The following is a 118891-nucleotide window of genomic DNA, read 5'->3' as shown; positions in this document are numbered from 1 at the left end:
TGAGCATCTGTCTGGCCTGGAAGGTTGTCTCAGTGTAAATTTTTACCTTATCTAGGTCTGGGAAGTATCTCAAATAAAATACTCTCATCGGAAAAAGCCCTGGCCCGATGTTTGCTAATAAAGATGATTACAGAAAGGCCTGAAATTAGGGGTCTCGGCTGTGTGATTGTTGTCAGCACAGTTTGGGGATGTTATCCAAATGCTCCAGTTGTACAGGGGAAATTGTGCCCAATGAGTGATCCACCACACTGTTAGAAGTTCTCAGGAGGGGCTGGAGAGATGGCTCAGAGGTTAAGAGCACTGGCTGCTCTTCCAGAGGACCTGAGTTCAGTTCTCAGCAACCACATGGTAGCTCACAATCATCTATAATAAGATCTGGTGCCCTCTTCTGGCATGCAGGCACATGTGCAGGTGGAACACTGTGTATATAAAAAATAAATAAATCTTTAAAAAAAAGTTCTCAGGAAAAGAATCACATGGGAAAACTACAATAGCACACACGAAATTCATTACAGGAAACGGCTAATATAATCAAGAGCCAATATCACCAATACTCCTTGAGTTTTGGCTTTATCCTCTGGAAGAGCCCTGCCCTTACAGGTATTAGCTTTTGCCATTGTCAGATGAACTCCTACTTCATATTTCTGCAGCTCACAGCATTTCCCTAATGTTTAGCAGAAGCTTTTCTCCAACGCAGAGGAAATAAACCAAGTACTTTTCTGATAGAGGAAGCAAAAATGACTGCAAAGAGCCTAAAAGTAGCCAGAACTAGGCTACAAAACAAAAAATCACAATAAATCCCTTGATGCTTTCAAAACCAGCACATCAAACTTCATTTTCATTAGAACATTGTTATTTTTTTTAACCTAATAATTAAAAAACCAAGAACCATAGACTTTCAAGATGTCTCAGTGGGTAATGACATTTGCTACCAAGCTTAATGATCTGAGTTTGATTTCCAAGAGCCACATGGAGGAAAGAAAGAAACAGATCCAACAATCCAACAAGTTGTCCTCTCATCTCCACACTCTATCTGCCCTCCCACACACACCCAATGAATGAAAGAATAAATAAATGTAGTAATAATTTAAAAAAAAAAACAACAAGATGGGGTAGTTAAGGGTGCTCATTGCTCATGCAGAGGACCCAGGTCTGGTTCCCAGCACCCAAGTCAGGAAGTTTCCAACCACCTGTAACTCTAGCTCCAGGATGGGCTGATGCCTCTGGCTTCAAAGGCACCTCCACTCACATAACCACATATACATATTAAAAATAAAATAATTTTTAAGGCCAAGAACCAGGCTGGATGTGGTGGCCCACACTTTTAATTTCAGTACGTGGGTGGAAACAGGAAGATCAGGAGTTCAAGGTCAGCCTGGGCTGAGACAAAGTCTCAAAAACAAAAGACAAATTGCCAGGCGTGGTGGTACATGCCTTTAATCTCAGAACTCAGGAGGCAGAGGCAAGTGAATCTCTTTGAGTTTGAGGACAGCCTGATCTACATAGTGAGACCCTGTCTAGAAACAAATAAAAGCTTGAAGTGATGCACACTTGTAATTCTAGCACTTGTAGGCAGAGTCAGGAAAATCACAAGTCCAGTCCACCAGCTAGAGCTACATAACAAGACCCTGCCTCAAAAAAAAAAAAAGAAAAAGAAAAAAGAAAAGGAAAGAAAGAAAGAAAAGAAAGAACTGCATTTGGTGAAAAGGTGAATATTAGTAGACAAATCCTATAAACTTGTATAAAAATTAATCTTAGTGTCCAGGAAGGGATTCCCAGTGGTTGCCCAATTAGCAGACTGCAGACTTTGCCCTAGAAAGTACAAAACACAGTGAGCTGTACATAACTCAGGTTAAATTTTCTCATCAATGTGAACAAGGGTTATGTGGCTCTGGCATCAGGCCAGGGAAGGTTTCCTCACATGGCAAAGCAAATTTGGTAGTTTCAATTTGTTCTCTAAAACTGTGCTCTGCACTCAAGAGGCAGAGGCAGGCAAGTCTCTGTGAGTGCAAGGCCAGCCTGGTCTACAGAGCAAGTTTCAGGACAGCCAAGGCTACACAGAGAACCCTGTCTCAAAAAAACAAACAACTGTGCTCTGCATTTCAGAATGCCTGAACTATTTGGATTTTTGTTTGTTTGTTTGTTTGTGTGTTTGTTTTTCGACACAGAGTTTCTCTGTGTAGCTTTGTGCCTTTCCTGGAACTCGCTTGGTAACCCAGGCTGGCCTCGAACTCACAGAGATCCGCCTGCCTCTACCTCCCAAGTGCTGGGATTAAAGGCGTGCGCCACCACTGCCTGGCATCTGAACTATTGGGATTAGCACTCACAAAGTCTGGGTTGAGACACTGGCTTCATGCAAAGCTCTTTCATGGTTATAGCTAGCTCACAGTAGTATAGATGGAACACCTTGTAAGTAGTGTTTGAACTGGGGAACTTATAACTGGATATGATGGTGAATTCTTTTAATCCCAGCACTAGGGAACCCTTGTCATCTCTGTGAGTTCTAGTCCACTCTGATTTACATACTGAGTTCCAGGCCAGCCAGAGCTATATAGTGAGGAGACCCTGCCATAAAAATAAAGGGAACTGAGGGATCACTGGAGTACTTTCTCCTCTTACAGAAGATCTATTTTGATTCCTAGTACCCACAGGATTCACAGCTATCCCTAACTCCAGTTCCAGGGCATCTGAGGTCTTCCTCTGACTTCTGTGGGCACCAGGCTCACACATAGTACATATACATACACACAGGCAAAACATTCATGCACATATAATGCAAATGGGTGTCATGTTTAAAATAACAACAATGTTGGAAACTATAAGCATTGTTCTGTTTGTTTGTTTGTCTGTGTAGCCCTGGTTGTCCTGGAACTTGCTCTGTAGACCAGGCTGGCCTCAAACTCAGAGGTCCACCTGCCTCTGCCTCTCCAGTGCTGGGATTAAAGGCATTTGCCACTACTCAGCTGTAAACATCATTCTTTAGGAACTGTTCAGCAAAGTGCATGCTCCATTTTGCATGTGTACACTCCCTGTCCTGATATTCACAGGTTGGGACAGGCCCAGGGTTATGGTGAGCAGCTGTGAGACAGAGCAGAGCTGGGAGTCTGAACATGGAATCCCAGAGGCATACTATGGCTTCTCTCTCACTTGGCACAGCACCGATAACCTCTGGTCAGATTCCTACCAGGTCACCCTCTCAAGTTTTTGATTCTGAACTACAGGGCCATTTGAGATTTCCGCTGTGATTAAAAAAATGGATGGGAAATACCGCTGGTCACATCTCATCAGCTCTTTGAGACAAAGCACTTCCACATTACACCTACTTCTACCCTTTTCAGACAGGTTAATGATGCTTAAAAAAAGCAAATCAAGTGCAATTTTCCATCTCAGATAGTTTTAATGGAGCCGCCGAGTCCTTATCTCGAGTTATTATCTTGTGTAAACTACATAGCTGGATGAACATAGCTTCGTGTGTCTTCTTCTTGCATAAAACTCATTTTTTTCTTTTTCACTCAGTTTTATCTCCTAGCATTGTGAATATTGTGGGTTTCTGTGGAAAAAAATTTATTTGTATAGGTTAGAGTCAGCACATCACCCAAAAACAACACTGAGTTTTTTTTAAATTGAATCGTGGGTAAAGGTGTCTGAGGCCATGAGTTGTGTTGTGTGCCTACACACACACACACACACACACACACACACCAAATAAATAAATGTTAAAAGAAAAAGGTAAACATTTGAACAGGATCCGGTGGTGATTCAGAAAGAGACAGAATAGAGCCCAAGCCTTCTGGTTTAAATTTTTTACTGCTTGGAGCTGTTGAGTCGGCTGGGTGAGTAAAGGTGCTTGCTGCCAGGACGGATGATGGCTGGGGTTCAATCCCTGGGGCCCTCGTGGTAGACAGAGAGAACCAACTCCCCAAAGATGTGCTCTGACCTCCACACACCCCATTGCACACAAACACTGTTTTTAAATCTCACCTTCTCTTTCACCAGGAATTCTAGTGCTGCCTCTCAGAGAGCCATGGGGCCTTAATCAGTGCATCATTGCTGTGATGAAATACCAATGTGGTGATATTTTATTTGTGCTCTAACAAATAAAGCTTGCCTGGGGATCAAAGGAAAAAGCCGGCCACTATATTAAACATAGAAGTCAGGCAATGGTAGCACATGCTTTTAACCCCAGCACTAGGTAACCATAGAGGTCTGGAGGTCTGTACAGACAGACAGGAAGTGATAGAGCTGGGTAGAAAGAGGAAGTGAGATGGCAGGGCACAGAAAGGTTTATAAGGCATGAGAATACAGGAAGTAGCTCTCTTTGGGCTGAGGATTTCCTAGCGGTAAGAACTTGTGGCTAGCTTGTTCTATCCCTCTGATCTTTTAGCTTTCACCCCAATATCTGGCTCTGGGTTTTATTAATAAGACCGTTAAGCAATTTGCGTTTCACACCATGCCCTCAATAGGACAGGAACCTGGAGGCAGGAGCTGATGCAGAGACCTTGGAGGAGTGTGGCTTACTGGCTTGCTCCTCAAGGCTTACTCAGCCTGCTTCCCTATAGAACCCAGGACCACCAGCCCAGGGATGACCCCATCCACAATGGGCTAGGCCCTCCCCAATCAATCACTAATTTAAAAAATGCCTTACAAGCTTGCCTGCAGCCTGATGTTATGGAGGAATCTTCTTGAAGCTTCCCCCTCTCAGATGACTTTAGCTTGGGTCAATGTGACATAAAACTTTCCAGCACGCATGCTCTTCTACAATCACTATTGCCTTTTAAATAAAGATGTTGAGTGATATTTTGATCACTTTCTGACAATAAAGTTTGCTTTGAGTTAGAGGGTGGAGCTATCCACTAAGGAACCAAAATTAGCCATGGAGGTCTTGGACTGAGGACAGAGGGGAGACAGAAAGTATTAAGGTGAGGCTGAGAGCGGATCTCAGCCTTTTGGATTGAGGAACAGAAGAGAGGTGAGGTCACTGTGGCTTCCCTGTCGCTTCTTTGATCATTCAGGTTCTTATCTGATATCTGACTCCCGATTTTTTTTATTGATAAAGAATAAATAGATAAACGCTTCACCTGGAGCCCAATCCAGGGCACAAAATTGACGAGACAGTCTCTCACCACTGGCTCTGCAGCCTCCACAGCCTTCAGAATCGGCTAGCTTTTCGTCCCTTACCCCAAGCCCTCTGAGCAGGTCCGGGGTTTTCCTGTCTCAGCCTCTTTGCAACAGCCTCCAGCTGCAGCCCAGACTCCACAGACCCCAAACTCCACAGGTACGTGGGCTGGGCTCCAAACACGGAGTTAGCTGTCCAGCACCGGCTGGCTGTGCCATCAGGCAGCTCCGGCCACACGTGTGCCTTTCACACATTGCTCTGCATCTGCTTTTCAGACGGCTGGCTCCGTGGCTCCTTCTCCCCGTGGGTTGTGGGGCTTCCCCTGGAGCCCCTCCTCAGGCTGCTGCCACACTAGGTTAGGCACCTCGACGCCTCCTCAGGCTTCTATGGCTGCGACCACCACACTCAGCTCACAGATGCATGTGAGCGGCTGCCGCGGCCCTCAGCCAGGCTGTGTGCACCGTCTGTGTTCTCTGTCCAACTGTGCTACGAAACAACAGCCAGACTCACACTTCACTGTCACCATCAACAGATTTAGTGAGACAACTGGGAATTCTCAAAGGGAGGAAACATGGGAAACAACATTGCAATGGAGGGAGTTAGGTCCCTGTGTGATTCCACAATGAATGGTTTGAAAATGGAACTGTGGTGATATTTTATTTGTGCTGAAATGGGATTTTATTTGTATGTCAATAAAGTTGCCTGGAGATCAGAGATTAAAGCAAGCCATTTAGCAGAAGTCCGGGTGGTGGTGGCACAAGCCATTATTCCGATCACATGGCAGGCAGAGTTTCTGTGTGTTCAAGGACACAGCCAAGCGGTGACCTGAACCTTTAATCTCAGTACGAACCAAAGACACCTGGAGGTCTGTATAGACAGGCAGTGATGAGGAAGTCATATGGTTGGGTTTATAGCCAATGAGAAGGCAGAACAGAAAGGCAATAAAAATATAGGACACAGGAAGAAGGTCTCTCTCTGAGGGGAAAGACAGCAGCGAGTGGTAAGATAAGGTGGTCTTAGCTCTCGGCTACTGCTTGATCTCTGGGTTCTTAACTCTGCGTTTGGCTCTGTGTTTCTTATTTAATAAGACTGTTTAGAAGTACATCTACATGGAACAATTAAATTAAGGGATAATTAACTTAGCTGGGATTTACATAATGTCAATTATAATCATTATCAATTTGGTAATTCTTGTTTTATACCTAAAAAGTTGGTTGACATCAGTGCCAAATATGAAAAATAGATTTATAAGATAAAATTATTAGAAAGACAGACTAATAGAACTAAAAAAAAATCACACACAGAGAATTTAGAGCAGAAGTTACTATACCATTGCATTAGAAAACAGAAGAGGAGTGGCCCAAGGTTATTAAAAACCAACTTTAATTTATCCAGTTACCATTCAAGAATGACCACCAGCTGGTAGGCATCCCCAAGGCTATTGAGATGTTAACTGGGATCCTATAGATTTGAAGAGATTTAAGGAAGCAATAGTTTCTTATGGTATACATTCACTTTGGTGAAGCAGATGTTACATTCATGGGCCACCCAGAACAGAATTATTCTACAAGACTGGAAAGATTTAGTTACAAGTGTATTAGAAGCTGGTCCTAAGTTACAGTAGAGAACCTGGTGGAGAGACAAAGCTTGGGGCATTGGACAACAAGGTAGGGTTAGAAGTTACGAGACTTCCCAAGATCAAATCCCCAGTAAGGGCCATTATGCTGATGTGGAAAGACAGGTTACATTTGATGATCACAACTTGGCCCTATGCTGGACAACAGCTTTGAATGCTTGGGACAAAATTTAAAAATCATGAAAGAGAACTGAGCCATTTATTAAAATTATAAAAGTCCCAAAAGAAGCTTTCACTGAATTTTTACAAAGATTGACTTCAGTTGTAAATAAAATATCAGATCCAGAAGTTAGACAAATAGTAATTGAAAGTTTGGCTTTTAAAAATGCTAATTCAAATGTAAAAGGGTGATCAAGCCTTTAAAGGCAAGATCAACACCCATAGATGAATGGATTAGAAATACAGCTGAGCTGGGCAGTGGTGGTGCATGCCTTTAATCCCAGCACTCAGGAGGCAGAGCCAGGCAGATCTCTGTGAGTTCGAGGCCAGCCTGGTCTACAGAGCAAGCTCCAGGACAGGCTCCAAAACTACACAGAGAAACCCTGTCTCAAAACCCGCCCCCCACCAAAGAGAGAGAGAGAGAGAGAGAGAGAGAGAGAGAGAGAGAGAGAGAGAAATATAGCTGAATTTGGATCTCATGCATATGATGATACTTAGATAGGAGAAGTGAGTTCTTTTTTTTTTCTTTTTTTAAACTTATTTATTCTTATTTTATGTACATCGGTATTTTGTTTGTGTGAGGGTGTCAGATCTTGGAGTTACAGACAGTTGTGAGCTGCCATGTGGGTACTGGGGATTGAACCTGGGTCCTCAGGAAGAGCAGTCAGTGCTCTTAACCACTGAGCCACCTCTCCAGCCCCAAGAAGTGAGTTCTAAAAATTTTAAGAAAAATCAAAATGTTAGATGTTTTAATGGTGGTAAACCAAGTCATCTGAAAAGGTATTGTAGGCAAGACATTCCTAGGAGTAATGTTTTTTCTAGAGAAAATCCAAGTATTAGGCCCCAGCCTTCTGGGATATGTAGAAGGTGTGGCAAAGGCTGACATTGGACTAATGAATGCAGATCAACATACTACAGGCAAGGTAACCCTTTGCCATCAGGAAATGCCATAGGAGGCCTCTTGCAGGCTGTCATATTAAATTTAGTCAATCATTCCCTGTCAACATTGGGGAAACTTCTCCACAGAATGATTAAGACTTAATGTCTGTTATGAAAAACCATACTGCTCTGGATGACAGAACAGCTTTAGAAGATAAAACAAAATTTTCAGGAGAAATCATAAAGCAAATATTGTGGCAAACTTCCATAAATGATCAAAGACCAAAGTTAAAAATACAAATAAATGGCATTTTAATTGAGGGTTTGGTAGACATAGGGGTAGATGTAACAATAATTGCACCAAAATCTTGGCATCCAAATTGGCCTCTTCAGGAGGTAAATGTTCAGCTTTTAGGGATTGGAATTTTATCTCAGGTAAAACAAAGTGAGAGATGGGTTGAATGTATATGGCCAGAAGGACAGAAAGGAAAATTAAAGCCATATGTGTCTAAAATAGCAATGAATTTATGGGACATGATTGTTACAGCAATGGAATACCCAGATTAACATTCCTTCAATCTCAAAAGCAAACCATAAACTAACTTTTGTTTCTGGGAAAATATTAAAAGGTATTATAAAGAACAGTCACCGATCATTCAGGTTGTACATAAGCAGGACACAACAGCTGCTGATCTTTCAAAGGTACCAACAGCCCTATCAATCACTATACTTACTATAAACCATCCTCTAGATAATGGAGAAGGCAAGGGAAATACAGACTGTAAAGAGACCATTGGTTGAATCACCTTATTAATAGCTTTTAGATCTGTTACCATTCTCCATTGTCCAGATTTCTTTTTTAATGAAAAATATAGGAGAATTCCAAGGACTGGTCAATTATTAAAATGGTTAACTGATAAACCTGTCTGGGTGGAACAATGGCCTTTGACATCAGAATAACTACAGGCCTTAGAACAGCTGAATGCTCAGCATATCAAATAATTGACCAGTCCTTGGAATTCTCCTATATTTTTCATTAAAAAAGAAATCTGGACAATGGAGAATGGTAACAGATCTAAAAGCTATTAATAAGGTGATTCAACCAATGGTCTCTTTACAGTCTGTATTTCCCTTGCCTTCTCTATTATCTAAAGGATGGTTTATAGTATAGTGATTGATTTAAAAACTGCTTTTTTAAAAAACTAAATCTTTGGAAAAACAGAATAGAGAAAAATTTGCTTTCATATTACCTATTCTTATTTATTTATTTATTTATTTATTTATTTATTTATTTATTTATTTCCGAGACAGGGTTTCTTTGTGTAACAGAGTCCTGGCTGTCCTGGATCTCACTCTGTAGACCAGGCTGGCCTTGAACTCACAGAGATCCACCTGCCTCTGCCTCCTGAGTGCTGGGATTAAAGGTGTGCACCATCACTGCCCCCACACATTACCTATTCTTAATAATTTCCCAGCTTGTTAAATGATATCAATGGAAAATTCTTCCACAAGTAATGTTAAACAGCCCTACCATGTGTCAATATTTTGTACAACAGCCATTGAAAAATAATTCATAATCAGTTCCTTCAATCTATAATTTACCACTATATGGATGATATCTCTGATTTAGATGTAGATACCATAGGAAAAATGTTTGAAGAAGTAAGGAAAATTTTGCCTTGTCGGAGAGTACAAATTGCTTCTGAAAAAAATACAAAGAGGAGGTTCTGTTAATTACCTAGGATATAAGATAGGTTTACAAAAAATTCAACCACAGAAAGTACAAATCAGGAGAGATCAATTACAAATTCTTTTTTTTTTTTTTTTTTTTTTTTTGGTTTTTTGAGACAGGGTTTCTCTGTGTAGCTTTGGAGCCTGTCCTGGACCTCACTTTGTAGACCAGGCTGGACTCGAAGTCACAAAGATTCGCCTGCCTCTGCCTCCCACAGTGCTGGGATTAAAGGCGTGTGCCACCACTGCCTGGCCAATTACAAATTCTTAATGATTTTCAAAAATTGCTGGGAGATATTGACTGACTATGACCCACAATTAGATTAACAACTCAAGAACTAAGTAATTTATTTCAAACCCTACAAGGTGATAAGAACTTAAATAGTCCAAAAAATATTATCAGCTGAGGCTGAGAGAGATTTGACCTTGGTAAAAAAAAGAAATATTACAGGATGCACATATGGATCATTTGGATCCACAGCTTGATAGTATTCTAGTTATTTCACCTTGTATACATTTTCCTACTAAAATTCTAATGCAGAGAAAAGATAATGGATATCTTAGAATGGATATTTTTACCACACAAACAAAGTAAAAGATTAAAGACCTGTGTAGAAAACGTTTCTAAATTGATCCTAAAGAAAAATTAAGACTTCATCAATAAACAGAAACAGACCCAGCAGAAATGGTGGTACTTTTTACAGATGTTATGATTTCCCTCCTCATTATAGACAAAAAAGCAAGAGACTTCAGTTTATTTAAAAAAAAAAAAAAAAAAAAAAAAAAAAACTTAACTGGGTCCTTCCTTACACTGTATGTGGAACATAAATTTCTCAAGCCCCTACATTCTCTACTGATACAAATAAAAAAAGACAGATTATAAGTCAGAAATTTTAAATAAAGTCCCTCAAAGCCCTTATGATTCTGTTCAAAAGTCAGAATTGTATGCTTTTTTCATGGTATTATTAGATTTTCCAGAACCTCTTAATATAGTTACTGGCTCTCAATATACAAAAAGAGTTGTTTTACATATATAAAACTGCTGAACTTATTCCAGATGATTCAGAATTAAATTTGTTATTTATTCAATTACAGAAAAATAGTCAAAAATAAAAATCAGCACTTGTATATAACACATATCACATATAGGTCTACCAGGCCTCCTGGCACAAGGAAATGATAAAATCGATTAGCTGTTAGTAGGAAATATGCTAGAAATAGCCTCAAATTTTCTTTAAAAATTCCTTGTTAATAGCAAGGGTTTGAAAAAAGATTTTTCCAGCCGGGCGGTGGTGGCGCACGCCTTTAATCCCAGCACTCGGGAGGCAGAGGCAGGCGGATCTCTATGAGTTCGAGGCCAGCCTGGGCTACCAAGTGAGTTCCAGGAAAAGGCGCAAAGCTACACAGAGAAACCCTGTCTTGAAAAACCAAAAAAAGGAAAAAGAAAAAAGAAAAAAGATTTTTCCATTAATTGGCAACAATCCAAGGAAATTATAAGAAAATGTCCTACTTGTTCTTTGTATAACCAAACTTTACTACCTATAGGAAGTAACCCAAAGGGTACCCAAAAAATGAAATTTGACAAATGGATATGTTTCATTTTGCAGAGTTTAAAAAATGAAAATATGTACATCATACCATAGATATATATTCAGGATTTCAATGGGCAACTGCTTTGAGTTCTATATTGGCTGATTCTATAATTACACATTTACTAGAAGTTATGGCCATCATGGGGATACCTGTAAAAATTAAGACTGAAAATGTTCCAGCATATGTCTCTAGTAAAATAAAAGTTTTGTGCATATTATAACATAAAGCATATTACAGGTATACCACATAATCCTACAGGACAAACAGTTATAGAAAGATCTAACCACACTCTTAAAGATATGTTTAATAAACAGAAAGAGGTAATAAAGATACCCAGATATAGATTGCACAATGATTTATTAACTTTAAATTTTATAAATGCTAATAAGAAAGAAACAACAGCTGCAGAGAGATGTTAGATAATAGAAAAAAAAACCTGCTGAATTAAACCAGCCTGTATACTTTAAAGATGTGTTGACCTCAGAATGGAAACCAGGATATGTGTTACATTGGGAAAGAAGTTTTGCTTTTGTTTCCACAGAAGAGGAAAAGTTATGGATACCACCAAAATTGATAAAGATTAGATTCAAACAGGAGAGACCTCTTGATTGATTAAAAGAGGTGATATTTCATCAAACAGTGTGACCATTCAATCTAAACTAACTTATAAGACTAACAAATGTCTTTCATTTATCAGATATAACCTGCCAAAAAGGAAACTCCTCAAAGTTAGGGTTGGGGCAGGGATTTATTTTTGTCTTTCCAGGAGAATAAAGGCATCCAACTAAGGAATCTTAAGGTCACTGGACAAATGAGGCATCTGAAGAAAAAGGATGAATCATCCAGAGATGTCTCAAGAAAAAGAATAAATTGGCCTAATGGTATATCACATTTCCAACAGGATAAAATTTCATAAATCTTCCCAAATGTTTGTTTCTGCTGCTCTCTACAGATATAAGGCAAAAGGTCTTTTTGTAGTTCCAGTTCAATTAAAAATTAAAGCTGGCTTTGAAGTTGGAATTTGACTCCCTCCTTCTCTAAATCTAAGCATGCTTGTTAAAGGAAAATTCAAAATCTCTGCCTCAAGTCAGAAGAGCCACCTGATATGGGACAGAAGAAAAACAAAATTAATGGACTAATCTATTGCCACTAATCTCATAATTCTTTGGTTTTATTTTGACTACTTAAAACTTTTCTTTTTTTTTTTTTTATTTTTCGGGACAGGGTTTCTCTGTGTAGTTTTGCGCCTTTCCTGGGACTCACTTGGTAGCCCAGGCTGGCCTCGAACTCACAGAGATCCGCCTGCCTCTGCCTCCCGAGTGCTGGGATTAAAGGCGTGCGCCACCACCGCCCGGCAACTTTTCTTAAAGTATAAATACTATCTCAAAATTTATAAGATTTATATATATATATATATATATATATATATATATATATATATAAATAAATTTTTCTGTCATTATATTAATGGTCATATAGAATACTAACTAATTCTAGAAAAGGCTTCATCTAGCTTCCTGTACATGATTTCGGGTTTGAGTCTCTATCAGGTAAATAGGAATTAAGTTTTATTCTGGATGTACTTAACAAATTATGGTCCTTTAACCTCTTCAAGATTTGCTGCATATGACATTTAAAATGTTTAAGTTTTCTACAATGAACCATGACTATTCTTAATAGCAACCTTTGAAGTTTCCAAAAGGAAGATAGGACCCCACAACGATGATTCCACTTGGATTGTGGTAATGTCACTAATCTGATAAATACCACCCAAAAATCAACTTTTGACTACAAACTGCTCAAGATGATTTCAAGGACGATAGCTGAGATGGTCTGGCCACACAGACTACTCCATCCAGCACTTGAGATAAGCCCTGCACTTTCCCATTACACAGATATTGGACAACAAATGATACAGCTAGCTCTCCTAGGACTTGACAATTATCCCAATTTTCTCAGGGTCCCTTAAAGATGCTGTCACCCCCAGACAACAGTAAGTAATTTTGAAAATATAACATCCACATTCCCAAGAGGTAGGGTAGCTAATTTTGTGGCACTCAATGGGATATATATATATTTAGGAGGGTTGGTTACAAGTTGTTATTGGTAATGGTAAAGAAAAAAAGCTGAACAAAGGCGATTAGATTCAGGAATCTCATTCTGAAAAGAAAAAAGAGGGATATAGAAATGATAGGATAAAAGAGTAAATTATTGAATCTACTTTTGAACCAAAAAAGCAACTAATAGTCCTAAGTATTTTATATTGGCTTGGATTTTTGTATATTGATACAATTTTGAAGCTATTTTTGTTATACTGTATATATGTTTCTACTCTTGTTTAAGATATTTTTGTATATTGATACAAATTTAAGGTTATTTTTGTTAGAACATACTGTACATTATGTTTCTTATCTTATTTAAGGTAGTGTACCTATGCATCTCATTTAACAATGTAATGTAAATTTCTAGTCCTTGAAAGTTATTTTATAAACTATTTAGGATAATAGAGAAATGCAGGTTAGTAGTTAGTCACCTATAACAATCAAACTTGTAATCATGTTAGGTATGTTTTTTTCAAGGTCAAAAAGAGATATATTTTAGATAGACAGGTTGTCTTCAAACACTTCAGAGATCTATAGAATATGGCATTTAAGATGTTTTAATAACAAGGTTTTTTTGTAACAATGAGACATGTCTGCTCCCAGCAGCACCACTCAACAACAGAGAAAATGATGGGCACAGAAGAAACTCCATATGGAGTTTACTTTCTTTGTAGCAAACGTTAGCCACTGGGCAAGAAACTGCCTTTACCTCGACTGCTGACAGTATGATGTCCAAATTGAACAAACAGGACACAAAAGAAAGTGACTGCTGAACTTTGCCAAGACAAGGCAGGACAGTCCTTCAAAATTGCTGCTTCACAGAAAACTCTGTCAGGTATTCTAGGCCTATTGACTGAAGATGGACACCCCAATGTTACAGAGAAACCTTGGATAACTGTCCAGGCAGTCAGTTGTTTCTGTCATTTCTTAGATTTGGAAGTTGTTTGTTCTGCACTTCCTGTTTACTCAAGCAGTAAACTCAAGGTCTCTGATGGAGTTGAAGACCAGATCGTTATGATTATAGTTTTCCTTGTTACCAAATTGATAAAAGAAACTCACAAAAGAGATGTAAAATATATAAGGTTGAGAGACATAAAAAGATAGTTTTGGGTTAGTAATGCAAGTTGGGATAGAAAGTGAATTAGGTGCAAAACTTTGGACTCACCAAGACAGGAATGGAGTATTTTCTCTGAATTTTCCAAATGCAAATGGATTGGACATTGTTAATGTACTTCTTATCTGTACATATTTGTATACAGTTATTGTACTTATTGTACATAGTTTTACTATGTTAGTTAAACGTTTATTTAGACAAAAGGGGGGAAATGTTATGTGGTACTTTGATTACATTCTGACAATAAAGTTTGCTTTGAGTCAGAGGACAGAGCTAGCCACTGGCTGACCAAAATTAACCATAGAGGTCTTGGACTGAGGACAGATAGGAGACAGGAAGTAGTAAGGTCGGACTGAGAGAAGATCTCAGCCTTTTGGATTGAGGAAGGAAAGAGATAAGTCACTGGTGACTTCTCTGCTGCTTCTCTGATTATTCAGGTTCTTACCTGATATCTAACTACCAATTTTTTTTATTGATAAAGAATAATTAGACAAATGCTTCACAATTTTTTTTCTGGTTTTTCAAGACAGGGTTTCTCTGTGTAGTTTTGGTGCCTGTCCTGGATCTTGCTCTGTAGACCAGGCTGGCCTCGAACTCACAGAGATCTACCTGGCTCTGCCTCGTGAGTGCTGGGATTAAAGGTGTGTGCCATCACCTCCCAGCCACAAAGACTTTTTTAGTATGTGTGTGAGGGGAGTTTATGTTGCATATGACATATGCACATGCCTGTACACATATGCAGAAGTCAAAGGAGATTATTGGGTGTCTTTATCACTCTCCATATTCTCTTGAGACAGTCTGTATCACTAAACCTGGAAGCTAGGCCCATGGCCTAGTGGTCCTCTTGTCTCTGGCCTCCCCCATCTCCCAGCACTGGGGTTACAGTCACAGCAGCCACATGAGGGTGATATAGTTATAGTTACAGTTATAGTTATAGTGAGTCATCTCCACAGCCCCAAATCCCTAAGTAAACCTCCAGGTTCAGTTAGAGATCTTATCTCAAAAAAATAAGGTGGGAAAATACTTGTGGAAGACTTCTGAAAGTCAGCCTTTGGCCTCCATAAACACACAAGTGTGCAAGCATGCATATGTCGCAACATGTGAATATATAGACACAAACATGCCACACATAGATAAGGGTTTGCAACTGTAGGTGGCGTGAGCCGCTATCATACAGAACTTCACAGTTTTGAAAACCTCTACAGCCGGGTGCAGTGGCTCCTGCCTGGAATCAAAGCCCTTGGGAGATGGAAGTGGAAGCACAGCTCCCACTGGGAAGGCAGCCTGGGCTACATGCTGGGTTCAGGCTAGCCTGGGCTACGAGTGAGCCGCTGTCTCAGGAAAACAAGTGAGGGCTGCAGAGGTAGCTCAGCAGTCAGAGCTGGCTCGCCAGTCTAGACTTATCAAGAAGCTCCGGGTTCCAATAAGGACCTCTGCCTCCGTGAATAAGGTAAAGAGCAATTGAGGAAGGCAGATGCTGAAAACCAGGGGCCCTTAAGTGTGTGTCCACACCTACATACACATGCACACATGCACACCACACATACCTGTGTAAAAGGAAAGTGCTTTCACATCCTTATATTAATCTAATCCTCACTACAGCCTGAGGTGTAGACAACTGTCAGCACTTGAGCTTAACCGACTGGCCTATCTGAATCAGGGCTCAAACTTAAGTCTCCCACATGGACCCCCCCCATTTCTTCCCTGTTTCCTCCTTCAAATGATAGTGAGGTTTTAGATTTGCAGAATCTCTACCCCTTACTTAGAAATATCTCACTTCAAGGATTAAAACTCCACTGCTTCATTAAGACAAGGACCTACCATTCTTCGTTCTCTTAAAATTACACACACACCCGAGGGGGAGCATGGCCTAGTGGTTAGGAGTGTTTTGTTTTGTTTCAGAAGAACCAAGTTCAGTTCCCTGCACTGGGTCAATCTATTAAAACTCGAGCTGCAGGGGATCAGACTCCCTCTTCTGACTTCCAAAGACACCTACACACACTTGGCATAAAACACACACACACACACACACACGCACACGCACACGCACACGCACACGCACACGCACACGCACACGCACGCACGCACGCACGCACGCACACAAATAAATCCTAAAAATAAAAAAAAAACCTGGAGTGGCTGGGTGTGGTTCATGCCTGTAATCCCACCACTGGGGAGGCAGAGGACTGAGAGTTCAAGGTCATCCAGGAGTGAACAGCAAGATCCTATATCAAAGAGAAAAAGCATGAGGGTGTTGGTTTTTATACACCTAAGTCCCTGTCCCAAAATCCAAAGTGCTTTGATAAAATACTCTGGATTAGGACTCAGGAATATTTTGTTTGTTTGCTTGTTTATTTGAGACAGGGCCCCAGGTAGCACAAACTAGTCTCAAACTCACTCACAGCACTGTGGAAGATGACCTTGAACTTCTGATCCTCCTGCCTTTGCCTCCCAAGAGTTGGAATGACAGGCAATGGCTACTCTGTCTGGTTTGCTTGGTGTTGGGAACTGAAGCGGGGCTTCGTGCATGCCAGGCAAGCACTCTACCAACCGAGCTACATTCCCAGCTGAGGAACCTATTTTCTGTTGCGGGAGCTGTGGACTCCTAAGGCTTATTTGCAGTGAGGAACGGCTCCCCTCTGGTAGCACGAGCCTAAGTTTCCTGAGATCTCTCTTTTTGGCTTTTTACCACCAGGGTCGTTGCTCACCTTTTGTGTTGTAGGGAAATGAAGGAGACCTCAGGACTCCCCGCTCTCCAGTGGCAGTGCTTTGCGTGGAAGACTTCAGAAATCCAGGCAGGGGACGCTACCATCCTGCTGTTTTTAGAGAGACGGTCAGCAGGGGGCGCTAGTTCACCACACTTCCCTTGGACTCTGGGCGCGGTGGTGAATTGGTTCTTGAAGCTAACCCAGAGGAACTCCAAATCCTGAGGACAATGCCAGGAAACACTTGTTTGAGGGTTTGTTTTGTTTTTCAAGGCAAGTTTCTCTGTGTAGCCTTGGCTACACTGGAACTAGCTCTGTAGACCAGGCTGGCCTCGAACTCATAGAGACCCGCCTACTTCTGCCTCCCAAATGCTGAAATTAAAGGCGTGCACCACAACCGCCCAGCTAGTTTGAAATTTTTAAAGGGCACAGATAGAAATTTTCAAGCATGAGGACAAAAACGAAGCACTCCAAGTAACTGAAAATATAGTTGGTGGAGTCACACTTCCTGCTTTCAAAACCGCAGCCACCAGGAAGGCCAACAGTACTGCTGCAGTAGATAAAGCAAAGGAATAGACTGGTAAATTCACAGATACGGTCGTTTCCAGTCAATCGATTTTCATCAGAGCTGCCAAGGCCAAATGGTGCGGGGTCAACAGGATAATCACATGCAGAAGAACGAAGTGGGGTCTGTCCTTTGTACTATATAAGAGAACTGCATCAAAATGGCCATCCAGACAAGAAGAGCTGGGGCGTAGCTCTGACGGTGTGGTGCCCAGCATGCATAACGCTCTGGGTTTGATTCCCCAGCACTGCATAGACAGGGCGTTGCCTCCAAATTTGCTTATGTCTTTTCAAGCTCCACAGACTCTGTTCTTGTCTCGACAATTAGTGACTCTGCTCTAGCACCCCAGATGCTTGAGATCGCCAGACTTCCTATTATGAGCAGAGCAGCGGGCCTGGCCCCTCTGTGTGGCTTCCTGCCTGCTTTTTCCTCCTGCTACGACACATCTATCCGGGTACAATTCCCTCTCAGTACTGAGTGATCAGCCAGCATAGCACTGGCTGAGAATAAAAAACGGAGGGCTTTTCTGAGGTGGACATTTGGTCCAGAAAATAAACAGACGCCACAGTGGAGAGCAAGCCATGAGTCAGTGGCTGTCCTGTGTTTGTTTGTTTCTGTGCTGGGGTAGGAACCTGGGACCGTGTGCACGCCAGAGACATTTCTGATTGATTATAAACTGCACCCCCAGGAGCTAGGCAGATACAGATCTGAGAAGGCGAATCCAGCACAGCCTAGTGGTGGCCAAAGGTGCTCAGACTGACCAGGGAAGTTTTTGTCCTGATTATATAAACAACGCCGTATCTTCCTCCAACCCTCCATGACCTGTTTTCTGACCGTTTTGAAGTAGTTTCAATTCCATCCCAGTTCCGCTTCCCACCTCCTGACTGGTTGTTTGGTTCTGATTTTTCAAGCCGGAGCTTATGTAGCCCAGGATAGCCTTACTTTGAAGCTTAGGCTGGTCTTGAGCTCCTGGTTCTCCGGCCTCCACCTCCCAAAGGCTGGAATCCAATTTAAGCTTGTGTGCTCCCATGCCCACTATTTTAAACTGTTTAAACCGAAAACCAAATCGTGTAGACCCATTGTTTCACTCCAGGGAGAGGGGGTGTTACCCACATCAGAGGCCTGCAGTCTAGAAAAGCGGGGTGTCTGTGGAAGAACTTGAACACAGAGAAAGAGAAAGCCTGCCGTTTGGAGCAAGGTCAGCCAGACCAGCTGAATGAGACAACAGACTTGGGAGAAGCCAAAGGACCACTTGGCCAGAAGGCCAGATCCTAGGCCAGCTATTGTATAATCTCCGTCATGCAGAAAAAAAAAAAAAAAAAAAAAAAAAAAAAAAAAAGACAAAAATTGGGACATATTTTTAAGTCTTGTTTAGGAGCCCAGAACAGGCTCACAACTCCAGGAATCTCTGCTTTTCTCTGAAAATGGAAAATATGAGCTAAGAGAAGAAATGTGACGGCTGGGGGTGCCCAGCCCTGTAACTTAGGGACACTGGGCCTTGCACCTTGGCCCTGCTTTCCAACACCCCTGTGCTCTGAACATCTGGCGTAATTTAAAGGCTGCCGGTCAGCATGGCAGCCTCAAAGCCAAAGCACAGACTGCGCATTCGTGGACATCTGCCCTTTCTCTGCGGGCAAGAACAAGAACAAAAGCAACTATAAAGGGGCACACACAGGACTGAGGGTGTCGCTCAGTTTGTAGAGGGCTTGCCCGGCATGCATAAAGTCATGCATGGGTTTGACCCCCAGCACCGCATAAAACTAGGTGCAGTGGTGTTTGTCCCTAATCCCAGTACTTGGGGGATGAAGGCGGAAATGCCAGGAGTTCAAGGTCATCCTAAGCTTATAGTAAATTTGAGGCCAGAATTCACTACAAGAAACCCTGTCTCAAAAGAGAAATATAGACAATTAACAATTGGATGTAACTGTGGGGACTAAGAGACATTCTTCCCAGAGCTGGAGAAACTGTGATACCCTCCATTCAATATCCTTGGAGGCTGGAGAGATGGCTCAGCACTTAGGAGTGCCTATCAGCCTCACAGAGTGCCCTGGTTCTGCTCTCACATCAGATGGCTTAAAACCACCTCTAACTCCAGCTTCAGGGAATCTGATGCCCTCTGAACTTCTTGGGCACCTATACACACAGTTACACACACATACACATAAAAAAAAAATCTTCAATCACCTACAATTACATGTATACCAGAGTCCCAAATTTGCCCAAGAAATAAATGTTAAAGGACTGGAAAGATGGCTCAGTGGTTAGGGGCACTGGCTGCTCCTCCAGAGGACCCTGGTTCAATTCCCAGCACACACATGACAACTCACACCTCACACCTATCTGTAATTCCAGTTCCAGGGCTTCTGACACCCTCTCACAGACATACACACAGGCAAAACACCAATGAACATAAAATAAAAATAAATTATAAGCCGGGCGTTGGTGGCGCACGCCTTTAATCCCAGCACTCGGGAGGCAGAGGCAGGCGGATCTCTGTGAGTTCGAGGCCAGCCTGGGCTACCAAGTGAGTTCCAGGAAAGGCGCAAAGCTACACAGAGAAACCCTGTCTCGAAAAAAAAAAAATAAAATAAAATAAATTATATATTAAATAAATTTTAAAAAGAAATGTTAATTGCATTTCAAGTAAAAATATTATCGTTTATTTCCTTATTTGACCGCCATTTATATATACGAATTTTGACAAAGGCTTTGCTTACATTTTTGTGGAACATGGCCAAGAAATATGCTTTAGACTGTTCATTTGTTTCACTTGTATTAAATTATCATTAGTATAGAGGCTGGTAAAACCATACAAAAGAAGTGTGTTTGCAGTCACAGCAAAATGAAGAGCCAATGTTGCAGAAGTTTACCCATTCCTTTTGTTTCTTTTTTTAAAAAAAGGATCTTTATTTTGTCATCCTGGGAGCCATCTGCCAACCAGCATCATGAGACAGAGACAATAAGTAAAGGTACAGAGAAGCAAGATGCACCAAAACAGATGTGTTTAAATTAACAAGTGACAATTCGTTCGAAAGTCTCACAACAGCTGTCACCTGAGGTGGACAGGGAGGACTATGAAGACCCACAAGACTTAGTTGCTCAGAGGTTGTTGAGCAACCCCAGAAAACCTCCGGGGGACCACTCCTTCACGCCGGGGCAGGCCACCCCTGCTTGCACGTTGCTGCCTCATGGAGGGTGCTCTTCCTTGGACAGTGCCTGCAGCTGGGGACCTGGCCGGCGAGCTTTGGAGGTACTGGAAGGCACTCTGGCGGCCCACCTGCCTCTCTGCGCAGTTAAAGGTCAGGGCAACTCCCACATTGCTCTTCATGATTCTGGAGGAGCCATCGGAAGTGCCATCAAAACACCGGCCAAGTGCAATCTCTTTAGCTGTACGAGGGTCCTGGTCAGTGACCGTGTAGATACCGTAATTATGGCCCAGGGGGTCCAGGGGTGCCAGCATGGTATACTCACTGGTGTCATTGTTGACTGCTAGTGGAAGGTGGTTGACCAGGTACTCATGCAGCATCGAGTTAACACTGGCCCGATGGCAGCTGCCCTGGGGGATGACCTTCACTAACGTGCGGTCTACACGGTCTTGGTCATAGAGCATTCCACTGCACTTGAACTCCAGGCAGGCGGATGAGACATTAGGCTGGTCTCTGTCCCGAGTACTCTTCACATCTCGGATCCCATAGAGCTTCCCCACGGTCTGCCGGTGGGTGCCCCCCATGTTGCGGGATCGTACATTCACCTCCAGGGGCCCCACAATCTTTACCTTGATATAGCAGGCCCTGAACTCCATTGGCTTGGGCCACCATGCCAGGTAGTCTTCAGTCCAGCTCATGGGGTCATCTTCATTGAAAGGAACAGTGTTGTAGTCATAGCGATCCCCTTCAATCTGATAGAACCGGAAGTGGGCCGCACTGGGCGGTGCCTCTTCACACGCCCGAAGGTTCTCAAAGGCATAGATGGGTCCATTGCTCTCTTCAGCTGAGTTAGGTCTCGGCTTGGCCATACTGATTTGGAAAGCCGTCTTTTTAACCCGTGGGTCCTCATGGTCGGTCCGACGGTATTTAAGTTTGTTGAGGTAGGGTTGAGGGACACCAATTGCATTTGGGTTGAATTTAGGAGAAGACGCTACTGCCTCTAATTCTTCTCCGGAAAGGCTTGCCAAGACATAGACGGAGTAAGCGTCAGGGGACTGGTCATCACAGAAGGCAGGCAGGCAGGCCCCATTGGGGCCTGTGATGACGCTGTCAAATCGGCCCCAGGCCCTGGGGTTAGATGAGAAGCCAGTTCTGGGCTCCAGATTGATCACTGAGACTACAACCCCCTGGATTTGCTCACTGGGCAAGAACCTCTCGCTCCGGTAAGTTCTCACCTTGATGAAGCACCTTCGGCTTTCAGGGACGTCCAGGTTAAAGAGCCTTCTCTCTCGGATCTCCATGTTGCCCACTAGGAAGGTTCTCTCTTCCCTCTTGTTCCTCCTCTGGCTTTCAAATTTGAAATCGCCTTCCTCTTCCCACAGTCCCGTGTCTGGGTTGAGCGACCAGAGTTTCATGGCTGGCACGTGCTCTGGCATCTTGACCTGGGTCGAGTCAAGGTGGACCTTCACCTTGCCAGCATTCAGTGATTCAGAAGTGGCCTCGTCTCTGAAGTCCACTGAGAACATGCCGTATGTTCGAAGGGGAAAGGTGTCTCCATCATCATTGATGAAGTTCAGGTCACTCTGGGCAGCTGTGGCCGTGGAAATATTCCGAGGATCCAGGAAGGTCACGCTGGCCTTCACCTTTCCTGTGAAGGGCTCCCCATTCTGCCTATAGAAACTTCTGGATGGAATCTCCAGTTCAGCCACAGGGTCTTCACCAGCCACCTCTCCCAGGGGGATAATGTTGGTTTCCATGGCTTCCAATGTGATGGGCTCTTTCTGCCGCAGCATCTTGATCTCATGGAACACCGCACTCCCCTTTCTGTTGAAGGGCAGCACTTTGGTAGTATTGACAAACTTCTGCAGCCTGTCAACAAATGTGAGCACTAGCCTCTCCGTATCCTGGGGGATGTGGAGGGTGAATGTGCCCTTGTACCCAGTCATGCTCACACGGTTATTCCCCATGTACACATGGCCAAAGCGCATGGGCTCCCCGTTGTCAGCGGCACTGACTCGGCCCCTCACGATGCTCCGTGTCTCTGCACATCGCTGGCAGCTGCACTCCATGGCCACCTTGGTGGGTAGTGTGTACCCACTGCACTGGATCTCCCTCTCCTCTGTTCTGGAGATGCCACAACAATTCTCCACAGCATCCCGGCACCGGATCCCATTGTCTTGCTGCCCAGCACAGGTCTTGATCGGGCAGCGGCCTACATCGTAGTAGAAGGAGTTGGTGGCATTCTGGAAGCAGTCGTGGGGCAGCCGGATAAGATAGCTCTCAGGGGTCGGGTTGCAAGGACTCTCATCATGTGCTAAAGAAGAAACGGTATGGATGTTAAACGGGAAATTCCTGTCTTACACAGAGTACTTCAACTCAATGTGTTCTCTCTCTCTCTCTCTCTCTCTCTCTCTCTCTCTCTCTCTCTCTCTCTCTCTCCTCTCTCTCTCCTCTCTTGATTTTGTTTTTGTTTTGTTGAGACAGGGTCTCACATAGCCCAGGTTGGCCTCAAGCTTGTGCTGTAGCCTAGGATGATCTTAAATTCATGATCCTTCTGCCTCTACCACCCAAGTGCTGGGATCGCTAAGTATGTGCCTCCAAGCCAGCTTGGTGTGTGTGTGTGTGTGTGTGTGTGTGTGTGTGTGTGTGTGTGTGTGTGTTGGTAGTGCTGGGAATTGAACCCAGTGCCTTGTGTATGCTAGACAATTGCTCTACCACTGAGCCATATCCCTTCCTTTCTACAGTTTTCAAAGGACTTATATATCTGCAGCCCTGACTCTCCCAGAACTTTCTTGGGGATATGGGACAGCTATTATTAACTGTTTTATACATGCACGGGGAAACAACAGCAGTTCTCAACGGAGGGATCTTGAAAATGTGTGAGGGTGTTTTGAGATTATCAGCAAAATCGGAGGCGTTGCCGGCAAATAAGAGAAAGGAGCTGTTCATGACCCATGTCCTGCAATGATTGGCACTTCCTGCATCCTCAGGGATTTTCATGCATCTCAGGAAACATTCATGTAGGCAGAAACCCTGTTTTTGTTGTTTTTATTTTGTATACATGGGTGTTTTGCCTGTGTGTTTCTGTGCCTACAGAGGCCAGAAGACTGTCCATGGAGGCCAGAAGATTGCATTGGATCTCCTGGAACTGGAGTTACAGATGGTTTTAAGTTACCTTGTAGGAATAGAACCTGGATCCTCTGGAAGAGTAGCCAGTGCTTTTAACCACTGAGCCATCTCTGTAACCCCAGAAACCCTGTTTTACCTGGGCATGGTGACACACACTTATAATCCTAGCACTTGGGAGGTAGAGGCAGAAGGATCATAAACTCAAGGTCATTCTTGGCCATATAATGGGTTTGAGGCCAGCCTGGGCTATATAAAACCTTGTCTCAAAACAAACAAGTAAACAAAACCAAAAACAAACAAACAAAAACAAGCCCTGTTTAAAGTAATGGCAGCCTGGTGTTTTCCTCATGGCCTCTACCATACACTGAAGTTCTCAAGACTTCAACTACCACATGAATCAATATAAGACTCAACTTTGCTTAGCTTGGAACAATGCCCAGAATTGTTTCTCAATTGAAAAAAACAGATGTCTTTATAATAGTAGTATTCAAAGACTAAACCACTGGGATTCCACCTCTGTACCCATCAACCTTTATAGGTCACATCCATGGTCACTCTTGAGTAAACACAGATGTCAGCTCTCTCTATCTTCTTAGTTATTGTGCCAAAGCTTTTAGCTATTGACACAATTCTATTTCACATTGACACCATTTTCTCTTTAGTTCCCCTTTACGTTAAACTTAAAGCAGTGTACACACATATTTGGAAGGAATATGCCGTCGTTATCTGTCAACTGAACTTCCGAATAGGAAAGCATCATGAAAGGATCACTGTGGCAACAGGGTGTGTTGCTGTGACAGCTGGCACACTCCTCGCTTCCTCACTAAAGGCCCTTTGCCTTGTCTGTTCTGAGGTCTGTTGCTCAATTTTCTTGGAGTCTATGAAATATTCCATAATTCTTCCAATGAATTTTCATTTCCTCTGCTTTGTTTTATTCCATTTTGGCCAGTTCCTAAGATATCCTCTTCCCCTCACTGTCCAAGACAGGTTTGATAGGCCTTTGGCTTGAAGTCCTTGCCCCTCCAGTTTTCTTTTAGAAGCCAGCTTTAATCAGGTCACCCTTTCGTATAACACGTGCTCAGTCCCCTGCTTCTGTAGCCCCACAATCCATACCACTTCTCCCTCCACACACTGTGCTGAGGCTTCTCTAAGATCAGGACTGGCCAACCTTCACTGCAAAGCAGAATGAAGTGAGGAGCTTTGAAGCCATGCATGTCCAGGCCACACCTCAGACAAAAATCAGACTCCTGGGGGTCACTGCACAATATCAGTTTGGGGGGTTTTACTTTTGGAGGAGGGCTGGATTTTTGAGATAAAGTCTCATATAGTCAGGGCTAGCCTTGAACCCACCATATGAGAAGATGACCTTGAATTCCTGATCTTCCCCTTACCTCCCGAATTCTGGGATTACAGGCATGTGCTACCATGCCTTAGCTACCTGGAAGGTATCTATTTCTTGTCATTAGGGCCTGGGCTCCTATTTTAGCTACGTTTTTCTGAATTTCAGGGGCAAGTTGACAGGATCTCATGTAGCCAAAGCTATCTCAAACTGATTATGTAGCTGCTGATGATTGTGACCTTCTGACCCCCTGCTTTCATCTTCTGGGTTTTTGCAGTGCTGGGAACTGAACCAAGGGCTTCATTATTGTCTACATGCTAGACAATTACTGTACCAACTGAGAAACATTCCCAGACCCTAGATGTTTTTGTCTTGATTGAATTTTATTTACATTTCTATACACACACACACACACACACACACACACACACACACACACACACACCTCAAATGATGGTGCTACGACAGCAAGACGTAGCTCTTCATTATATCCCAGAGGGCCTGGTACTGTACACATCATAGAAAACCCCAAGCTTTTCCTGCCCAGTGATGCTGACTGCAGTACTCAGCCAGCCCTGATGTAGACCCAGGACCCCTGAGACCCACACAGGCTTACCGATAACCGTCAGCTGGGCAACCTTGGACTTCACGGCCCCAGCATCACTCTGTGCCTTACAGAAGTACTCCCCTGCCTGGTCCTGCTGCAGGTTCCTCAGCACCAGCTTGCTCTCATGCTTGTAGAGGGAGGGATCCAGCAACGTGTTGTTGTGGTACCTATAAGGATGCAGAGGTAGAGCCCCAGTGGGCCACAAGAGGAGAGGTAAACCTGAAGATGTGCCAGGAAGCAGGGGACTGGGGATGGTTCACTTTCACTTGGCTTGCCCAAGAGCACCTGGTTGGCTGGGAGTTGGGAAACTGCTTCTGAGCCCCAGCCCCACCTCTTAATTGATGGGGGATCTTTAGACAAATCCTCTCACCTCTCTGCATTACAGCTTCCTGCTCTGTATAACAAGAGCACTGATCTCCAACTGACCTCCCAGAACTGTTGGCATTCTAAACAAGCTGGTGGCTATATGTGCTTATTGGAGGGCAAAGAACTCAGCCCTAGCACTGGGGATTCTGACCTTGCTGGGGGAAGCAGAACTGAAGAATCTTGCTGATTGGTATAAGAACATGCATGTTGGGACCCTAACTAAGGTCAAGAGACATTTTGGAGACAGGCATGGTGGTGCAGTCAGGAGGCAGAGGTGTGAATCTGTGAAATTGAGGCCAGCTTGATGTACAGATCAAGTTCCAGGAGAGCCAGGGCTACATAGAGAAATCCAATCTCAGAGAGAGAGAGAGAGAGAGAGAGAGAGAGAGAGAGAGAGAGAGATATTTTGGGAGAGTGAGCTGAGCTTTGAGGTGTAGGAGGACTAGCTGGTTGTCTGGGCAACAACCCTGCAGACCCCCCCCCCCCGACTTGTAAACGCCATTATTCAGGCTCTGCACCAGTGGCCCACATACGCCTTTATTCTATGAGCCATTGCTACGGTTTGGTCTAGACACAAGGCGAGCAAGCCCCGATTTCAGAGAGAACTGGGGAGGGTGGCTGAGAGAATACACACCAGAAGTACTTGTCTGGACTGGGTTTCCCCGTGGCCTTGCAGCACAAAGATACACTCTGCCCGGCCCGCCGAGCTTTCGTCTCCGGGTTCATTACAATGTACGGAGTCTCTGGGGGAGAAGATGAGAAACGGTGTCTGGGTTTCTTACTTTGTGACAGGCTCTGGAGAGCCCAGCTTCCTCAGGGTCTGCGGTGGTATTGAAATTGTATGGCTTTATCCTACCCCCTGCCCATCTCTGGTGCCTCCCCTAATACCCAAAGGAATTGACCACCAGTAGATTCCCCTCCTCTACCCTCTCCATCTGGGACCTGTTCCCATAAACTTCTCTGGTAGCATCTGGAGGGGACAGTGGAGAATGCTGGGACCTGGTGCCAGCCACACTCTTAAGTGCTGCAAAGGATAGAACTAAGTGGCTCACTTGTGCACTATTCATGATCTTCTGCCCCCAGCAGGACAGACTTTTTGTTTTGTTTTGTTTTTGTTTTTAACTATTCTACACCATTTCTGAGCTTCCCAAGCTCCTCTGGGACGTACAAACCTTTGTGGTAATGGACTATTTTAGACAAGGTAGTCAGGGAATCCTCATGCCTCAGGGTGCTGGACCTATGAATATCTAGTGGAAGAACACTCTACCCTGAGTACACACAGCAAGTGCCGAAGCCCGGAGGCAGGGATGGATCTATATTTGAGAAGCAGACAAAGAAGCCATTGTGGCTATAACGGATTGATTCTGCACAGTAGGAATAAAGAAAAAAAAATTAGGGAAAGCCGGAGGAGATCGGGCTTGTGGGTCATAGCAAAGATTTTACACTGAGTGAGCCGGGGAAGGAGCTTTCAACTTTGTAACCCTCCTACCACAGGGCACTTAGTCACCTGCCCTCACAAACTCTGCGTTGATGGTGCCCGACTTCAGGCTAGTCTTGGGCATCGTGAGTACAATCGGAGCAAACTTGGTCTTGGTGATTTTCAGGATGCTCTTGCCATCAGGACACAAGCCGGGAACTCGGAACCTCCCACTGCTGTCTGTCTGGGTCAGCATCTTTGGTGCCTTGGCCAGCAGGTAGACAGTGGCCCCCGGAGCTGGGGCACCTCCAGGGAGGGAGATGGCTCCATGAAGCATGAAGTCCTGGCACATGCAGGCATCACAGTCAGCATTTACCTGGCCCATGGGGCAGGTCAGGTCACAGGCTGTGGGACAAGGAGCCATATCAGCAGGGCTTTATGGATTCCGACCCATCTTCCCTCCTCTCCCAGCCTGGATGCTCACACATCCTTCCTTTCCTCCTTGGGTCTTTCTTAACTCCTCCTTACTGCCTGTCCAACTAATTCCTATTCACCCTTCAGATTTAGCCCAGGAAACTTCCTCTCTACAACTTCTGGCTTCTTTTCCTTCTTTCTTTCTTTCTTTCTTTCTTTCTTTCTTTCTTTCTTTCTTTCTTTCTTTCTTTCTTTCTTTCTTTCTTTCTTTCTCTCTCTCTCTCTCTCTCTCTCTCTCTCTCTCTCTCTCTCTCTCTCTTTCTTTCTTTTTTGTTTTGTTTGTTTGTTTGTTTGATTGATTTTCGAGACAGGGTTTCTCTGTATAGCTTTGGAGCCTGTCCTGGAACTCGCTCTGTAGACCAGGCTGGCCTCAAACTCACAGAGATCCGCCTGCCTTTGCCTCCCAAGTGCTGGGATTAAAGGTGTGCGCCACCACCACCCGACTTTCTCCTCTCTCTCTCTCTCTCTCTCTCTCTCTCTCTCTCTCTCTCTCTCTCTCTTTCTCTCTCTCTCTCTCTCTCATTCTTTCTTTCTTCTTTTGTTTTGTGTATGTGTGTGCGTGTGCGTGTGCGTGTGTGTGTGTGTGTGTGTGTGTGTGTGTGTGTGTGTGTGTGTAGGGTTCAAGACAGGTTTTCTCTGTGTAGTCCTGGCTGTCCTGTAGACCAGGTTGGTCTTGAACTCAGAGATCTATCTGCCTCTGCCTCCCAAATGCTGGGATTAAAGGCATGCACCCCCACTGCCCAGCTGATTTCTTAAGCTGTGATAATTGACAATGCCCTGTGTTCCTAGCTGTCTTGTATGTCTCCCATCAGAGCAAATGACCTGCTCAGTTAGGGATAGATGAGGGAAGGAATGACTCCATCTTTCACTGACCCCCTAGCCCATCCTTCAGGCTATTTCAACCTCCCCTATCACAGAAGCCCAGTGAGCAGGGGGAGGCAGGTACCTGTGCAGGCCTGGCTCACACAGAGCTGGCCCTCCTCGGTGGCCTCACTGCACAGTGACATTGTCTGTGCCAAGCACGTGCGGGTACGGGTCTGGACCCCGGTGTGACCACAGGCAGCTGAGCATTTGCTCCAGGGAGACCAAGCACTCCAGATGTGCTCTGTATCTCCTCGCAAGGACCCTGGAAGATGAGAGCAGCAGAAGTCACTTTCTCCCCCGGGGGATTGGGTCAGGACGTCTGACCCCACGAGTGTTTCTTCTCTGGTGTGGGAGCACAAGGTCCCTGTTGACATCAGAAGCCTCACTGATATTTCTATTTATTTCAATGAACTAAAAGCAATTTTTGAGACAGTCTCATGTAACCAAGACTGGCCTCCAACATCTGATCCTCCTGCCTCTACCTTCTGATTACTGTAACTATAAGGAGGCAGACTACCACATATCCAGTTTAGGTATTGCTGGAGACGAAACCTAAACCTATTTATTGCTTTGTGGATGCTAAGCCAGCACTTGACCAACTGAGCTACACCCCAGCCCTACAGTGATTTTTTTTTCCCTAACAAGGGAAGTTAAGAGTCTTGAGGAAGTAATGTTTCTAACTTGCACAGAGGCAACATATGGGTGAAAGGTTTTTTGTTTTTTTGTTTTGTTTTTGTCCTTCACTGTTGTCTTTGGACCTATGTTGGGGCAGGGGCAGCATCCTCCACTAGTGTGAAAACAACCACATGCTCCCTGAAGACAGGCTCCCTGGGAATTCAGGGCCTGTAGTTCACAGTGACCCAAATAGCCAGACTCCTGCCTATGTCCTCACTTCTCTCCTACAGCCTGTGCATAAAAAGGAGGCTCAGCCCTCACTGGAGAGAACAGCTGGGCTCCCAACAGCATAAAACTATCACAGGCTCCTGGTTCTGCAGCATCAGTCTGAATCGACAGGTAGAGCCCCAGGGGCAGGGTGCCCGTCCAGAGTCCAGGCCTGCAGCAGGTCACTTAATATCTGCACTGTCCACTGTGTGGACAGAATGGAATATAAAGAACATGGATTCTGCAAACATGGATGTGATTCAAATCCCTGTGTAGCACTTAGCTGGTAGGCTAACTTGACTTCTCTAAGCCTCATGTGGCCTGTTGAGATAGCAATGTCTCAAGGTCAATTGCCAAGGTTGAATAATAAGGGTAGCCAGCATCTTGCACACAGAAATTGTAGCAGCAGTTGACATTTAGTGAACCTGGGCTCAACTGCCTCATTAATTATTATCTCACGTAAGCTTCATCAAAACCCCCATGAATGGAGGGACAGACAGCACTTGGAAAGCTGAGTCGGATGATTATAGGGGCTAGTTTGAGCTACTAGTAAGTTTGAGGCCAGCCTAAACTATGCAGTGAGACTTTATAGCAAAGCTTTAAAAAAAAGAAAAAAAAAAACTAAAAATGTTAAACCCTTGAGATACACTGTTACTCCTGTTCCACATGTAAGAGGCCAATAGCTATAATCCCCTAACAGAAGGATCATGAGTTTAAGGCCAGCCTGGGTAATTTACCAAGATTCTCTCAAAACAAAAATACAGAAAAAGTGTTTTAAGAGGACTAGGAGTGCAGCTCTGTGAAAGAGCACTTGCCTAGTATATGAAGGACCCTAGGTCGAATCCCTCACACTGAGGAACATGTGAGAACATAAGACTAAGGACCCTCAAAAACTTGTCTAAGATACACACTTGCAGCTGGGCATAGAGGAACATGGCTGTAATCTCAACATTCTGGAGAGAGGCAGGAGGGTCAGGAGTTCAAGGATAGCCTGGGCTACATAATGATTCCCAGGCAAACTAGGGCTAGACCCTACTTCCTCCCCTCCCCTGCCCCCCCAAAAAAGAAGGAGGAGGGAAGAGGACTGGAGATGCAGCTCATAGAATGCTTGCCTGATACACATCCGGCTGTGGCTTGGAGACCCAGCCCCCAGGCCTGGGTGCTACGTGCCTAGAGTCCCAGCACTTGGGAGCTGGCACCATCAGGAGGATCTGAAGTTCAAGGTCATCCAAAGTCTACATAGGAAGTTCAGGGCCAGCCTGGCCTATAGGCATACAGTTGCTCTAGGCTTGTTTTCCTATATTTATAATCCCAGCTACTTAGGACAGAGGCCGGAGAATCACATGTTGTAAGACCTGCCTGGGCAACTTAGTGAAACCCTATCTCATTATTTAAAAAATAAATAAATAAATAAATAAATAAACAAACAAATAAATAAATAAATGGGCAGAAGGCTGGAGATGTAGCTCAGTAGCAGAGGGCTTTGCCTAGCGTAATGTCCTGGGTCCAATCCCCAGTACCACAAAGGTAAATAATAAATAAATAAACAACACAGTTGTACACAGTAAACTAGAGTCAAACCCCAGAAGTTAGACTCCGAATGCCACCTTTCCTACTGGGCCACTGGAATGCAACACAGCAGGTCGGCTGGAGCAGTTCTGGGGCCCTTATCGCACTAATGAGACTCTGTAGCTGTTAAGAGACTGGGAGCCTATGCAGGTATGTGCTATTCGGATCCTGGCCTCTCCTGGGCCAAGGCTGCCCAGAGGCAAGGGCTGGGGCCATTCCGACTCACCTGGTGGGCAGAGGAAGCGCACTGTATAATTGGAGCAGTTCTGGCCTGGTCTCTGCTCCCTGTTGAGGCACCAGAAGCCCTCACGGGGGCTGCCATGGACCACCTGGCCAGTGCTGCCCGCAGGCATCCAGTCAGTGGTCCGGGCCTCTAGCCGCAGGGGACGGGCACACACACGCTCCCCATAGTAGAAGCGAATAGCATCCAATCGCTCATAGTCACCCTGCCCACCTGGGTGGTCGATGTTAAACCAAGTTGTCCACTCACCAGGACCTGAGAGACAGAGCTAGGTTGAGGAGGAACCGTCCCTGAAGAGCAGGTGAACTCCATCTATCCTTTCCTGATGCATCCGGGAGAACCCGCCCTGTTTCTAGTCAATGCCCATTTCCCACCCCCACCCCGCCCGCCTTATTTCACCCCCAACTCTTCAATCCTTCCTCCATCCCAGCTCTCACCAGCCTGGCGGACCATGCTAGGGACTTCTGTCTAATCTCTTTCTCCCATTCTACCCCTTTCTAACACTCTACATAGGGTAAGCTTTTTCCATGTGGCTTGGACCACAGCATTCCCTGGCACAAAAATCTCTTAGCAAGTCAGCGAGGGTGTCGGTGAGACTCTGCGCTATTTTTCCACGCTCGTCTACCCCTTCCATCACCACCAGCTCTAGCATGTAAGCACCCCGTTTCTGGAACACACCGGGCAGCTTCCTGGCTCTGAGCTTTCTTATACTTACACTCTTCTGCCTGGTGAGAATAGCCAAGTGTCTTGTTAAAGTATAGTTTCCATGAAATCCTAACATCCTCCCCAGGCTTCAGAGACTGACCTAGTAAGCTCAGGAAAGACCCCCTCCCCCCAACTCTCCCTGCTCTGATGGAGACTCACTCTCCAGGGAGTCAGCAGGCTTGGCAAAGGTGTTAGAGGTCCTCTTCGCAGGCTGGACTCTTCTCACTGACTGGGCAAGCATCTGTCTCCCTGAAGGACAGAAGAAGAAGAGAAGCCAGGCCTCACAGGGTTTGAAGATGCAGAGGGCTGGTCTGGAGAGGTGGATTCAGCATGAACCCTGAGCATGGGTCCAAATCCCCCACTCAGCCACTCACTGCCGTGAACCTCCCCACGCGCTTTATTTCTCAGCCTGTTTCCCGTAACACACACCGAGGCTGGCATGGAGGGCATGCTTGACAAATGACAGTTCCTTTTTCAGTCTTGTTCTAGAAATGGATGAGCAGCTGGACTTTTTACATGCATGTAATCTCAGCACCTGGGAAGTGGAGCTTGGAGTGCCGGAAGTTCAAGGACAGCCTTGGCTACATAGTAAGTTCCTGGCCAGCCTAAGCTACATGAGACTCTGTCTCAAAAACAAAACAAAACAAAACAAAAACAAAAAACGAGAGAGAGAGAGAGAGAGAGAGAGAGAGAGAGAGAGAGAGAGAGAGAGAGAGACCAAGCCTAGGTGCATGCTTTTAATCTCAGCACTTGGCTAGACTGGTCAACCAGGCTACATAACCCCCCCCCCCAAAAAAAAAGAAAGAAAAGGAAGAAGGGGATGTCAGCAGGAGTAGAAGGGGGACAAGAGAGGGCAATGGGAATTAATTTTATCAAGATATACCACACTTATATGAAAATGATATAATGAAACCCATTCTTATGTATAATTAGTATATGATAATTAAAAAAAATTAAGGCCAGAGAGATAGCTTGAGAGGTAAAGGCGCTTGCTACCAAGCCTGAAACCCTGAGTTCAATCCCAGGGAAGGAGAGAACAGACTCCCCAAGTTATTCTCTGACCTCCCCACACACATACACACAGGAATAATAAGTCAATACATAAATAAAAATTTTAAATGGGGCCATTGGATACTTCAGGTAGCTAGTAGGTTGAGGCTCCTGCTAGGGAGTCTAGACCTGTCCCAGGGAAGATGGAGCCTTATTTTCCTTTCTTATACAGTGGAGACACTGATTTCCCCTTCATAAGGTCCTGCTGGCCTGAGGGTCCCATGAAATGAGACACCAGTATCTCTGGAGAGGGCTGCAGACTCGGCCACTTTCTAACTACCCCTGGGCAGGCTATTTAAGCCACCTGACCCAGTCCTCATAAAAATAGGACAGTAAGAGTTCATTCACAAAATCCTCAGAACAATGCCACATACTGAATAGATGTTAGCAAGCTATCCTAGCTCAATGCCTGCCACAAAGGTGGAGTGGGGGTGGGGGGCTGTTCCTTTCTCTTGACGGGCTGACACTGAAATCCACCATCCCATAAAGGACTCAGTGAACCTACTGGGCCAGTGATTCTCCCTGTTCTGACCACAGCCTCAGGAGCAGAGGGCCCTCAGGACAGGGGCCACCTTCTCTAGCCCTTCTCTACATAAAGCTGGGCTGAGGGCTCCAGAAGCAGAAGAAAGGAAAGCCGAGGCCTGCAAAAGCCTTGAAAGGCAATTAACTCCCAGGCAAGGAGCCAAGTCAGAATTCTCTGTGCTGCTTAATTGGGGTGATGGGAGCCCTTTTAATCAACCTAATCTGATTTCCCCTCAGATGGCTGAATGTTAATCATCTTTACAAACAGCAGCTGCCAAGGTGGAAAGGGCGAGGCAGGAGGCGGGCACACACAGCGCTGGCACTCTGGCGGAGCCGCCTTTGTTCCTGCGTCTGTGGTCAGGAGCCTGCGGGGCATGCAGCTTTAAAAGGGTTGTGAGCCGGCTTTGCATCAGCAGTGTGATTAGAAATGAGAAGAGGCGAGGGACATGGGAGAGGGAGAGCTCTCCGCAAATTGCAGACATCTCAGGCCGTCAGCAGCTCTGCCAGGCACCTTCTTTCTGATCTTTGGGTCACCTCCGGGAGCAGAGGACAAGAAAACCAGGACAATTTCTGGTGTGTCCATCCAACTTGACTTCAGGGTATAAAGAAACTGAGTTTTCAGGGCCAGAAGAATTTTCAAGCAACTGAAAACAGACCAACCCCAAACCTGCTTCTGAGAACTCTGTGGTTCCCCTGTGACTCCCTTTTGCTCTGGCTGCCAGGAAGCGCAGAGCTAAATTTGGTGCACAGGGACAGAAACTTTCCCGTCTTTTTTCCTTCCTCCCCATGGGTGACTACTCATCCTGGCCATTTGATTCTGTTCTGTGAGTTTTAATACTAAGGACGATCTCAGAGGAGAAGCTATCAAACATCCTCAAATCTGCAGGCCAGGCGGATGCATGACTGGGTCCCAGAACAGAAACGACTCCTCTGTGGCAAGTAGAAGCTGGGGGAGCAAGCTGAGACTTAGTGCATACCGAGCACAGTGGTGAACTCCAGGACCAGGAGAGAGAGTACCCAGGTCTTGGTTGCTGCCATCTTTCCCTCGAGGCCACGTAGAAATGTCACAGATAGGTGATACTGCTTCACAAAGTTGGGCCTGTGGCTCCCCAGGGATGTTTCATAAAGCCAATGATCTGCAAAGAAGCAAAGGGTATCATATCCCACACTTCTGGATCACTTTTTTTTTTTTTTTTTTGAGACATGGTCTCCTGTAGCCCAGGCTGGCCTCAAATTCAATGTGTACACAAGGATGATCTTGAACTTCTGATTCTCCAGTTTCCATCTTCTGAGTGCTGGCTTTTGTGGTGCTAGGGATGGAACCCAGGCCTTCCTTCAAGCTAGGCAAGCACTCTACCAACTAAACTACGTCCCAAGCCCGAGTCACATCTCTTACGGCTCCAGCAGAAATAGCTCCTGAACTCTCCAGGGTGAAGGGTAGATAGAATGGAGTCTTACTGAAGTGATAGCTGCTTGAACGGCCAAACCGAGCTGTTTGGGAGATGTAGAAATGTGCCAGGTTCCACAGCAGGCAGGCCACAAGGGATAATAGAGATAAAGAAGTTCCTTGACAGTGAGAAGGGCCTGGCTTACTTCCAGGGGCTGCTGGGTAGCTTACTGATCACTTTCAAGACCCAGGCTTTTGTTTCGCTACCCTTTGATGGGGTTCATAGTTTTGTACAGGTGGCTCCATATTAAGGCCATGCAGTCCTGGCCCCAGCCACAGTGGGCCCTCTTAGGGTAGACAGGCAGGCTGAAAGTCACCCATGCCTCAGCCGCACCACCTCCAAGAACACATTCCCAGATGTGCACGGGCCACAGCTGGAACCCATTCTGGCCTGTTTGTTTTCGACCTGGCTAGGAGCACCACAGCCAGGAGCCAGCTAAAGGGAACTGGATGGGGTGCACAGTGAGAACCCAGGGCTCCCAATAACTGGAAACATAGAGTCAGGGCTGCAGGACCGGGGAGAGGAAAACATGCCCAGACATAATGTTAAAGAACTATGGGGTGGGCATGAGCGGCCCAGGTTCCTCTCAGCTGGGTATTTTTTCCCCCCAGAGTTAAGGTCAACCCAGAATCTGATCTAAAAACCCATTCCCTCCAGTTGCATATGATGACTTATACCTATAATCCCAGCACTTGGGAGACTGAGACAGGTAGGTGGCTGTGAGCTGGAGGCCAGCCTGGGCTATTATAGTAAGTTCCAGGATGGCCTTAGCTACAGAGAAAAAGACTTAAAAAAAAAAGTTACCTTCAATGACGAAGTCCGGTGCAGAAGGAATGGCAAGAAAACGTCTCCTTTCTGGAAGAAAAAGATCCCTTAAATTTTTGGATGTCTCAGGAGACGAACAAACCCACAATGCAGACTGTCTAGCCCTGAAACCGCTGTACCAGGTTGGTTCAGGCTACTCCAAGCATCCGGGCTCTGAGCAGGCCTGCAAAGCCAGAGACAGCTCCAAGGCTGTCAGAGAGGCCAGGGTGGCCCAAGGCACCTTGTGGAAAAACCATTTCCCATCTGGCAGCCAGCAGAGAGGCTCTCGACAATCCCACCATTTCCTCCCAGTAGGCCTGACACGCGGGCTCCCCAGCCGATCGATGCTCCCCGGAGCTCCTGGACAGTGCCCAGTGGCCGGCCCACTGGAGGAAAAGGTACAGAGACCAAGATGGGACCATTTCGGGGACCGTGACTTCAGGTGGGCAGGCCTGAGGCACGACTTTGGATAATAAGGGACAAACGAGGAGTGTCAGGCAGAAAAAGGCGTCTTTTTTTGGGGGGTGGGGGGTGAGGTGGTCAGCCAGCAAAAAAAAAAAAAAAAGAACAATGAGATGTCTATGGATGAGGGTAGGAGCAGAGCCAGGCAGTGAGATGCAGGGATGGGGTGAGAGGGTTGGAGCTCACCGTGTCCTGAACAAGGCTCTTAGCTTGGGGTCCAAGTCTTCTTCACCTCTGCAGCAGTCCAGCCGCCGGCCTTATATAGCACAGCTGGTGGCTCGGCCCATGGCAGCCAGCCACGGGAAGAAGCCGGGAAACCAGATCTGAGCGTGAGGCTCCCTCCCTGCCCCACATCCCCGGCAGCTCACAGGGGCAAGAATTTAACATCAAGATCCTTGGGGATGTGGGGGGCGGGGTGGCCAAGGACGCCATAGAGCAGTGATGGCCCAAGTGGACCACAGCCTAGCACCACAGTCTATGTCAGAGAGACGGGGGTCAGGAGGAAGGCTGGCCACTGGACCCAGTCCTGGGAAAGGGCCAAGGGGAATTCTCCATCTGGGCAGCATCTCATAGCTTGGGATGGTGCGTGCTGGCCTAAGCTTGGTCTGCTGATCCCCCACATTCCCCAGCTGGCCAGCCCATGCACAACAAGATCTTAGCACATACTCGGAACTCTCTTGGGCAGCACACAGGTCACCTCAGCCTCCATGGATGGGTGTGTCTGCTCTGAGCTGGGCAATGACTCAGCTTCTCTGGCCTTTGAAGGAGCACTCGGGGACCCTCAGAAGGGATGAGGGACAAAGATCCTGGGGTACAGGATATCACCTAAGGACAGTTCATCCTTACCCCTCCCCATTTTCATTTGTGTGCCTCCCTGCACCCACGGAGACCAGAGAGATTCAGCATTGGAAGTGCTTTGACCCTGCCGGTGTGTGTGTGTGTGTGGGTGTGTGTGTGTGTGTGTGAGTGTGTGTGTGTGTGACTAAGCAGCCGCCTGTACCTTAGGGCTTCCCTCATCTCCCTCTTCCAGCTCCAGCCTGAGGCTGCCTGTTGTCTTAGGCCATGGCTATCTAACTTTAGCATCATAAGAAACAGCTAGAAAGCTGGGTGGTGGTGGTGCACACCTTTAATCCCAGCACTCGGGAGGCAGAGGCAGGCAGATCTTGGTGAATTCGAAGCCAGTCTGGTCTACAGAGTGAGTTCCAGGAAAGGTGAAAAGCTACACAGACAAACCCTGTCTCGAAAAACTAAAAAAATGAAAGAAAGAAAGAAAGAAAGAAAGAAAGAAAGAAGGAAGGAAGGAAGGAAGGAAGGAAGGAAGGAAGGAAGGAAGGAAGGAAGGAAGGAAGGAAGGAAGGAAGGAAAGAAAGGGAACAGCTAGAAGGGAATGGGGGGGGTGGTGTCGTTCCATTGGTAGAGCACTTGCCTGACCTGAACAAAGCCCTGAGTTCCATCTGCATAAACCAGGTGTGGTGGTACATACTTGTAATCACAGAACCTGGGAGATGGAGGCAAGGCAATCAGGAATACATGATGGCCCTCAGCTATACAAAGAGTTTGAAGTTAGCCTGGGCTACATAAGACCCCTCCTCAAAAAAAAAATCAGAAGGCTATTAAAATCTGGGCTTCTGGGAACTGGAGCCTGGAGAAACGGCTTGAAGCTTAAGAGCACTTACTGCTCTTCCAGAAGACTTATATTCAGTTTCCAGCATCCAAATCAGGCAGTTCACAACCACCTATAACTCCAGTTCCAGGTGGATATCCAGTGCCCTCTGGCTTCCATGAACCCCGGGCATGCACCTGGTACACATATACTCACGCAGACACACATACACATAAACAAACAAACAAACAAATAAATCCAGGTTTCTTGGCCCCACACACAGACTTTGTAGACCATGAGACTTGAGTTTGCGATGGAGTCGGTGGTCCTCAGACCACATTTTGAGGATAACTGGTTGAAAAGATAGAGCCACAGCTGGAAGCAGAAGATGAAGAGGGAGTCTCCCGAGTGCTGCCTCAGGTCACAGGCTCATCCAACTGGCCTGGGCTTCCGGTCCCATGCCAACACCTGGAGGTGGCGGCTGGGTACCTAGGGTCCACAAAACCTGACTGAGCTCTTCTTCATGGCAGATGGCTGGCTTGGCTGGGCAGTGGGAAGCCACAAGAAGGATGTTGTATTAGTCACATTCCTCATTGCTGAGCCAGGATAAGAACAACAAGAGAGAGCGGGTTTATTTGGGCTCACAGCATAAGAAGGATACACAGTCCATCATGGCGGAAAAGTCACGGCAGCAGGAACTTGAGGTGGCTGGTCACATTACAACCACAGTCAGGAAGCAGAGAGAGGTGGATGCTACAGCTTAGCCCACTTCCTTATTTAGTCCAGGGTCCCTGCCATACAACAGTACCACCCACCCACATTTAGTGCAGGTCTTCTTACCTCAGTTAACTCACTTCTAAAACTTCATCAGACACATGCCCAGAGGCTTGTCTCCTAAGTGATGTCAGAACCTGTAAGGTTTACAATCAATATTATACATCATAGACATGTCTCCGCACTCAGAGGAAAGAGCATCTCATGGACCAGCTCCCACAGTGCAGCAGTATGGATCCTCTTGTCGGCCTGTGTGTGGGCACGCATGCTCAAGCCTGATTGTAACTCTGCTTCTCTCGGTGTGTAAGCAGAGGATCAGAAACTTGGTTTCTTATTGGGGACACGGCCTGGAAGGGGGGACAGAGGAAGGATGCTAAGCAGCAGTGGCTCTGGAGTTGACATCGGACACGGGTCTGTTTGGCTTTTTCTTATGGAGCCTGTTTTCCAATCCAGCACCCAGGCCTTAGCCAACAGGCTGTGTGACTGTTGCTGGTCCCAGCCTGACTCCTGCTCATCAGAGCCAATCCATGAAGTGGCTTCAGCTAAGGCTTGGTGGTTCCCTTTTGGTTGTTGTTTCGTTTTGAGAAAGGGTCTCATTGTAACCTCAGACTGGCCTCAAACTTGCTCTGTAGCCCAGGATGACCTTGAATTCCTGATCCTCCTGCCTCACCTCCCGAGTGCTACAATTACTAGAGTGTGCCAGGCTGTTTCGTGCTTCGCAAGCATCCAGCCAACTGAGCCACATGCCCAGTCCTCAGCTCAGGCTTTGACAGCCCAGATATATGAAAGGAATGAAGGCCGGGTGAACAGGTCTGAGGAACAGACAGACAGGTAGAGAGAGACTGGGCTACAATCACTAAAATAAAGGGCAGGGGGGGGGGGGAAGAACCTGGGGTTCAGAAGTCTAGTCCTGGTCCTGTAACTCATTCTGGTTTGTGAACTTGGACTAGCAACATCCCAGGTAATCCTGAGCCTCAGTGTCTCCAACCTTGCAATAAGAGTTTGGGCTGAGTGAGTGCATTCCTAAACCCCCTCCCCACCCCCCAGCTCTAGGAGAGCAAGGTGTTAACACATGGAAAGGAGAGAACCAGAGAAATGGCCCTGTGGGGCAGGAGGATTGCTAGAAAAGCAGTATGACTGCGGAGGTTGGGAAGATAGGTAAGAGTGGCCTGGCGGCGGCGGCGGCAGCGGCGGCGCACGCCTTTAATCCCAGCACTCGGGAGGCAGAGGCAGGCGGATCTCTGTGAGTTCGAGGACAGCTTGGGCTACAGAGTGAGTTTCAGGACAGGCTCCAAAGCTACACAGAGAAACCCTGTCTTGAAAAACCAAAAAAAAAAAAAAAAAAAAGATAGGTAAGATTGATGGGAGAGGAAGACAGACTCTGGGTCTTAACTCTAGCCCTGCTGTTTGGGTCCCCCTAGCTCCTGCCACGCTCCTCTCGCATGCTCCCATCAGTCTCCTCTCAAGAGCTATATACAACCAGACTCAGGGCATCTGAGCTTTCCCAAGCCTCTCCTCCAAAATCCACTCTGAGGAAGAGGTTGCTGCTTCCTCAGCCAGGACCCTGAGACAGACAGGGATTGGGAGGCAGCCATAGGCCTGTACTATCCAAGGCCTGGCCTGGATGGGCCAGCCATCTGGGACTTCTGCAGGCCAAACTTGTCGGCAAGCAGCTCCAATCCCCTGCTTGGAACACTCTGGAAATTCATTCATCACCCCCACTCCCACCCAGGCAGCAGAAGAATTTGGGGCCCGGCTTAGCTGGCCGGTCAAGGATCTCCACTCTGCTGTTGGGAAAGAAGCCTGGCAGGGAAGGTGGGATGGGCTGACCCTGACGACTCCAGAGGGCGGTGTTCTCTGTCACTAACACTCTTGACACCCCCACCCCCACCCTGGGTGCCCTCCTGTGGCCTGGAGAGGCTTTCCAGACCCAGGCAGGCCTTCATGTAAGCCAAGGCTGGCCTCAAACTCACTGTATGACCAAAAGTGACCTTGAACCCCTGTGCCTCCTGCCGCCACCTCCCAAGTGCTAGGAGTATAGATGTGCACCACCATGCCCTGTTTTATGCAGCGCTATGGACCAAATCCAGAGCTCCATGCATACAAGCAGGCATTCTATCAACTGAAACATCCCCAGCCCTTACTTTATTTTTTGAGATGAGGTCTCACACTTTAACTCAGGCTGACTTTGGACTGTATCAGTCTTCTTGCCCCTGGCTCCAAAGTGCTGGCATTACAGGCATAATGCTTGTAAAATTAGATCCAGGTACACAGACAATGTCTTCAGAACTGTTCTCTCTCCATGTCTAAGATGGCTTCCATTATATCGCTCATTCTTTTCCTTCCTTCCTTCCTTCCTTCCTTCCTTCCTTCCTTCCTTCCTCCTCCCTTCCTCCCTCCCTCCCTCCCTCCCTTTCTCTCTCTCTCTCTCTCTCTCTCTCTCTCTCTCTCTCTTCCTCTCTCTCTTCCTCTCTCTCTCTCTCTCTCTCTCTCTTTCTCTGTGTAGCCCTGGCTGTCCTGGAATTTGCTCTGTAGACCAGGCTGGCCTTGAACTCAGAGATGCACTTGCCTCTGCCTCTCAGGTGCTAGGATTAAAGGTGTGTACCACCATGCCCAGCTCTATCACCCATTCTTGTACTAAGTGATAACACTACTCCACATCAAGATGAAGAACTGAACTTCTCTCACCTTGAGTCTCAGGTGGCCTCATGACTTCCATGCCATACAGCTTCTTCTCTTGGGTCTTTCAGTGTGGTCCAGTGGTTCTCAACCTTCCTAATGCTGCAACCCTTTAATACAGTTCCTCATGGTGTGGTGACTTCCTAACCATAAAATTATGGTCATTGCTACTTTATAACTGTAATTTTACTGCTGTTATGAATCATAATATAAATATCTGTTTTCTGGGGGTCTTAGGCAACCCCTTTGATGAGAGTTCATGAACTACAGATTGAGAACCACTGCTCTAGGGAGATCAGCTGCTGTAAGAATTCAAATCTGATTACCTCGAGACCACTGTACCAGAGAAACCTACCGCAGCAGCTCTTGTCAACAGCTGCACTGAGCCCGGCTTCCAGCTGTCACCACCAAGGCTGCAGACCTGTGAGTGATGTTGTCGTGGGTCTTCTCTACCAGCTCACCCATCAGCAGAGTGTCATTAAGTGGTCTTAGTTAATGCCTCAAAGGACATAATTGGAACTGGTCCCAGTATCCACGTAGACACCTGCACTCACATGCACATAGCCACTCACAGACATGTACACACATACATATAGTTCAAAATACAATGACTTTTAGGGGGCTGGAGAGATGGCTCAGCAGTTAAGAGCACTGACTGCTCTTCCAGAGGACCCCAGTTCAATTCCCAGCACCTACACAGCAGCTCACAACTGTCTGTAACTCCAAGATCTGACACCATCACACAGACATACATGCAGGCAAAAACGCCGATGCACATAAAATAAAAACAAATAAAAAATTTAAATGCTAGGGCTTTGTAATTTAAACAATGAATTCAAAAAAATTTAAGGGCCTGTCAAGGTGGCACAGCAGTTAAGAGCACTTGTGCTCGGCCGGGCGGTGGTGGCGCACGCCCTTAATCCCAGCCCTCGGGAGGCAGAGGCAGGCGATCTCCGTGAGTTCGAGGCCAGCCTGGGCTGCCAAGTGAGTTCCGGGAAAGGCGCAAAGCTACACAGAGAAACCCTGTCTCGAAAAACCAAAAAAAAAAAAAAAAAAAAAAAAAAAAGAGCACCTGTGCTCTTCCAGAGGACCCGGGTTTGATTCCCAGCTCCCACGTGGTGGCTCACCACCATCTTTAACTCCAGTCCCAGGGGCTTGATGCCCTCTCTGTCCTCTGAGGGCACCAAGCATGCATGTGACACACAGACACACATGCAGGCAAAACACTCATCTACATGAAATAAAATGTTTTAAAACTGTAGGGGTTTCTACAATCGGGGCTGGAGAGATTGGCTTCTTGATGCAGAGTGCTTGCTGCTCTTGCAGAGGTCTGGAGTTCAGTTCCCAGCACCCCATCTGATGCTTCACAACGCCCTCTTCTGGCCTCTTTGGGTAACTGCACACACATAGCATACACTCACCCCAACATATAGACAAACACATATTAAATAAATAGGAAAAAGCAGCAAAAAACCTGAGGTGTTTATAAATCCCAAGAGTATTCCAAATGGAGGGAGGGAAGAACACATTGTCCAGTTGAGTCTTGCATGAAATCTTGAGCTACGGAGTCTGTGGGGCATGATAAAACGGTTATCACTTAAGGCAGTGAAACTTGGGTCATTTGTTCCACAGAGACAGTACCCGGAACAGATGGTGACTCCATGTCGTCTCTCCCAAGTACTTTCAAGACCCCTTCTTGCATGTTTCAGATCTCTCAAGCAATTGTTCCATTAAAATGTCCTAGAAAAGAGAGCTGGAGAGAGAGAGATGCTCAGAGTTAAGAGCGCTGGCTGCTTCTGTGGAGTACGTGTGTTGGGTTCCCAGCACGTTTTCTCCCAGGCTCCTTCCTGTGTTTCTCCTGAAGTTTGTCTGCTCCCCGTGGAGAGACTCAGTCCTCCTCTGCATCTCTTTCAGTTAATCTTCCCTCTTCCGCCCCACAGTCCCTGAGCACTCCTCCAGAAGAAGTGTAATCACAATCTACTGATGTTGTTTTTCTCGCCCCCCCCCCTCACCCTCCTGGTGGTGAGAGGCCCTGCAGGAGAGAGTGTCCTGGCTTAGCTTCCCATTCTTGACCTTTTAGCACCCAGAAAGCTCTGACTGTGTGGAGTGAGCCTGGCCTCTCACAATGCCACTGAGATAGCCCATGGCCCGTGGCCCACACTGCTGTGTTCTCTGCCCTCCCCAGAGTACCAGGCAAACCAAACCTAACAGACCCACAGGCTTTCCTCAGGTCATCATGCCAGGGAGGGCCTTCCTCCGGCCCCGGAGAGGCTCGTGCTAGTCCTGAAGATGGAGATGGCCTGGGATACAGGGTGTGGGTGACCGCTAGTTGACTCCCTGCAGACCCCTGGGTCCTCAATAACAAGGATGTTCCCTCCTCTTCCCTGTACTCTCTGTCTCTGGCATGAGTCTTGTTGGCGCCATTGGACTTTTAATATTTTCCATTCATGGCTGTTCGACAACATTTCACCTCAAAAATGCTTCCTCCCCCTCACCAAAGGGCGTGCCTTTCCAAAGAGGAACCCAGGATTGAACCAGCAGAGGTGACCTACCCACACTCTGGGCCTTGGAGTAGTCACAGCCTAGCCCTAGAAAAAGCGGTGACAGAGATGTCTTCCCAGCCAATGGAGTGAGCTCCCAGGCTGCCCGGGGCTTCACGGTCCCTCAAGAAACATGGGTTCTGTGACTCTGTTCTATCTGAGGCCCCACCCCCACCCTTCTGTCTATTCTTTGACCTTGGCCAAGAGGTTCTGCTTCTGTGGGCTGCATCGGTCTCCTGGGGAGAACCATAGTGCTTAACTTGCCTGGCACTTGTGAGGCCCTCAGACGACATGTTTGGGTCATCCAGGAGCTGTGAGGACTTCGAAGATAGCTCAGTCTGGAAAATGCTCTTCACAGGAGCACCAGAACCTGACTTTGAATCCCACCCCACCCCCTCCCCACAAAATGCCAAGTGTAATAGTGCATGCTTATCTTCCTAGCCCTGGGGAAGAGACAGGCAGATCCCGGGAGCTCACTAGCCAGTCTCACTGGCAAATTATAGGTCCCAGAGACCCTCTCTCAAAATATAAAGCAGATGGCTCCTGAGGAACAACACCCAGGGTTGACCTCTGGATTCCACATGCATGCTCACACATGTATATCTGCACACATATGTGCACATGAACACACACACACACACACACACACACACACACACACACACACTTAGTCCCTGGCCAGAAAAGCCCTGTCCGAGGTGACTCTCTATTGATGCTTTGATGATCAAAGATACCTACCATACATACTACCCATTTCCTCCCATACCTCAAGGAGGAAAGGCACACCGAGGGAGGGTCCCTATGGGTAAGCCCAGAAGTCCCAAGTCAGCCTTGCCCATAGCAGACCCCTGGGAGCCACTAGCTCTGTCCCAGGCCAGGAGATCTCCTTCACCACGGTCCTCTCTGGACAGCGCCCAGCTATCTGTGCAGCGGACCAATAGCCTCTACTCCCCTGGGACAGACTGTCCGCCGTGAGCGTGGGCTGCGCGCTCAAGGCCACCCTGTCACCATCATCTTCCTCGTTGCCCTGGGAACTAATAGGTGCTCTCACTAGAGGACTGAGTGTGGAGACAGCTTGTTGCCTGTGCCATGCAAGGGGAGCGCTGATAGCGGCTTTTCTCCTCCTGGCGGGGGGGGGGGGGGGGGGGGTGTCTGCAGGGGGCTTTCACAGCCCAGAGGAAGGAACTTGGCAGGAGAGTCAGGTTCTGCCCAGTAGAAGCTCAGCCTCTTCCTGGCCCCAGCAGAGACCAGAGCCCTCAAGCTTTCAGCTCACTTTCGGGCTAGAGAACCCCCCGCAAGAGGCTTGAGCCGCATCCTGACTGCCTTCTTCAGAGGAGGTTCCTGGTTAAGGAACAGGGAGATTGCAGAAGCTGCCCTGAAGGTTGCTTGCAGATCTCCATCCCAAGATTTTGGGCAATGATGGATATTATTAGGTCCAGGTTGGCCCTCAACCCACAGAACGACAGCCTGGACTCAGCTCAGGCTAGACCCTGAAGGGGTAAAAAGAGGATTGCTACGCTTATACTCAGCGTGAATTGGTTCTGTGTGTCAGAAAGAGCCCTGCTTCCCTCCTCTCCCCGTATAGGCAAATGGGGCATCTAGTTCCTTATTAGCACACACCTTTAACACATATCAAAGTCTCCAGGCTGATCCAGTTCACGGACTCCCTCCCCCAAAACACCTCCCTCCCCACCTTTTGCTATTCTCATATGGTGCCTCCAGGTTTGTTTGTTTGTTTTGTTTTGTTTTTGTTTTTTTCCCCTACCTAGGCCACACTGGAAGGCCAGCCCGTTGGCAAGTGTGAGCACCAGAAAAGCTCCAGGCTTTAGAACTGGAAGTTGCAGAGGCTGGAGAGATAGCTGGGTTGGTAAAGTGCTGTCTCACAAGCCTGGGAACCCGAGTTTGACCCCCCAGAATCCACATAAAAAGCCAGGCGTGTCAGGGCATGCCCGTCATCCCAGAGACGGTGAGATGGGAGGTGGAGACAGGCAGATGCCAGAAGCTTGCCGGCCAGTTAGCCTGGCCTACTTTGGGACATTCCAAACAGTGAGCGACCTTGTCTCCGACAAAAAGTGGAAGGTACTTAAACCAGGTGTGGTGGCACACACTTTTAATGCCAGGACTTGGGAGGCAGAAGCAGGTAGATCTCTGTGAGTTCAAGGCCAGCCTGATCTTCAAAGTGAGACCCTGTCTCAGAAAAACTAAAGGAAGACAAAGAGGAGGAAGACGAGGATGAGGAGGAGGAAGCAGTGGTGGTGGAGGAGGAGGAGGAGGAGGAGGAGGAGGAGGAGGAGGAGGAGGAGGAGGAGGAGGAGGAGGAGGAGGAGGAAGCAGTGGTGGTGGCACTGGAGAAATGATAACTGAAGTTGTCCTCTGACCTCAACAGCCATGTGCACGCACATGCGCAAATGCGCCTGCTCCCATACATTCACCCACATGAAAACCCACTTGTTTTCACACATGCAAAACAGACAAAAGGTTCCTTCCTTCCTTCCTTCCCTCCCTCCCTTCTCCCTCCCTTCTTTCCCTTACTGAGAAGGGCCCTGGGCATGCTAGGCAAATGCTCTACCACCAAGCTACATGCCTAGCCCTCAACCTTTGATTTTAGAAACAGGTTCTCACACTCCTGATCAGGCTGGCTTTGAACTCACAGTCCTCCTACCTTCGCCTCCCAGGTGCTGGGATTATGAATGTGCGTAGCCACTCCCAACAATTACTTGTCTTCCTACCTAATTTTTCTCCTTTGTGAGTTTGCAAAATATACATCTTTTTAAATTTTTAATTTTAGTGTTTGTGTGAATGTGAATGGCATGGAAATCAGAGGACAACCTCAGAAGTCAATCCTACTCTTCTATCTTGTGTTGAGGTAGGGTCTCAGGGCCTGGTGGTAGACTCACACCTTCAATCCCAGTACTCGAGGCAGAGGCAGGGGGATCTCAGTGAGTTTGAGGCCAGCCTGGTCTACAGAGAGAGTTCCAGGACAACCAAAGCTGCATGGTGTGACCTTATCTTAAAACCCCATTCCCTCAGAAAAAAGAAAGATAGGGTCTCAGGACTGGGGAGATGGTTCAGTGGTTAAGAACACTGGCTGCTCTTCCAGCGGACCTGGGTTCAATTCCCAGCACCCACTTGGTGGATCATAACCATCTGTAACTCTAGTTCTAGGGGATCTGGTGCCCTCTTCTGGTCTCCACGGACATCAGGCATGCATAAAATAAAATATAAAATAAAAGTGTTTTTTTATTTGTATTTTTTTATTTTTTATTTTTTATTTATTTATTTATTTTTTTTTTTTTTTTGGTTTTTCGAGACAGGGTTTCTCTGTGTAGCTTTGCGCCTTTCCTGGAACTTGCTTTGTAGACCAGGCTGGCCTCGAACTCACCGAGATCTGCCTGCCTCTGCCTCCCGAGTGCTGGGATTAAAGGCATGTGCCACCACCGCCCGGCTTTTTTTTTTTTTTTTTTTTTTTTTTTTTTTGGTTAAAATAAAAGTTTTTGTGTTTTTTGTTTGTTTGTTTGTTTGGTTTTTTAATGGTCTTTTTGTTTTTCCACTGTGTATGCCACACTATCTGACCTGGAAGTTTCCAGGGATTCTCTTGTTTCTGCCTCCAATCTCCAAGTTTCTGACACATACATTTAGGCAGGACATGTTCAAACCACAGCACTTCAGGGTTTTTGGAAAGCCTGACTAGCACACCACTAGTTCTCACAAATTACTCCATCCCATAAGACCATGTAAATTCAAGTTCAAAGCTGGGCGGTGGTGACTCACGCCTTTAATCCCAGCATTCAGGAGGCAGAGGCAGGAGGCTCTCTGTGAGTTTGAGGCTAGCCTGGTCTACAGAGCAAGTTCCAGGACAGCCCAGGGCTGTTACACAAAGAAACCCTGTTGTGGCAGGGGTTGGGGGGTGGGAGGGTAGAAAGAAGGGGGAAAAAATCTCATAATTTTTAACCACAGTAAAAATTAAAATTATAAAAATGTCCTTACGGCAAAAGACAGTTTCATAGCTCAGATTGCTATGGGATTATAAATTTCTTTGGCTTGAATATTTCTTGCCTTCTTGCCAGTTCAGGCCTATTTTTTACAGTTTTTTTTTCCTTTTCTTTTATCCAGAATTATTTCCAGAAGGAAGTGGAACTCTATTTCTTAACCTAAAAATTGAGATAATTGGACTAGAAAATAGTTCTTACTGTGTCTGGACCACAGCATCTTCTGAGAATCTGATAAAAGATAGAGCCCTCAGAAGAGAGCACTTTTGAAAATGTGCACAATTGCTGTTGTCCTCTTGAAACTATTCTTGGACCAGCGTTAAAAGCACACAGTGAGGGAACACTTTTTTTTTTCTTTCTTTCTGTCTTTTTTTTTTTTTTTTTTTTTTTTAACAGAGCCTTGTCTGTTTTTGAATTTGCTGTATTGTTGAGGATGACCTCGAACTCCTGATCTTCTTGCTTCCACCTCCCACAGGCTGGGATCACAGGACACCACCATGCCTGGTGTATGCAGCGCTGGGAATCAAACCCAGGGCTTTGAACTCAGGGCTTCGTGCAGGAGCTTAGAACTTGACTAACCGAGCCTCAGAGGCAAGTTTTTTTTGTTCTGTTCTGTTCTGTTTTGTTTTGTTTTTGAGACAGGGTTTCTCTGTATAGTCCTGGCTGTCCTGCATCTCACTGTAAACCAGACTGGCCTCGAACTCAGAGATCCACCTACCTATGCCTCCCAAGTGCCGGGATTAAAGACATGTGCCACCACCACCACCACCACCACCGGGCTTCAGAGTTCATTTTGATGGCACCATGACTCCTGTTTTGAGCAGAGTTCTTCCTGCACTTCCCAAATCCCCAGTTCTCTTGGGGAAGGAGAAACAGAACCATCAGCTAAAACTACAAAGAGCTCCAACACCGGAAACCAGACCTCTCCACTTCTGTTCATTCCAAGTATTCACTGGAGGTAGGCATGGGAGTGTAGGCCTGCCACTCCAGTACTTGGGCGACTAAAGCAAGAGGATCATGAGTTCAAGGCCAACCAAGGTTAACTAGACCCTGTCTCAAACAAAACAGCAGAGTATTTACTAAACTCTCTTCCCACTGACTACTGCTGCTGAACATATCATCCCTAAACTTGGTGACTTATATGATAATTGTTCAACTCTCGTGGTTCCAGGAGAAACGGGGCACCACTGGGCAGTCCCTACTCAGACTCATATGACTGTAATTATATGGTGTCATGATTTATTTGTGGTCTGATCACAATCATGTGCTAGAAGCTTAGCGCCCAGTGTGAAGATGTTGCTAGAACTGTTAGAAAGTGGGGCCTAATCAGAGGGAACTGGAGCATTGTCCTCAGCAGGGTTAACGTAGTTCTTGCAGAATTTGAGAATCTTAGACTTTTAGGCTCGAAAACTGTGAACTTAATCAACATCCTGTCTTTGTAAAGAATCCAGATTCCACTGTTTTGTTTTAGCAATAGGAAATGGCCTAAGACCTAGAAGCATATTAAAGGCTTCTGCAGTTCATGCCCAGCAGTTGGTGCTGACTGTGGGCCAAGTTCTCAGTGGAGTTTTCTCAAGAACTTCCATGGATCTCTCTCTGTGACCCGGGCATCCTCATAGCCTAGCAACTACCATTTGACTTTGTCCTTGGGGGAAAGAGGAGTTGTTGGCTTTTTTGTTTGTTTCTGTGAGTCTTGCTATGTAGCCCAGGCTGGCCTTGAATTTATGGCAATTCTTCTTGTCAGCCTCCTTAGTGCTGGTATAAAAAGCATGTGCCACCAGACCCTATTGGCAACTGTCTTTTGAAAGGGAACATCCAAAAAGAAAGCCACCGGGAAGCTTTAGGCCTGCCTCAGATGTTCCACAGTGCTGCTTTGCCACATCTAGTTAAATAGATACAAATGATCAGACCATCTCAGACAGGTAGCTAGACAGACAGACAGACAGATATGCGCCCCAGGCTGAACTCAAACACCTGAGATCAAGTATTCTCTGCCATAACCTCCTGCATGGCTGGATTACAAGCCGATACCAGGAGTTCAGGGCCATCCTGGGCAGCAAAATAAAACCATGCCTCTTTAAATTTCATTTATTTTATTTTATTATTATGTGTATATGTGTATGGTGTGGGGGGGGGCACACATTCCATGGCGCACATGTGGAAGTCACATGACAGCTTTCTGGAGTGAGTTCTCTCATTCCACTATTATATGGGTTCTTCTGGGAATCAAACTCAGGCCACCAAGCTTGTACAAGTACTGAGCCATCTTTCAGGCCCTTAAATATTTGAAAAAAATATATAAATATGCATTTTATAGTATTACGGAAGATGAGGCAGGAAGCCATGAGAATTCTCATCACACATCTGCATGGCCTCAAACGGAACTGAGGGGGCAATCCTACAGAAGAGAAATCTGAGTTGAGATCTGAGACCTCAGTGGACACTAACTTGGTGAAAAGGGGTCAAAGAACTTTCCAGCATGAGGGAAACCCCGGTCAAGACACCAGGGGCAGGATGGACACCGGCCTGAGAGGCAGTGTGTGTCTGGAGACAGCAAATAAGAGACAAGACACAGCGGTGGATGGGGGCCGCGGGGCTCTGCAGATCAGTGGAAGCTGCTAGAGGCTCACACATTGAAGAGTGATGGGAACAGATTGGCAACTTCGAGATCACTTTGGCTGCGGTGTGGATGGCCCGCTGCCAGAGACTGAGTCAGGGCTGGGAGGAGTGAGAGGCTCCTGTCTGCAGTTACCTCCCGGCCCCACGAGGCTCTCCCACACAACTCAGGCCAGCTGCAGCCCCAGCCCTATATGTCTGGTCTGGGACGCCAGGCCCGGCTCTCATTTCTTTTTCAGACAGGTCCTCACATAATAGAGACTGGGCCCAAACTCTTGATGTAGCTGAGGCTGTCCCTGGACTTCTGATTCTCTTGTGTCCGCTTCCTAAATGCTAGGATCACCGGTGTGCACCTCCATGCCCTGGGTGCTGGGGATTGAACCCAGGGCCTCATGCACATTAGGCAAGTCCTGTACTAATTGACTGTATCCTTAGCCCTATCTTCTGGTTTTGAAGCAGCTTTATTTTTAGAGATATAGTTAGCATATAATTAATATGTCACATTGTACAATCTGTTAAACATTGATATATATATAGACACATAGACACACACACACACACACACACACACACTCACATATCCACTGAGTCATCAGTAAAACAAAGAAATGACACATCAAGAAGTAAACAAGTAGCCAGGCAGTGATGGCGCACATCTTTAATCCTAGCACTTAGGTAGCAGAGGCAAGTGGATCTCTGTGAGTTCGAGGCCAGCTTGGCCTACAAAATGAGTTCCAGGCTACACAGTGAAACTTTGTCTCAAAAAAAAAGTAAGCAGCTGGGGTGATAGCTCAGTGGCAAAGTGTTTGCCAGCCAAGTGTAAGGACCTGAGTTCACGACCTGGCTCCTGCTTAAAAGCTGAGTGCAGTGGCACACATCTGTAATCTCAGCACTCCGAAGGCAGAGGCAGGAGGATCACTGGGTGTTCAAGGCCAGCCTGGTCTATATAAGTTCCAGGACTCAAAACATTAAAGTTGCAAGCAACTGAACATAAACACACACACAAGAATCAAACAACCCCTTAAAGTTTCCTCATGTGCGTGTGTACATGTGTGTGTTCATGTGCGTGTAGCGCTGACTTTATTGGCGTTACTTACAGGAGACCTTATGCTTTGAAATGACCTTTGAAATCCAGCTCTTTCCTAACTTACTTCCTACCCCCAAGCTTCCATGATCCACTTTAGGTCACTACAGATTAGTTTTTATTTAAAAGTTGTTTTTTTTTTCATTTTACATACCAACCACAGTTCCCCTCCCTCCCCTTCTCCCGCTCTCCCTATCACCACCACCCCCCATCCACTCCTCAGAGAGGATGAGGCCTCCCTTGGGGAGTCAACAAAGTCTGGCACATCAAGGGAGGCAGGACCAAGCCCCTCCCCACTGCATCAAGGCTGAGCAAGGTGTCCCTCCATAGGGAATGGGCTCCAGAAAGCCAGTTCATGCACCAGGGGTAAATCCTGGTCCCACTGCCAGGGACCCCACACACTGCCCAAGCCACACAACTGTCACCCACATCCAGAGGGCCTAGTTCGGTCCCATGCAGGTTCCCCAGCTGTCAGTCCAGAGTCCATGAGCTCCCACTAGCTCAGGTCAGCTGTCCCTGTGTATTTCCCCATCATGATCCTGACCCCTTTGCTCATATGATCTCTCCTCCCTGTCTTCAACTGGACTCCAGATGTACTCATTTTTATATTTACTCAATTTATGAGGCTTAATGGTTGAGAGTCTGTCTCATCCATGTTCTTCACTCCATTTGTGACTGGTCCCTTTTCTTGCTGAGGAATGTATCTCAATTCCTTTATGCATTCTTCTGATGATGGTGCACAGTGGGTTTCTGGAAACAGTCATGTACCTACAAGTCTTTGTGTGGACTTCTGCCATCATTTGGGTAAGTACTTTCGTGGTCTGTGTTTGACTTCCTGGATGACTGTCAGGCTGTTTTCCAAAGTGTTTGTACTGCTTACATTCTCACTACGAGTGTCATAACTGAGTTGTTCTGGGATCTGGGTAGCACTTGACGTGGCCCCACTTTTTTAACTAAAAAAGCTGACAATTTTATTTTCACATTTTACGATATAAGTGGAAGCTGCACCTCTTTTACCCCACTTCTTCCCTCCAAAGCTGTTGTCTCTGTTAGGAAGGGGGAAGTCGTCCTTGTCATACAGCTAGAAGACTCTCGGGCTCAGCACGGTGACCTCCTGGTGAAACAGAACAAGAAATACAAAACTGATAAAAAGCCTTTCTGCTTTTCCCTGTCTGGCCGAGTCATGCCAGGCTGAGTGTGCACCATCGCAGGGCGAGCAGGAGGTCTCATCATTGGAGGCCCAGGCATCATGGGCATGTGGCCTCCCATGGGAGTCCTCACTCCAGGAGCAGGTCCCACAGGCATCATCCCAGGAGGAGGGGGGCTTATTATTGGCATCATGGGAGGGTCTCCCACGTGGGGTACAGGCATCATGCCAGGGCCAGGAGGACCTGGGAGGAGGTGGGATCATGGCCCTTGCAGGAGGAGGAACAGAGAATGGAGCTGGAGGTATCTTTACCTGGTGAAATGCAACCATTGTTTTGTCAATCAGGCTCTGGGCCTGCTCTTCCATCCATTTCTGGTAATAGTCCTTCACATTCTTTTTGTGTTTCTGACCACTGCAGTGTGTCTTTCTCACAGATGGAGAGACACGGGTAAGATACATATCGAAGTAGTTACAATAAAACTTAGGTATGGGGTTGGGGATTTAGCTCAGTGGTAGTACCACTTGCCTAGCAAGCACAAGGCCCTGGGTTCGGTCCTCAACTCTGAAAAAATAAAATAAAATAAAAATAAAATGAAACTTAGGTATGTTGCTCTGCAGGCTGCTGGCTACCTGGTTCCGTGGCCCTTCTTTTTAACTGTAGCTGTTCTAGTGTCTGTTCAGCAGTACTCATCTACACTCTCCTGCTAAACAAGAGCATCTTTCTAGTGTGTATGTGTGTGTGTGTGTGTGTGTGTGTGTGTGTGTGTGTGTGTGCATGAGTGTGTAAGCAAGAGGTCACTGTCAGCTCTCACTCTTTAGGAACTGTGATCTCCTCTAGGCCAGGCTTGCCTCACATTTGCTGTGTGGTTAAGGATAGTTCGTGTTGAACTCCTCATCTTCTGCCTCTGCTCCATGCACCACCACATCCAGCTGCTTTTCAAAACCTGTATTCTAGGGCTGGCAAGATGGCTCAGCCCTGGCTGCACAGGCCTGATGGTCTGAGTCAATCCCAAGAACCCACACGAGGGTGGAAAGAGAATTAGCTCCACAGAGTTATCCTCTTGACATATATAATAATTATAAATTAAATTATAAAATTAAAGATTTAAAACAAACCCCCTGTATTCTAGATTGAAGTTTTTTGTTGGTTATGTTTTGTAATTCTCTTATTGATATTTGTCTTTTATATTGGGGGACTGGTGTTCACACTGGAACTCACTATGTGGCCACAGGCTGGCCTGGAATTTTCGGCAACCCTCTTGCCTCAGCCTCTCAAGTGCCTGGGCCACTGGGACTGGCTGGCCTGTGGTTTTCACTTTCTAGAATATCTTTGTATCTGGTGTCAGAGCGATGCCGGCTTTGTGGAATAAGTGGGGAAGTATTCCTTCCTTCTCAGTTTTCAGTGTAAAGTTGGCAATGTTTCTTCCTCAGAGGTTCGATATGTGTTCCATCATCTCTGTGTTCTTGGAGGTGACACACTTTTGCTAGCGTCTCCTCGGTCTTCCCCTCACACCTCAGCCCTTCCTGTGGCTCAGAAGCCCTGTCTGGCCAGCTCCATCCCTGCTTCCAGCTCCAACCCTACCACTTTCCCCTGCTCCCATGCCCCATGCTTCCGTGTTGGGTCCTCTCACTGTTCTAAGATTAGGAGGCCCCATGCCTTGGTGTTGCTTTTCTCTCTACTTGGCATCTCTTCCACATGCCCCCGCATAGCCCTTTCTTAGTCTCCATCCCACACGGTAATCAGGGTAGGGTCTGTAGAGAGCTGTCTTCCATGGGAACCCATCTTCACCCTTCCTGATAGAAAACGCGTGGATCTCACTCATCACCGTTTGTCCTTTGCTGGCTCCCTAAAAGCAGGGCTCTTGTCTGCCATCTTTGTGCCTATATCTCCTGCATCCAGCAATGAATGATTCGGCACAAACCAAGTCTGGCAGCGAGGGAGGACCTGTTGCTGAAGGAGATGAGCAGCAGACCGGCCCCGTGGTCAGACAAGCGGCACATCAGAGTCGCTGACAAGCCTGTCAGCCAGCCTGAGGTCTTGGTTCAGCCTGGACCAGGTCAGGCAGCCCTTAAGTTGGGTGGGTTGCTCTTTGGTGAGTGTCTGTTGACTGATGAGTCCACAGTGAAGTCCTAGGGTGACAACAGGGCGCAAGGCCCAGGCTTTCTTCCAAGAAGTGTCTGGCCCACTCTCTGCTCAGTTTCACTGCTCAAGGCTCTCCCGCCAGGAAGTGAAGTCTTGTGGTGCGGGGGAGCGGGAGACTGGTGAGCCTGTTCCCACCCCTGGCAGAGACTGCTGTAGGGCTTCTGGACCCCATAAAAGCCTCACCTGGGGTGGCGGCGCTCAGGAAGAGCCCGCAGGATCACAGAGAGGGCTTTGTGGCTTCCCTGCTCCCCACCCCAGGCCCCCAGCGTGGGCTCTCCGCTCATGGAAACTCCCCTGCTGGACTTGGCTGCCTGGCCCCAGGAGACAGGCTGGGTTGCACGTTGCCACTGTCCACGCTCTGGTGGGGGTGGGGGAATGGAGGACAGGACATGAACCTATGCCTCTAAAGCCCACTTTTTGTAAGTGAACGCACCCTCAGTGACCCTCCTTAGGCCAAGGGTGGGCCCTGCTCCCGGAGGAGGGCAAGGCCTGACATGGCAAGTGAGGGCTGGGACAGTTAATCCCAGGCATCCCCAGAAACACCTCTGCTGTGGGGTCACGGATGTGGCTGGAGTCCCAGCCTAGAAGATGCGTAGGAGGGCATCCCAGCGGCTTCTATGGGAAGCAGCTGTTCCCAATAACCGACAGTGGCACCAGCTGCCTGTAATCGTGTGACCTCCGTCCTGCGCACTGACAAACTCCATGACCAGAAGGCCCCACTCACGGTGACATCATTCTCCACCTCACACTGCTGAGGGAAATGAGCTCAGGGCGGCCATCAGAGGCGGCCTGTTTACTTACAGAGACCCTGGCCGTCACCAGCCCTTTGACCAGACATTCCCAGCCCTGGCCAGCATGAAGCAGAAATTTCCTTAAACACATTACTTTGGCTACAATCTATCAATTGCTCCCTTCCTTTCAACTTTTTTTTTTTTTCCCAGTAGGAAAATTCCTAGTTCTGATCCCAAACAGAGAAGCCTAGAGATGTCAGGGAAATATCACAAAGACCCTCCATATCACAAAGACACCCCCCCAGGGGGTGGGGGGCAGGTGTGGCGGTATGTGCTTGGAATCCTAGCATTTGGGGAGCTGAGGCAAAAGGTGTGTGGCAAGTCTGAGGACTGCATGCATTATATAATGAGTTTAAATCTAGCCTGGGCTACATAAGGAGACCTGATACCAAAATAAACACAAGACTCCACAGGGTCTTTCTTTCCTAGCTTAAATCACTCCCACCTGGGCAACCTTGAGCTCGGGAGCTGGGAAACCACCAAAGTGGCTCTCAGTCCCCATGGGACGAGGGTGTCAGGATGACGGTTTCATGACCTGGAGTGGAGGGCAGACCCTTTCCTGCCTTCCCTAGGCCCTGGGCCACCCTGAGCTCCCTTTCCAAGCACCTCCCAGCTTGCAATCCTGGCTGCACCCTGACCCCTCCTTCATTCCCTCCAGGTCAGAGATATTTCAGGAGAGCATAAACGCCGCCAGTTTTAACAGGTTCTAGGGGATTCCCGAGACGGGCACCCCACCAACCCGAGCTGCCTCCCACTCCCAACCCCACAACTCCTTCTGTATTGCCCCCCCCCCCCCTGGAACTCAACCATTCTAGGAGTCCTTGAGGAGTCAGGAGTCATGGAGGTCTCCTGTCCCTCTATTGCTCCAAGATCTCAAGGCCACCCATGCCAGGAGCAGAGATCCCCACCTCGAGTATCAGCCGCGAGGACAGCTGCCTGAGCTGACCTGGGGCTGGGCAAGCAGGCATAGACATGTCAAGGAGCGAGGCCTGACTTGACCCAGCCCTGCCCTGTGCCTGATGCTGCGGAACTCAGCATGCGGCGGCCCTGGCATTCGCTGGAGACAGTCCAGATGGAAGAAATCGTTGAACGTGTGATTACCTGCGTGTGGACACGTGACTAGAAAGTCTCAAAGCTCCACAGCAGAGGAGGATGGGAGGGTGAAAAGGGTGGAGGGAACCGCTTACCTACACTGAAGGAACGGCTAGGTTTTCTTGTGGCGTCCCCAAATCTAGGCCAGAACTACCTAGACATGTGGTTTAAATGAATTCAATCAGTCATTACGTCTGCTGGACCCAGGAGTGGTAGGGTATGACAAAAGAAAACTCCAGAAAAGAACAGAAACAGGTATTTATTGACCACCTACTTACCCGATGCCATGATCCTCCACACTTCACGTAGTTCCTTTAACCGTCCTAACATTCCCAGGAGAGGTTCAGTAACTCAAGAACAAACAGCCCATATATGGCAGAGCTGGGATTCAGAGCATCTCCCACTTTGACCTCTAAAAAGTACTTAACTCAGGGGCCAGCAAGATGGCTTGGAAGAAAATGCTGCTTGCTGCCAACCCTGCTGACGTGAGTTCAATCCCTGAGACTCACATGGTGGAAGGGGAGAGCTGGCTCTCACATGTGGTCCTCTGACCTGCACATGTTCACACACACACACACACACACACACACACACACACACACACACACAAAATAAATGTAAAAAATAAAATTGACCATATTCCTTCTGTAAACTAACCTTCATTCTATAGTTTAATTTTTCAATTTTGTTTTGTTTTGTTTTGAGATGGGGTTCCTCGATGTAGTCCTGGCTGTCCTGGAACTCACTCTGTAGACCAGGCTGGCCTCAAATTCAGAGATCCACTGCTTCCCAAGTGCTGGGATTGAAGGCCTGCACCACTACCGCCTGACTGTAGTTTTATGGTGAACTATTCCACAGATGAGACCCAGACTGGGTGTAGGGCAGGATCTTGAACTCTTGATGTGTGCTCTTCCTAACACCCCAGCACATCTCGTTGTCCTAAGTCAACCCCAGCAGGGAAAGGAAAGGCAGAAAGCTGTGGGCTGGCTGTGTCCTCTAGGAAATCAGACATACATGTAGCTAACATGGAGGCAGACACCCAAACTTGTCTCCAGGCAAAGGTATACACTAGACACTTGTACTGAGTATATTGCTCTTAGTTCTTTTCCTGTCATAGCTTCATCCCATAAGAAATAGACAAGAAAGGTCCCAGAAGGCCACAGCACAGCTCTACATGGGTCACCAATACCCTCTAGATTTGCAGTGCCAAGTACAGGACATCACTGAGCAAGCACTTTAGAAATGTCTCCTGAATAAATGAGTATATAATTTTATGAATGAATCAATGAATGTAAGATGAATGCTTCTGAATAAACATAAAGAAGCCACCCACATGTTCACAGAGGTTCAGTGACCTACTACAGACAAATCTGCATGTTTCTAGAGACAAATACCTAAGCTTAACCTCTATAAAGACAAGCTCACATTTACTCTAAAATGACCTCATAGAAGCCCATAGTTTATCCTCCCTGACACCCACATGCAAAGGCTTACTCAGAGGTGTGGACACTTACACCCAGGCCTAAGTACACATAAGCACACTTTCTACCAAAGAAACCAGCTTCTACCAGAAACACAGCCGCCCACACAGGCAAGCCCAGGACAGTCGCACAAACCCACACAGATGTGGACAGCTAGACAAAGGCACAGCCTGAGGCCCAAGACAGACCAGGATCGAGACACCTGTCCACAGAGACTTCTGAGCTACCCCAACCCTCCCACGCTGTCTGCTCCCCACCGTCCTGTCTGCAGCTGGGAAGGGAAAGAGATGGGAATCCTAAAGGAATTCCGGCTGCAGATGGCTGAGGCATCCCCTCCTCTCCCCCCTCACCCCGTCCCAGTAATCTCGGGCCAGGATCCTAGGGCACAGAAGCAGATGGTGTATGTTGAGGAGAGGGGGGCTCTTCTTCCTGAGGGCTCTGCCCTTAGTCTCTGGCTTCTCTCATGACTTGGCCAAGTTAAAGCTGGGCACTGGACTCTCGGACAGTGGCAGAGACCCTGCTACATCAACTCTGCTCCTAACAAGATGATTTAGCAGAGCCGGGTGACCAGTGCTTTTCCGGGGGCTGTCTTCCCTCTCAGGAAACAGTCCCGCCATAAGCTTGATCTCCAAAACAGGCCTAGGATGAGAACATCCTGCCCCCCTTCCAAATGCATGGGCAGCCCATCATGTCATCAAAGCAGAGTGTCCGCGTCATCCCAAGGCCGTAGGGATCAAAGGCCAGGGTTCTAGTCTCATTCTGCCTCACCTCTCTCTTTCCACTTCTCTGAAACAAGCTGTTGGGATATGATGACTGCAGGTCTATGCAGAGAGATGGTACATTTCAAGTGCCCCAGGTAGTTCATAGGCTCCAACTCCAAGGACAATGACCCAGTAGGGGGTGGTATCCTCTGAACTGACAGAGTTGAAATGCAGATTGAGATATATAATAGCTCAGTTTTCCTACCATGCATGAAGCCCTGGGTTTGATCCTCCGAATTTCCTAAACAAAGCACGGTGGCATACACTCGTGATCACAAACAACACTCAGAAGGTGGATGTGGGAAGATCAGAAATTTAAGGTCACCCACCCTCAGCTACAGAGCAAGTCTGAGGCCAGCCTGGGTCCTCTAGGAAATCAGACATACATGTAGCTAACATGGAGGCAGACACCCAAAACAAAACAAAAACAAAAAGCCAAAACCAGGACTTGGGGCCAAAATGCCTGGTACTGAGGCAAAATAGAGACTCAGAAAGTGTCCTCACTAACACACAGGCCTCTTCCCTTCCTCCCCTCCCCACTTCCAGGGCCCCCAGGCCTCAGCTGGAGGTGGACACAGAACTATAGCCAGCCAGGAGAAGACAGAAATACTGCTCGTCACAGCTGGCTAGACAGCGAGGCTGTTTATTCTCTGGTGTCCGGAATAACTCAGACAACCAGAGAAGGATTTGGCTGCTGGCAGTCCCTGGATTTGTGGTCTCGAAGAAATCATAATCTGAGCAGGCTGGAGGCTTAAGCTCTGAGCAGCAGCTGAAAAAGGAGGGAGGGTCCCCCTGCCTGCCTCTCCTCCAGTGAGTGCCCTGTGGGCCTCATGGTCACCTCCTGGACCTGCAGTGACTGGGATCAGCAGCTGACTAGGGTTGCGTGCAAGGCTCTGGTTAATAAGTGAATATCCGGGGAGATTTCCCATGGGATCCACTTCTGGCACCCCCAGGTGGCCTATGCTTAACAAGGCAGAAGGGCTAAGGGCTCTCAATAGGGAGATTTTCTGCCCACTGGGGGTTGGTGCTGGTTCCACAGCCTTCCTTCACCATCAGTCTAGGTCATCAGTTCTCATCCTGTGGGTCCCAGCCCATTTGGGAGATCAAACGACCCGTTCACAAGGGTCGCATATCAGATACCCTGCATATCAGATATTTACATTATGATTCATAACAGTAGCAAAGTTAGTTATGAAGTAGCAACGAAATAATTTTATGGTTGGGGTCACCACACCGTGAGGAACTGCATTAAAGGGTTGCAGCATTAGGAAGGTTGAGAACCACCGGCCTCGGTCTTTTTCACTCCAACAGCTTCTCCAGCTGTAACCTGTGCCCACCAGGTTCCATTATTACTCTAGTTCTAGAGTCCACACTTTCCGGGATCCATCTCTCGTTTTGTATACATTTGAGTGCATTGTGGGATCACTCATGGGTTATAACGGCAATCCAACCTCAGTGATCCAGACTCACCAATTTAAAAGTCACATTTTTCCCCCCTGTAATTCACAGACTTACCACCAAAAGTAAAGAGAATCCAAGACAGCTGAGGGCATCAGTTAAGAACCCCTCCCCCCATGCACATATATATATATATTCACTCAACAAACTTCTCTTGGGTGCACCGAGACGAATGTATATGTGCTTGTCCTTAGAACCCTGCCCTCTGAAAGCTTCCGGTGGAATTTCAATGCAGAAAACATCATCTTCACACACAGTGCAGCTCGTTGGGTCTAAAACGCTCAGTAGACACCGCTTTCCCTTCGGTCCACGGACACTGCTTTGGAACACTGGAAATTTTCAAAAGCCCTTTCCAGGTGGACCAGGGCGCCAGCGGAGTGGGTGGGGACGGTGGTTTCTATCTTGCTTTGGAATGTCGGGATTTGTTTTGGATGTTCTGAACATCAGGTTGGAGATACACACGCAAAAGCGGAGGGGCTCCTAACCAGATCAGGGTTAGAGGCAGCCCAGGACACCGTCTCCATGGTGCGCAGCCCCAGACAGCTGGGAAACAAACAAAAACCCATGGTGGGGAGTGGACAGAGACAAAAAAGGAAGCCAAGAGATGGAAACCTGGGGGGTGGGGCGGATATGGTGAGACAGTGGAGAGGAGGTGGGAGTGTTAGAGGGGCTCGGGAGGGGTGTGGTCATGTTTGTGTGTGAAGAACCCCAGGGCCTAAGAGTCACCATGGCAACCGGGAGGGTGAGTTCGGCAGATTCCATGCCAACACAAACCTCCTGGGCTTAGCAGTGGATGGGCGCAGATGTGATGCGGCCATGTTATAAAGAAAAACACCTGAACTGGGCTCTTTAAATCAGCTCCCCACCCGTGGCCGGGCTTGGGAGGCGACTGCCATTTAATGGAATGAATTAATCAGAACCAACACTGAATCACATCTGCCTCTCTCTCCTCTCCGCAGGCAGGCAGTAGTAGTTCACAGGACTCTGGGCCCTTCAAAGCCTGCCTCCTACCTGTGAGAGGCCCTCTGGACACCTCTCTGAATGCTGCATTCCAGTCAATGACGTGTAGTTGACAGAGCTGTCTGGGGGGTGGGGGTGGGGCGCGAGGTGGGTGCTTCTCACAAGGCCAAGACAGCAGGGGCCCCAACGTGAGGTGGTGGTACCTGAGAGCCTCCTGATGTCCTCTGCCATCAATTACCCGGGCATGCTCCTCCTCTGGGGCACATTAAACAGAACAGAGAGGAAGCTGCTTTCTCCTCCCGGGCCCCACCCTACGGCTCCCAGCCTGCCTCCTCCAGAGCCTCTGTTCTAATGGCGTCTGCCGTAGGCTTAGGGTAAGGGCTGAGTGGCTTTGAGTCTCGTCTCCTTCCTGCCTATCATTTCCAGGTACCCAGAGGTCTCACAGCACCTCCCACAACCCTACCTAGTTGGGTAGGGCTAGTGCATTCACTAGACAACATGAGCACAGTGCTTCAGACCCATAGTTGGGAAATGTTTTGATTTCTTTTAAAACCAGAAGGGGAGAGCTTCAGATAGAGCTCCATGGTAGTAGACACTTGCCTAGCATGTGCAAGGCACTGGATTCAAAACTCATGGAAGTACTTAAAACCAGGGCTGGAGAGATGGCTCAGCAGTTAGGAGTGCCGACTGCTCTTCCAGAGGACCCAGGTTCAATCCCCAGCACCCATGTGGCAGTTCCCAACTGTCTGTAACTCCAGTTCCTGAGGACCTGACACCCATGGCAAAATACAACGCACATAAAATAAAAAGTAAAGCCGGGCAGTGGTGGCGCGTGCCTTTAATCCCAGCCCTCAGGAGGCAGAGCCAGGAGGATCTCTGTGAGTTCAAGGTCAGCCTGGTCTACAGAGTGAGATCCAGGGCAGGCACCAAAACTACAGAGAAACCCTGTCTCAGAAAAAAAAAAAAAAGTAAAAAATCTTTATAAATAAATATTTTTAAACCAGATCTGGTGTCCCATGCACTCAGGAGGAAGAGATAAGAACAGCACAAGTTCAAGGTCATCCTTAACTATGTAGCCAGTTCTAGGTCAACCTGGACTTCATGGAACTCTGTCTCAAAACAAACCAAAAAATAAACCAAGCCAGGCGCAGTGGTGGCGCATGTCTTTAATCCCAGCACTCAGGAGGCAGAGCCAGGAGGATCACTGTGAGTTCGAGGCCAGCCTGGGCTACAGAGTGAGTTCCAGGACAGGTACCAAAGCTACACAGAGAAACCCTGTCTCAAAAACCAAAAAACAAACCAACCAACCCAAACCCCAGTTCTCCTTCAACTTTGCCCTCTCTGCTTCTCAGCACAATTCTTTGTGTCTTGCCTCCTTTCTGCTTCTGAGAACACTCGCTCTCTGCGAGTCCTCCCTCCCTCTGCCTAGACTGACCGCTCCTCAGGTTCCAGCTGATTTGTGGGAGAGGGCAATGGAGCTGTGTTGTAGGTCGGCTGTGGGATGTCTCCCACACGCTGGTGCATTCAGTTCTTGGTCCCCAGCTGATGGTGCTGGGAACTTTAGGAGGTGGAGCTCATGGAGGAAGATCTGGGAACGTGGTACAGGCTCCTGTTTTGTCCCCGACCCTTGTGTGTGTGTGTGTGTGTGTGTGTGTGTGTGTGTGTGTGTGTGTGTGTGTGTGTGTGGTTCCTGGCCTCCAAGCTGTTAACTGCTCTACCCAGACACACCCTTCCCACCCTGCCATTGTGAGCTGGGACCATGGAAACTATAAGTCTTCATCCATCAGTCCTTCCTCCCTCAGGCTGTGTATTTCAGGCATTTTGTCTTGGCAATAAGGAAGCTGATGAGAGCTGGGCGGTAGTAGCACACACCTTTAATCCCAGCACCCGGGAGGCAGAGGCAGGAGGATCTCTGTGAGTTTGAGGCCAGCCTGGTCTATAGAGTGAATTCTAGGACAGCCAAGGCTACACAGAGAAACCCTGTCTTAAAAAATTAAAAAAAGAGAAAGCAAGCAAGCTGCTGAGGGTTAGTGTGACTCATCACAAGGGCCCAGTTTGATGCGGTGCTGGGGATCAAACCCTCGGCCTTGTGCACACTACGCGAGCACTCACCATCTCATCTATATCCCTAGCTCCAAGGATGGACATGAGAAACCAGCCTTCCAGGTTTAACTCCCAGCTCCACCACCTCCTCCTGCTATAGCATGGACAAGCTATTGAGCTTTCTGGGCCTGCCTTCAGACCCTTATCTGTAAAGTACACAAGGCCTGTTGTGTAGATCAAAAGAATCAACACACATGTATACTCTATGGTACTGGTTCTGTATTCCTGATCCCGGACCACATTAGGATTCTTTATAACATCTCAGGACGCCAGCCTCACCTGGAATGCTTGTCCATGTGCCCACATTGCCAGCTCCTGGCAGGCAAGGGCTTTGGTTTTGATCCTACTTGTATTCCTAACCCAGGGCACACCGTAAGTGTCCCCGTGTGTGAGGTCAATGACCACAGGTCCCACTTACCAACCATCTGGTGGCACTGCCACTCACGGCCTCCATGAAGAAGGAAAAGGGTGAGCTTTTGAACAATGAGTACAGCTGACTTGAGCTGGGGCTGCGGACAGTCACACAGACAACTTGGTATTTAGGAAAATATCTTTATTGTTTTTTAAATGACCCAGGATTTGATTTAAAAACTTAATAGTGGCTTTTTCAGAAACTTTACAAATTGTAGAAAATGATCTTCTCCTTCTCTGTGGAGACCTCATTCCCATTCCACAGCGTTCTTTCCTGGCTGAAGGCTGGCAGGAAGGAGGGGGTAAATAACCCAGATGCACAGCTGGGGTTCTCTGCTCACACACTAAAACTGAGTCCCAAAGATGACAGCTCCTCTGAGGGAGACTCAGTGCAGGAAGATATGAGGCCAACTGAGGCAGGTGTCTGTCTTGTAGACCACCGGGCCCCTGAAGGCCTAGAGTGTTGTAGATCAAGGCAGCTTCGTGGGAATGAGGACCCTGGCGAGCCTATGGCTTGGATCCTTCTCTCTATAACACAGCCAGGAAAGAGGCTGTGGCCCCAGGCCACGTGGAGCTCTAGGCTTAGACATCTCTCCTTTTATTCGGCTCACAGAGGCTAAGTGTCAAACAGTTACTTTAAAACAAACAGCAACAAAAGCAGAGAACAAACATTTGGTTCCATTTCAGCTGTAATCAGCAGTTGGTCATTTTTAGAAAACGATGACGGAGTTGCTAGTGGTTAAGTCTGCATTTTGTTATCCCTCTGTGGCTCCTTCTCTGTGTGATTAAGAAGGGAAGGAGGTACAGCTGTAGCAGAAAACGTTTGTTGATCTGAGAAAACCGTTCAAATGTTTGACACCCGCAGACTATAAAGCTGATGGAATCCCCAAACGATCCCACGGGTTCTTCTGAGAAGCACAACTCCCTCTCCGGTGTCTTGAGTCAAAACAAGGCAACCGCCTAATGATTTATCACCCCCATTGCACACACTCTGCCTTCCAAGAGGCATTAGAAAAAGGGCCAGCCTCCGTTGGAGCGATTGTAAACACCACGGACAGCTTGGACACGTTGCTTTTAAACGCAGCAGGAGTTACTTTTCCTTTGGCCCTGGCTGGAGAGCCACCTCCCTCGACTATTTGGGAAAAGGCAGATGGGAGGGCACCCATTGACTGGACTGTGACTGGGCACACCAGCAAAGGCAATCAGTACATTTATGGCATATGAAAATTGTCCTGTGCACCCCCTGCAACCGGACCCCAAATTCGACCTGGCTGGATATGAGAAGCAGGAGGTGGAGGACAAAGCTTCCATAAGGCACATGGTGAGTGGCCCCCGCTCCAGGCGCCTGGCATCATCTCTTCACTCGGTTCCAGAAGTGGTGGAAAGCAGAGGAGTTGGTGACACTCACAATGAGCAGCAGCAGCAGATAGAGGGACATCATGACCATGAACCAATGGCTGGACAGCCAGGAGAGCTGACTGGAGGCCCTGCCCGGAGGGAAAAAGGGTGTTGGCAACTCGGGAAAAACATTTTTGTTTTAAGTGTATGCAAGAAGTTCTGGCTCAGAGGACAGGACATGATGAATTTCACGAAGTGAGGCTTCGTGCGGCTCTGCTCAGGAGATCTGGGCTGTTTGCTCTGGCACCGCCAACCCGCCTTTCAACAGAACATTTTCTAAAAGCACAAAGACAGCTATGCGGTGAGCTCACCCGCTCTCCCCTGGTTAGCCTCTGTTACCTTTTAGAACTCGTTTTTTTTTATTTTTTTTTCCTTAAGCAAGGCTTCGGTATCTAAAAGGATGCCCCAGCTCAGGGTGTCTGCACAGACGGTGACATGGTACGTAGGAAAGGTGGTCTTTTCTACATGAGCAGATACGAATCTGAGCTGGGGGGATCTTTTGTGACTGTTATTATGTGTGTGTGTGTGTGTGTGTGTGTGTGTGTGTGTGTGTGTGTACCTGTGTGTGGAGGCCAGAGGACAGCTTTGAGATTCAGTTCTCTCCTTCCACCGTGTGGGTCACAGGGACTGAATTCCTGCTCTCACCAGCCCGGGAATTTTTGTGTTACACTGTGAGGTATTCTAAGCCATCCAAACGTGCCCTGAAAACACTCACTAAGGAGTTCATTAAGAATAAAGTTTTTCAGCTGGGCGGTGGTGGCGCACGCCTTTAATCCCAGCCCTCGGGAGGCAGAGGCAGGCAGATCTCTGTGAGTTTGAGGCCAGCCTGGGCTACAGAGCGAGTTCCAGGAAAAAGCACTAAAGCTACACAGAGAAACCCTGTCTCGAGAAAAAAAAAAAAAAAAAGAATAAAGTTTTTCAAAAATAAAAAAGAATAAAGTTTTTCAAGTAAATAGCATGTAACTCCAACTCCAAGGGATCTGATTCATTCTTCTGGCTTCCCTTGGCACTTACACACACACACACACACACACACACACACACACACACACACACACACACACACACACACACACACAAATCCTGAAAGAAAAAAAAGACAGAATGTTCAATGCAACCCCTTTTCTGTGGGTTTGGCAGGAGCCCCACCATAGACTCCAACAACATAGTAAAATGGCAAAATAAAATGTCAGTCCCCGTAAGGACCTGGATATCCTCTTATCACCATGCTATAAGGGATGCGGCCTCCTCTACAGTCCTCCAGAGCTTTAGCCCTCATCGGCTGCTGGGGTCAACACTCTTTATTACTCATTTACTTATTTCATACCTTTTGGGGTGCTGGGGATTGAACCCAGGGCCTTTGCATGCTAGGCAAGCACTCTACCACTGAGCTACATCCTTGACATCAACTCATGAGAGAGACAAGATGAAGCATCTGGGGTCCACAGCAGGTCACTGTGGGAAGCAGCTGAGCTGCACCTTCTCAGCCACTGTCTGGTTCCCATCCTGCCTCCAGGCTCCATCTCTAGAATGGAGTTCAGACAAATCAAGGGCCCGGAGAGCCCTAGCCTGACGTCACGTATCCCTCAAACAGGCTTGTTTCCAAATCGATCTTCTCCAAACTAGAATGTCCGGTCCCCTTGGAGTCAGAGACACATATATCTTCTCTGACGTCCCTCCCTCTTCCCTCCGGTGCCCAGCATTATGGGGAGCACGCTTTACACACATCAGAGCCTGAGGCTGGGGAAAGGCTGATGATGAGCAGCCGACATGGAACCCGGCAGCCATCGGCCAACCTCGTGCGTGCGGGGAGCATCCGCTTACCTCTTGGGCTGCTTCTGGGAATACACCAGTAGGTACTTCACTCGCAGAAGCTGGTTGTTGGTGACGACAAAGTACTTGGGAGGGACATCTCCCCCTTCGCTGTGCCTGATTCTCGCTCTGCTGCGGTCGATCTCCTTGGAATCTGAAGGAGGAGAGTGAAGCACGCTTTGTCGGGTGTTGTGTCGGGGTGGGGAACACAGTAACCAAAGAAGCAGATTAGGAAGAGAGAGGAGTCCAGGCCCGTGGTCCTGAGGCATGGAGGTCACAGGCTGGGGAATGCACCTGTGTCCGGGGGTGCACAGAGAACAGGAGACTCCGGCAGGCAGAAAGACAAACGGGGGGGGGGGGGGGGGGGGGAAGAATAGGAAAATGGAAGACAAGAAAGCTGCAGAATGGAGACAGCACAAGACAGCCGCACACTGAAGGCTGCAGCAGCAGATCGACATCACATACCCCAGGACCAGGACCAGGACCCGGACTCATCCTGGAGCAAAGCTGGAGGAGGACCGCTTATTTATGTATCTGTCTAGAGTCAAGTCTCCTGGACCTGAACTCAAGAACTAGCTAAGGGTGACCTTGAACTTGTGACTCTCCTGTCTCCACTCTGGGTGTTGGGCTTGCAGGCCCGTACCACTGTACCAGGTTGATGCTGTGTTGAGGGTGGAACTCAGGGCCTCACACTTGCCAGCGGCTACTCTGCCAACGGAGCTACAACCCCATGGCCCAGGAGGCGTTCTGAATAAACCACACCAGATCCGAGTTCTCAGAACACTCTTCCCCAAGCCTGGTGGAGCACACCTTTGACCTCGGCACTGTTTTTATTTTTTGTTTTTGACAGGGTCTCACTGTGTAGTTCTGGCTGTCCTGGCACTCACTATGTAGACCCGCCTGCCTCTGCCGCTCAGTGCTTGAGAGGGAGACAGATTGAGACAGAGGTAGATTTCCTGTGAGTTCAAGGCCATCCTGGTCTACATAGTGAGTTCCAGGACAGCCAGGACTACAATGTAGTGAGAGTCTGTCTCAAAAACCACAAACACAAAAACAAACAAACACTCCCGCCACTCCAAGACTTTTGTTTGAACTTGCTATGTAGCCGAGAGTAACCGTTAACTCCCAACCTCCTGTCTATGTCCCAAGTACTAGAATTACAGGTATTTGTCACCACGCCCTGCCCAGGATTTAAAAAGAAAAAAAATGTTTTTTAAACACAGGATCTCATTCTGTGGCTTCATTTAGACTGGAACTATGTAGACCAGGCTAGCCATGTACTCAGAGAGATCAGCCTGCCTCTGCCTCCTAAGTGTCAAGATTAAAGGTGTGTGCACCACCACGCCTAGCTTTATTCTTTTGTGTTTGTTTGTTTGTTTGTTTGTTTGTTTTAGGGTTTTGTTGGAGACTGGGTCTAATGTAGCCAAGGCTGACTCCAAACTCACAGTATAGCTAAGGCTAGCCTTGATCTGCTGATCCTCCTGATTCTGCTTCCTACCCACTGAGATCACAGGCTCGTCCCATCACACCCAGCAAAACTTGTTTGTTGTTTTGCTTTTTTGTTGTGGATTTTATGTGTATGTGTGCGATGCTGAACCCAGGGCCTTTTGCACATGCTAAGCAAGTACTTCATCTCTGGTCTGAGAGGGAGGAAGAGAGAACACTCTCTTTTCTTCTAATAACACGAAAAGGCTTGGGCAAACACAAGCCAGGGCTCCGTGGCAGCAGAGGCTGAGCGGTCTTGTTTTGATGTTTGAGGTCCCCATATGCAGACTTGCTAAGAATTACGAATGCGAGTGAGCGTTCGTGCTGTCTGGTTGGGAGGATGGCGTCAGACCTGGGCCTGTTCCTCGGGTCCAGTTGTTTCACATTAGAGGCCAGAACAGTTTGTGTCTTGAATTCTCCTCTTCTTAGTAAAGCCAACAGCCCAGTTTGGAGACTGGAAGGACGGTCCTGTGACTCTTCTGCCTGGGGGAGGGTGGCCCAGAGGGACACCTCAAGCCAGTGGAGTTGAGGTGCCTGCTAGCGATCTGCTCCTGGAGAGTCCATGGCCTCAGATGCCCCCCTGGTCATCCGGGAATTCCAGCACACTCAAGTGTCGCTCAGAGGATCTGGACCCATCATCCTTAGTGTTCGTTGAGCAAACATTTATTGAATGTTAAGTGTATACCAGGTTCTCTGCTGATGCAAGTGCCCAGAAATAATACCAAAATTCAGATTCCCAGGGAGCCCTGCTCTCAACTTACATAGGAGCTTCTGTTTGGCAAATCTTTTTTCTTTGTTTTCAGTTTTTTGTTTTTTTTTTGGTATGTATGTATGTATGTATGTATTTATTTATTTATTTGGCTTTTCGAGACAAGGCTTCTCTGTGTAACAACCCTGGCTATCCTAGAACTGGATTTGTAGACCAGGCTGGCCTCAAATTCACAGCAATCCACCTGCCTCTGCCTCCCGAGTGCTGGGATTCAAGATGTGAGCCACCACCCAACTATTCTTTCTTTCTTTTTTTTTTTTTGTAATTTTTATTTTATATGTGTGAGTGTTTTGCATGAATGTATGTATGTTCACCACATGTCTGGTACCCATGAGGCCAAAAGAGGATGTTAGATTCCCTCGAACAGGGCTCAGGTCCTCTGGCAGAGCAGCAAACACTCTTAACCACTGAGCCTCCATTTGTCACATCCTGCCTCCTTCCCCAAGCTTTTCCTGGATGCTTGGACCTACTCAGCTGCCCCTTGTCAGCCCGTCCCCAGCACTCCCCGACTCCTACCGGTAGCATGCGATCTTTTTCTATCACGTGTTCAATCCCTGAGAAGCCATTTCCCTCCTTGAAGACCAGCCTCTGTCCTGCACTGCTCTGGACCAACCCATCCCTAAGCATGCAACGGCCCGCCACTCCACACCTGGGCCAGTAGCAAGTGCCTGCAGCCAGGCCTGGGTCACGTGCTCACTCACCCTTCTTCTTGGTTTGGCACTTGACATCTGGATGATCGATGACCTCACACACGGCTACACAGCTAAGGATTGGTCCAAGGAGGCTATGCTGCCAACCATGGCCGTGAGGACTGTAAATGAGGGCCAGGCTCAAGTCACTTGTGAGGTAGGTCCCTTCCCCAAACAAAGATGTCTGGAAGAGCAGAGGCGAAAAGAAACACACAGAAGTGAGTGGAGAGTGGACGTCACCAGATGGCATACGCTGCTCTTCCACAGAGCTGTAAACATAAACATTTTCACAGTCTCCCACTCCTTTAAGACAAACAACCTCCAATGTCATCATCATAGGGCTTATTACTAAGCATGTTCCCATCTGATAATGGTTTAACTGACTGTGGATTTGGCCACCTAGCCTGGCAAAGGAGCTGTACCTTGTGGTCAAGGTTGAATGGAAAAAACAACATCAATATCAGAGTTCAAACAGACCTCCGTTTCCATGTTCCAACGAATTACATAAATTCTGATGTTTCGGCGTCTACATCTACAAAATGGTGTGAAAGTTCCTCCTCCATAAGCTTATGACCCTGATTCAAAGACACAATAGGACTGGGGGTGTACACAGTGGTGGAGCTCTTGCCTAAGCATTCAGTCCTCAGCAACACACACACACAGACATATGTACATAAAACAATGTGCATTCAAAGGCTACCTGGCACCTAAGAGGTGGTGACGGCCTCAGGCGGACACACCACCACGGGTGCTGCTGTGATAATAAACAGTCATTCCCATCATATCAACGCGTGACACATAGCCACACTGAGGGGTTTGCAGAAGCAGAGCTACATCCTGTTACATGAATAAGAAATGAGTCTCCGGGCGGTGGTGGCGCACGCCTTTAATCCCAGCACTTGGAAGGCAGAGGCAGGCGAATCTCTGTGAGTTCGAGGCCAGCCTGGGCTACCAAGTGAGCTCCAGGAAAGGCGCAAAGCTACGCAGAGAAACCCTGTCTCAAAAAAACAAAAAAAAAAAAAACCAAAAAAAAAAAAAAAAAAAAGAAAGAAATGAGTCTCTCTGACCAGAAACTGGGACTAAATGACGGAGCGGCCATGGGGGCAGAGCAGAGTTTTACCCTGTGTTGGCGTGGGCTAAGAGAACATCTGAGGATGTAGGGGTGCAGCTGCCTGACAGGGGGAGTGAGTTGGCTCCTCCTTAAGGAAGAGTGGCGGGTGGAAGCTCTGGCCAGCGGAGCCTACGGCGGGCACAGGGAACACAGGCTTCCTTGGCTACCACAGGCACCGACAGCTGATGACCTCTCGGTCACAGTACCGTCCATCCTGGTGCTTAGTCACACTGACTCGGAACACCTCTCACCACATCCCAGAAGCTTCCATCAGCGGATGGACTTTGATACTCAGGTTGAAATTCGACTTCTCTCTGTGGAAGCCAGTATCTTAGACGACACCGAACTCCACGGAGTTCACTGAAATACATCCTCTGCTCTGGAACTGAGAAATCGCTACCCTATGGCTTGGGGCAAATGAAACAAACCTCTGCTTGACCTTCGGAAAGCTCCCATGCCAAGTTGGACAATGTCCCCATCTCTCAAAAGCTGACACAGACAGTCTCCAGGGGCAATGCACACCCTCTGATCAGACCCCATAGAAGTTTTCTCTTTCTTTTTAAAAATAATTATTCGCTCTCTCTCTCTCTCTCTCTCTCTCTCTCTCTCTCTCTCTCTCTCTCTCTGTGTGTGTGTGTGTGTGTCACACACAAGTAAGAAGACAACTTGTGGAAGCTGCTTCTCCCTTAAGCCATATGAGCACCTGGGATCAATCTCAGGTCACCAGGATTAGCAGAAGTCACCTTTACCCATTAAGTCATTTCTCTGTCCCTGTACGTTAATCCTCTACTTAAGTCCTACAGATGTCTTCAGCTTCTGCGACTTAAAACCTTGAGCCAGGCTGCTGTGAGTGGAGAGCACAAGAGAGTCCTAGGGCATTTCTACCCCACAAGGTAACTTCACACCTTTTTCCCCCTGGTACATGGGCCCTCAAGAGAGCCCCAGAGTATAAACTTCGGGCAACTTCTCCAGGGTAAAACAGAGACCCCTGGATTCCAGTAGCCTGGCCATAGCAGGAAGCCCAGGGCCAGCATAAACAAGCCAGTCATCCTCAGCAGAACCCACCAGCACTAATCAGATGCAGCAGGGTTGGAAGCAGCTTCTCCAGCCTCGGGGCTACATCAGCCCCAGCTGAGTCCAGGCTCCCGGAGCCAGCCCATCAAGACATGACAGATGCTGCCCTGCCTGGGGAGGGGCCCCAGCACCCACTACCTCAGATGGCCTCTCCACGGGCCTGCAATAGCTGCTGCTGCTGCTTCTCCTGGAGCTTAGGAAAGGAGGAGGCCTTTGTACCCTAAGCCGCTCCAATCCTTTCGTGTGCTCAGAGGGCAGAGGGCAGCAGTGCCATGCAAGAGGGAACAGACCAGGACAGCGTACGTTCCTTTGCCCAGGCCGGCATGGCTGCCCATGCCTGTTTAGCTATAATAGATGTCATCCTTCCCCTCCTTCCTAAGGGGGAGAGTCAGTGTCAGAAGGAAGAGGGTGATGGGCAAGTTCTGATTCATAAATACGAGAGGAAAACAGTTCCAGGGGAGGGCCTCCTCTTGCTGAATCTTGGCACACCCCGCAGCAATTTCTCAGGGCTGACAGAAGCTCAGCCCTGCTTATGGTTGTCTGGGGATCCTGTTCAAGTGCGGGTTCCCACCGTGTTATCTAAGGCAGGCCTGAGGCTTCACATTTCCAACAAAGTGTTCCTGGGTAATGCTTAGGCGGCTGGTGTGGTCCAGGGTCCACACTGTGTGACCAGGGGCGGTCACACATTAAGACCACTGGAAGAGTTGGTAAGGCGTATACTGATGGGCACCACCCCCGCAGAATCTCAATTAATTGGTCTGGGATGCAGTCAGCATTGGGGTTTTCACTTGTTTTTGTGAGACAAGGCCTCATGTAGCCCAGGCTAACATCAAACTCCCTATGTAGCCCAGGATGACCTTGAACTTCAGATCCTCTTGCCTCCACTTCCCTAGTGTTAGGGTTATAGGCAGTCAACACCACATCATCTGGTGTTGGGAACTGAACTCATACCAAGGAGACATTCTACCAACCGGGTTACATCCCAAGCTCTCCAGTACTGGTGTTTTTGTTTTCTTTATTTTAAATCTTTTATTTATGTTTGTGAGTCTGCCTGTCTATTTGGGTCCCGTGTATGTGCAGTGCCCGTGGAGGCCAGAGAGGGTGTCGGATAACGACAGCTAGCCACCCAGTGTTGAGCCTGGGAACTGAACCCAGATCCTATGCAAGAGCGGCAGGTACTCTTAGCGGCCGAGCCACTTCTCAGCCCCAGCGCGGGATTTTTAAAAGCTTCCCAAGTGATCTAAATGTAGAGCTAAGGCCAGAAACCATGATTCGTCCCCAACCATAACCAGCGCAGGAATCTCCCAGATCCTGTCAAAACGCAGCTGGCCCCAGGATTCAGAAGGGCGGCAGTAGGCCTGCGATGCTGCATTTACCCAGGTGGCCAGGTGACTGCACTGCCGGCCTGCAGACCACTCCAAGCTCCAAGCGCTATGGCCTCAGTAAACCCACCTGCCATGTACCCCCCACCAAGCAGTCCCCTGACTCCCACGCTCCTCAGCGGGGGAGAGGGGGGGAGGCCCACCTTGTTCAGGTGACAGTGTAGACCATTGTGGATGATGGAGTGGAAGTTCTCTAGGCGGCTGCCATGGAAGGCATAGATGAGGTCTCGTTCTCCTTTGGTCTCATAAAATCGGGCGTTGGCTGGGTCAAAGTACTCGATTTCAAAAAGGAAGTCCGGGGTGGGAACCGGCGAGCGAGGGGCACCAGTCAGCTGCTGGATCTTTTCGAACTTGAAAACATGAAAGAGAAACGTGAAGGGAGTCATGGTTTCCTTTGGGACACTGGTAAGTGTGCTGCGGTGTGTCCTCTTAATGGCCAGTGTGCTGGCACAGGCCTAGCTCAGTACTTAGGAAACAGACAGGAAGGTTGTGAGTTCAAGCTCATCCTCAGCTAGATGTCAAGTTCAAAGCCAGCCTGGGCTACATGAGACAAAAGAAGGGATGGAGGAAAGAAGGTAAGGAGGGGAAGAAGGGAGAAGAGAGACAAAAGGCCTCCTAAAACCTTGGGCTCCCCCACCCCCAATCAGCTCGCCCATCAGAACAATTAGTTTCCTAATTCTGAAGATGTTCCTCTATAGTCAAACTCAGGGCTTCTGACAGCTCAAGAGGGCTTCTCTCTAAGGACACTTACAGGCGAGAGAGAAGTATGAACTGCTCCTAACCCAAGGATTACTTCTTTTTTTTTTTTCTTCAGTTTTTAAGACAGTATCTCATGTAGCCCAGATTTGACTGCTTCCAAGTCCTGGGGTGAAAGCATGCGTCACCACACCTGGCTCAGAAATCACTCCTAATGTTCCCAGAACTTTTCAGGTTTGGATGGTAGCCCACATCTGCAACCCAGCATTCAGGAAGTTCCAGGTCAGCCTGGGTTCCATAGCAAGACCCCGTCTCCAAAAAACAAAACCCTAACAACAAAACTAACACTTTCCCATCTGTTCCCATATTTTCTCTTCTCATGAGGCAGAAAGCCATGGCAAACGTCAAAAGCAGCCACAGAATTCCCCTTCACCTCTGTCTGTGTTCCTTCAAGTGTGACTCTGCAGGTGGGATTCCCCCAAGATGGCATCCAGACACGGAGCCTATTTCTCTGCGCTTGAAGCTGGCTGTGCACAGATTTGTTTTGATCAATGGGCCCTTAGCACAATTCACAGCAGAGACTTGCAAAGGGTTAGTCCTTCTTTGCTGCTGGCCATCACCCTTACTCAGCCTCAGCAAAGTGAGAGCCTCACAAAGGAAGGCCTCAGCCATGGCAGCCATCCCCCCACTAAAGCCCAGAAATATAAGCAAAATTACCCTAGAACATCCACCCCCAAGAACCGCCTCAGAGTCATGACCTCAGAGTCACAACCTCAGAGTCATGACCTCAGAGTCATGTCATGCAACCAATACTTTCATCTTTGAAAGTCACTAACTTCAGGGTGGTTTGTTATTTAGCAAAATCTAACTGGCATGGATACCTAAGTTCCTTTTTTAAGTATTAATTTTTCTTCTCTCTCTCTCTCTCTCTCTCTCTCTCTCTCTCTCTCTCTCTCGTTGTTGTTTTTCAAGACAGGGTTTCTATGTGTAGCCCTGGCTGTCCTTGAACTCAAAGATCTGTGCTGTGGGATAATGCTCTTGTACACTGTAAAGATTTGTCACTCAAATTGGTTTAATAAAATGCTGATTGGCCAGTAGCCAGGTAGGAAGTATAGGTGGGTGACCAGACTAGGAGAATTCTGGAAAGAAGAGCAGAGAAAGGAGTCACCAGCCAAAGAAAGCAAGATGAGAATACTGCATTGAGAAAAGGTACCAAGCCATGTGGCTAAACATAGATACGAATTACAGGTTAATTTAAGTGTAAGAGCTAGTCAGTAATAAGCCTGAGCTACCAGCCGAGCATTTATAAATAATATTAAACCCCCGAGTCAATTATTTGCAAAGTGGCTGCTGGGTATTTGGGAACAGGCAGGCAGGAGAGAAACTTCCACCTACAGATCTGCCTGCCTCTGCCTCCCAAATGCTGGGATTAAAGATGTGTGCCACCACCGTGCTTGGATTAATTTTTCTCATTTTTTATGCACCCCACACACTTTTTTTTGTTGCTTAGAATATTTGTTTTTTATTTTATTTATGGGAGAGGAGCAAGTGGGCAGGGTCCCAGTGGAGGTCAGAAGAGGGGGCTGGACCCCAGAACTGTAGTTACAGGCAGTTGGTAGCTACTCAGTGTAGGTTCTGGGAGCCAAACTCAGGTCCTCTGGAAGAGAAGCAAACATTCTTAACCACTGAGGCTTCTCTTCAGCCCCTGCTTGGTTTTTTTTTTTTTTTAGATTTCATGAAACTCAAGTTGCCCTCAAATGGCCTTGAAATTCTGCTCCTCTTCCTCCCAACCCCCAAATGCTGGATTGCAGGTGTGTACCACCATGCCCAGCTAAAATGTCCTGTAATAAAGTAATAATGCATGGTAGGCAAATGTCCTGACTTGAGCAAAATAAAAAGCTGATATTCCTGGGCACCAGACCCCCACATTTAAAATATTGTCTTCATTTTCGTTTATGTGTATATGTGTGTGCCTCTTTGTCTGTGTGTACACCACATGAACACCGGTGCCTGTGAGGGCCAGAAGAAGGCACTGGATCCCCTGGAATTAAGGACAGTTGCAAGCTGCATATGGGTGCTGGGAACTGAGCCCAGGTCTTCTCCAAGAACAGCAAGCACTGTTAACCACTGGCCGTCTCTCCAGCCCCACCCTGACACCACCCCACATTTTAATGTGAATTTAAATCGGTTCATAATCGAAAGTCAAGAACCACTGTCACATCGGCTTTAGCTGTAATACCCACCATCTAGCAGGGCTTTGACCCCATATGAGGTATGAATAAATGATTCAATTCCAGAGGAAGTAACTCCACCCACTCTGGAATACAGACTCCCTCTCCAGGGCTCCTCATGTTTCTCACCATCCAGCACAGCTGCATGTCCCTGTGCTACCAGAATCCTGGGCATCAAAATCTGTGCTACTTGGGGACACTTGTAAAACTGAATTCTTACAGCGGGAGCTGGAAGGACATCTCTGTGACCCCAGGAATCTGAGGCAGGAGGACTGCCATGACTCTAAAGCCACCATAGGCTACATAGTGAGGCTACATATCAAGACTTTGTCTTAAAAATCCAAAAGCATGAGCTGGGCAATGGTGGCGCACGCCTTTGATCCCAGCACTCAGAAGGCAGAGCCAGGTGGATCTCAATGAGTTCAAGGTCAGCCTGGTCTACAGAGTGAGATCCAGGACAGTCAGAGCTACACAGGGAAACCCTGTCTTGAAAAACCAAAATAAAATAAAAATAAAAATTAAATGCTTACTTGAAATTGATTAACTTAGGAACAGTACATACGACTAAGCTGCCGTTGCCACTCAGAGAACAGAACACCTGACCAGGAACCACAAGACCCACTCTGGACCTTGTTGTCCCAGCCTGTTCCTGTGAGCCTCTGGCCAGGCAAAAAAAACCTAAATTCCAGCACATCTGGCTTCTGCCAGCAACTGTTAGGGTAATACCCTTCCGTCACTGCTCCTCTGGGAGATAACTAGGGTCTCAACTTACAAAAGGGACTTCAAACCGGGCGGTGGTGGCGCACGCCTTTAATCCCAGCACTCGGGAGGCAGAGCCAGGCGGATCTCTGTGAGTTTGAGGCCAGCCTGGGCTACCAAGTGAGTCCCAGGAAAGGCGCAAAGCTACACAGAGAAACCCTGTCTCGAAAAACCAAAAAAAAAAAAAAAAAAAAAAAAAGGGACTTCAATAATTGACTAAAAGAGGATCTGAACCCCAAAACTCAAGTATCCCACTACTTTGGGATTCTTTACTGTTTAACAACCAGACTAGGCCAATTCCCTTCCCTTCTCCTTCCTCCCCTCCCTTCTGTCCCCTCCAAGTGCTCAGGATAGAACTCCAGACCTAGCACATGCTAAGAAAGTGTTCTGCCAGGGCTGGAGAGATGGCTCAGAGGTTAGGAACACTGACTGCTCTTCCAGAGGTCCTGAGTTCAATTCCCAGCAACCACATGGTGGCTCACAACCATCTATGATGAGATCTGGTGCTCTCTTCTGGCCTGCAGACATACATGAAGGCAGAAGACTGTATACATAATATAATAAATAAATAAAAAAGAAAAAGAAAGTGTTCTACCATCCAGCGTCATCCCTAAGGCATGGACAGGGCCTTCACTGGGCAGAAATGCCTGCAGTTCTTGGTAGACATTTGAGTCCTCTCTATGTGCTCCAAGCTACTGCTCCAATGTGAAAAAGATAGATCTACCAGACTGAAACTTAACAAAGAAATAAAGGACCTAACAGATGTTATGACTCAAATGGACCTAACAGATATCTACAGAATATTCCATCCTAACACAAAAGAATATACCTTCTTCTCAGCACCCCATGGAACCTTCTCAAAAATTGACCACATACTTGGACACAAAACAAATCTCAACAGATACAAAAAAATTGGAATAACCTCCTGTATTTTATCAGACCACCAAGCCTTAAAGTTAGAACTCAATAACAACAAAAATTATAGAAAACCCACAAACTCATGGAAACTGAATAATACCCACCTGAAACATCAATGGGTCAAGGAAGAAATAAAGACAGAAATTAAAGAGTTCCTAGAATTCAATGAAAATGAAAGTACAACATACCCAAACTTATGGGACACTATGAAAGCAGTGCTAAGAGGAAAATTCATAGCTCTAAATGCACACATAAAGAAGATGGAGCAATCCCATACCAATGAATTAACAGCACAACTGAAAGCTCTAGAACAAAAAGAAACAAACTCACCCAGGAGAAATAGACGCCAGGAAATAATCAAATTGAGGGCTGAAATCAACGAAATAGAAAACAAGAGAACAATACAAAAAATCAATGAAACAAAGAGTTGGTTCTTTGAAAAAATCAACAAGATAGACAAACCACTAGCCAAATTAACCAAAAGGCAAAGAGAGAACACCCAAATTCACAAAATCAGAAATGAAAAGGGAGACATAACAACAGACAATGAGGAAATCCAGAGAATCATCAGATCATACTTCAAAAACCTGTACTCCACAAAAATGGAAAACCAGGAAGAAATGGACAATTTTCTGGATAAATACCAAATACCAAAATTAAATCAAGACCAGATAAACCATTTAAATAGACCAATAACCCCTAAAGAAATAGAAACAGTCATCAAAAGTCTCCCAACTAAAAAAAGCCCAGGACCAGATGGTTTCAGTGCAGAATTCTACCTGACTTTCAAAGAAGAACTAATACCAATCCTCTTCAAAGTGTTCCACACAATAGAAACAGAAGGAACACTACCAAACTCTTTTTATGAGGCTACAATTACCCTGATACCCAAACCACACAAAGATGCAACAAAGAAAGAGAACTACAGACCAATCTCCCTCATGAACATTGATGCAAAAATACTCAACAAAATATTGGCAAACCGAATCCAAGAATACATCAAAACAATCATCCATCACGACCAAGTAGGATTCATCCCAGGGATGCAAGGATGGTTCAACATACGGAAATCAGTCAATGTAATACACCATATAAACAAACTGAAAGAAAAAAACCACATGATCATCTCCCTAGATGCTGAAAAAGCCTTTGACAAAATCCAACACCCCTTCATGATAAAGGTCTTAGAAAGAATAGGAATACAAGGAACATTTCTAAACATAATAAAAGCAATTTATAGCAAGCCAACAGCAAACATCAAATTAAATGGAGAGAAACTCAAAGCGATACCACTAAATTCAGGAACAAGACAAGGCTGTCCACTCTCCCCATATTTATTCAATATAGTACTAGAAGTTCTAGCTAGAGCAATAAGACAACAAAAGGAGATCAAAGGGATACAAATTGGCAAGGAAGAAGTCAAACTTTCACTATTTGCAGATGATATGATAGTATACATAAGTGACCCCAAAAACTCTACCAGGGAACTTCTACAGCTGATAAACTCCTTCAGTAAAGTGGCAGGATACAAGATCAACTCAAAAAAATCAGTAGCCCTCCTATACACAAATGATAAAAGGGCTGAGAAAGAAGTCAGAGAAACATCACCCTTTACAATAGCCACAAATAATATAAAATACCTTGGGATAACACTAACTAAACAAGTGAAAGACCTTTTTGATAAGAACTTTAAATCTCTAAAGAAAGAAATTGAAGAAGATATCAGAAAATGGAAGGATCTCCCATGCTCATGGATAGGTAGGATTAACATAGTAAAAATGGCAATCTTACCAAAAGCAATCTACAGATTCAATGCAATCCCCATCAAAATCCCAACACAATTCTTCACAGACTTGGAAAGAAAAATACTCAACTTTATATGGAAAAACAAAAGACCCAGGATAGCTAAAAGAATCCTATACGATAAAGCAACCCTTGGAGGCATCACCATCCCGGACCTCAAACTCTACTATAGAGCTATAGTAATAAAAACAGCTTGGTACTGGTATAAAAACCGACATACGGACCAATGGAATCGAATTGAAGACCCTGACATTAATCCATGCACATATGAACACCTGGTTTTTGACAAAGGAGCCAAAACTATACAATGGAACAAAGAAAGTATCTTCAACAAATGGTGCTGGCATAACTGGATGTCAATATGTAAAAGATTACAAATAGATCCATATCTGTCACCATGCACAAAACTCAAGTCCAAGTGGATCAAAGACCTAAACATAAATCCAGTTACACTAAACTTAATAGAAAAGAAGATAGGAAGCACTCTTGAACACACTGGCACTGGAGACCATTTCCTAAATAAAACACCGACAGCACAAACCCTGAGCACAACCATTAATAAATGGGACCTCTCAAAACTGAGAAGCTTTTGCAGGGCAAAAGACACAGTCAATAAGACAAAAAGACAGCCAACAGATTGGGAAAAGATCTTCACCAACCCCACATCTGACAGAGGATTGATCTCCACAATATATAAAGAACTCAAGAAACTAGACATCAAAGCACTGAACAGTCCAATTAAAAAATGGGCTAAAGAGCTAAACAGAGAATTCACAAAACAAGAACTACAAATGGCTGAAAGACATTTAAAGAAATGCTCAACATCCTTAATCATCAGAGAAATGCAAATCAAAACGACTCTGAGATACCACCTTACACCTGTTAGAATGGCTAAGATCAAAAACACCAATGACAACCAATGTTGGAGAGGATGTGGAGCAAAGGGAACACTCCTCCACTGTTGGTGGGAATGTAAACTTGTACAACCACTATGGAAATCAGTATGGCGGTTTCTCAGAAAATTAGGAATCGAACTACCTCAAGACCCAGCCATCCCACTCTTGGGCATATACCCAAAGAATGCTGATACATACCATAAAGATACATGCTCAGCTATGTTCATAGCAGCACTATTTGTAATAGCCAGAACCTGGAAACAACCTAGATGCCCATCAACGGAAGAATGGATGAAAAAAATGTGGTACATATACACAATGGAGTACTACTCAGCAGAGAAAAACAATGAAAGCATGAAATTTGCAGGCAAATGGATGGAACTAGAAAATATCATCCTGAGTGAGGTAACCCAAACCCAGAAAGACAGTTATGGTATGTACTCACTCATTGGTGGATTCTAGATATAAAATAAACAATCAGACCACAACCCATAAAAAAAAAAAAAAAAAAAAAAAAGTTTTGAACAGTATGGGAGAAATATGATTTATAAATTTTGTTTGTACCTTCATTCAATCACATGAACTACTGAAAAGTATTACCATGAAGTGAAGACATAGCTCAGTGGTAAAGTCCCCATTGGTCACCCTGGAGAACAAGTGTAACTTGTCCAAGGTTCAATCCCCAGTACTGGAAGAGAGGAATATATATATATAGAGAGAGAGAGAGAGCTGGGGATATGTTTAGGCTGGTAGAGTGCTCTACTATAAAGCCTGGGTTCAGTCCTCAGCACTCAGGATGGGGAGGCCTAAGGATCAGAAGTTTAACGTCATTGTTATCTACATAACAAGCCTGGGATTTTATTTTCTCTAAGTTAATGAAAATTTAGGGAAAAACAATAAAGTGAAATGCTGAGAAGATACTTCAGTCTACTGGCAAACATGAGAATCTGAGTTTGGATCCCCAGCACCCTGGGACAACCCCCATGCTAGAGGGAGGAGGAGGCAGACGCTCCCTGGAATAAACTAGTCTACCGGTCTAGCCAGTTGGTAAGCTCCCAGGTTCAGTGAGAGACCCTGTCTGGAAAAATAATGTGGACAGTGATAGAGTAAGACACCCACCTTTTGAGCTCTGGCTTCCACATACACACGTACACGAGTGCACAAGTGTACACACCCACAAAAACAGATAGATACCACACAGAGAGAAACACCAAAAAAGTTTTAAAGGATTCCTTTGTATTGTTTTGGTTTCATAAGCGGGGCTGCTGTTGCTACTGTGTGTGTGTGTGTGTGTGTGTGTGTGTGTGTGTGTGTGATACTTACAAGTATTTATTCACACACACAATACAAAATGAAAACATCAAAAAGATGTGCTTTCGCCCAACTGAAGAACACCGTAGTCATGTGAGGAGACACATGCCGAACTGAGCCTGCCAATGTGTAGGTTCCTGGGCTCTTCAGACATACGAGAATCTCTGAGGGTGGCACCCATGAATCTGCATTCTCAACCAGCTGCCCAGTGGTACACAGGGAGGTCTCAGAACCACTGGATTGGCGTTGTCCCAAAGCAGTCAGCCTTAGGAACTTGTGACGTACACACTTACCTCTGCCTTCTCTGCGCTGTGGATTGTCAGGATCTTGGAGGATAAAATCCAGCTCACCAGGTCCCAAGCCTGTTTGTCTGTGTCTCTGGAGGACTGGAGAAGTTCCTTCAGATTGGGTAACCTGCCAGCATCTGCAAGCTGAAAGGAGAAAGAGCCTCCATTAGCAAGGATCCTGGATAAAACGGTAATTGAACGCCCTCTAGTGGTGGTGTTGAAAACTTCACTCCTTCTATCCGGAGGAATTTTATTGAGTAGATCAGTCTCCTTCCTAAATAATACTAAACCCTGAGATCTTTGAATTCTAAAGGGTTTTGTTTTGTCTTATTCACTTGGTACAAAACATGCCCTGAGCTTATGGCAGACTATTAAAACTAATGCAATTAGGTGCAAGAAAGTTACTGTGTTAAGGCTGGAGGTGCAGAAATTCCTGAGTGGGTGGTCCCTACACTGTTCCCCTCCTGAACAAAAGGGGTTGATGCTAATCTTAGTCCTTACTTCCCACTTCCTGCCTCCTCCACTCCTAGCTCCTGTCCAGGAAGGTAGTCTTTTTTACTAAGCATCTACTCAGTGCTAGGTCCTGTCAATTTGGGAGGTGTTAGAGGGTGGAATCTTGGTGAAATGGAGAAGGATGCGAAATAATCCTTATTTAAAGGTATTCACCACCGACTGGTGCTGGTGGTGCACGCCTTTAATCCCAGCACTTGGGAGGCAGAGCCAGGCGGATCTCTGTGAGTTCGAGGCCAGCCTGGGCTACAGAGTGAGTTCCAGGACAGCCAAGGATACACAAACCCTGTCTTGGGAAAAAAAAAATTCACCCTCTGGCTTGTGAGAATGTTCAGCAGGTAAAGGTGCTTGCTGCCAAGCCTGACAACCTGAGTTCCATCCTCCGGACCCACACAATGGAAGGAAAGAACTGACACCCACACTCTGACCTCCACATGTCCACAATAGTGCAACTACATCCCATACACACACACACACACACACACACACACACACACACACTCACACACATACACATACACACACACAAATTAATTAAAATTAACTGTCAGTTGAGTATGGTGGTTTATGCCTGCCATACCCAAAGTGGAGAATCTGAGGCAGGAGGATCAAGAATCAAGACCCTCCTGGGTTAGCTACCTAGTGATTTCAAAATATGCTTGAACTATATGAGACAGACTGAAAAAAAAAAAAGAAATGCTGGGCATGGTGGCTCACGCCTTTAACCCCAGCACTAGGGAGGCAGAGGCAGGTGGATCTTGAGTTCGAGGCCAGCCTGGACTACAGAGCTAGGACTGTTACACAGAGAAACCCTATCTTGAAAAACTAATAATAATGATACTAGGGATGTGGCTGGTGGTAGATTTTTTGCCTAGCACATAAGGCCCTGGGTTTAATCTCCAGTCCTGAAAAGTACTATTCTATAGTCAGGGCTGGACGCACCCCTGTAATCCAGATTCAGGACCCTGAGGCAGGAAGGTGGCTGGGAGTTTGAAGGCAGCTTGAGAAACAACACTACAATCCTGGTATTCAGGAGAAGGAGGGTTAGGCGTTCAGGCCATTCTTAGCTACATACCAAGCTCCAGCCCAGCCCAGAAAGAAAAGGAGAGAGGGAGAAAGGGAAGAAGAGAGGGAGGGAGGAAAACATAAAAGAGTAACGAACCACACTCAATCTCCCGACGCATTTCTGGGCTCATGTTCAGTCTGTCTGTTTGTTTATCTGTTGCGTATTTCTTAACCCAGAACCAGAGCCGGAGCTCAGCCACTTCCTTCCATTCCCCAGCCCTGGTATCTCCTGTCTCACCCGTGTACCACAGCCCTAAACGTGTACCACAGCCCTAGCCACCATCCAGACCTGCGCACCGAGAGCCCCACAGAAGAGCAGTAGTTAGACCTCTTTTAGGGGCTCCCTACCCGCTCCAATCTGGAGCCAGCCCCCGCCCCCCCCCCCCCCCCCCGCGCGCGCGCGGCCCCCATCTCCCCTGGGCCCTCCACTGCCATCTGCTGGGAGAGGACCCCTGCTGTGCCCTGCCTTCCCGGGCCTCCATCTGCCCACACCCTCACCCTCTTCGGGCTCCCTTTACTCTTCACATTATTCTGCTCTAATAAAGTGAGAGTCTTCCCTGTCCATACTGCAGAAGGGCCTTTGGAGTGAAGACACAAAAGCAGGCTTACCAGACAAAGTAAATGAGAATGTCAGATGAACACCACCAAAAAGTGAGCTGGGCCTGGTGATACAGGCCTGCATTCAACAGGCAGGAAGACCGAACACACACACACACACACACACACACACACACACACACACACACACACACACACACTGGGCCAGCCTGGTCTATATTGGGAGGTTCCGGGACAACCAAGGCTCACTGTAAGAATTTGTCTCAATGAATAAATAACCTATGTGGTATCTGGGGCAGAGTGTCTCACTACCTGGTTCAGGCTGGCCTGTAACTCACTGTGTAGAACAGGCTAGCCTCAAACTTAGAGTCATCTTCCCGCTTCCCGCTCTCAAGCACAAAGATCACAGGTGGGAGCCACCACACCGGCCAGGCAAGCGCTCTACCAACCCAGCGACAGCCCCAGCTAACTCCATAACTCAGTATAGGCGGGCAGTCCTGGTGCACTTTAATCCCAGCACTCTGGAGGCAAAGGCAGGCCGACCTCCTGCTGCCGCTATGGAATGAGATCCGGGACAGCCAAGGCCACACAGAGAAACCCTGTCTCCAAAACAAAACAGTAACTCGTTTTAAAGGCAAGGAAACTGAAGCTTGGAGTCCTAAATGCCTTGCCTGGGGTCATGAAGCTAGCGGCAGGGCAAGAATGCATGAAGCCAGGTAACCTGACTCCAGAGTCTCCCTAACCTTAACATTCCTCTGTCACAGTGGTTCTCAACCTGTGGGTCAAGACCCCTCTGGAGAGATGGACTTTTTCACAGGGTTCACCTAAGACCATCGGAAAAACAGATGTTTACATTGTGATTCATAACAGTAGCAAAATTACAGTTATGAAGTAGCAACGAAAATTAGGAAAGTTGAGAACCACTGCTCTATTATTGAACGAACTTTTAGAGAGAGCCTGTATTTTAGCAAAGGAAGAACTGAGCCAGACTTCGCTACTTGGGACGTTAATCAACCATGCAATCCCTATTCCACCCACCAACTACAACCGAGACACCTACTGGGTGTGCCTAAGGCCCGTCAAGGGCAGCGAGAAAGAGGTATATTCTGTGTAGCATGGGATGGAGCGGGAGACAGGAAACTTCCCTGGGGGCAAGAGATCTCCACCACAGCTCCTGACTGGATGCTTTCACCAGTACCTGGGTGGAAGAGAGTAAGTGTGTGTGTGTGTGTTGGGGGAGACGAAGAGGGAGCTCACTGCGTCGCCGGGAGTGTGTGGAAGTGGAGCACCAGGGGGTGGGGGTGGGGGGTTGTGAGAGGCAGAACAAGCGGACACCCAGAGGACTGAGCAGCCAGGCACCCAAAAGGTGCATCCTGGGCTCAAACACCCCCTGGGATGAAAAAGGGTGACAAATGAGTAAGGGGTGGTCTGGGGGAAGGCCGTGGCACTGGGGATCTCCCACCCCAGCTCCAGGTGGTTCCTCTCACCAAAGCTGTGACATCTGAGACTTCCCTGGTTAAAAAGAAATCAAGGGCAGGAGAGGCGGTTCAGCGGTTAAGAGCACTTCCTGCTCTTGCAGGAGACCTGGGTTCAGTTCCCAGGACCACGGCAGATGGCTTGAACTGCCTGTAATTCCAGCATCAGGGGCCCTGACACTCTCTTCCGGCACCTGTGTGCACACGGCATATACTTATACACACACACACACACACACACACACACACACACACACACACACACACTAAATAAGTAAAATAAATATATTTTTAAAACTGAATAAAGACAGAAGCAAAGAGATCCATCAATCACTTGAGCATAGTGGTAGACCCCTGTAATCCCAGCACTCAGGAAGCGGAGGCAGAGGCTATCCTGGGCTACACAGTGAACTCCTGTCTCAAACAATAAAAAGAAAAGCAATCAGCAAGCTGAGGTTTTTTTTCCTGAATTCCTAATTTCTAGAAAGCAAGAGGACAAACAAATCCTATCAGCTGTGTGTTTGTCCAAGACAGAGTCTCACTGTACAGCCGAGGCGACCTCTAAGGACCCTGTCAGCCTCCCACCAGCTGAGACCGCCTGGCTTTCACAGCCCACACCTCGGCGGCTCTGCTAGGGCCACCAAGGAAAAGATCCAGCTGCAGAGATGGCTGGGGAGGTATGGATGGTGGGCAGAGCTGAGAGCTGTGACCAGGAGACAGAAAGCCTCAATAACCCGCCAAGAGTGAACAGGGAGGAGAGGCCCAGTGACCCAAAAGGAGGCAACCCAGCCTCTGTGCTTTGAGCAAGTGACCGGGGACACTTTACAACTCCCCAGATCACCAGCCCCTGGATCATCGGCCCGGGAATCTGTTTGCAGATGTTACCACAGGTGACATCTGTGCTCATCCCCAGGCAGAACGAGCTACTCAGATGCAGGCGGCAGCTGCTGCTGTCCACAAAAGGCAAAGCAGGGCAAGAACACACCTGGAAAAGGGAACTGACTAGGAAAGTGCCAGAGGTCACAGTGACAGGTGGGGGAGGGGCAGTGCTGGGAAGAGAAGGAACCAAAGGGCACCTGCCTTGGGGACCAAACCATGACATCTGGGACAGTGAGGGGAAGGAAGGACCAAGCTGGCCTGGGGGGGGGGGGGGGCCGCTGCCAGGTAAAGGCTGAGAGGTGAATGCTGCAACTCCATATCGGAGTGCCAGGCCTAGCACATGCCTAAGACACGAAGTTCTACATTTACTAAAACGGATTGGGGGTAAATCGCAAGTAGCTGGGGTGGGCACGGTGGCGAACGCCTATCATCCAGTGTTTGGGAGGCTGAGGTGGGAAATTGCCACGAATCCGAGGCCAGCCAGGTTTAGAGTGAAATACTGTTTCAAGACACTAAATCCAGACAGTCCGGGGATGGAGCTCAGTTGGGAGCATTCCAGCCTTGCAAGCTCAGGGTTTGATGCCCAGCACCAAATAAAATCAGGAACACACCAGCAGTGGGGAGGTGGAGGCAGGAAGATAAGAAGTTAAGGATCACCCTCGGCCACATAGGGAGTTCAAGGCCAGCCTGAGTAACAGGAAACCAACTCAAAACAAAACAAAAACAAACAAAGGGAGGTGGAGAAATGGCTTAGCAGTTAAGAACACTGACTTCTTCCTGAGGACCTGGGTTCAATTCCTAGCATTCACATGGTGGCCAACAACCCTCCAGTGTGAGGGGATCTGATGTCTTCTTCCAGCCTCTGTGGCTGATGCCAGCGTTTGGGAAGCAGAGGCAGGCCAATCTCTGAGTTCCAGGCCAGCCTGGTCTACAGAGTGAGTTCCAGGACGCCCAGGGCTGTCACACTAAGAAAGCTCAAAACAAGCAAACAAAACCCCACTAAATCTCTTGGCCTCTTGGTTCAGACCGAGGGTCCAGGGTATCCTTAGTTATGCCTGCCGCTTCTTCTTAGCCATCTCCGTTCATTTGTGACTCCTAGCTGACCAGCAGAAAAGCTCTCTACCAGGGTGATGGTTATGATAAACGGCGCTGGTAGTGGCGCTGGTTAGCAGCAGAAAAGTCACGGGCCACGGCCACGACTACCAGAGTTACAGAGAGCTTCATTAGGAGGAAGTAGGGGGTAGGAGGAAGGAGAGCCAGGCCTGGAGAGAGAGAAAGATGGCTGGAGCAGAGCAGAGAGCAGGGAACAGAGAGAGTGGGGGTCTGCATCCGGCTTCTCAAGGCGGGTACGTAGTCTTCAGTGCCCGCTGATTCCGTAAGACGCAAGAGCCCAAGCTGCGCGTGTACAGGATCCTAACACAGGGACCCACAGCTACCTCACTTGGCTAGGACTCAGGTCAGTGTATCACTCAACTATCTTCAGAAAAGCTGCTTCTTGTAGGAGACACGAGGTCTTAGGCTCTCACAGATAAGCACCAGGAAAAGTAGGAATGTTAAACCTGCAGGGTTATCTCTTCAAAAGATAACCTGTTTTCCTCCTAGAAGGCCAGGAGCTAAGGTGGTTGGTTAATAACCTAATGTCCTTTGCATTACCTGTATGACTGAGACCACACCAGATCCTCTCCCAGACCCTTAAGATGTCACCTGCAGTCAATCTATAGAACCCACTGTTAGGATCCAGCCCTCACTCCCACACATGCACAGCTCAGGGTCTTGCATCTTATGTTACAGCAGGCGCTGGTGACTACGTACCTGCCTTAAAAAACCGGACACAGACCCCCACCCTCTCTCTCTCTCTCTCTGTACCTGCTCCCACCATCTTTCTTTCTCTCCAGGCCTGGTCTCCTCCCTCTTATCCCTTCCTTCCTTCCTTCTAATAAAGCTCTTTGTAACTCTGGTAGTCGTGGCCGTGGCCCATGACTTTTCCACCGATAACCAGCGCCACCACCAGCACTATTTACTTATCATCCATCTTTATGGACGATGCCAGACAGACTTTACAAAGAGTTTTGATGCACTCATCTTAAACTCTGTCATATACAAGGAATTGAGTTAATTATCACCAGGAAACCTTTATCCAAATTGTGCTGTGCTTAAATACAGCTAAAATAAACTTCCAGTGTCAGACTCTAGAAGTTTGAACCAACACCAGCTACTGAGTTGTGTTGAACTAGGCTTCTTTCTTGCCTCACACAGACTGGATGACACTCTCCTAGCCCTGGTGTTTGCAAAGACCCCCCCCCCCACAGTACACAGTAATCAGCACAGAGACACACAACTGTACAAGATGAAGAAAGTGTGTCTTTAGAGCACTCAGCCCTAAATGCAATATTTTTTTTAATCAAGCCTCTCCTCTCAAGGCTCAGGGATCTATACAGAAGAGGAAACAGAAAGATGGTTAAAAAACAGAGGTGATGGAAGACTCCAAGGTAAGTGTAAGGATTATGTCACCAGCCTGCGACGGCATCCCAGCCTAAAAAGCAGGTGTACCCTCTGTGCGTTCTCTTTCTTTCTGAACTCTCCCTTCCATTCTCTTCCCTCCACTCGGTCTCTCTCTCTCTCTCTCTCTCTCTCTCTCTCTCTCTCTCTCTCTCTCTCTCTCCCTCCCTCCCTCCCTCCCTCCCTCCCTCTCTCCCTCCCAATAAAGCTCTAGAAAGGTAACCATGGCTTGTGATTCTTCCGATCATCACTCTCCTCCGCCAGCCATGAGCACTGCAGCGTAACCAACAATAAGAGCATCATACAGACACAACAGAGCTGATGCACATATGAACTCAGAGACTGTGACAGCACACACAGGACCAGAATGGATTCAAACCAGACAAAACCTTAGCACAGAGAAAGGAAGTAGACACAAAGTCCCACCCCTAACCAAGAAGTTATTTGCAAATGATACCTGCTGAGAAAGGGAAATTTCCCCCAATTTCACTAGATATACCACACATTCCAGGGAAGGTCCCATGCTCAGGAGCAGTCAGCCAGCACAAAATGGACCCCATATTTTTTGTATGCATTTTTCATTTTTGTCTGGTTGTGGATTTGTTTTGTTTTTCTTTTTTTTGAGACAGGGTTTCTCTGTGTAGCTTTGCGCTTTTCCTGGAACTCACTTTGTAAACTAGGCTGGACTTGAACTCACAGAGATCCACCTGCCTCTGCCTCTGCCTCCTGAGTGCTGGGATTAAAGGCATGCGACACTGCCGCCCGGTTTGTTTTGTTTTGTTTTTCAAGGCAGGGTTTCTCTGTGTAACGATGCTGGCTGTCCTGGAACTCACTCTGTAGACCAGGCTGTTCTCGAACTCACAGATATATGCCTGCCTCGGCCTCCGGAGTGCTGAGACTATAGGTGTGCGCCACCACCCAGCCTGTTTGTTCTGACCTTTGGGTTTTTGTTTTTTGTTGCTTTAATATTCATTTTTATTTTATGTGCATTGGAGTTTTTGCCTGCATGTGTGTTGCTATGAGCCACAGCAGAAATATGAAGCAGAAATTCAGCTGATTATGGCAACGATGTATCTGGAAAAATCAAGGAATTCTTTTGGAGGATTAAGCTAAATCTCAGGGAGTGTTTGGTGATATTCGGGTTTTAATATATCAGTATCAGCTATCTTCTGCTATGAATTTCGTGTGCACTCATAACTTCCCCAAGAACTTTTTTTTTAAACATTTTCTAATTAATTTAGCTTTTATTTGCATTGGTATTTGGCCCGCATGTGTGTCTGCACGAGGGTGTCAGATCTTGGAGTTAGAGACAGTTGTTAGTTGCCATGTGGGTGCTGAGAGTTGAACCGTGGTCCTCTGGAAGAGCACTCTTACCTACTGAACCATCTCCCCACCACAAGAACTTCCAACAGTGTATCTTATCTGAACTACTTCTCAGGCATCCTAGGCCAGAATGGCAAACAGACCTCCTGCTGATCTGAACTAAGTGAAGCACCCTTACAGAGACACTGCCTCACACAGCTTTGTTTCTTTGTTGTGCAAATAGAGCTCAGACCCTCCTTCCTCTCACAGCCCAAGTGGCATTCCAGAGCATCTGACTCAGAACCAAAGGGTTTTTTGCATACCAGGTGCAAGGAGACTTCGAGGCAGTTTTCCCAGCTCGGAGCAGAGTTGCCCCGCCCGACCAGAAAAGCGGAGGTTTTGAGGATGGTGGGTGGATTGGGTCGGAAGAGTAGGAGGGAAGGGACGAACATGGATGGAGGGACGGAGGACGAAGATGAGGTCGAGAGCAAAAGAGCTTAGTTGGGACTAGGACAATGAGAGGACAGGAAGAGAAGGGACGGAGAGGAGCTGAGTGTGAGAATAACTGAAGCTGTGTCTGGGAATGAAGTGGACAGAGGAAAGAGCAGGGTGTACATTGATTCATCCCCTCAGATTACTCCTGGTGTTCACAGTGTCTTCCCCAGGGCTCTGGGAGAAATCCCCTCAGGGCGGCCCCCGAGGAAATTCCGATAGTATGTTGGGTCCCTTAGAACTTCAGTTATACACAGTTGTGAGCTGCCATGTGGGTTCTGGGGCTCGAACCTGTGTCCTCCCCAAGAGCAAACCGCTGCTCTTAACCACCAAGCCATCTCTCCAGCCCCATTATTTATTTATTTTTTTCTGAAAGAGAAAGAACATGAAGTTGAGTAAGTAGAGAGGTGAGGAGAATTGGGGAAGAGTTAGGAAAAGGAAAGAATATGATTAAAATAGATTGTATGTAAAAAAAAATTAAAATAAAATAATTAAACTAGTAAACAAATCTCAAAAACATAACAAAGGAACTAGAATTGTAGCTCAGTTGGTTGAAGCACAAAACCCTGGGCCCCTGGGGCACGTAAACTGTGTGTGGTAATCCCTGGGATCCTAGCACTCGGGACATAGAAGGACCAGGAAGTTGAAGACTGGCCTCAGTTACATAGGTTCCATAGCAAGCTGGAGGCCAGCCTGGGCTACATGAGACCTGTCTCAAAGGAAGAGAGTGGGAAGGGAGGGAGAGAGAAAGAGAGATGAGAGACAGGGAGGGGAAGAAGGAAATATGGACTCTGCATCTTAGGAGGAACCCCAGTGGTCTCCAGGCACAGGCAGCAGTCTAGGAAGGCCCTTTCTGGAACTAGCTGTGGGCATCACTGATTCTCAGGCAACAGAATGTGAGTCAACTTATGGCTGCTACTTCTAGAACTGACCTGTGGAAGCTTTCTGTTCAGCAAATGAAGGAGACAGGCCTGATGACCTGAGTTCCACCCCCGGGACCCACATGGAAGGAGAGAACAAACTTTCCCAGTTGCCTGTCCTCTGACCTTTGAACACACCCACCCACACAAACAAGTAAACAAACAAATACATAAACATCCCAACACTAGGCTGGGGCTGTAATTCAACTGCTACACTGTGACTGTCCAGCACGCATGAAGCCCCGGGTTGGGTCTCCAGCACTGGTTAAACCATCATCATCATCATCATCATCATCATCATCATCATCATCACCAACCACTCTACTGCTCACCATACTTACTAGGATGGTTAAAAGGCAGTGGCTGGGGCTGGAGAGATGGCTCAGAGGTTAAGAGCACTGGCTGCTCTTCCAGAGGTCCTGAGTTCAATTCCCAGCACCCACATGGTGGCTCACAACCACCTGTAATGAGATCTGGTGCCCTCTTCTGGCCTGCAGGCAGAACACTGTATACATAATAAATAAATAATTCTAAAAAAAGGACGTGGACCTGAGCAAGGACACGTCCCCCATCCTCCACAGGCGAGACATCTTCCCCAGCCCTCACACTGTGCCGTATCTGTGTCTGTACCAAGCCTTTGGGAGCTGCGTCATCATTTTGTTCCCCCTACTCTTCATACACATCTTTGAGTGGAGCAGTTTAATAAAGCAGTAATGTGAGGGTTGGGGCTGTCACTCGATGGTAGAGCACTTGCTTGGCATGCTGAAAGCCCTGAGTTTGGTCCCCAACACTGGGGATATTGGGTTAATCTGAAAGACTAAGAACTACACTTACAAATATCAAGTATTACCACCAGGTGTGATGGTACATCACATTCGAGAGGCAGAGACAGGCAGTTCTGTGAGTTTGAGGCCAGCCTGGTCTACAAATAGAGTTCTAGGACAGCCAGGGCTGTGTTATGGTATTTACCTAAAGCATTTTTATTAGACAAGACCAAATCTAAACGCTATAATTTTCTCCCAATCCAGCACCTGAGTATTTGTGGAAACCCCCAAATCAACTGACAGGAAAATTCAAATGCTACATCTAATCTACAAACAACAACCAGAAGCCCAATGCTTGGGCTACACTGCTCGATTAAACCACATGCTGTAAGGATGACGGCACCCAGGCATCGGGGTGTGGTTCAGGGTTTGGTTCAGCTTCCTGGATGACTTCAGTGTCACACAAGGTTGAGAGCCTGGAGAAAGTGGTCTAGCCAGTGAAGGTCAATACTCTATTTCTCATCTGGAAATAAGCACAAGCCTTTCCCACAAAGCTCCATCCGCTGCCTTGACCCAGCAACACCATGCCTCAAGAGTTTGTCCTCAGAAGACAATGTAAACAATTATTAACATAAAAGGGTGTTTACTGTGGCTTTCTTTGTGAGGGCCATTGTCTTAGCTAGGGTTTCTTTTTTTTTTTTTCTTTTTTGGTTTTTTCGAGGCAGGGTTTCTCTGTGTAGCTTTGTGCCTTTCCTGGAACTCACTTGGTAGCCCAGGCTGGCCTCGAACTCACAGAGATCCGCCTGCCTCTGCCTCCCGAGTGCTGGGATTAAAGGCGTGCGCCACCACCGCCCGGCCTTTAGCTAGGGTTTCTATTGCTGTGAAGAGACACTATGACCACGGGTAACTCCTGCAAAGGAAAACTTTTAATTGGGGTGGCTGGCTTATAGCTCAGAGGTTCAGTCCATTATCATCATGGTGGGACACGGTAGTGTGCAGGCAGACGTGGTGCTGGAGAATTAGCTGAGAGTCCCAGGAAGTGGTCAGAGACACTGGGTGGTATCTTGAACATACCTGAGACCTCAAAGCCTGCCCCCACAATGACACACTTCCTCAGACAAGGCCACACCTACTCCAACAAAGCCACATCTCCTAATAGTGCCAATCCCTTTGGGGGCCATTTTCTTTCAAACCACCACAGCCATTTTTAAAAGTTGTGAAAGAAGCAAGCATAGTAGTGCTCACCTGTGATCCCAAGTACTCAGAAGTCTGAGGCAGGAGGATTCCAAATTCCAGATCAGTCTGGGCTTAAAAATCAAACAAACAAACAAACAAAAACTGGGCATGTAGCTTAGTTGACAGAGTATCTGCCTAACAAATACCAGCTCCTGGGGTTTGATCCTCAGCATCACATTGAAGGGGTGGTGGAGTAGGGGTGGGTGGGTGGCTCAGTGGATAGGGTATTTGCTACGCAGGCAGAAGGACCAGAGTTTGAATCCCTAAAACCCATACAACAAAGCTGGTAGGTGTGTGGGCCAGCTACAATCCGGGCACTCTGGCTAGCTAGACTAGCTGGAATTGGCAAGTTTCAGGTTCTGTGAGAAATCCTGCCTCAATAAACAGAGTGATGGAGAAGACACCAGATATAAGCTTCAGGTCTCCACACCAGTGCGCGCGTATACACACACACACACACACACACACACACACACACACATACACACACACACACACGAGCCAACACACAGTCAAATACACACAAAAAAATGCAAAATAAATAATAAAATACCTCCAGGGTTAGGACTGTCTGCTCTAAGTGGGCCAGAGAACAAGGAAAACTTTCATCTGAGTCTTACAGGAGAAGGAGTTTCCAGGGCACAGAGCAGAAATGGTATCAGGAGGGCTCCAGGCACTGAAAACCTTTTTTAATTAATTAATTTTGGGGGGTGGAGTCTAACTGGCTATCCTGGAACTCACTAGATAAACCAACCTGTCCTCAAAACTCACAGAGGTCAGCCTGCTCTGCCTCCAGCAGTGTGTGTGTGTGTGTGTGTGTGTGTGTGTGTGTGTGTGTGTGTGTTTCATATGTGTGCCACAGTGACTGTGGAGGTCAGAGGACAACTTGCAGGAGTCAGTTCTCTCCTTCCGCTCTGAGTTCTAGGGACCAAGCCCAGGTCATCGGCCTGTGCAGCAAGCACCTTTACCCAGGCAGCCTGCCAGCTCCACCCTGCCATTTTAACAAGCCCCAAGGTGATGATGACTGGGATGCCAGTGTGGATTTCCGTCCCAAACACCCTGAAGCATGGGAAGCCTGGAGTCAATTCAGAGGAGGCATCACCAGCTACCTCCCACTCCGACAAAGGGTCTGTGGTCTAACAGAAAACCAGAACAAAGGCTGAATAGTTGTTACAGCCAGTGATGAGGGCTGATGGAAAATGGTAACTGCAAGTTTGGAGAAAAAAAAGGCAAAAAAGGACCAGGAAATCCCAAGAGGGCTATAGATTCTCTGGCCTGATAAGGCTTATGAAACCCCTGTGCCAAGGAACAAAGTCAGGGACTCAGCCTGTACAATCAGCACATACTCAGTTAGATTCCTCCAATCTGGGTAAGGACCTCCCAGGCCAGGCCCAACAGTGAAAATCTGGCTGGGACAAAGAACTGGCCAGGTGGTGGTGGCACACGTCTTTAATCCCAGCACTTGGCAGGCAGAGCCAGGCAGATCTCTATGAGTTTGAGGCCAGCCTGGGCTACCAAGTGAGTTCCAGGACAGCCAGGGCGACACAGAGAGACCCTGTCTTGAAAAACAAAACAAAAATCAAAGAACTAAGTTAACATAGAAATGTTCTCAAAACAAGGCACCTCAGATAACTGAGAGCTTTGGGGACAGTGGCAGGGTAAGGCCAGACCCTGCCTAATGCCAGGAACTTGGTTTATCAAAGGGTTCTCTAGCAGGCAACAGTCAACAAAACAATTCAAACCAGAGGTTTGAATTCAAACTAATTGTCCAAAGCTACAACACATGTAGTAACACCTAGGCCTGTGGAGAAAAGTAACTATAAATGGCCAAAAGTAGCAAACACTCATATTACTTTCCAAATCCAAATGCTTTCAGCAAGAAAATGAGGGATTAAAAACAAAACAAAACAAAAAAAACAGCTTCCTAAGTTACCTTCTTCAGATAACCACAAAATGATCCAGAAGGCCAGATCCAGAATGGGCTTGCTTTTCTTTGAAAATTAGCCTTTGAAGTCACTTGACCTATAAATATCTGTTGTCAAGCTTAAGTATGTTTTGTGCCCAAGTCCCTTACATCACAAACTCAAAAAAGGGAATACCAGAGCTTTGCGGAACAAACCATGGTGGAAGTCAATTTGCCTGTTTCCTTGATGTCCCACTTCCTGCCCCCTAACCGGCCTGGACATTGTGGCCGAGACCCAGACATCCTCCACACACGGGAGGATGGGGAGCGCCAGGTGGAGCCAGAAGGCTCACCCCTTGTTTGTTGCTTGACCTCTAAGGAAAAAAAAAAAAGCAAAGGGGGAACCCAGTACTCACGACCTCATCGGAGATGGTGCTACAAACTGAATGTCCATTCTGAACATTTCTTTCATCGATGAACATGGTTCATTACATTAGTTAATGTCCTAGAACTGGAAAGGTTATGCATTCCTAACAGGGATTCAACCCCGTGATGATGAATTACCTTTTATTATACATTGAGTTGGGGTCCTAATACTTTGTAGGTGGATTTTTGTATTTAAAAAACTTTTTTTTTAACGTATGGGTGTTTTACCTGCATGTATGTCTGAGTACCATGTGCATTCCTGGTGCTGGCAGAGGCCAGACGAGAGTCTGGGACCCTCTGGAACTAGAGTTAGATGGTTATGAAACACCATGTGGGTGCTGGGAATTGAACCCGAGACCTCTGGAAGAGCAGCCAGTGTTCTCGCCCTCTGAATCATGTCCCTAGTCCCGGATTTTTGCATTTACACTCGGGAATGGCATTGCTCAATAATTTTCCTGTACTACCCTCATGAGATTTAATACCAATCGCATGCCAGCCTCTTTTTCTTTCCTAGTGTCTTGCTTTATTTGAGATAGTATTATGTAGTCCAGGCTGTACAGAAAACTCAACATGAGGCTGACCCTGAATTATTACTGATCTTACGGCTTCCACCTCCCAGGTGCTGGGATTACAGGTGTCTGCCTGCCACCACATCTCACTACATATCAGTATGTCGGAAGAATTTCTATGAGACTGCATGTCGGTATCACCCCTACATTTGAAAGAGCGCTCATCAATGAAGCAGCTAGGCTCAAAGGTTTGTTTGCTGGTTTCTTTTTGTAGCCCAGGCTAGCCTCAAATTTGTGCTCTACCTCATCCTTCTGAGTGCTGAAATTGTAAGTGTACACACCACTACCAGAGACTTTATATTTTCTTTACTGAGTCAATTTTGGCGAGTTACACCTTCCCAGGTAATTCCAAATATTTGGATTACAAGGATAGCTGACATCTGGAATACTGGACCTTCAAGAAATGATATGCCTAGGACGATGGGCGGTGATATCAGGCCTTTAATCGCAGCACTCGGGAGGCAGAGGCAGGCAGATCTCTGTGAGTTCGAGGCCATTCTTGTCCACAGAGAGTTCCAGGACAGGCTCGAAAGCTACACAGCAAAACCTTGTCTTGAGAAAAACAACAACAACAAAACAACAACAACAACAACAAAACAAAACAAAAAAACGGTATGCCTTATAGGCCAGGCATAGTGTTGAAGCCTGTAATCCCCGCACTCAGAATTATAAATCATCAGAAATTAACAATACATATGTGCACTGTGTGTGACAGTTTATAGTTTATGTAAGAACTGTTCCTATGTAACTTTTATCTGAAGAGCAAAGTCTAGCTGCTTGCAAAGGGAGGGGCAACTTCCTAGCTAGGCAGAGCAGCTGGTTGAGATCAACGCCCCTTTGGGGACACACTGGAGCATTTCGTGGAGGACTATACAGCTATTCCTCCGGTCACTCCTGGGAGTCACTAACTGACACGAGGAAGCAGCCACCAAATGACTTGGCAGTGTGTGTCTACACGAGGGTGTTTAGGAGTGTGTTCTTGCTGGTGGGAGCCTTCCCCAAGGCCAGGCTGGGAATGGGAAGTCCAAGGGACCGGCGTGTTTTCTAACACGGGTGGCGCTGCCGCTGCCTGCTGCTCCACGGGGCCACTTGGCCCGGGGTTGCGGCGAGCAACGCTGGATCAGGGCGCACTCACCAGGGCCTCGAAGTCCTTACAGTCCTGGCGGGCGTAGGAGGCGGGGAAGGGCCGCAGCACCGAGTCCCGCTTGTAGCTCTGCAGCGCCGAGGCGAAGAGGCTGCAGCGGAGGTCCGCGGCCAGCACGTCGCGGCTCGCCGCTTCCCTGGCTGCCGCCCTGTTGGAGAGCTGCATCCCGGGCTCGCGGCGCGTGGCCGGGGGAGACCAGGCGGGGCAGCCCGGGGCCTGGGCCCGGGGGACCGCGGACCGTCAGCCGCCGGGTTTCCCAGCCCCGGGGGTGGAGCTAAACAAAGGGGGGGGGTGACAAGATGACAGTGGTAAGAACGCGGCTGACGAGCGTCCTCTGCAGGACACTAGGCTCGATCGCTCCGTGCGGCGAACACGAGGTCTGGAGAACTGCTTCTCGGACCCCTGACCTGGAGGAGCCCCTATGGCACCCGGCGGGGGGCAGCACCCCGGGCACCCGGGCCGACCCGGCCTGCCCGCCCCACTGCCTGCACCCACGGCCTACCTCCCCGCCTGCCGCTCTCCCGCCGCTCCGCCCACCCGGCCCAGGCCCGCCCCTTCCCGCGCCCTGACCTGCGGCGCTCAGCTCGCGCCCACCCACCGCTTCCCGAGGATCCCAGCTGCCCAGGGTGCGGGACAAAGGTGCCCCTGCGGCCAACAGTCACCCTCACGGCAGCCCCAGGTGGAAACCGTTCCGGGGCCCGCCCCGGGGCCTGGCCTTTGTCCTGACTCTGCGGGTGGAGCCTGCCTCTCTCACCTTGGGAATTGCCACCTGTTGAATAAAATCGGTTCCCTCCCGGAGCTGACGCGCTGCGAAGAAGGAGCCACTTGACACCCCGGGAAACTGAGGCTCCGGGGGAGGCAATACTTTCTCAAGACACTATAGCCAACGCAAAGTCCTTACAGCCTCCGGAATTCTCTCAACTGCTTAAATGTCTGACCTCGGATCTCCCGAGATCCTCCTGCTTTGAAGGCCTCTAACAGGAAGCCTGGGTAAAGAGACACTGGAGGGCAGAGGGAACAGTGACTTGTCCCCAGGAAGGGAAAAGACCGGACTCCAAGATGACTCAGCGGCTGGACGGGAAAGGCATTGGATGCCACTCCTGACGACCTGAGTTCAATCCCAGGATCCCACCTGGTAAAGGCGAGAACGGACTCCAGCAATTTGTCGGGTGATTTCCACGCGTGTCCTCAAGGCTCAAGAATGTCCACACTCAAACATATACACAAAATAAGTAAATGTAAGACAAACAGACTGCCACCACTTTTCCCTACTCGAGACTTTTCTAGGAAAACAAAACTGGTCTTCTGATCACATAGAAATATACGCACAAGTCTAAACTGAATTATTAAACCAAAAAATAGTCCCCTTTAACAACCACACACACGCTGGGTGTAGTAGCACACGCTTTGTGAGGCAGAGACAAGGGGATCTCCGTGAATTCCAGGCCAGTCTGGCCTAAATGTCCAGTTCCAGGACAGCCAGGACTATAAAGAGAGACTTTGTCTCAACATAAATAATAATTAACATAAATAATAACTTAAAAAATTAAAATGCCACAAACAGCACTGAGGAGATGCCTCAGTGGGTAAGAACACTTGCTCCTCAAGTGACCTGAGTTCAAACGCCCAGCACAACACTACAGCAGAGTGTGGCCGTGGCTGTGGACAGGAGGAATTCTGGGGCTTGCTAGCTGCTGGACTAGCTCCAGGTTCAGTGACACCCTATCTCAATGGACTAGGGTGGTAGTGATAGACCTGGTCACTTCCTCCTCTGGCCTCCACTTCCATGAGTGCAAAAACTCACACACCAAAATGGGGGGCAGAGAGGGGCTGGGGAGATGACTTAGTGAGAAAAGTACCTGCTGCCCAGCCTGATGACCTGAGAATAATCCTTCTTACCCCATGGTGGAACGAGAGAGACTCCAACACATACGCAAACATTAAAAACAAAAACAAAACCCTAACCAAACGTATTAATTAAATAATGTAAATAAACATACACATACGGTCACTTTGCTCTCTCCGAGAAATAAACCCCTTCCTTGGGCATTCAGGCGGGGCTGTACTCTGTGCTCATCAAACTCTGGGTGGGGGAAGGCAGACAGGACTACCTCTCCAGACCCCACAGAGCCTCCCAGGTCAGGCAATGGGTGCAGGCTACCCCCAGGAGTCCTCCTGATAACAGTTGTCCTAAGGCCTGGGCTAATCCAGAATCACCAAAATGTCTGAGAGTTTCATGGCCTCAAATAAAACCCCTCGAGCCCCCAAAGTCCTGGGGTCCCGTGAAGCACCAGAAACGCTAAGGTAGCTGCTGCACATCTGGAGTGCAGTGGACGAACCTCATCCTGGGAAAACCTGACCTTCACTCCTGCCAGGTAAGTATAATAAAAGTAATTTTTTTTATTTATTTATTTTTATTTATTTGTTTTGCCTGCATGGATGTCTGTGTGAGGGAATCAGATCTTGGAGTTACAGACAGTTGTGAGCTGCCATGTGGGTGCTGGGAATTGAACCCCGGTCCTCCAGAAGAGCAGTCGGTGCTCTTAACCACTGAGCCATCTCTCCAGCCCAATAAACGTAATTTTTAAAACATTAATGAGGGCTGGAGAAATGGCTCAATGGTTAAGAGCATTGGCTGCTTTTCCAGAGGTCCTGAGTTCCCAGCAACCACATGGTGGCTCACAACCATCTAATGAGATCTGGTGCCCTCTTCTGGCCTGCAGGGATGCATGCAGGCAGAACACTGTACACATAATAAAGAAATAAATCTTTAAAAAAAAAAAAAAATTAATGAAGGGCCAGACGGATGGCTCAGCAATTCAAAGAGCTTCCTGTTTTTCAAGAGGACCTGAATTCAGTGCCCAGAACCCACAGTTGGTAACTCCACTTCCATGGGATCCAACACTTGCCCTCCATGGTCACTGCACTCCTGTGTGGAGTGCACATGTTAATTATGTGAAGACACACATAATTAAAAATGAAGGAGCTGGAGAGATGGCTCAGTGGTTAAGAGCATTGGCTGTGCACCCAGAGGACCCAGGTTCAGTTTCTAGCACCCACACGGCAGCTCACAGCCCTCTGTAACTGCAGTCCCAGGTGATCCAATGCCGTCTTCTTTGGGCACCAGGAAAGCATGTAGCACACAAACACAATTCAGGAAAAACACCCATGCGCATAAACTATTTTTAAAAATAATCTTTACAATTCTTTTAGAAATAAAAAATACCGCTGGGCAGTGCTGGTGCACACCTTTAATTGCAGCACTCAGAAGGCAGAGGCAGACGGATCTCTGAGTTTGAGGCCAGCCTGGTCTATAGAGTGAATTCCAGGACAGCCAGGGCCATAGAGAAACCCTGTCTTGAAAAACAAAAACACAACAAAACAAAAAAGTAAAAAAAAATTAAATTAAATAAATAAAAAACACTAATTAAACAGAGAACAAGTATATGCTTACAGTTTTGGTCTATTAATTTTGTTTTTTGTTTTTTGAGACAGGGTCTCTGTGTAGTTTTGGTGCCTGTTCTGGATCTTACTCTGTAGCCCAGGCTGGCCTCGAACTCACAGAGTTCCGCCTGCCTCTGCATCCTGAGTGCCGGGATTAAAGGCGTGTGCCACCATACCCAGCAACAACGCGTTTATGAACTTTTCATTTGTTTTCTTTTTGGTCTTACTCTGTAACCCAGGCTGGCCTGGAACTATGTGGCCCATACTGACCTTGAACAAAATAACTTTTCTCTCTCGTGATACACTCTATTTGATGTGACATTGTCCTTGGACAGGCCTTCCCGTCTTTAATCCTAATTCCTTCGGCTCCTTGTTTACAGCAGTGACTTTGAAGGCTGCGTCTGTCGAATTTGACCTCTGCCCGCTTGCGCAGGCGGTCTCTGCTGCCTGCTTTCGTTTGCTTTTCACTGCGTGAGTCATATTTTCCTGTTTCTTTCCATGCCTTGTGATTTCTGTTGTTTTGGAGAAAGGGCGTTTTAGAGAATATACTGCTGCTTGTTCTCCTATTTCTGGAGCGTATGATTATTGTCTGCTTGTTTATTTATTTGGTGATGTCAATGGAGGGAATCAAATCCATGTCACTCCTTCAGTGCCTCTAAAGTTGCCACTCATGCTACACATCAGGGAGTATGTTCACAGTGACTGTAGAGGGTGTGCTCACACTGACTGTAGTGTTCACAGTGACTGTAGAGGGTGTGTTCACAGTGACTGTAGAGGGTGTGTTCACAGTGACTGCAGAGGGTGTGTTCACAGTGATTGTAGAGGGTGTGTTCACAGTGACTGTAGTGTTCACAGTGACTGTAGAGGGTGTGTTCACAGTGACTGTAGAGGGTGTGCTCACAGTGACTGTAGAGGGTGTGTTCACAGTGACTGTAGAGGGTGTGTTCACAGTGACTGTAGAGGGTGTGTTCACAGTGACTGTAGAGGGTGTGTTCACAGTGATTGTAGAGGGTGTGTTCACACTGACTGTAGTGTTCACAGTGACTGTAGAGGGTGTGTTCACAGTGACTGTAGTGTTCACAGTGACTGTAGAGGGTGTGTTCACAGTGACTGTAGAGGGTGTGCTCACAGTGACTGTAGAGGGTGTGTTCACAGTGACTGTAGAGGGTGTGTGTGTTCACAGTGACTGTAGAGGGTGTGTTCACGGTGACTGTAGAGGGTGTGTTCACAGTGACTGTAGAGGGTGTGCTCACAGTGACTGTAGAGGGTGTGTTCACAGTGACTGTAGAGGGTGTGTTCACAGTGACTGTAGAGGGGGGGTGTGTTCACAGTGACTGTAGAGGGTGTGTTCACAGTGACTGTAGAGGGTGTGTTCACAGTGACTGTAGAGGGGGGGTGTGTTCACAGTGACTGTAGAGGGTGTGTTCACAGTGACTGTAGAGGGTGTGTTCACAGTGACTGTAGAGGGTGTGTTCACAGTGACTGTAGAGGGTGTGTTCACAGTGACTGTAGAGGGTGTGTTCACAGTGACTGTAGTGTTCACAGTGACTGTAGAGGGTGTGTTCACAGTGACTGTAGAGGGTGTGTTCACAGTGACTGTAGAGGGTGTGTTCACAGTGACTGTAGTGTTCACAGTGACTGTAGAGGGTGTGTTCACAGTGACTGTAGTGTTCACAGTGACTGTAGAGGGTGTGTTCACAGTGACTGTAGAGGGTGTGTTCACGGTGACTGTAGAGGGTGTGTTCACGGTGACTGTAGAGGGTGTGTTCACAGTGACTGTAGTGTTCACAGTGACTGTAGAGGGTGTGTTCACAGTGACTGTAGAGGGTGTGTTCACGGTGACTGTAGAGGGTGTGTTCACAGTGACTGTAGAGGGTGTGTTCACAGTGACTGTAGAGGGTGTGTTCACAGTGACTGTAGTGTTCACAGTGACTGTAGAGGGTGTGTTCACAGTGACTGTAGAGGGTGTGTTCACGGTGACTGTAGAGGGTGTGTTCACAGTGACTGTAGAGGGTGTGTTCACAGTGACTGTAGAGGGTGTGTTCACAGTGACTGTAGTGTTCACAGTGACTGTAGAGGGTGTGTTCACAGTGACTGTAGTGTTCACAGTGACTGTAGAGGGTGTGTTCACAGTGACTGTAGTGTTCACAGTGACTGTAGAGGGTGTGTTCACAGTGACTGTAGTGTTCACAGTGACTGTAGAGGGTGTGTTCACAGTGACTGTAGTGTTCACAGTGACTGTAGAGGGTGTGTTCACAGTGACTGTAGAGGGTGTGTTCACACTGACTGTAGAGGGTGTGTTCACAGTGACTGTAGAGGGTGTGTTCACAGTGACTGTAGAGGGTGTGTTCACAGTGACTGTAGAGGGTGTGTTCACGGTGACTGTAGAGGGTGTGTTCACAGTGACTGTAGAGGGGGGGTGTGTTCACAGTGACTGTAGAGGGTGTGTTCAAGGTGACTGAAGAGGGTGTGTTCACAGTGACTGTAGAGGGTGTGTTCACACTGACTGTAGAGGGTGTGTTCACAGTGACTGTAGAGGGTGTGTTCACAGTGACTGTAGAGGGTGTGTTCACATGACTGTAGAGGGTGTGTTCACAGTGACTGTAGAGGGTGTGTTCACAGTGACTGTAGAGGGTGTGTTCACGGTGACTGTAGAGGGTGTGTTCACAGTGACTGTAGAGGGTGTGTTCACACTGACTGTAGAGGGTGTGTTCACAGTGACTGTAGTGCTCACGGTGACTGTAGAGGGTGTGTTCACAGTGACTGTAGAGGGTGTGTTCACAGTGACTGTAGAGGGTGTGGTGACTGTAGAGGGTGTGTTCACAGTGACTGTAGAGGGTGTGTTCACAGTGACTGTAGAGGGTGTGTTCACAGTGACTGTAGTGTTCACAGTGACTGTAGAGGGTGTGTTCACAGTGACTGTAGAGGGTGTGTTCACGGTGACTGTAGAGGGTGTGTGTTCACGGTGACTGTAGAGGGTGTGTTCACAGTGACTGTAGAGGGTGTGTTCACAGTGACTGTAGAGGGTGTGTTCACGGTGACTGTAGAGGGTGTGTGTTCACGGTGACTGTAGAGGGTGTGTTCACAGTGACTGTAGAGGGTGTGTGTTCACAGTGACTGTAGAGGGTGTGTTCACAGTGACTGTAGAGGGTGTGTTCACAGTGACTGTAGAGGGTGTGTTCACAGTGACTGTAGTGTTCACAGTGACTGTAGAGGGTGTGTTCACAGTGACTGTAGTGTTCACAGTGACTGTAGAGGGTGTGTTCACAGTGACTGTAGAGGGTGTGTTCACAGTGACTGTAGTGTTCACAGTGACTGTAGAGTGTGTGTTCACAGTGACTGTAGTGTTCACAGTGACTGTAGAGGGTGTGCTCACAGTGACTGTAGTGTTCACAGTGACTGTAGAGGGTGTGCTCACAGTGACTGTAGAGGGTGTGTTCACGGTGACTGTAGAGGGTGTGTTCACAGTGACTGTAGAGGGTGTGTTCACACTGACTGTAGAGGGTGTGTTCACAGTGACTGTAGTGCTCACGGTGACTGTAGAGGGTGTGTTCACAGTGACTGTAGAGGGTGTGTTCACACTGACTGTAGAGGGTGTGTTCACAGTGACTGTAGAGGGTGTGTTCACAGTGACTGTAGAGGGTGTGTTCACGGTGACTGTAGAGGGTGTGTTCACAGTGACTGTAGAGGGTGTGTTCACGGTGACTGTAGAGGGTGTGTTCACAGTGACTGTAGAGGGTGTGTTCACAGTGACTGTAGAGGGTGTGTTCACAGTGACTGTAGTGTTCACAGTGACTGTAGAGGGTGTGTTCACAGTGACTGTAGAGGGTGTGTTCACGGTGACTGTAGAGGGTGTGCTCACAGTGACTGTAGGTGTATGTTCACAGTGACTTTGGCAGTGAGGGTTTTTGTTTGTTCTGTTGGTGTTGGTTTGTTGTTGTTGTTGTTGAAGACAAGTTCTCACTATATAGCCCTGACTGGGCTAGAACTTAAGCATGTAGACCAGGCTAGCCTCAAATTCACAGGGATCCTCCTGTCTCTGTTTCCTGAGTATTAGGATTAAAGGCATGTGCCACCCCACCTGACTGGTCTTTTGTTACATGGTTTTGGGTTTCATGAGACAGGGTCTCATTCTACATAGGCTGTCCTTGAACTCTGTTCAGCCAAGGTTGGCCTTTTCATTCAGCAACCCTCCTGCCTCAGCCTCACAAGTGCTGGGCAGTATATTTTGCAGACCTTTTATGTGTCTTCGTCCCTGGCCACATCCAGTTGGTCAATTCACTCAATACTGTATGATAGCTCAGTTGTTTTGGACTCCTGGGAAGGAACAGTCCCTGAATCAGTGTTCATATGTTGTGACTCTGTTTACTCTCCTGAAAATCTGCAAGCCTATAGATGAGCACATAAAACAAGTGAGATTGTCTGTCTCCCATTTGCCCTTAACCACAACCTCCAGGACAGCCTCACTTTATTTCTCTATTTATTATTATAACCATTGTTGTTATTTTTATTATCATTGTTATTTGCCTTGCTAGGGATTAAATTCAGAGCCTTTCCCATACCAGGAAGGTGTCCTACCACTGAGCCACACAACATCCCAATCTGTTTGCAGGAGGTTTCGCCATGCTTTGTTACATACAGAGTCCATTCCTTTGGGAAACCATTAGTCTTCTCTGGTAGTTAAAGCCTCTGGCCCAGGACTATGGAGACGGGGTGGGGACAATGAGAGGCTTCTTTCTGAGTGGCACTCTTGCTCTGTAGGAAATGTCTGGTAGGGGAACTGGAGGGATGTCTCAGTGGTTACAGACCTGATCTGCAATCATGAAGAGGAGAATTCAGATCCCAGCACCCAAATAACAAGCTGAGGCCCCTCAAATATCTGTAACTCCAGCCCAGAGGGATCTAGTGCCCTGTTCTATCCTCTATGCATGCACAAACACAAATAAAAACATGTCTTTTTAAAATACTTTTAAAATGCTCTAGTGCACGGGGCAGTGGTGGCGCACGCCTTTAATCCCAGCACTTGGGAGGCAGAGCCAGGAGGATCTCTGTGAGTTTGAGCCAGCCTGGTCACACAGCAAGAGCCAGGACAGGCACCAAAGCTACACAGAGAAACCCTTTGGTGTGTGTGTGTGTGTGTGTGTGGGTGCTATAGTGAAAGGAGGAGGGTACAGCAGCATAACCTTGGCTTACTACAACTCAAATTTAGTCCAGGGAGACCTCGAATTGAAAGCAATCCTTCTGCCTCAATCTCCTGAATGCTGGGATTACAGATGTGAGCTACCATGCCTAGCGTTTACTATGCTCCTTAATAAATGTTGTATGTCCTTAGGATTACTGCTAGAGACTGTAAATTGTGTTGAGTGTGACGTATGCAAACACCCATGTACACGCACAAAGGCCAGAGCAGAAGTGTCCTGCTCTATGATGCCTCACCTTATTTCCTTGAGACAGGGTTTTCCACTGGACGTGGAACCAGGCTGGCGGCCAGCAGCCCCTCATGGTGCTGGGGTTATTCCCATACTCACAACCTACTTTTCACATGGGTGCTGGGGATTCAAACCCGGGTCCTCACGCTTACACAGCAGGCACTCTTACCCACCAAGCCGGCTCCCCAACTCCTGTAAATGTTGGGGTTTTTTGTTTGTGTTATTTTCAAGACAGGGTTTCTCTGTGTAGCCCTGGCTGTCCTGAAACTCTCTCTGTAGATCAGACTGGCCTTGAACTCAAAGAGATCCGCCTGCCTCTGCCTCCCAAGTGCTGGGATTAACGGGGTGTGCCACCACCGCCCCACTGTTTTGTTTTGTTTGTTTGCTTTGTTTAGTTGTTTTAATTTGGGGCTACAACTGGAATAGCTGAGTGCTCCACAATCTCCTTTCGTGTATAAGATCCGGGTTCAATTTCCAGCATCATATAATCCCACTTGAAGAGTAAAGAAGGCAAAAATTCAAGAAACAGAAGAAAGCCATTGAAAATATAAGGAATTGAATAAAAATAAGACCAGAAAATAGAATACAGACATGAAGCATTGTATAAAAGGGTATAGAGGCATGGCTGGAGAGATGGCTCAGCATCAAGAGCACTGGCTGCTCTTCCAGAAGACCTGAGTTCAGTTCCTAGCATCCCTATCAGGTGGCTCACAACTGCCTGAAACTCCAGCTCCAGGGGATCTGACGGGGCTTTTAGGAACACATCTCTCTCTCTCTCTCTCTCTCTCTCTCTCTCTCTCTCTCTCTCTCTCTCTCTTTCCATATAAATAAAAGATAAAAGCAAATCTTTAAAAAAATTAATAGCCGGGCAGTGCTGGTGGTGGTGGGTGGTGGTGGGTGGTGGTGGGTGGTGGTGGTGGTGGTGGTACACGCCTCTAATCCCAGCACTCGGGAGGCAGAGGCAGGCAGATCTCTGTGAGTTTGAGGCCGGCCTGGTCTCCAAAGCGAGTTCCAGGAAAGGCTCAAAGCAACACAGAGAAACCCTGTCTCCAAAAAAACAAAAAAAAAAAAAAAAGAAAGAAACAAAACTTTAATCTGGACATAACAGCATCACCTACAGCAAACCAACACTTGGGACATGGAAGTTAGGTGATCAGGAGTTCAAAGCTTTCCTGATCTACGGACCTTGTTCCAAAAAAACAAAATACTGCCAGGGTCCACACCTTTAATCCCAGCACAGGGGGGCTGAGGCAGGTGGATTTCTGTGCATCCAAGGCTAGCCTGGTCTATATGGAGAGTTCCAGGACAGTAATGTCTACATAGTGAGATCCTGACCAAAAAGAAAGAAAGAAAAATAGAAAACCCATGGTCATCTTCATATCCAGAAAACTAGAAGTAGAGTAAAAGACGCTTCGTCAAAACAATTCCTGCCGTACAATGGCGACGCTGCCTTTAATCCCAGCAGGCAGAGAGGCAGGAAGATCCCTGTGAGTTTGAGGCCAGCCTGGTCTACTTGGTGAGTTCCAGGACAGCTCGGAGCAGAAGGAGAATGCAGGGACATTGAAGACTCTCTAGGAAGGTCCGGGGCTACAGCTCAGCACAGAACACCAGCTCAGTAGTCACGGGTCTCTAGTTCAATCCCCGGTGCTGGATAAATAAGTTACTGAAGCGCATCACGAAGGCGTCAGCAACACGGGACTGTACTCATCAGACCTTAAGCGGCTGCGCGGACAGCCTGCCAGGAAAGCCGGGCTGCTCTACTGAAAATCTGGCACTTATCAGGGACTACTAAAGCCGTCAGTCAAGTGAGGAAAAGTACAACAAGGAAAAGTAGATAATATACACAAGGCAGGATTAAAAAGACGGGGAAGTTCAGGGTACATGGAAGGGAAAGAAGGCGCTCACTCCAGGATCTGGTTAGCATTTCTTGCTGGCTGAGAGTCAAGAGCTTCAATAGAACTAACAAAACCGGGGGAGACTGCCCACTAAGACGACAGTCCTGATCCCTCGGGATGGCTCAACGTGAGTCAAACAGGAAACGCGCTGTGGCTGCTTAACACCAGAGAGACATGTATGCAGTCTTCGAGTTTATCAGCAGTTTCTCATCTCCAGACCTGAACCATGCACCTCATAGGCCACTTTAATTTTAGATTTACAGAACAAAGGTCTTTCATAAACTATATTTATTTGTTTGTTTGTTTGTTTGTTTGTTTATGTGCGTGTGTGTGGTGCACATGTGGAGGTCAGAGAAGAACTGGGAGTCTGTTCTCTCCTTCCATCATGTGAGTCCTGGAGACTGAACTCAGTTCATCAGGCTTGGGGTCAGTGCCCTTACCCAGGGAGCCATTTGCCAGCCTCCCCTCACTTCTTTTGGAGGCAGAGTCTTTTTTTTTTTTTTTTTTTTTTGGTTTTTCGAGACAGGGTTTCTCTGTGTAGCTTTGCGCCTTTCCTGGAGCTCACTTGGTAGACCAGGCTGGCCTCGAACTCACAGAGATCCGCCTGGCTCTGCCTCCCAAGTGCTGGGATTAAAGGCGTGTGCCACCACCGCCCGGCTGGAGGCAGAGTCTTATGTATCCCACCCAGGCTAGTCTCTAACTCCCTACGTAGCTGAGGATGCCCTTGAACTCGTGACTCTTCTGCCTGTCCTTCCCAAGGGCTAGGATCATCAGCATCTTCCACAAAGTCCAATTTCATGAAGCTCTGGCAATCAAACTTGGGGCGTTGTGCAGGTTAGACACTCTACCAACTGAGCTACGTCCTTAGCCCACAACACAAAATTCTTTAGGATACATGAGTAAACCAGCACCTTAAAAAATATTTCTAGGGGGCTGGAGAGATGGCTCAGAGGTTGAGAGTACTGGCTGCTCTTCCAGAGGTCCTGAGTTCAATTCCCATCAACCACAATGAGATCTGGTGCCCTCTTCTGGCCTGCAGGGATACAAGCAGGCAGAAGACTGCATATACAATAAGTAAATATATCTTTTTAAAAAATTATTTCTAAGCTGGGCAGTCGTGGCATATATCTTTAATCCCGGAACTCAGGAGAAAGAGGCAGGCGGATCTCTGAGTTTGAAGACAGCCTGGTCTATAGAGTGAGTTCCAGGACAGCCAGAGCTACACAGAGAAACCCTGTCTCGGAAAACCTAAATAAATAAAATAAAAACCTGGATTTCCCGACTTTAAGAAAAAAATTTGTGCCGAGCTGTGCTGGCACACACCTTTAATCCCAGCATTTAGGAGGCAGAGCCAGGCGGATCTCTGTGAGTTCTGGAGGCCAGCCTGGTCTACAGAGTGAAATCCAGGACAGGTACCAAAACTACACAGAGAAACCCTGTCTCAGGGGGAAAAAAAAGAAAAAAAGAAAAAAAAAAAGAAATTTTTTTACTGAGAAAAGTAAATTTTACTTAAGAAAAAAGATTACCGAGAAGAAAAAAAAAAGTGTTAGGTGCCAGAACATTAACAGAAATGTGTTGATCGGGACTTTGTTTTTGCCGTTGTATTTTAATGGGGTGTGCTGGATGGACGTCTCTACAATTTTATTCATAGGACTGCAGAACCTGGGAAAGCTGCTGCTGCTGTTGATGCAGAGCGTGCTGTAGTTATTGGCCTTTTTATATAAATAAAGACGTACACATACACACTCACTCACAAATAAGATGCATATATCAACCGTGGGAAAGGTAGCCCCCTTTACTACGCTGAGTTGGCACGGTACAGAAATGAAAGCCGCGATGGTTTAGAAATGATGAACTTCGTTTTTTTCCCCCTCCATTTGTACAGAGGTAGCACACTACACTGAATATGCGAGATCTTTTCTACGTTGGTTTCATTACAGAAACTAAGAACAGAGAAAACACATCGCCAACATTCCTAAAGCCCTCGGGGCTCCTGTCCCAATCCCACCTCCCAGAACAGGGAATCTGTCAGTATCTCGTCCTTTTCAGTTCCTCGATGCCCAAACCATCGGAAACATCCTTTATTTTAAAGAAACCGTGCCCAAATGCCTGGGTACGGAGGTGCGAACCCAGTCACTGGGTGAGCAGGAGGCGTAAGCCTTCGCCCCGCCCCTGGAGGAGGCCCCCGGGAACGCGGCCAATCTCTAGGGCGACTGCTCGGATCATTTGCATACCCATAACACACTGCAACTAGTACCGATATTTTCGTGGAAATATACTTACCTTTCCTAGAAGTTTTAAAACTAAAAACATATATATGATGTAGTACAATCATGAAGAAATGTCTGTATGTAATGACTCTTTAAATACATAGTCACCATCAGTAAACTAGGAGGTTCAGGTCCTTTAGGAACGTATTAAGCCACCCTGACTCCATACTCTGGTTTCTCTTCAGATCGTATAAATCTTTCGCCTTTTACTAAAGATTTCCGTGGAGAGGAACAACTCTGAGTCTTAAACCAATTTTTTGAGGCCTTGTCTCTACAAGGCTCCACATGCTGTTTTAATGATAGACAACCTTTCCGGCTATGCTTGGTCTTAGCTTGGCGTGTACGGAGTTTGTGTGCGTAGTCGCTCTAGCTGCCCTGGAAGTTAGCTCTGTGCACCGAGCTGTCCTGAGTCCGGTTCCCAGCACCCACATGATGCTGGCTCACAAACTGTTAATCAATGGTGGGATCTGATGCCTTTTCCTGGAGTAGAGAGAGGCGTACGTGCAGAGAGAGCTCACGTACATTAAAAAAGAAGAAAGAAAATGAGCTCGTGTACATTAAAAAAGGAAATAGGACCTTCTAAAGGAAGCCTCCACGTGGAGTGGAGCCGCGGTCCTCCCTCCTTGTCCTGACCGTGTGACAGCCGCTCTGACCGCCGCCCCAGACTACACCTTCTATCCGCACCCAGAAGGTGCCCCTCCCTCCTGAAGTTGCTCCAGCCAGGCGTGGTTCACTGGCTCCGTCGTTATTCACTGCATCTCCCAAGAGCATCGGCACTGGGCTGGTGTGACGTGTAACCTCAGAGCGCTTCCCGGGACCCCGGGACCCCGTGTCACACCTCCAGCCATCCCCCGATGAAATCCACTCTGCTCCTGTCATCACACACCGCCCAGAGCATCTGAACCGCTTTTGTCCCTTGTAACAAGGAGGCTGGTCTTGAAAAACAAACAAACAAACAAAGACAGGATTTCACTGTGTAGCTCTGGCTGTCCTGGATCTCACTCTAGACCAGGCTGGCCTCGAACTCACAGAGATCCCCCTGCCTCTGCTTCCTGGGTGCTGGGATTAAAGGCGTGCGCCACCACTGCTTGGCATTCAAGAGCAAATGTCATTGCTGTGGGATGTCTTTCTGTATGCTGTGAATATATGATATATATATATATATATATATATATATATATATATATATATATATATATGAATAATTTGTTAACAATTAAAGCTGCATTGGCCTATGGCAGGGCAGAATGGAGGCAGGCAAGAAATCCAAGAGGGATGGAGAGAGAAGGAAGGCGGGGTCAGAAGGGAGATGCCAGATTGATGCTCAAGGACCACAAGATGCCAGTAACACCATGGCCACGTGGCAACACATAGATTAATAGAAATGGGTTGATTTAAGGTGAAAGAGCTAGCTAGCAAGAAGCCTGAGCCATAGGCCATACAGTTTGTAATTAATATAAGCCTCTGTGTTTACTTGGGATGGAGCAGCTGCCGGACCGGGCGGGACACGGAAACTTCCCTCTACACTTTATTACTGCTCCTCTAGAACCTCTCAGCTAGCTGGGCACAGTGGCACACACCTTTGATCCCAACACTGGGAGGGTTGGGACAGAGGCAGGCAGATCTCTGTGAGTTCCAGGCCAGTATGCTCTACATAATAAGTTCCAGGTCAGCCAGAGCTGTCTCAAAAAAACCCAACCAACCAACCAATAAATAAAACCTCTCAGCCTAAGAATTAAATTGGCAGCCAGGATTGGTGGTGGCTCTCTGAGTTCAAGGTCAGCCTAGTCTACAGAGAGAGTTCCAGAACAACCAGGTCTACACAGAGAAACCCTGTCTCAAAAAAAAAAAAAAAAGAATACTCTCCCAGAGGATCTGGGTTTGGTTCCTAGCACCCATGGTGACTCATAACCAGCCATAACTTCAGTTCCAAAGAATCTGACGCATTCTTCTGACATCCAAAGGTACCAGACACACAACATGCTGGCAAAACACTCATGCACATAAAATGCATAAATCTTTTTGTAAAAAGAATAGGAGAAAATCATACATCTTTTCTTTCCTTTTTTATTTTTTATTTTTCGAGACAGGGTTTCTCTGTGTAGCTTTGCGCCTTTCTTGGAACTCACTTGGTAGCCCAGGCTGGCCTCGAACTCACAGAGATCCGCCTGGCTCTGTTTTTATTTATTTATTTATTTATTTATTTATTTATTTATTTATTTATTTATTTATTTATTTATTTATATCTGCCTGCCTCTGCCTCTTGAGTGCTGGGATTAAAGGCTTGGGCCACCACCGCCCGCACATTTTCTGTCTATAAAAAAGTGACCACTGAAATAGATGATCACGTGCTTATGCACTGCCGAATAAAGAGAAGGAAAGGTGGGCTGGAGCCCTTGGCTGTAAAGCCAAGTGGAATCAACATTAGGCAGAGATCCGCCCTTGTCTCCTGCCTTGAGGTTTAATCCAGTGGGGCAGGTGAGGGATCTGGCGAGGGGACCCCCTCTAGGAAGAAGAGTTCATTTTACAATTAGATACACTTTCTTTCTCTGAATCCCGGTTCTGGTGCGGATCTCAGGAGTGGCGGGAGGTTGGGCTGGGTCCACCCACCTCTCTGAGATGTAACAACTGTAACTATTCCTTTTGCTCTCTCTTGTCTCTTTCTTCCTGTTGCTGACGGTAGCCGGAGTATGCTTGAAGCTCCTTAGCTGGTGCTTGAGGCTTCCTCAAAGCTCCCCGCCCAGCCGTGTAGCGACCATACCGCTTATTGTCTCAGTCTCCTCCAGGCAGCTGCAAGATCTACAGCTTGCCTGCCCCGGGCAGGTTTTTCTTTAAAACCCGAGCTTCTGTTTGTGTCTGTTCTTAAATTATATTCTAATGAGACTAAGAACCTCAAGAGGGGACACCCAGATCCCTGATGTCATACGATAGCTCTGCTGGAATGCCCCAAGATTTATGATGACACTGCCTTTCTTTAATCATCAGAGAAAATGAAGCCATTCCTGCACCCCTAAATAACATCAAAAGCAGTGACTGCCAAGCCTGATGACCTGAGTTTGATTACTGGACCCCACGTGGTAGAACTGACTCCCCCAAGTTGACTTCTAACCTCCACGCATCCATGAAGGCATGCCCCCAATAATGTCTTGTAAAACATTAAAGAGGACAGGGGGCTAGAGAGCCAGGGCTGTTACACAGAGAAAGCTTGTCTTGAAAATCAAAACAAAACAGACAAAGATGAAATGAACCCTTTCCTCCCGGAGCTGATTCTGCTCATCAGGTTTTACCACAGCAATAGAAACCTCACTAGAATGAGACTACAGGAAGCTGGGAGGTATTTTATCAGGGTTTGTTTGCATAGACTTCTCTCAACTGGATGCCCTCTCTCTGGTGATCAGAATGTTCTTTCCTCCTATTGTGGAGAGGGAATCTTTTACAGGGAGCTGGCCTTGTTTCCTGCTGTCAGAAAGAGGAGGTGAGGTCAGAGTGGCATTCATGTGCAGGCTGTTCTGTTTTTCTTTTTTCTTTCCTTTTTCTTTCTTTTTTTTAAGACGTATTTATTTATTATGTATACAGTGTTCTGTCTGCATGTATGTCTTCAAACCAGTAAAGGGCACCAGATCTCATTACAGGTGGTTGTGAGTCACCATGAGGTTGCTGGGGATTGAACTCAGGACCTCTGGAAGAGCACCCAGTGCTCTTAACCTCTGAGTCATCTCTCCAGCCGTTTTTTGTTTTTCTTTTTTCTTTTTCTTTTTCTTCTTCGAGACAAAGTTTCACTGTGTAACCCTGGCTGTCCTGAAACTCATTGTGTAGACCAGGCTGGGTTCGAACTCACAGAGATCCTCCTGCCTCTGCCTCAGGCAAGCTGGGATTAAAAGTGTGCACCATCACTGTCCAGCCAGCTGGGTCCCTCCCCCCCAGTCTTTGGCTCAAAATAAATCTCGTGCCTCCATGTCATATTCTACTGTTCTCAGACCTGACTGCATAAGAGAGGGGACCTGACTCCCATCTCTTCTTTCCTGTGAGAGAAAAATCCAACATTCCATTCCCTTCCTCAAGTAGAAAACCAAGCCCCAAACATGGCTGGGTAAACGCTGCACAACACAGTAACCATTATCCATGCCATCCATTTAGATTAAATTAATTCAAACTATGAAATAAAAAGCCCAGGAGTGCGGCTAGACAGACAACACAGTGACTAAGATCATTTCCAGAGGCCCCGAATTCTGTACCTGGCACCCACATGGTGGCTCACAATAGTCTCTAACTCCAGTTCCAGGGGATCTGACAAACATTCATACACAGAAAATAAAAGTTAAAACATTTTTAAAAAAATATTTCCAGACCTGAGCGTGCATGAAGTACAGAGTAAGACCCGTCTCACAACAACATTCAGTTCCCAGATGCACTAATATTTCAAGGGCCCAGCGGTCACATGGGGGCAGTGGCTGTCACTTTGTGCATATCTTTTCTGTCAAAGCTATTCCAAACCAAGAGCTCCATCACCTCCCACCCAGAGGCGAGAACCTGCTGACTCAACCTGAGTCACACAGCAAGACGGCCTCCAAACACACGAAAAGAGCTGATTTCCATCCAGAACATGGAGTCGGGGCGGGCCAGCCCCAGGTGCCACTGCACTAAAGTTCAGGGTCAGAGACCCACAACATCTCCACAGCGGTGGCAGAGCCTGCAGGAAACCGGAACCAGCGTGCACGCTGCAATTGTATTATTTATTTATATATTTTAGGTTTTGTTTTGTTTTTTTTTTCTCGAGACAGGGTCTCACTATGTAGCTCTGGCTGTCCTGGAACCCACTATGTAGACCAGGCTGGCCTCGAACTCCTAGAGATCTGCTTGCCTGGGCCTCTCGAGTGCTGGGATTAAAGGGGCACACCACTACACCTGGCTGCAAGCTCCAATTTTAAAGCAAGCATCGTCAGCGACTTCAAATAACAGATAAGAAAGCAGAATATTCACAAACGAAGTGCTGCGTGCCCGGCTAACATTCACTACAACCACAGTGGATGTAGGAGATGCCCGCCGTGCAGAGTAAGAAACAGGAAACTGGAGCACTGTTTATACCCGTCCCTCGCTCTCACTAAAGCGAGGAACCCGCGTCCTGAACTTAGCATCTCCACAGGTGATAGCTGTCTTCTAGTTCGAGTCTATTGCAGTCACTAGGGCCGGGATTATAGCTCGTTGGTAGAGCGCTTGCTTGACATGTGTGAGGTTTTAAGTCCAATCCCCAGAACTACAAAAGTAAAAAGAAAAAAAAAGAAACACAGTCTTTAACGTTAATAAAACGTAGACGCACAGAAACCCAAAACCTGAGTCCCGGTCCTGGACTGAGCGCAGATCCGCTCCTAGCCAGCTCTCGGCGTCGCCCCCTGGTGGCCCGGCCCAGCACTGCCTGCGGCGCCGTTCCCGCCCTCGTCCACGGGGCGGGGCCGCCACAAATTTGCATATCCGCGGAACACCGCGCACAGGACAACCACAAAACGAAAAATTAACGCATCGTTCTAAGAATGTCTTTGTGAAAGTGAGCTTGAGTTTATAAAACAAAAAGAATGGTGCTTTTGAGCTATAGCAGTCTTGCGTCAAGTAAGACACCACCACTGTGCTGGGAGTTGCTGTTACTCGAGTTGTGGGTGGGCGGAAAGTCAGGTATACTCTGGTTTCTCTTCAGATCGTATAAATCTTTCGCCTTTTACTAAAGATTTCCGTGGAGAGGAACAACTCTGAGTCGTAACCCAGTTTTTTGAGGCCTTGTTCTGGCAAGGCTACATTAATGCTGTTTAAAATAAGTCTTTTCTCTACTTTGTATTTAGGTATACAGGGTTGCCATTCACCTGGCTCCCCCCACTTATAGAGCTGATGACCATACTCACATTAGACCATTACAAAACCACATCTACTTCGCCCTTCTTTGGGTTGAGAAAAGAATTGGGCACTAGGAAAGTGCGTCCCAGGCTGGACTTGAACTGAATCTTCCTGCCCCAGCCTCCCAAGGGCTGGCATTACAGATGTGAGTCAATGCACCCAGGAAACAAGAAAGGAGTGTGACAGTCTTTGCTGAAGCCCCGTGACAGTGAGGTTTCTACCAGCCCGGATCGATAGGTCCCAGAGAGGCCAACTTTGTTGTTGAGGCCACAGTAAAAAGAGACCGGGGAGATGCTATTCTCAGCTGGCTTGGGGCTAAACGCTGTGACCCCCAGTCCTGATTCAGGGACCTGTCTGGGGCCTGGTCTCTCTACTTGTCAGGTGAGTCAGATCATCTCTAACTCCCGGGGGCTAAACGCTGTGTGACCCCTAGTCCTGATTCAGGGCTGTGTGACCCCTAGTCCTGATTCAGGGACCTGTCTGGGGCCTGGTCTCCCTACTTGTCAGGTGAGTCAGATCATCTCTAACTCCCGTCCCCCAGGCTCTGACATTTCATAATGCTAAGCCCGGGGCCCCAGGGAGTAGAGATGAGAGAGCGACAGAAACCAAAGTGCACACAGTCTATAAGAACCGCCCCCGCCTTTAGTTACTACAAGGCTGCCCATCCTATGGAACCTGACTTAGACAGGCTTCCTGTGGGGATGAAAGACGCAGCAGGGACAGAGCCACACTGCAAAGTCAAGCCAAGATTGACAGGCTACACATGCTGTCACATGTTCACGCGCATTCATAAAACCAGGCACACAATACGCGTGCACTCCCATGCATACGCTCGCACATGCATACTTATAAACATGCAGTCATATACCCATGTCACATGCCACATACACACTTGCACACATACATTCTCCTAAATAACATGCAGTTACTTATGCACACATGCATACCCTCACATGCATATTCATGAAACTGCTGGGCATGCGTAGCTTGCATAAATAACTATGGCCCCATGCATGCTGGCAGGCAAGTGTTCTACCACTGAGTTACATTCCCTGCCGGTGGAGAATTTTCTATGCTGAGCAAGGCCGCTGGAACTTTACAGCAAAGGACCTGAGGGAAGCCATGCAAGTGAGGGGTAGTGGGAACAGACTCTGCCCAAGAGTCACAAAGGCCTTGTGGAGGCAGAGGTGTGGTTGTCAGACCTTGAGGCCAACCCAGAATATCCCAGAAAGGACTGGCAGGCACATCTCAGCCTGGAATGGGTAGACTCCCTCCCAAGCTCACCCTTTGTGTCAGGGTCCCCGAGACTGTTTCCCTGTGACTCACTAATTCCCATTGGAAGGAACTAAT

General features: G+C 47.5%; 2 protein-coding genes, 2 non-coding genes and 1 pseudogene across 6 annotated transcripts; 2 read left to right on the top strand and 3 right to left on the bottom strand.

The window, feature by feature from the left end:
- Window positions 1-20237: 20237 nt before the first annotated feature.
- Cilp (cartilage intermediate layer protein) lies at window positions 20238-36945 on the bottom strand. Of its 2 annotated transcripts, XM_006979335.4 has the most exons (10): window positions 36812-36945; window positions 36164-36214; window positions 34889-35047; window positions 32499-32588; window positions 31620-31889; window positions 29025-29204; window positions 27695-28009; window positions 26822-26930; window positions 25831-25988; window positions 20238-23060 (listed from the first exon to the last, which is right to left on the bottom strand). In XM_006979335.4, the coding sequence occupies exons 3-10, from the start codon at window positions 34947-34949 to the stop codon at window positions 20692-20694; spliced, it is 3552 nt and encodes a 1183-aa protein (XP_006979397.1). In that variant the 5' UTR covers window positions 34950-35047; window positions 36164-36214; window positions 36812-36945; the 3' UTR covers window positions 20238-20691. The 2 variants fall into 2 exon arrangements, with proteins under 2 accessions (XP_006979397.1, XP_006979399.1); XM_006979337.4 differs by lacking the exon at window positions 31620-31889.
- A 16063-nt stretch (window positions 36946-53008) lies between these two features.
- LOC102912570 (uncharacterized) lies at window positions 53009-56493 on the bottom strand (annotated as a pseudogene).
- Window positions 56494-64384: 7891 nt separating this feature from the next.
- On the bottom strand, window positions 64385-99113 carry Parp16 (poly(ADP-ribose) polymerase family member 16). Of its 2 annotated transcripts, none has more exons than XM_042281136.2 (6): window positions 98612-99113; window positions 82885-83022; window positions 74121-74327; window positions 70423-70594; window positions 67480-67621; window positions 64385-65744 (listed from the first exon to the last, which is right to left on the bottom strand). In XM_042281136.2, exons 1-6 carry the CDS (start codon window positions 98783-98785, stop codon window positions 65609-65611), a joined length of 969 nt encoding a protein of 322 aa, XP_042137070.1. In that variant the 5' UTR covers window positions 98786-99113; the 3' UTR covers window positions 64385-65608. The 2 variants fall into 2 exon arrangements, with proteins under 2 accessions (XP_042137070.1, XP_076432638.1); XM_076576523.1 differs by lacking the exon at window positions 64385-65744 and adding an exon at window positions 65751-65931 and having other exon boundaries at window positions 98612-99101.
- A 12710-nt stretch (window positions 99114-111823) lies between these two features.
- Window positions 111824-111939, top strand: LOC121831282 (U5 spliceosomal RNA). Its single transcript, XR_006074650.1, has one exon. It is a non-coding gene; the product is annotated as a U5 spliceosomal RNA (small nuclear RNA).
- A 5388-nt stretch (window positions 111940-117327) lies between these two features.
- Window positions 117328-117443, top strand: LOC121831283 (U5 spliceosomal RNA). Its single transcript, XR_006074651.1, has one exon. It is a non-coding gene; the product is annotated as a U5 spliceosomal RNA (small nuclear RNA).
- Window positions 117444-118891: the final 1448 nt, after the last annotated feature.

The sequence above is a fragment of the Peromyscus maniculatus genome, chromosome 7 (assembly GCF_049852395.1).
Source record: "Peromyscus maniculatus bairdii isolate BWxNUB_F1_BW_parent chromosome 7, HU_Pman_BW_mat_3.1, whole genome shotgun sequence".
Lineage (NCBI taxonomy): Eukaryota > Metazoa > Chordata > Mammalia > Rodentia > Cricetidae > Peromyscus > Peromyscus maniculatus.
The sequence above is the reverse complement of the archived record's forward strand: the minus strand, read 5'-3'. Positions and strand labels throughout refer to the sequence as shown.

Excerpts from the sequence above, each read along its gene's own strand:
- Cilp (XM_006979335.4), bottom strand. The coding sequence starts at position 34,949 with ATGGCAGCAACCAAGACCTGGGTACTCTCTCTCCTGGTCCTGGAGTTC. Across the intron at positions 25,989-26,821 it reads AGTCCAGACAAGTACTTCTG|GTACCACAACAACACGTTGC; the intron begins GTGTGTATTCTC and ends GCATCCTTATAG. Across the intron at positions 23,061-25,830 it reads TGCCCAGCTGACGGTTATCG|CACATGATGAGAGTCCTTGC; the intron begins GTAAGCCTGTGT and ends TTTCTTCTTTAG.
- Parp16 (XM_042281136.2), bottom strand. The coding sequence starts at position 98,785 with ATGCAGCTCTCCAACAGGGCGGCAGCCAGGGAAGCGGCGAGCCGCGAC. Across the intron at positions 70,595-74,120 it reads TACACTGTCACCTGAACAAG|ACATCTTTGTTTGGGGAAGG; the intron begins GTGGGCCTCCCC and ends CTGCTCTTCCAG. Across the intron at positions 65,745-67,479 it reads TCCCAGAAGCAGCCCAAGAG|GGCCTCCAGTCAGCTCTCCT; the intron begins GTAAGCGGATGC and ends CCCTCCGGGCAG.